This window comes from Leucopleurus acutus (assembly GCF_964270905.1).
Source record: "Leucopleurus acutus genome assembly, chromosome: 20".
Taxonomy (NCBI): Eukaryota; Metazoa; Chordata; class Mammalia; order Artiodactyla; family Delphinidae; genus Leucopleurus; species Leucopleurus acutus.
Genome location: NC_139162.1, coordinates 18,895,109 through 19,035,013, shown reverse-complemented (window position 1 = coordinate 19,035,013; position 139,905 = coordinate 18,895,109). Strand labels below are relative to the sequence as shown.

The following is a 139,905-nucleotide window of genomic DNA, read 5'->3' as shown; positions in this document are numbered from 1 at the left end:
GCAGTCCTAGCTGGAGGTAGCCCTGGGCAGACAGGCTCTGGAGACCCCTGCTATCACCTGCTGGTCCCAGCCCTTTCCTCCTTCTGGAAGTCCTCCGTGAACTTACCCATTGTCTGTTGTTTGTGCATGATGTGTTCTTCTGTTCTCGGATGGGGGGAACTTAATAAAAATACTCTGGTGACCAGATGATGATGTGTGCTCCTGGGGCGGTTGACCCCATTTTTCTCTCAGGCCCCCAAACAGCCCGGAGCCTGGGGCTGAGGACAGCCTCGACTCACCTAGTGCCCGACCCCTCAGCACAGAGTGTCCAGCTCTGGACACTGCCTTGGTCCAGCATCTGTACCACTGCAGCCGCCTCCTGCTGGTGAGGCTAGTGGTATTCCCCTACCCTTCCCTTGTAGCCCCTTCCCCCAGGGAGCCCTACACTTCAATCCCGGCCCTGCACACCTTCTCTGAGTTCCACTCCCCAATGTCCCAGGGCCTGGCTCTTGCTGAATAGAATACCTCCCACACTCTGGCTCCCCCTAGTCTCTCCCGATGCATGCAGGGACTGGTAGTCCCTGGTCTCCACCCTCCCTAAGCTCTGTCTTGAGGTCTGAGCTACTTGGCCATCCCTATTCTCCAGAAACTGGGCACATTTGGGCCCCTGCGCTGCCAAGAGGCATGGGCCCTGGAGCGGCTACTACGGGAGGCCCGAGTGCTCGAAGCAGTATGTGAGCTTAGCAGGCGATGGGAAATCCCTGCCACCTCTGCCCAGGAAGGTAAAAGCTGTGTGGGCCCTGCCTCATGTCTGCCCCAAAGTTCCTCCCTTGCTCTATCCCACCTATGCGCCTGTCTCCCCACCGGCCTGTCCTGTTGCTGACAGTTTCCTGCACCTCCTCACAGTGGTGCAGTTCTCGGCCTCCCGGCCCGGCTTCCTGATCTTCTGGGACCAATGTACAGAGGGACTCAGCCCCTTCATCTGCCCTGTGGAGCGGGTGCTCCTCACCTTCTGCAATCAGTATGGCGCCCGTCTCTCCCTGCGCCAGCCAGGCTTAGCTGAGGCTGGTGAGTGGGCTGCCTACCTGCCCCCTTTGCTCTCCTTTCTCAGATCCCCAGTGATGGGACCTCAGGGAAAGCCAGGTCAGCCCACAGAGACATGCTGAGATGAGCACTGGGAAGAAACATCGAAGGCTCATGCCTCAGCACAAAAGGTCCCAGATTGGACCCTTTTGTGCTGGGTCCCTGCACCTGCACGTGGGGTGGGAGCACTCTTCCCGCTAAGGACCCAGGTCCATCCACACCCTGAGACCTGCGGCACTGCCTCCCACAGTGTGTGTCAAGTTCCTGGAGGATGCCCTGGGGCAGAAGCTGCCCCGGAGGCCCCAGTCAGGCCCTGGAGAGCAGCTCACCGTCTTCCAGTTCTGGAGTTACTTCGAAGCTTTGGACAGCTCCTCCATGGAGGCCTATGTGACCGAGACTGCCGAGGAGGGTGAGGCAGTAGCCCTGGTCACAAAGTGGCCTGATGCTATGGGTGGGTCTGAAGGTGTGAATTCAGGACATGAAGGTACAAAAGAACCCACGCCGGGAGGCTCTTTGCCCTGCCAGCTTGTTCCAACTGACACCCGCCCCCGCCCGGCTTCCTTTTTTCAGTGTTACTGGTGCGGAATCTGAACTCAGATGACCAGGCTGTGGTGCTGAAAGCCCTGAGGTTGGCACCTGAGGGGCGGCTTCGAAGGGATGGGCTCCGGGCCCTCAGCTCCCTGCTTGTCCATGGCAACAACAAGGTCATGGCTGCTGTCAGCACTCAGCTCCGGAGCCTGTCACTGGGCCCTGCCTTCCGGGAAAGGGTAAGAGTCAGGCAGGGCTCCCTGAGGGCAAAGGCTGGGGTCCCAGGCTCCCAGTGTCTGGCTAAGTCTGCCTTCCCACCCTTAACTAGGCTCTACTCTGCTTCCTGGACCAGCTCGAGGATGAGGATGTGCAGACGAGAGTGGCTGGCTGCTTGGCCCTGGGCTGCATCAAGGTGACCCCTTTCTCTCCCCTCCCAGCTCCCCAAGCCCTGGGTCCTGAGCCTTTCTCACCTGCTGCACTGGGCCCACCTCAATGCTCTCTCCCCCGGTAGGCTCCTGAAGGCATTGAGCCCCTGGTGTACCTGTGCCAAACGGACACAGAAGCCGTGAGGGAAGCAGCTCGGCAGAGCCTGCAGCAATGCGGTGAGACTGGGGAATGGGAGATATGGGTCAAGTTGAGTTCTATGACATTTTGGCTGCTGGGAATAGGGGTGAGATGGGGTCAGGGTGGGGCTGGGGCCTCTCCTGATCCCATCTTTATCCGTTACAGGAGAAGAGGGACAGTCTGCCCATCGACGGCTGGAGGAGTCACTGGATGCCCTGCCCCGCATCTTCGGGCCCGGCAGCATGGCCAGCACGGCATTTTAAACTCCCCACCCACCGGCCCCCAGTGCCCCTTCCCCCCACTTTCAGGGCTTACCAGGCACTGGCAGGGAGGGTGAGGGCTGGCTCCAGACACTCCTCCCTCACAGATTCCTATCAATGAAAATCTAATATATTCTCCTTTTGTCCTCGGGGTGGGTAGAGTCAGTGCCGCAGTCAAGTGCCTCCCAGCCTCAGCTCAGCACACTTGCCATAGATCGGTGTCCCGGGCCTGGCCGTCCTGCCTCTGCCCTGCCACGTCCCTTGGTTTTGTATTTTATTTACAGAGTTTTACAGAAAATAAAAAAGCAAAATGCCTTTCCTACGTAGCCTGGACTGGTGCACTACTGACCTTCTGCTCCAGCACACTCTGGCTGTGGCCCTGACACTAGTGTGTCCACACTCCAACTGTGACAATGCCATGTGCTTTTGCCCTGGAAATCCAGATGGAAGAGAGCTCAGAGGCTGGAACTGCGCTTGGAAAAGAGGGCAGAGGAAGAGGGTGGTGGAGTGTTGCTGAGGAGGCCCGGCCTGCAGGTGGGTGTACCCTGGGCCTGGAAGCTGTGGGCCTAGACTGGAGCCAAACTGTGGAGTTGGCCTAGAGAAGGCCCAAAGGGTGCCAGTCCTGGGAATGGCTCCCTGGCAGCCAGCTCACTTGGCCAGGAGGCAAAGAGGAAGCAGGCAGGAAAAGGTGTGGTGGTGGCTGGAGCTTCTGGCCACCAGGGAGCAGCAGAACCCTGTCAGGGAATGCCAGGCTTCTGGGTCTTCGCCTCAGCCCAGGCAGCTTCCTACAGAAGGGGCTGAGCACAAGGAGCTCCTTGAGCGCTGGGTAGTTGAGAGGAGATTCTCGCCGAGGGGAAGAGCTGGGGCCTGGGAGGCAGGAGACCCGGATGGCTGCCCTGTGACTCTAAACAGAAGGTCCCTCCTCTCCCTGAGCCACCTCCTCTCCGTAATAACAAACGTGACTAAACCCTGTGACCTCCCCACAGCTGGCAGGCTTGTGCTGCTTCAGGAAAGAGGGCTCTAGGGAGAGGGCTCACGTGAGTTTATTAACCCCAGAAAGTTAAGTGTCAATGGGAGGAGGCTGAGGGTGGGGGGACTTCAGCATGGCAGGCCTGTTCTAAGGAGGGCCCGAGGGAGGCCCACACTCAAGGCTGGAGAAACAGGTCTGCCACCCTTCCCCTCTCCCTCCAGAGCTTTCAGTGGAGACAGTGCAAGAGCAGGGCCTTCCCCACTCCCTGAGCCCACTCTGGCGTCCCAGTATCTGTGGCTGTAGCACAGCAGCATGACACCCTGGGGGGAGTCTGTGTCCCTGCACTCGGGTAGAGCCAATGAGATGCCAACAGTCCCCCCGGGGGGTGACCCAGATCCCCAGAGAGCCCTGCCCCCCTGTGTTTTAGAGCTGTGTATGAAGAGGTTTGGCCGGGCCCTTAACCACCTGCTGGGGAAGCCAAGCTGAGCAGAAAAAAAAAACGGTAACAGGAAGGAGCACAGGAAACACCTGGGTGTGGATGCAGGTGGCTCATTCCAGTTGGGTGGGGGCAGGCTGACAGCCCTCAGCGCGTCGGCGCAGCGCTGTGCTCCCTCTGTGACTGTGACGGGTGGCATGGGAGGGATAGTGTAGCTCAGTTTTGGGGTGGTCGGCTGGAGTGGTAGGGGAGGGGAAGGCAAACAAACGATAGGGACCAAGCCAGTACCCAAAGCTGGCCACAGCCTGGGCCTGCCGCAGGGGCCCCTGCATCAGGGCTGCAGTCCCAGGACCACCCCTAGGAGCCCCTCAGGCCTGAGGCCCCACGAGAGGTCCCCTAGTAGGGCAGGACTGTCCACTGACATCCAAAGCGTGGCCTGTGTGGTGGGCAAAGAGGAAGTGAACACTGGCTGACCATGTCCTGTGAAAGTGCAGGCGGGGGTGACTGGACTAGCACAAGTTCATGGCTTAACCCACAGGAGAAGACAGGGCCGGGGCAAGAAATGTAGGATGGGAAAATTTCCCAGCCAGGGGTCAACTGGGACTGTCATTGGAAATCTGAGTGGCTCGACATCTCTGCATTCCAATTCTGGGAAGGGATAAGGTACCTAACTCTGTCCTCTACAAGGAGAGTCCTGAATCCCGAGCCTCATATTCAGCTCTAGGTGAGGGTGGATATGAAGGTCAGAGGGTGCAGGAGCTAGAATTAGGGCACTATGAGGTACAGCCGAAGGACTATCAAGGCCAAGACAAAAAGAGCCTCGGGCCTTTGCCCCACTAACCCTACCCAGCTCAGAGCAGTGTGAACCAACCCCAGAACAGCCACTCAACCCCTCTCCATCAGTGACTTGAAGTCAGGCTGGATGGCCTCCTATACCCTGGCTCAGGCCCATGTCTGTGAGATGGTGGGGGGCAGGGAGAGCCCTTGTCCTCCCTCCTGTACACCTTGCCCTCCCCCAATACACATAGCCTCACATAGGTCTTCCCACAGGGCAAAGCTGCTCCGAGCACACCTCCTATCTCCTACCCTGCTGTCACACACGTCTGGGGAGGCACTCACTCCCGCGACTCTGGACAGTTGAGAGCCTGCTGTCTCCAGTGATGGGAGGTTGATGACACCATCGGGAGTCAAATGCATCAGAGCAGGGAAAGCCTGTCCCCAGCTGTCCTGTGGAGCCTGTGCCAGCCTCTTGAGGGGACAGAAGGAAGTGGGCCTCCAAGTTCTGTGACACACTGAGAAGCACCCCATCAATCAGGTCCATCAAGGCCACAGCCATGCCTTGGCCACCACCGTTGGGGGTCTCCCCGGAAGAAACTAATAAGCATGCACTGCAAAAGGACCAGGCTGAGGTAGTCCAGGATAAAATTTATTGTGTTGGTGGTCCCTGGAGGCTCCCCCGACTCCCCTCGTTTCCTTTTGCCCTCCTCCAACCTTACCTTTCCTCCAGTCTCCCACTCTTCTTCCTCATGTAGTCAAAGCTGCAGAGAACCAAAAAAAAAAAAGAAAAAAAAAAAGGCATGTTGGTAAATGCAAAGAAGCAGATGGGTTGGCACGTGGGAAGAGAACTGCTTCTTTGTCTCGCCTACAGAGCGGGGGTGACTTCCTTATGTGCTTCTGCCTGGTGTGTGGGTACAATCTGCTGAACCCTAGGCATATGACATGCTCCCCCCAACCCCAAACAGCCCTGGAGTGCCCTATTTAGGCCATCCATCACCCATGGACAGAAGGCTCTTGGCTTGGCTGCCAGACCTGGCTCTTCTGGGCCTACGTAATACAGAAGGGTGAGCTTGGGAAGGACTCCCGGGCCTATACAAACAGCTCAGGAAGAACGTCTATCATTTGGAAAATAAGACTGTCATTGACCTGCGAGAAGGGGGCTCTTGTTTCAGAAGGCTGCAATGGGGTGTGCAGTGGGGTCACAGTTTAAGTTTAATGTCAATGGTCACGTCTCACTTATCTCTGAAGACACCCAGGGCATATGGGTCTTCAATAAGTACTGACTTGGAGCAGCTGAATAAGCAGATGAATTGCCATGCTAACACCAACGTTTGTAGCTATTTCCTCTGAATCTCCTTACAACTTTCTCCTCCACCTCCTCCTCAGGCATCCTCTTATAAACATCACTCCACAGGATTCCATTCTAGGCCCTTTTCTCCTCTCTTTTGAAACACACTCCCTGAACCACCTCATCCATTTCTCTGGCTTCCATCTATACGCTGAGGCTGTGTGCCAGTGATTCACACGGCTCTCTCACCTCCCAACCCCCATATCCAACTGGTGACTGGACACCTTTTGAACAGCATTCTCAAAATCAAACTTATCTCAAAACCTGTTTCTCCTCCAGAACTTCTGGAGAAAGTACTCAGGTACTCAAGCCACGCAACTGGGCCTCACCCTTGACTCTTTCCCTGTCCCCTCTTCCCAGCCATCAGAATCTTCTCAATTAAATGCCCTAAATATTTCTAAATTCTGTCTGCTTCTCTTTATCCCCATTGGCACCACTCAGTTTCAGGACATGTTGACCTCTCTCCTAAACACTAAAACTGCCCCCTCACAGGCTCCCTGCCTCTGATCTTGCCCTTCCGTCCATTCTCCATGGCGCGGTGATTTCTAAAAACATAAACCCACCACTACAGTTTCTCTTAGGGAAAATTCCAGCCCCCTCAACCTGGCTCACAAAGGCTTTTAAGTGTGTTCCTCTCTCCAGCCTCACTTCTGCCACCTAACTTCTCAGTCTGCACTGGACCTCACCGAACCACCCGCAGGGCTTGCGTGTGCCTCTGTGGTACACTCTTCCCACTCCTCATCTTGCCTTGCTAATGCCTGGTTACCTGATAGGCTTCAACCTAGACATCACAAATTTCTTCAGGAAGCTTCCCTTCCACTGGGCTCCTGTTACAGAAGCATGCATTTCCCCTAGTACAGTACTAGGGGAATCACACCCCATTGCAATTGCTCATTTACTTTGTACCCTCCAATATATACATCCATAAGTATTTGCTGACTAGTCTACTAGGTAACAGGTACCACCCAAGTCTGCAAAAGATGATTGGTTGCCTTGCTTGTAGAGCTCGGTCCAAGTGTTTTGCTTTGTTTTTAAACAGCTTTATTGAGATTTAGTCCACGTACCATGCAATTCACCCATTTAAAATGTGCAATTCAGTAGTGGCTTTTAGTATATTTACAGAGTTGTACAATCATCACAATCAATTTTAGAGATTTCATCAACCCCAAAAGAAACTTGGCACTCCTTAGGTATCATCCCTGGGACCTCTACATCCACCTTCCCTTTCCCGGCCCCCAGACCCCGAGGCAACCACTAATCTACTGTAACCACAGATCCTATAGATTTGCCTATTCTAGACATTTTTTTTTTTTGGCCGCACCATGCAGCATGTGGGTCTTAGTTCCCCGACCAGGGATCGAACCCGCACCCCCTGCAGTGGAAGCGTGGACTCTTAACCACTGGACCGCCAGGGAGGTCCCTGGATGTTTCTTATAAATGAAATCAGGTTAGGTCTTCCCAACTTACCCAATTGTAAGATTCACCTGAGAACTTCCGTGGAGATTCAAATTCAGAGGCCAGGGAATCTGTATTTTAAACACGTGCTCCAGGCAGTTCTCTATTTAATCAGGCTGCATCTGCCTTTACTGTTCCCAGCAAAAGTGGGTCAAGAAATAGCTTTTGATGAATACCGCTAAAACTTAACACGATCTGAAAACATTTTGAACATGAAAGGACAGTGTATGTTTAATGCAGAAAAAGCCTGGATACTCAAAATACTCCCCAGAGTCCCCCATGAAACATAGCTCTTCAGAATGCACTTTTACTGGGACTTCCCTGGTAGCACAATGGTTAAGAATACGCCTGCCAATGCTCGGGGACACGGTTCAAGCCCTTGTCCAGGAAGACCCCACATACCGTGGAGCAACTAAGCCCGTGCGCCATAACTACTGAGCCTGTGCTCTACAGTACGCGAGCCACAACTACTGAAGCCCACGCGCCTAGAGCCCGTGCTCCGCAGCAAGAGAAGCTACCGTGATGAGAAGCTCGCACACCGCAACAGAGTAGCCCCTCTCGCTGCAACTAGAGAAAGCCTGTGCACAGCAACGAAGACCCAATGCAGCCAAAATATAAATTAATTTTTTTAAAATGCACTTTTGGGCTTCCCTGGTGGCGCAGTGGTTGAGAGTCCGCCTGCCGATGCAGGGGACACGGGTTCACGCCCCGGTCCGGGAAGATCCCACATGCCACGGAGCGGCTGGGCCCGTGAGCCATGGCTGCTGAGCCTGTGCTCCGCAACGGGAGAGGCCACAACAGTGAGAGGCCCACGTATCGCAAAAAAAAAAAAAAATGCACTTTTACCACGGGGATCTCAAATAAGGAATGGAATGGAAGCCTGAGCAGGGGACAATATAGGGAGGGAGAACTGAGATCAGACCAGTGGAGGCGGCAAGCAAGTTGCATCCACAGGGGCCAGAGGGGGCAGTTAGAAAGGGGCTTGTGGAGTGGCTGAGGAGTTTGGGATTTACCCCCAGAACACTGTGGAGTCATCCATGGGCTTGAAGCAGGGGAATTTTGTGATCACATCTGTGCTTTGGAAAGGTTGCTTTGGCAGTTGTGTGGAGGGAGGAAGCAGGGAGCAGTGAGGAGTCTGCGGCTGTGGTCAGAGTGACAGTGCCTGAGCCAGGTTGGAGGCAGTGGAGATAGAGAGGTTAGAGTGAAGGGATGTTCTGAAGGTAGAATGGACAGGATTTGGAGATTGATGGGATGTGGGAGATGAGAAAATGAAGCTCAGGTTCCTGGCCTGTGTGGTGGATGGGTTGTGGCATCTTTCACTGAAAAGGGGGAGCCCTAGAGAAGCAAATCGGGGGGAGAGTGACAAGGCTCATAAGGGTGGCCTGGGAGCCATCCAGGAGGAAGTGTCCAGAAAGAAGCTAGATACATAGAGCTGGGCAAGAAAAGAAGGGTGTAGGCTAGAGGCAGAACTTTGAGAGTCCTCCTTGCTTTACTGATATCCAGAGACAAATCTGTCCCTCCCACACATGCAGCCCCTGCCTTTTACTTGCTTCTCCATCCTTGACTTTTACCTACTAATGCTCATGAGGTTTAGTGTCTCCAGACTAATGTAAGACGAAACATAAGGCCCTTGAGGACTAGGGACATGATCTTTCTCCAGTATTACCCTAGCCTTGAGCATAGACCTGGGCATCGAGCAGTTATTCAGGTTACAGATTAATAAGTCATGATTCCAAATACCTCTGCTATCTGCTTTCCAAGTGGCTGGAATTTCCTCCATTAAAGCCCTTCCTGGGACTTCCCAGGCAGTCCAATGGTTAAGACTCCGCACTTCCAATGCAGAGGGCGCAGGTTCAATCCCTTGTCAGAGAATTAAGATCCTAGCTGCGTGGTGTGCACCCCCAAAATAAATAAATAATAAACTAAAAGAAAATTATGTTTTTTAAAAAAAGCTCTTCCTTTGGGTTAAGGCAATAGTGTCCAACTTGCATTAAAGGGCAGACACCTTTTTACCCTTAAACAAATCACATAAAATTAGGAGAAGGGGGAGAAAATGAGGGAGCAGAGAGGCCCAGAGCCTGCCTGATCGACCTACCTTCCTCTTCCCCCTCCCAAGCAGCCCCTGAGCTAAAGCATCATGTCCAGAGGATCCCTATAAAAATGGAAATGCTACCTAACAGTGAGGAGCCCTGAGCAGCCAGTGAAAGAACAGGAAGAGAGAGGGTGGGGCTGGAAGATCTGAGTACTCATTCTGGTTTTGCCAAGTTACTGGACGACTCTGAGCAAGTCACTTCATTTCTAGAGCTTAGGACAAAACTGTGGCTGGCTCTTCAAAAAGAACTGTGAACATCAGTTGAAAGAGCAGGCATGAAGGTTCTGCAAAGTGAAAAGTGTACAGATTAGATGGAATATTTAAGGGTGATCAATGTATACCTGAAAAATGCAGGTAAGAGCACAGAGAACAAAAGTGACCTACTTTTCGAATGTGAGATGTAGGCCCAAGCAAAGTCCTTTTTTTTTTTTTTTTTTTGCAGTACGCGGGCCTCTCACTGTTGTGGCGTCTCCCTTTGTGGAGCACAGGCTCCGGATGCGCAGGCTCAGCGGCCACGGTTCACGGGCCCAGCCGCTCCGCAGCATGTGGGATCTTCCCGGACCGGGGCACAAACCCGTGTCCCCTGCATCGGCAGGCGGACTCTCAACCACTGCGCCACCAGGGAAGCCCCAAAGTCCTTATTTAGACTTTAAAGAGAAGTAGTTTGAGCTGAGAGGTAAAAAAATAAACAGGGTTTTTACAGGGGTCTGAAGGTTTTTACAGGCATGAAGGTGTTTTGCAAAGTGAAAAGTGTACAGATTAGATGGAATATTTAAGGGTGATCAATGCATACCTGAAAAATGCAGGTAAGAGCACAGAGAACAAAAGTGACCTACTTCTCAAATGTGAGATGTAGGCCCAAGCAAAGTCCTTCTTTAGACTTTAGAGAGCAGTAGTTTGAGCTGAGAGGTAAAAAATAAACAGCGTTTTTACAGGGATCTGAAGAAAGCAGACATCAATATGGAAAAAAATTCCTGTGGTCTGGGTAGGAGATGATGTAGAAGGGCAGGTCTTTAAAATTTAGGAGAAAGTGGTTGGCCTTGGCAGCTGACATTGAAAGCTTTCCAAACATCTTATAAGGTTTAGTATCACTACACCCTAGTTCAAAAGTATGGGATGACTTGCTGTCCCCCCAACACCCTTCTACCCTTTTATGTCCTTGATTATGGCTCTTCACCTTACACAGCTTTGCCTCGTTAATGCCTTCTGATCCTTTAACACCCAATTGAAATGAGATACTCCTGGGGAATGATTTGCTCCTTTATCTATGAGTTCATTTCTTCTCATTATAACAATTAACGCATTAAATGTTTTTTGGTTTTGTTTTCTAAATTTTGAGTTTAAGGGCAGGAAACACATCTTGGGTCATCTTTGTATCCCAGTGCCTAGAAAGGAAGCTGAACATAGCTGGTACTCAATAAATCTTTGCTGAATTGGAATATATCTCACACATGTCCTCAACAGACACAGAGAAATGGGAGTGTTCAGGTGTAGCTTTACGTCTTACCCCCAAAGTGGGCAGGAAGTGTCTTGCCCATTGTTACTTAGAAAATCAGCACATCTCTCCTCCATTTGTTGATTCTCTTGCTTAATGAGTTCCAAAAAACACATAAATGATCAAGATTATTGCAAGCTTTACCTGGGGGCAATAGTGGGAGCTAAGGAAGATGTTGGAAATAGCATTGTTCTCCTGAGAATTACAGCACAAAGTACACTTTTCTTGGAAAGAATGGCTTCCAGGCCAAGGAACGCTTAGTCAGTAAGTAATTCTATTAATTAATCTAGAAAGACCATGTCCATCAGAAGGTAGATTTGGGAGTGAGGGTAGGTTACTAAGAAGCGTAAAAATAAAAGAAATAATAATGATAGTTTACATTTATTGTATGATTACTGCTGCCTAGAACTATGCCTAAAGTTTTACTTGCATTTTCTCATTCAGTCCTTAGTAAAGTACAATTATCATCCTATCTTATGGAGAAGAAACCTGCAGTTGAGTCGTTACTAATTCACCCAAGATCACACAGCTAATAAGGAGCCAAGACAAGATTCAAATGGCAGACAATCTGACTCCAGCATCACAGAGGATGATATTAAACATTTAAGTTATATAAATTACATCTCAACCTAATCAACTGCTTACCAAAGCTTTCTAGTAATATGGCTTCCCAGGAGGCTCTCCTATAGGGAGAGAATATGCCTTTTGCCAGCATGTGAGCACCAGTCCGCTTCCCAGTTTAGTCACTTGGCTTATCCATCAAGCTCCTGTGCACCTGATGAGTCCCTAAGGAAGGAAGCCACTCTTGAGGCTGAGGGCCAGATCCTAGAACGTGGTGACTTCACCAGTGCCATGTGGTAAGCTGACAGCCTTCTGCTGATAATGCCCTGAACTCCTGTGGACTACAAACCTGAGATAGTCCACGGGAAGAACACTTCCTTAAATCACTTGGTGCTTTTAAGTCACAGCAGTTCTCGTTGGTGACGCAGTCCGGGATAGTACTGCAGGGAACAAACCTGTCCTTATTTTTATCATCCCAACTGTTCCACAGGCTCTCATCATATTACTTTTCCTTCTCACCTTGTTTCTATCCAGCATGAAACAGCCTATCCCGTTGGTTTGGCTTTCCGTTCCTTGGTCTTTGGAGCCAATTTCATGAAGTAGGACACATCACCATTTCCTGCAAGAAGAAAACATTTCCTTTTGTTCCTTCCTAGTGATCCTCAGCATTTTCTCAGCCATGTAAGAGCAGCATATGGGAATCTTTGTCTTCAGAGAGCAGGCTCCAAGGCCACTTGGACCCCATTCCTGGTTTCTAACTGATGCCTCAGAGGTCATATAGTTGTAATTATAGTTGATATAATATAAATATAGTAGTTGTCTTAGTCCATTCAGGCTGCTGTAACAAAATACCACTGACTGGGTGGCTTATAAACAGCAGATGTTTACTGTTCACAGTTCTGGAGGCTGGAAAATCTGAGGTCAAGGCACCAACATGGTCATATTCTGGTGAAGGCCCTTTTCCTGGTTCATAGCTGTGCCTTCTTGCCATGTCCTCACATGGTGGAAGGGGCTAGGAGCTCTATGAAACTTCTTTTTTAAGGCACTAGCCCCATTTATGAGGGTTCTGCCCTCAGGACTTAAGCACCTCCCAAAGGCCCCACTTACTAATACCATCACATCTAGCATTAGTATTTCAACATACGAATTTTGGGGAGGACACATATTCAGACCTTAGCAGTTGTAAATATAATTGTAAATACAATTGAGGGTTTTTGCCATCTAAATGCATTGCCTTGGACTTCTTTGGTGGTCCAGTGGGTAAGACTCTGTGTTCCCAATGCACAGGGCCCGGATTCCATCCCTGGTTGGGGAACTAGATCCTGTATGCATGCCACAACTAAGAGTCTGCATGCCGCAACTAAAAAGGATCCTGCATGCTGCAACTAAGACTGGGCGCAGCCAAACTAAATAAATCAATAAATAAATACATTGCCTTATATTTAAACACATGAATGCTTTAGAGGTGTGGAGAAAAGGGAACCCTCTTGCACTGTTGATGGGAATGTAAGTTGATACAGCCACTATGGAGAACAGTATGGAGTTTCCTTAAAGAACTAAAAATAGAATTACCATATGACCCAGCAATCCCACTACTGGGCATATACCCTGAGAAAACCATAATTCAAAAAGACACATGCACCCCAATGTTCATTGCAGCACTATTTACAATAGCCAGGTCATGGAAGCAACCTAAATGCCCATCAACAGACTAATGGATAAAGAAGATGTGGTACATAGATACAATGGACTATTACTCAGCCATAAAAAGGAACGAAATTGGGTCATTTGTAGAGATGTGGATGGATCTAGAGACTGTCATAGAGAGTGAATATATATATATATATATATATGCATATATGTGGAACCTAGAAAATGGTACAGATGAACCGGTTTGCCGAGCAGAAATTGAGACACAGAAGTAGAGAAAAAACATATGGACACCAAGGGGGGAAAGAGGGTGTGGGGGGGAGGTTGTGGGGTGATGAATTGGGAGATTGGGATTGACATGTATACACTGATGTGGATAAAATGGATGACTAGTATGAAAAAAAATAAATAAACATAAAGAAGACATTCTTTTTTTAAAAAATAAATTTATTTATTTATTTTTGGCTGCGTTGGGCATTTGTTGCTGCACGCGCGCTTCCTCTAGTTGCAGCGAGCGGGCGCTATTCTTCATTGTGGTGCGTGGGCTTCCCATTGCGCTGGCTTCTTTTTGTTGCGGAGCACGGGCTCTAGGTGTGCCGGCTTCAGTAGTTGTGGCTCGCGGGCTCTAGAGCACAGGCTCAGTAGTTGTGGTGCACGGGCTTAGCTGCTCCGCGGCATGTAGGATCTTCCCGGACCAAGGCTTAAACCCATGTCCCGGCATTGGCAGGCAGATTCTTAACTGCTGCGCCACCAGGGAAGTACTAGAAGACACTCTTGAAGCTTAAAGATAAGATGGTTTGAGGCAAGGTCTTAGAAAGCGAATTAGTCAGATTATTAAAGGTACCAGAAAGAAAAGAAGCTAAGCATTAAAGTGTAAGTCAGCTTTGTTTCCAGTACATAGTTCCTAAGTATACCAGGAGCTGTTTGGAGTGGAGGGCTGAAAAAAATGCAAAATGCAAATATTCCAGAGGTGTCTGGTAATTTTTCTCTAAGTTTGCCTTTTCTTTATGCTTGAGTCCTCAGGTGTACATAAGAGACTACTGGAATAATTTGGTTTCTAGAAAAAGGGATCACAGGTAAATTTTCCAGATACTTCACACATTTCTAGAATAGTAAATAATCTCATAAGGCAAGTACCTATTACTAGAAATCAGAAAACTTGGGTGTTGGTGCTGAGAAACCAAATTATCCCTTTTCTTCATGTCTGTACCCAAGCAGCTGAATGTTGCTTAGAGAAAAACCGCACACTGGGCCAACTGGTTTAACTTTAAACTCATGATCACAAACTTCAAATGGGTACCCCATACCACCAAGGCAGTCCCACTAGGAAAACTGCAAGCTTGCTTTCTCTCTCCCCTGCATTTGCACCCATCTTCACCCTTGTTACCCTAATTCCTACAGTGGAAGCATCCTGTTTCTATCCAGGGTCAATCCTCCCAGTTTCCTTATATTCTCCCATGAACTTCACCCTGGTTTAAGTCAAGCAAGTGAATTCCCTGGCAGGCCAGTGGTTAAGCTCTTTCACTCCTGTGGGCCTGGGTTCGATCCCTGGTCAAGGAACTAAGATCCTGCAAGCCCTGTGGCGCAGGAAAAAAAAAAAAAAAAAAGTCAAGCAAGGCTTTGCTCTCCTGTATCACACTCCCAATGACAAATAAACATGCTCTAGAACCCTTTCATCTTTTAGAACATGCTCTAGAATTCTTTCATCCTCTCTTAACCCCATATCCTTCCACATTTATCCCTGAATTTGCTCCCTTCGCAGATAAGCTTCTCTCATGTTGCCTATGTGTGCTGTCTCTATTTCCTCACTTTCCTGTTCACTCTTCAACCCATTCTAGTCAGGTCCACACCTCTGATTTACCAACATGAATCAAGCCAAAGTCACCAATGATAATCTCGTCTTCCAAGGTGACCAATTCAGTATATCCATGTTTCTGGCCCAAGTTTACCCCTCAGCAGCACTAAACACAGTTGACCATTCCCCTCCTACCTGAATCCTTCTCTGCCCTTGGATTCCAAATTCAACACTGTGGACTTCCTTCTGTCTTCCTGGCTGTTCCTTCTCAGTCTCCTTCTCCATTACCCTATCTCTAAATGCTGGAGTGCCTAGGATTTGGCCTTGGAACTTCTCTTCACTCTTTCCTCCAAGTCAGAGGTCTTATAAACTGACAGCCCCCACGTGCGGCTTAATCAGCTCATGCAGTTTTAAAACATCTGATTTAGTTGCCAACACCTGGAGATTTTACACACAACCCCCCCCCCCAGATTTCCTTTAAAAAGAAAAAAAACAAACAAAATATCTGTCAACATTGGGCTAACATTCTCATAATGGAACAATCAGCTCAATGGAGCAGAAGCTGCCCACTTGACGCTGGGTCCGTTTGTTCTTCGTGATCTAAGGTAAGGGAGTTGAGAATACAGTCCTGAATCAGATTACCATAAGTATCAAAGACTCTCCTCCCTGAGCCACCAGAACATCTTCCAGTCAGTCTTCAGGGAATTTTACCGCTGGTTGGGTAGAGTCCGCAGGTGCATCTCAGGGAGGGGGAGGGGCGACCGCACTGTGAGGGGCTGAAGGACCCCGCCCACAAAGAGCTCAACAGCTCTCGGGCAAAAACAAGAAATGTACGTTTATAAAATACACAATTACGCCGCTCCAAATACAGAAAGTCCTTTTGGCAAAAGACTGCTATGATCGTATAAAAGCATCAAGTCTGGCCTCTTCTGGCCTCTCCGGGCTGAGATGGCCTGGGCACACCAGAAAGCCCTCGCCCTCTTCTCTCACACCCGGTATTAGGAGGCCCTCTTGTAGGGGGGAGAGATCCCCCAAAACCGCGGGGCAAGGACAGCCCTGCTTGCCGTGGCTCGCAGGCGCTGGATTGCTTCTGAGGAGCCGGGAGCGAGAAGGGACCCGCCCGGCCTTACCCGGTGGCGGGCTGCGGAGCTGCGCTCGGAGGGCGGGTCCGGCCCTGCTAGGGAGGAGACTGGGGCGGGGCCCCAACAGGGGTCCCGCCCAAGAACCGCCTCAGCCCCACCGCCTAGCCCCACCGCCTAGACCCGCGCGCGCTTCCTCCAAACACCCTCCCCCCCGACCCCCTCCCTTACGGATTCAGAGCGGGTGACTGCAGCTAAGGAACCAGGTCAACCGGGCCGGGATCCTGGACCGCCCAGAGGCGACTGCCTCCGCCCAGGAAGCCCCACCCAGCGGGAGCCCGGACTTCGGGCTCTCTAAGAACCCACGCGCGACCGGTCGAGGGCGCGTGCGGCGTGACGCGACCCGCAGCGCGTCCCGTGACGCCATCGCGCCCGCTTTTGAAAGTTGGCGCCCGGGGCCGCCTCCCATGCTGCCCTGCGCCAACCCCTCCCCTCACCTTTCCTCCCCCGCCCTCCACTCGTCGCCCGACCGGCCCCCCCACCCGTCCCTTCCCTTATCAGCACCCGCGGCCCCGGCAGCGCCGACGCAGGCGCACTGCACCGCGCCGCCGCCATTTTGTGTCCGAGTCTGTGGAGCGATTAAACCGTGCGCGGAGCTGCTTCTTTGGCGGCAGCGGCGGTGGCGGTAGCCGGTGCGGGTGCGCGGAGCTGGCTGGGGACGCCGGGTGGCCGGAGCGGTGGAGCGGCGGCGGAGCGAGCGCTGCGGGGGGTGTGGCGCGGAGGTAAGGGGGCCCCGGGTGGAGGAGGTTTCGCGGGCCGCCTCTAGGTGTCACGATGGGGCCGCTCCGGTCGGCGCTGGCTGTAGCCCGGCGCCAGCGCCGCCGCCGGGGGGTGTTTGTCTCCCTCTACCGTCCCTGCTGCGGCGCGGCCGCCGCCATTGCCCGTCGCCGCCGCGGCCCGGCCGCCCCCCCCCCACCCCGTCCGCCCGCTCGATCGCTCGCTAGGCCTCCCTCCTACGGCGCGCTAGGCCTCCGGCGGTGGCACCGACAGAGGCCCGCGCGCTGGCGACTCCATTTTCCTTCCTTTGTCTCTGCCCTCGAGGCCAGCTCTTGGCCCGACCGATCACCCGGCCGCGGCCCGCCCTCTGCCCTCCGCCCCTCCCGCCATGGGTGGCCTCAGCCGAGAGGCGATCTCCGCTCCCCGGCTTCCGCGCCCGCCTCGCTCAAGTGTCGACACCCAGCCACCGCGCGCGCAGCCAGGTCTCCATGCAGTATGGGTGTCGGGCCCTTGCCGACGCCTCTCGGGCTGCCCATCCTCCAGCCTGCCCAGTCCCGGAACCTACCCTGCGGCCTTGCGAGCGTCCCCCGCCGCCCGGCTGCTCCGCGGTCGCTCCCAGTCCGCGCGTCGCCGCCGCTGGTCTCCGTCTCCACCGAGTGGCGCAGGCGGCGCTGCTGCGGCTGCGAGTAGAGGGACCCCAGAGCTGCCGAGAGCTCCCTCTGCAAGGCTGGCTGAGCTGCTCGCGCCTCGACGCCGCCTGAGCGGGCGGGGGGACGCGCGCTCGCCGCCCCCGCCGAGCCCCACTGCGCCCCCAAACTAGCGCCCGGGCTCCTCGCCCGACCCGACCGGTGCGGCCCCCCCACGGTTGGCGGAAAGGACACGAGTTCCACAAGTTTTTCTCGAGCCAGGGTCGGATTCCCCTTGCAGTGATAGGAGCCTGACTTTGTGTGCTAAGAGATCTCAAAGGGATCAAAACTTAATTTCATTATGATCTCAAGTGACGTGACAGATTCCTGAATTCGGGATTATGGGCTGGCTAAATTGGTTCAGGCAACTCTTGAGTTTCCGTCTCGCTTTAAAACGTCCTGACGCTAACTTACTACAGTATTTAGTACCTGATGCTTTTAGGGCTAGGCGAAGGCAGTTTTGCCCCGGGATTGTGCAACCCGATCTAAAGCGCCAGTAGGGCAGAATGAATTTATTCTTGACTCCACTGGTAATTTGCCCATATGCTGAAATATGAGGGATGATGTTGTAATTAAATCCTGGGTCACTAGTTGCAGTTGGTTTATAAATATCTACGCGTAATGTAACTACTTTTTAGTAGCTGACTTCCTGCAGCCCTGAGTTCAGCAATAAGTAAACATTCGCATATGTAGCGTTTTCCTGCTTTCTTTGAGTTTACATCAAATAGGAAAGTTAAAATTCCAGGTCCCCTTTAGGTGGCAAAAGAAGTTAAACAGGGAATGTATGTTAAATTTATTCTGTCCTTAAGTTCTCGTGCATCATTAAAAAGCTTCCTGTCGAATTGCCAGTTTTTTCTTTTCCCTCAAATATTCTAGTACCTTAATACAATATCGTGCAGCACTTGATGTATCAACTGGGGTTGCTTTGGAGAGAGGAAAGTCTTGATTAAATAGCGGGGAGGGGGAGTGGGGAGGCTATGTTAAGTTTATGAGGATATTAAAACAGCCTGGTGCTAAGCAAAATTGACCGGTCTACTGTGTGTAATCTCTATCTGTAGGATTCTGCAGCAAATGCCTCCATAGGGGAGTGTTTTCAACATTACTTTTTTGAACCCTACAAAAATGTTCCTTCTCCCTCTCCTCCATAATAAAGTTGCCCTAAGTAACTAAATGCAGTAGTGTTGATGGAGCATCAGGCTTGAGAATAGAACCATGCTTAATTGTCTAAAACATTGGTCCATTTGTGTAATTTTTGGCATTCTTGTAATTTTCAGTTTTACTTTCCTTTTGAAATTATGGATGGCAGGTGGCATGTTTTACTTATTAAAATAAGGTCCACACGGGTTAAAATCCAGCGGGTCTGTAGTTGAATCAGGAGGAAAGCTTGTTTTCTCAGTAGCACTGTGCTCCATAGACCATGTTTTGCTTCTTGATTTCAGTTGTGCCATGTATAGCCATCAACTTCTTGGTCTTACACATCGTTTATGTCTTTTTTTTTAATACTCTATTTATTTATGTATGTATGTGTATGTGTATGGCTGTGTTGAGTCTTCCTTGCTGTGCGTGGGCTTTCTCTAGTTGTCGCGACGGGGGGGGGGGGCTACTCTTCGTTGCCGTGCGCAGGCTTCTCATTGTGGTGGCTTCTCTTGTGTGGGCTCGGTAGTTGTGACACATGGGCTTAGTTGCTTCACGGCATGCGGGATCTTTCTGGACCAGAGCTCGAGCCCGTGTCCCCTGCATTGGCAGGTGGACTCCTAACCACCACGCCACCAGGGAAGTCCCCTTTATGTCGTTTTAATGGTATAGATCTTGTCTGCAGAGTTGCTGTCCTTTAAGATTTCCTGTATGCCAGGATTCATACTTTGTTTGTTTTGGCTGCACCATGCACCATGCGGGATCTTAGTTTCCTGACCAGAGATAGAACCCGGAGATCTAACTGGTGCCCCCTGCATTGGGAGTGCAGAGTCTTTTTTTTTTTTTCTTTTTAAGAGTCTTAACCACCGGACCACCAGGGAAGTCCCCTTTGTTTTTATTGGAAAACTAAGTTTACAGAGAGAATAAATTCAGGACATAAGTTTACCCAAAGAAACTTAAATCACTAGTATGAGGAAGATTACAACAGGAATGATTACCTACCTAGGAAAATACTGCTTATTTAAGAGTAGCTGTAGGGCTTCCCTGGTGACGCAGTGGTTGAGAGTCCGCCTGACAATGCAGAGGACGCGGGTTCGTGCCCCAGTCCGGGAAGATCCCACATTGCCGCGGAGCTCCTGGGCCCGTGAGCCATGGCCGCTGAGCCTGCACGTCCGGAGCCTGTGCTCAGCAATGGGAGAGGCCACAACAGTGAGAGGCCCGTGTACCGCAAAAAAAAAAAAAAACAGCTGTAAAAGTTATCTTTAGGGATCCATTCAACCAGCTTAAAATTTAGGAGCTGTAAAAGTTAGCCTTAATATGCATTCAAATTTTAAGAGCTTTAGGATTTTGCTTTAAAGGACATAGAAAAAATGAGGGCACCCACCAAAGACTTCTCTGAGTGGCTTGGGGAGTTCCTTGGGAGTGGCAGAAGCCACCTGTGGCTGACTAGGGCCCTGAGGCAGAGCCTTGCAGAGTGGTGCCTGCTGGCAGAATGTTCCTCCAGAGGCTGTTTTTTTGCTTCAGGGATGCTACTGGCATCAAATTCACTCTACATTAACTACTTTATAGGCTGTATTTCATTTTTTTAAACCAGAAACCTAGTTGACCATCTGTCTAACTTGCTTACCTATCTTGTTTTCAGACGACTAGAGGCTTTTTTGCCAAAAATTAGGTCCCTCTTCAAACAAGTAGGATTTGTCATAATTTAATGCTTTGAGAAAGAGTATACAGGTTTAGAAAGAACAATAATGGCAAGTAATGTATAACTTTGAAGACCATGGTTCACAATTATATGTGTAGATTTGGCATACCATATATATTTTTTAAAACATCCCCAAACTTTCTCTAGTTGTTGTCTTCATATCTTCCCTGGAAGTACCTTTGTGCATTTTCTCAGTGTTTAGTATTTGAATGCAAAGATATGGCATTGCATATAGACTGCTAACATATACCCCAAGAATAGTGATTTTTCCACACTTGATCTTATTTTAGTCACCCATCAGTTTTCAAGGGCATAAAATTTCATTCCTTTTGACGCACATTAGTGACAATATATGGACTCCAATACAAAAGTGTTTCGTGGACTAAATGCACTAATTCTCTTCTTATGTTGTTATAAATTGCCTTTTCAACAGAGGAGACTTTTCTTTACCTTCATCTGGTAAAGTATTATATCAGTTTAGTTTTGTGGGCTTTAGTTATGAGATGGGTTCCCTCTTAATTACCTCATATGCCAAATTCTTTGGAAATGCTTAAATTTAGCTCTTTCATTTCATTTGGGAGTTTCTCCCCCCCACCCCCTGCCACGGAGTTAAGTACCTCTCTACCATTGCCTGAAGCCTGACAGTCCATTTATTTGTATTTTAGGGAGAGAATTGTCAGGTAACAATATGACCTAAAAGTATTTTGTTATCTGTCTAAAAAAAGATATTTCGTTGCTGTGCTTCTAGGATTTTCAAAGGTCAGTAGTGAAAGCTCCCCCCGTAGTTATCTTATTACATGAAAAATACAGTCTTTACTTGTGGTTTAAACTAACTTAATCAGTAAAACCACTACTTGCTGAAGATAAGGAAATAAACTGTTAAAGGAGTATTACTGCATCTGTAAGAATTAATTTTTTGGTAGTTTAACTGTATTTACATTATTTGGTTGCAAGGTCACAATGGGGTGCTATTTTGATAATCAGAAATCTTCAGTTCTTTATATATTTAGCAAATGTTTAAAAAAATAAGTAAAGGGGGCTTCCCTGGTGGTGCAGTGGTTGAGAGTCCGCCTGCCAATGCAGGGGACACGGGTTCGTGCCCCGGTCCAGGAAGATCCCACATGCCGCAGAGCGGCTGGGCCCGTGAGCCATGGCTGCTGAGCCTGCGCGTCCGGAGCCTGTGCTCAGCAACGGGAGAGGCCTGCGTACTGTAAAAAATTAAAATTAAAAAAAAAAAATAAGTGAAGGTTTTATTATTGACTTGATAGACATTTACAGCATGTCAATTAGTAATGTGACATTTTAGCAAGTATATTGTTTCCCAATTTTATTAGTCTTCCTCTTGCCCTCATTTTGCTTTTCATACTGTATCTGCATTTGTGTGTGTTTGGTGTTCATAAAATGATTTGTGCTTCTATTTTAGAATGATCACAGACCTGGGGCCAAAGAACAAGATGCAGTAGTGGACAGATTGCTGACCAGAGGCTTGAGAGCTGAGTTCTGTCTTCCCTGCTCAAACTGACTTTGCAGCCACGGAGAGGTAAATGCTGTTTCCATTTCTTGGTCTTAAAAATAGGAGTAATAAGACCTTTCTGGGGTTGGAGGATTTGCTGGATCATTCTTGGGTATAGGAGATACAGGACAGTGGGTGATTGAGGGCATACAAGCTTTATATTCAGGCAGTACTCCATTTGAAACTCTGCGTGCACTGTTGTATTACTAGCTGGGTGACACTGGGCAAATTACTTAACCTTTCTACTCCTACAGCCCTTATTTGTGAGAATAATACCAGTTAAAGAGACTATTCTAGGAGTTGATGAGAATGTGTATAAAGCATCAAGTACCATTCTGAGTACGTACACAGAAAGACACAAGGATATGGTGGCTGCTTTTCTGTAGAAACCCAAAATACATTCCAAATATACATTTCATTCAACCCAAATATACATTCCAAAATGTATATTTTGACTCTTGGCAAATGACCTCAGAAGTCCAGGGCTTGTGGCAATTTGTAATTTTGATTAGGAACAGATGGAATCCTATTATTGGGGAAGCTGGTATCCTAGATAAAAATTGTCTCACTTAGTTTGAGTTAACCTAGCTGATAACCCATGTTTGCTTCATAGTGTTACAGTCATTATAAATAATTTTTTTAAAAACATTTGAAAGGGTCACTTAAAATTTACTTTAGCCTACAATTTCTGCTATGAAATATAATGAACAGTATAGGGAACTTGAAACAGGCCTCTCATAAATGTCAGAGTCTACTGGGCTTTGGGATTTCATTAACAATAAAGTAGGGTTCTAGGTGTGAAAATCATCTCTTCTCAGGCTATCAGGAAGAACATCTTTCTTATCCCCTAAAAAATGTGAAAATAGTTTAATTGCACTTGTGTAATGGCGAAAAGGAGTGTAAAAGTGAGGGTTACAAATGCTGAGTTAGATAAGCTTATATGAATGAATCATCTAAATGACTATTAAGATTTTTCTCACAAGCTGTGCCTGGAAAATAGAGAGGAGGAAGGGAACAGGAGTGAAAGCTCTTCTCTTCTTCAACTCTGTTTTCCAAGTGGGCAGCTTGGTACCTCGATAGATATGAAGGACAAGATGTATGTGCTAGTATTCTGTCGCTCCAGAAATAATTTGTGCCCTGCAGGTTCTTTTAATGTTGACACACAGTGCATACTAATGAGCTGCTGAAAAGAGAAACAATACTGATTTGAAAAGTTATTGAGAAAACTAGCCTTAAGAGTTTGGGGAATGGGGTTGTAAGAACATTTTGGTCACTTTTAAGTGTTATGACTAGTTTAATTGTTTAGATCCCTGGTTCTCAAACTGGGATATGAATACCCTTAGGGTACAAAGTGGTATGATTCCGGGGTACTTGAAGCCACAAGATAAACATGACCCATCTTCTTGGAGCTTCAATTGTGCTCACTGAGGGGGCGGTGAGTTAAGTAATTTAACTGGTAAGTAATTACAAATTTTCTTACATTAAAGCAGATGTGTATTTTAGGAGAAGTATGTGAACTCTATGACTGTCTAAGATAACACAGGTCTTCAACAAAATAGGGCACGAGTGCTTGGGAGTGGGAAGCCCTATTTGTATAGGTACTACAGTGCAAACATTTGAGAAGCAGTACTTTCAAGCTATGTAACAGCTCTACCATCCAGCTCCTTACTTTGTCCCCTGGAGTATCTACTGTGGACTATAGAAGTTAAATTGTATTAAATGGAGCTTGTTTGCTTGTATGCATGTTACTACACATGCCCAACATGAACAAGAGCTCTTTGCAGATTAGTAGACAGTTCTAGATGGCTGGACCAAGTCATCAAGACCATTCCAATGATATAAGAATTATAATTTAAAAGAAAAGCAGCAGTAATGAGCAAAATCAGGTCTAAAACTGTAAATTCTATAAAACAGAATTTTGAAAACAAATGTCACATTAACTCAAGCATAATTAACAATTTATACTGGTTTTTGTACCCTCCCCCCCGCCCCCATTCAGGTTAGTCAGAGTCATAATAAAATGGCTAAATCCTAAGCTATGGACCTTATGACTCCTAAAATAATTATTTGAAAGCATCTATTCTTAACTGTTTTGTGTGTTTTACAATTTCTAAGTATTGTTACTAGAGTATTGCTCTTAATGTAAATGGCACTTAAGAATTACATTTTCTGTATTGATAATGCCTGCTCTTTGAACACAGGTTTTATATTTGAACCTAACTGGTTCTAGATATACTGAAGTGTGACTTTCTGTGAAATGATGTAAATTGGATCAACTCAGATGTGCTCTAAATACCTGCAATATTTATTTATTGAGCACTTTTAATGTGCTCATTCCATCCTTTGAACACTTGCCTTTCTACTTTGTGCCAGGGAGTGCATTAGGTACTGGGGATTTCAAGATAAGTAAGAAAAGGTTCCTTTTCCTGAGGGTCTTAAGTAGAGTATGGGGTAAGAGATCTATAAATAAGTGTTGTCAGTGCTCTGATAAAACTATGTTCAGGGTGCAGGGAGGATGGTCAGTTACAGAAGTTAGTGAAAGGTGTTGGGAAAGGCTTTCTGGAGGAGAGACCCTGATCTAGGTGTATCAGGAAATACAAAGGAAGCATAAAATTAGATTTTAATCTTACTAGGGCACCAAGGCTTAGCCAGTGTGCAGCTTAATAGCTGTGGCAAGTTCATTAAGGGTTACTTCCTTGTCCCTTCCTTCCCATTTGTAAAATGATATATCTACTGTATTGGAGGCTTACGACAGTTAAATGTAGTATCGTTAGGGGGAAATATATACAATTGGCCCTTGAACAATGTGGGCTTGAACTGCTTGGTCCACTTATACACAGATTTTTTTTCCCCCATAGTAAATACTACGGTACTAGTAAATACTAAGGTGCTACAACCCAGAGTTGGCTGAATCCACTAATGAGGGTGTGGTGTATATGGAGGGCTGACTATAAATTAAACTTGGATTTTAAACTACATGGAAGTTCAGCTCTCCCTTAAACCCCGTGTTCTTTGAGAGTCAGCTGTGTGTTTGTAACTAACTATAATGTGCTACATAGGGGTAAAGCGATGATCTTTACACTTTAGCAATAGTTGGTCATTGTATATATTTTGCATTAAATCGAATAGTGATGACCACCAGAGAGTACAAAAGTTAAGTGAACTTAAGTGGGACTTATCAGGAAGTTGATCAGAAAATATATTGAGCAGTAGACAAATGGATAAGTAAACAGGATCAAATCCCATGTTGGGAGTGATGTTCGACAACCACTAAAAAAAAGCTGATTGGGAAGACTATTAACCAGCAAAATGCTTATAAGAAGTTTTTGTTTTTGTTTTTTAATATAGTACATGGTGGGGGGAGGGGTAGGCAGGGAATTGGATGAAGGCAACAAAAGATACAAACTTCCATTTATAAGATACATAAGTACTTATGTATAAGATACATAAGCACTTAGGGTGCTTATATGTGCAAGGTGATAAGTATAATTAATAACTGCTGTATGTTATATATGAAAGTTAAGAGTAAATCCTGCGTCTCATCATGGAGAAAAATATTTTTTTCTATTTCTTTAATTTTATATTTGTATGAAATGATGGATGTTCACTAAACTTACTGTGGTAAATATTTCATGACGTATGTAAGTCAAATCATATGCTGTACACCTTGAACTTATTAAAATGCTATACATCAATTATACCTAAGTAAAACTGGAAGAAAAAAATTAAAATATGGTACAAAAAATTGTTATGGAAGAAAAGTAAAGAAAAACTCAAACAGTAATAACCTGGCATATAGCAAGAGCTTGTTTGAATGAATGAATGCCAAGGGAAAAAAGACTAAATGGATAGGCATCAAAACACTAGTCAGAACAAAATAAACTAGTAGTGTGAGGGTGGTTAGGTTTGGGGTGACTTTTCTTGGTTTTCTGTAGTTTTATAACATAGTTATTTTATAATGCAAATAGGTTTTTTTTCTCAGAATTATCAAAATTTAGGAGTAACAATATTCAACAATAGAGGACTAATTAAATTATAATACACCTATTTACAGATAGTCCTCTGTATCTGCAGATTCAACCAAATGTGATAAAGAGGGACCATTATACTGTGCCATTTTATATATAAGGGACTTGAGCATCCACAGATTTTGGGTATCTGGCCAGGGCTGGGAGGTGTCCTGGAGCCAATTCCCTGTGGATACCCAGGGACAACTGTAATAGAATGTCATGCAACCATTTTATTACATCTAGAAATATATTGAAATGGAGAGGGATTTGAGACATGCTACATAAAGAAAGCAGATTATCAAATAGTATGCACAATGTGATTTCGTGTGAGAGTAAATACGTGTATATATGGGGAGGGGACTGGATATAAACCAGCATGTTTATGTAAAATGTATAAGTTCATATTCTTGCTTATCAGAGTTTTCTCCTATTATCTGTATTGTATAATTTTTAAAGGGAAAAAGGAATACAATACAATAGGAAGTAGTACTGAAGCTTTCCAATAAGTATAAAGAAATAATAAAAGTATTTTTGCCTAGTAAAGTTAGGCTGGAGAGCCTTGCAGGAACAGTTGCAAAAGTGCAGGCAGGTGGAGGGCACTGGCAGCCGTGTATCTGCCCAAGTGTTAGAGGGAATTGAGGTTGCAGTGACAGTTCTTAAACCTTTCCTTAAATTTGGTCTTAAACTTTTTTTGTATCATTCGAGTAATGTTTAGTTTCATTCTTTGGTAGAGTCTAACAATTGTAGAATTATACTAGAACCTAACGAACCTTTTACTCTTTTCCCTAGAGGTAAACACTATTAATAGTTTGGTGTGTTTCCTTTCGGTTTTTTCCTCCACTTTTGTAAATGGGCATGTACATACGGTACAGTTTTTAAAACAACATGTAGGGCTTCCCTGGTGGCGTAGTGGTTGAGAGTCCGCCTGCTGATGCAGGGGACACGGGTTCGTTCCCCGGTCCGCGAAGATCCCACATGGCGCGGAGCGGCTAGGCCCGTGAGCCATGGCCACTGAGTCTGTGCGTCCGGAGCCTGTGCTCCACAACGGGAGAGGCCACAACAGTGAGAGGCCCGCGTACCGCAAAAACAACAACAACAACAACATGTAATTGTGCAAGTATTCTGTGACTACCACATTCAATACAAGGACATGAGAGGAAATGTTTCAAACAGTACAAAATGATAATAGTGAAAAGTAATAACTTCCCCCTGCCTCTCATCCCTCAGTTTTCTTCCCCAGAGGTAATAAATATTACCAATTTTTCATATATCCTTCCAGAGAAAATTTTACATATATATAAACATGTGTTTATCTTTTTTTAAAAAAACACAAATGGTAGCATACTATACACATTGTTCTGGACATTTGAGTTGTTTTCGATCTTTTGCTGTTAGAGAAAGATGCTAAAATAATTATCCTTCTTGCATACAGCTCTTTGGGCACATGTACTAGTGTATCTGTACGATAAATTCATAGACGTTGAACTGCTTATATATTCCTAGAAGAGAGAGTGGCATGTACAAAGGCCCAGAGGCAAGAGAAAAGAAACCTAGGACATTCTGGATACTGAAAGCAGTGACTAGAGCAGAGTGGATGAGGCTGGATGCAGATCTGCTGATAGGGCCTTGAAGGACCCTGGAGGCCCAGTGAAAGGGTTTAGACTTCAGCCTAAGAGTTTTAGCATGGGAGGTTTCAGAAGGGAAGTCTCCTTGCTGATAATGAATTTATATTTTAGAAATCTGTGGCCACTGTGTAAAAAATGGGTGGTAATGGAGCGAGAGGGAAAGCAGGGAAACTAGTCAGGAGGCCATCGCACTTGGCCAGGCAAGATATAATGTCGGCCTGACTTAAGGTAGGGGATCTCAACAGAATTGCTGTTTGTCTAGTTTTGTTGTATTTTTTGTTTTGTTAAACTAAGCTGGAATCCTATCCTGTGTCCTCTTTTGTAACCTTTTTTCATGTTATATGTTATGAACATTTTCCTTGTTAGATACCCTGTTACCTCAAATTACTGGGAACATACTTCCTTATTGCTAAATGTTAAGCTTTCTAAACTATTCCTTGTTGTTGGCCTTAGCTGTTTGCCTCTAATACTTCATGTCTCCTTATTCCCCATGGTTTGAATTATTTCTAAAATAAGAGTAAATTGACTTTGAATGAAAGCCAAGTTAATTGTAAATTTGAGTGCATAGACTTTAATCTATTCAGAATCCTATCAAGTATATAGCTATAGCTCTAAACATTTTTCACACAAATTAAATCCTGTGTTTCTTATTTTGAAAGAGGTAGGTGATACACTAGCTTCCCCAACAAGGAAGGAGGAAATAGAGTCCTAAAATGTCCTAGATGGGTGAGGGCTTTTGAAGAAAAGAGCAGACAGATATCTTGATGCTTTGTGTGCAGTGGGGAGGGCGGGGGGGGGAATTATACCCTGACTTAGAGCAGCCTTTCTAGTTTAAAATATACCCTAATGGGGGGGGGGAGAGCCAGTCTGGTAGACTATCTTTTTTTTTTTTTTGGCTGCTTTGGGTCTTAGTTGCAGCACGCGGGATCTTCATTGCGGCGCTTGGGCTTCTCTCCAGTTGCAGAGCGTGGGCTCAGTAGTGTGGCACATGGGCTTAGTTGCCCCGCAGCATGTGGCATCTTAGTTCCCTGACCAGGGATCGAACCCATGTCCCTGCATTGGAAGGCAGATTCTTTTTTCTTTTTTAAATTTATTTATTTATTTTATTTATTTTTGGCTGTGTTGGGTCTTCGTTGCTGCGCGTGGGCTTTCTCTAGTTGAGGTGAGCGGGGGCTACACTTTGTTGCAGAGCACGGGCTCTAGGCGTGCGGGCTTCAGTAGTTGTGGCTTGCAGGCTCAGTCGTTGTGGCTTGCAGGCTCTAGAGTGCAGACTCAGTAGTTGTGGCGCACGGGCTTCGTTGCTCCGCGGCATGTGGGACCTTCCCGGACCAGAGCTCAAACCCATGTCCCCTGCATTGGCAGGCGGAAGTAGGAAGCCCCCAGCCTACTACTTTTTAGATAAACTCTGGTATTACAGAACTCTGGTATAGCATAATCACTGTCACAAATTGTTAAGTGTGTGCAAGATACTATACATTCACAGAAGTATGGTGCAGAACTATAATAATAGAGGACACCCTAATTGTTTTTAGTATTTCTTATGTTTCTGTTTTATTTGTATCTTACAGCTTTCTACTTCTGTTTAAAATCTTTTTGTTGTAGGTGTATGTTGAGACTATAAAATAGTAGTGACTTGGTTTCCTGTTGGGAATAAATTTTATTATGTAATACATTTTTTACTTTCCAGCTCCTTGGTGGACAAGGCCTTTGATCCTTCTTTTGTCTTGTCTTTTGAGTATTTGATTAAGCTTTTGTCTGTATTTCTTTTTTTTTTAGCATCTTTATTGGAGTATAATTGCTTTACAATGGTGTGTTAGTTTCTGCTTTATAACAAAGTCAATCAGTTATATATATACATATGTTCCCATATCTCTTCCCTCTTGTGTCTCCCTCCCTCCCACCCTCCCTATCCCACCCCTCTAGGTGGTCACAAAGCACTGAGCTGATCTCCCTGTGCTATGCGGCTGCTTCCCACTAGCTGTCTATTTTACGTTTTATATTTCTTTTTTTCCTCTATTTGTTTCCATATTTCTCAGGAGTAACCAAGTTGACAGATTACTTGTTTTTATAACCTAATATTAGTTCAAAGTAGCATTTTGTTTCTTTTATTGTTTAAAATGCTCTGTGTTCCTATGCGTGTATAGCCTTTTTCTGTTTTTCAGATTTCTTTGTTCTGTTGAACAACACTTTAACTGTTATTCATATTTTATGCTATACTGTTTACTCACTAAGGATGTCTCTGTATTTTTTTCATATTAACTGTTTTTTGATCTTTGTTCAAAGGCAGTATATTGCCACTTATTATTGCTATTACTATGCCTTTAGTACAGACATTGTTTAAGCTGTTGACTTCTGATTTAACCTTGACCTTATAGGAGATCCCATTTACCAAATAAAATGGTCTTGTTTCTACAAAGTAGCCTTCAGGAGTGAGCACTGGGTTATAGAGACCCTGGAGCAGTGGCCACATGGTCACTGACACACACTGCAAAACCATGAATTCACTCCGTTATGTGTGTCCATTTCTCTTTTTCTTTCCCCCTTTTTCCTTTTGTCGTATGTTGAGCTTGTCCATACCATCTAGAGAGTTCTTTTGATATTGATGCTACCCACAATAGAGGTGAAATTTTAGAACTTCCTTCTTGAGTCATACATTCCATTATTGCTTATATGGGAATCATATTAGTTCTGAGGTAGGCTTTTTTATTATTATTATTCCAAATAAATAAATGAAATGATTCTTTGTTGTAAAGAATGAACCAAAAATTCTAATAGTAGAAGACCATGGGTATTTAAGTGGTTTTGATTTATGTCGACTTGCATTTAGGGTGCATAGCTGTTGTGTTCTATCAATAGGTCAGTCATTTCAAAGCCATAGTCAGCAGACATTCTATATCAGGATTACCTTGGGACCTTTTGAAATAAGGTCTGTCCTACCCCAAACCTATTGAATCAGAATCTCTGGGATCTGTGCATTTGAAAGCTCACCAGGTGATTTTGACACCAACCAGGTTTGGGAACCACTGCTCAGGTAGAACCTGCCCCCAATCCATAGATGTACTGTATATTTTACACTGTATGTGTGTAATTTATTCCTTTTTATAACATAATTATTTATTCAAGGTGATACTTGCTGTACATCCCCAACCTTTCTCATATTCTCAGTGATGAAACATTGTAGGAGCACTCTAAAGACAGTCTTAACTCTGAGCTGCTTTCAGGATTATGGGCCTGGAGCAGGGCAAGGAGGGACCTGGTGGGGTCTGACATAGTCACCCTTGGGAGAACAAGGAGAAATGAGGCATTAGGTTGCTGTATGCCAGCAAAAGTGTCATTCAGGCTGTAGAAAGCAGAGAGGGATAGCTCGTGCCTGGGAGGCAGCCTCCAATCCATACTGTGGCACTAGGATGCTGACTGCCAGAAAGGCTTTGTCTTCTGTTTCACGTATAAATGTCCAATAAGTGAAATAAACAGGGTACCCTTAATGAGGGCCTAGAACATGACCTATGAAACCAGGTCACAATAATAAACGAGGTGGTTTAATGCAGTCCCACTTGAATTTTTTTGCACAAAGTTTGTCTAATTCTGTACATATTTAAGTTTTTTCCACTTACTGTTTCCTCTGCTAGAATGTTTCTCTCTACTGTAGTTCGCCTGTCAAGGTCTATTTTATCCTTTCAGATCCACCTTTAGCAGTTCCTCTTGTTAAAGCCCTCCTTCACCAGCTTAAGCTATCCTTTTTGCCAGGATGGTGGGAAGTATGTGTTAACCTCTGTTATAGCACACGCTGTATAGCTCTTGTTTGTTGTTCTCTTTGTCTCCCTGTCAGCTGAGGAGCTCTCTGAGAACCAAGCCCTATGCAGTTAGGACTTTTTTCCCCAAGTAATTAAAAGGGAAATTTATTTCTGTGTACCCAGCATCAGGTGCCTTTTGATAAAAGAATTATTATTGGTTTAGCACTTCTTATTCTTTGTAGCAAAAGAATTCTTTCACCTCCTGTGGTTGTTTCACCATATTGTTGAATTAATATTGTTGCAATTACAAATATTTTATTAGTATGTATGTATTTCCTTATCTCCTAGGTTCAAAGCTCTCCATAAATAGATTTTTTCAAGTAACTGTTAGAATCATTGTTCTGCTTTGACTGCACCTTTTAATATTAACAAATGGGGAGAAGGGTGGGTTAAAAACTGGGGTGCTCTTAACCTTTTTTACTTAAAAGAGATACAATTTTATTTCCCTTTTAATTACTTCTCCCCCCTCCCCCAAATGCCCCATCTGTTCTTATTAAAGTTAATGGCACACAACAGGGAAGAGAAAGGTGTACATGTGACTGAGTAGGTGAGTGCTACTTCAGATAAAGGCTGCTTCCGCTTCCAGTCACCCTGAAGTAAATGGACGCTAATGTTTTTCTGCTTCTCAGACTGAGTCATCCTTTCCACTCAGCTCCTCCCCATTCTTTATGGTAGTTTGCAACTTTCCTGGTACTCAGTATTAATTAGCATGATACTTTGCTTTGAGTTATCTTAAGCTGTCAGATAAGACGATGTATATATTTTCAGAAATAGTAGAATAAAATGATTATTTTATTTGACTTTTTAAACCTAACTTTTGTTCCAAAAGGGTAAATAATTTTTGTTATTTTTGGCTAGTGTTCTGCATCTAATAAAAGTCAGCTTTTCCTTTCATTCTCAGGAGAAACTGGTTACTTATTTGTAATTCCTTTTTTTTTTCCCTTGTCCTAATGACACTTAGTATCCTCTGCAGTCAGAATACTGGACTAGGTTTTTCAGCCTCCTGGCTAAAAGCATTCTTCTAATTTAAAGATCTAGAAAAGAGAAAGCTACAAGGTGTCTCCTCTCTTCTCTGCCTTCTAATGATGTCTGATGTTTTGTATTGAGCAGTCTGAAGGCAAGTTATTAGGTGACCTCCATGTTAGGCTATTTCAGAATTGCTGTGGCTTATGGAATCTCAGTGGGGAGTTGGGGCTGCTGTTTCTTGCCAAGAGTGTAGACGGTCTTCTGATCTGCTCCAGGAAATAAGTTGGGGTTTTAGCTATCTGTTGTCCCTGTAGAGAACAACAATAGTGTATTAAACAAAAAGTTTTGGTGATTTTATTTATAAAGCAGGCTTCTGGAAATTGTCCTTCTCTACTGTCTTATTCTCAATGCACATGTGTTATTCTTAGTACACATATATTTTATAATAACCAGTGTCCCCAAATGACTAAACTCTGAACTAGTGAGTATGAAAGGTTATTTTGGTTGTTTTCCTTTGAGAAATAACCTGACACATTTGCTATCTAGCCACATAATCAGGTGATAAATTACTAAGTCTTAACATCTTCAAAAATTAATGTATTCACAATTAGCTTTTATTTTTGTGGCAGGATTTTTGAAATCTTAAACCTGTACTTGTTGTTAAGACTTATTTTTTTCTATTTGAGAAATGACACAAACAGCAATAAAGGATATAAATTCATATAGTTAAGGTTCCACGTAGCATACAAACAAGGTTTTGTTTTTCCATGTTCTCTTCCTGCTTTTGTCATGTGCAGGAACCATTTATACATGTTTCATATGACAGTGACACCAGTATTGAATGTCTGCTGCTTACCTAACACTGTTTTTGTGTTCATTGCTATAGAGTATTCAGAAGTAAAAGGCATAGTTCCTGCCCTTAACGAGCTAATAGTCTATTAGGGGAAAAGACAGATACATAGAACAGTATATTACAGACAAAATAACAAAAATGAAGCAAATAAATTAGAGTTCAGTCTGCACTGGTCAAGGTTGAGAAGACTTTGAATAGGGGATAACTTGACCTGGAGGGGACAAGACAGTAGGCTCTTGTGTGGGAGATACCCCAAAGGTGAGGTTGGATGGGTCAAAAGGATGGTAACAGATCATACAGAACTCTGGGATCGAAGCCAAAGAGTTCGGAGTTGATTGAGTAACCCTCAATCCTCATGAGTTTTTCTGCCTCATTTCAGGAAGATTTAGTCTGGAAGCAATATGCTGGACAGACTTATAGACCAGCCTGGGAGGCTGTTTTGTTCCTTTTTGGCTCTTTTTCTCTTTCATTCCTGGATTTGATCAGTCACCAGATTCTGTCTACTGGTTGCTACCTTCACTCTGTAGATAATTGGTAGTTTATCAGAGAAGTCATTTTTGTGGGGAAAATTTATCTAAGGTTTGTGATTAGAATTCTAAGAAACAGAAAGGTCATATGTTAAGCTAACATGTGTTCATTGCCTTCTGGGGTGACCTATAAGGATACAGAGGAGCACAGTAGCCAGGCTCTGCCTGCATTGTTTTATTTAATCTTTATGACAACCAGTGAAATGGATATGATTATTATCTTTGTTTTGTAGAAAAGGAAACTGAGGCACAGAAGGGTAGCATATCTCACTCCAGGCCACACTGCTAGTAAGTAGAAGAACCAGAATTGGAATGCAGGTCTCTGGTTGGAAAGCCTAAGCTCTTAATGACTATTTCATTCTGTTTCTCCTCTTGCCCCCCCCCCCGCCTTTTTTTAGATATGGAACTAGCATTTTCCTCATATAAGGATTACATTAAAACATGATTTTTAATATCTGCATAATACTCTGTTCCATGGATGTATCATCATTTACCAAATTTAACTATTCTCCTGTGGTTGTACCTTTAGGTTGTTTATAATTATTCACTCTGATTAATAATGTCCTTATAATCTTCGTGTTCATCTCTGATTATTTCTTTTTTTTTAATTAATTTTTTTTTTAATATTTATTTTTGGCCGCATTGGGTCTTCGTTGCTACGCACGGGCTTTCTCTAGTTGTAGTGAGCGGGGACTACTCTTCGTTGCGGTGTGTGAACTTCTCACTTCAGTGGCTTCTCGTGTTGCAGAGCACGGGCTCTAAGCACTCAGGCTTCAGTAGTTGTGGCACATGGGCTCAGTAGTTGTGGCACGTGGGCTTTAGAGCGCAGGCTCAGTAGTTGTGGCACATGGACTTACTTGCTCCGCGACATGTGGGATCTTCCCGGCCAGGGCACGAACCGTGTCTCTTGCATTGGCAGGCGGATTCTTAGCCTGAGCCACCAGGGAAGTCCTCTGATTATTTCTGGGCATAAAGTCTGAAGTGGAATTACTGGATCACAGTAATTTGAATATTTTAAAAATTCTTGATTCATATCACCAGTTACCTTGCTGTTTTTTTGAGTTTTTTTCATTGAAGTATAGTTTACCTCCAACATTATATTAGTTTCAGGTGTGCAACATAGCGATTCGATATTTTTTTAGATTGCACACCATACAAAGTTAATATTTTTTATTCTCTATAACATTTATTTTGTAACTGGTAGTTTGTACCTCTAGTCCCCTTCACCTTTTTCGCCCACCCCGCCAACTCACCTCCTCTCTGGCAACCACTAGATTGTTCTCTGTATCTGTGAGTTACCTCACTCATTTCACTGCACCTTGACCAACATTGGGAGTTATCCTTTAAAACAGCCTTAACAGTTTAATAGCGGTAAAATGCTGTGACATTATTTTAATTTGTATTCCTCTCAATATTTAGGAGATTTGGTTGTGTTTTTTTTTTTTCCTCACTCATCTGCCATTTGTATTTCTTTGAATGATGTACTTGTGTCCTTTTCCCAGTTTTCTCTTTTGGTATTTGTCTTATTCTTATAAAATTTACAATTACTGGGGACTTCCCTGGTGGCACAGTGGTTAAGAATCCGCCTGCCGATACAGGGGACATGGGTTCAAGCCCTGGTCCGGGAAGATCCCACATGCCGCGGAGCAGCTAAGCCTGTGCGCCACAACTACTGAGCCTGCTCTCCAGAACCCTCGAACCACAACTGCTGAGCCCAGGCACCACAACTACTGAAGCCCGCGCGCCTAGAGCCCGTGCTCCGCAGCAAGAGAAGCCACCGCAATGAGAAGCCCACGCACCGCAACGAAGAGTAGCCCCCATTCGCCTCAACTAGAGGAAAAGCCTGTGTGCAGCAATGGAGAACCAGTGCAGCTGAAAAGAAAATAAAGAAAATTTTAAAAAAATTTACAATTACTTATATAATAAGGATATTAGTATTAATCCTTTGTCATAAAATGCTGCAAATATATTTTCTGGTTGGCCATGTTATTCAACATGTTTTTGTTTTTACAAAAAAATTTATTTATTTTTACGTTAAGGTGGTCAAAATTTCAACAGTTTCCTCTAGGCTCTTCTATTATTTAGGAATCTAAACACAAAGCCTTCCTTATTCTGAGATCAGAAGGCCACTCACCTATATCTTATTTCAAGTTTGGTGTTTGGATTTGTCTTTTTGTGTGTGTGTGTGGCCCTGTGGCTTGTGGGATCCCAGTTCCCTGACCAGAGATTGAACCTGGGCCCTTGGCAGTGACAGCGTGGAGTCCTAACCACTGGACCGCCTGGGAACTCCAATGTCTTTTTTGTGTTTTTGTTAACGTCTCTCCTTATCTCTGACAACAGAATATATTCCAGGTGGATTAAAGCTATAACTCGTTGTTTTCCAAGTATTTATAGTTTTTCTGGTACCTTTTATCAAATAATTCTCTTTCTCCTACTAATTTTATTTTTGTTATTGTTTTTTAAAAATTTATTTGTTTTTTTTTTTATTTTGGCTGTGTTGGGTCGTCGTTGCTGTGCATGGGCTTTCTCTATTTGCAGTGAGTGGGGCTACTCTCCTCGTTGCAGTGTGCGGGCTTCTCATTGTCGTGGCTTTTCTTGTGGAGCACGGGCTCTAGGCACGCGGGCTTCAGTAATTATGGCATACGGGCTCAGTAGTTGTGCCTTGTGGGCCCTTGAGCACAGGCTCAGTAGTTGTGGCGCGCGGGCTTAGTTGCTTCGTGGCATGTGGTTATCTTCCTGGGCCAGGGCTCAAACCCGTATCCCCTGCATTGGCAGGTGGATTCTTAACCACTGCACCACCAGGGAAGACCTCCCCCACTAATTTTAAACTGATTTTTAAAAGTTGTAGACAACTTTTTATATGCTAGGAGTTTTTTTCTGGATTCTCTGTTTACATTGGCTGGCTGTGATAGTGACAGTACTGTATTACTTATTGTGGCTTTATACTATGTTAATATTTGGAAATAAAAAATGGCCTTCTGGGGACTTCCTTGGTGGCGCAGTGGTTAAAGAATCTGCCTGCCAATGCAGGCAACGCTGGTTTGAGCCCTGGTCCGGGAAGATCCCACATCCCGTGGAGCAACTAAGCCCGTGCGCCACAACTACCGAAGCCTGAGCGCCTAGAGCCCGTGCTCCACAACAAAAGAAGCCACCACAATGAGAAGCCCATGCATTGCAATGAAGAGTAGCCCCAGCTCGTTGAAACTAGAGAAAGCTGGCATACAGCAACGAAGACCCAATGCGGCCAAAAAAAAAATGTGGGCTTCATTTTTCAGAAATTTTATTGCTGTCCTCAATATCTTGTTTATTTTTCAGAGATTTTGAAGATTAAATGAACTAGAAATAATTAACATCTTTACAATGTTTGGCCTTTCTGATCATGGATATAGATAGTAGTGTCCCCTATTTAATGAGGTCTTTTATGCCTCCTGGAAGAGTTTTGTGATCTTCAAATAGGTCTGCAAATTTTGAATTGAGGTTATGTTATGATTGTTACAACTTTGTATTTCTGTGTTTTTCTGTATTTTCTATTAAATATATATGTGTATACAATTTCAGGTTTATAGCTCATCTTGTTCCACAAAGAATTTGAAGAAATGTATAGAAAATACAAATGGTAAATGATATAAAGTCAAAACCCCAGAAAATACAAATTAGAATAAATTAGAATAAAAGGTTACTACATAGTTTGAGAGGAAAAAGATTTATTAGGGTGTGGCCAGCTAAAGTAATGGTAACATGATCCTGTTACATAGGTCTCACAGTGAAAGAAAAAAATTGCTTAGTTGAAGCAAAGCTTTTCTAAGCATGTAACTCCAAATGAAATTTCTCCCATGTATTCTTTAGTGTAAGCCAAGGGCATAATGCCAAAACAAAACTTGGTGAAAGCAAGTTCTGTAGGGGATAAGACCATGTGCCCCAAGTATACCCAGCTTTCTGATGGTCTGGCATAATTCTGCGATAAAGCCTAGAATAGGATGCTGAATTCCACAGAGAGGTCAAGTCAGATAAGGACAGAAAAGTCTCCTTTGGATTTACCAATTAAGGGCCATCGCTGGCTTCAGAGCAGTTCAGTAGAGTATTGGGGAACAGAAACCAGACTGGTGAAATGAGGCATGGAAGAGAAGTAAAGGTACAGAGACAGCTAGTGTGGGGTTGAGTGTGGGGGAATACGGAGATGGCAGATGCTAAATTGTCAAGAGGCGTTAAGAGGAGTTTTAAGATTAAAAGATTTGAGCAATATAGAGCTGACAGGCAAGAGGGGGAGGGCTGATCCAGCAGGTTCCCCTAGGATTCAGGCCAGGCTGGTGGTGTAGGAGCATAGGCAGACCTCAGGGGCCTTGACCTCGGGGGGCCTTTGCGTTAGAGTCTGGGCCTGTGTATCCTCCCACTCAACCAGTCAGCATGTGTTTTTTTCACAGTGAGAACAGCAGTGAGCAAGGGCAGGGTGGTGCTCAAATACCAGTTTCCTCTCTTCCAGCTCCCTCACCCCCATGTGCCAGTTTCACTCTGCCTCAGTCTGAGGGAACCTCCTCCTGCCCCATCTTCTACCCATAAGTTGATAGAATGATTTTTTAAAAAGTGTTCCTAAGCTTCAGTTTTTCACCAAGATGGTAGAGAATACAGGAAGGATCTGGTCTTCAGAGTTCCATTTTTTGTGTGCTACTGCAGCCCAGAAGACTAACCCATTTGCCAAGCTCATTTGGTTGGATTAGGGATTAGAATCTAGGTTTCTTTCTTTTCTTTTTTTTCAAGCCGCACCTTGCAGCTTGCGGGATTTTAGTTGCCCCACCAGGGATCGAATCCGGGCCACAGCAGTGAAAGCGCTGAGTCCTAACCACTGGACTGCGAGGAAATTCCCCAGGTTTCTTTATTCCTTATCCAATGCCATTGAGTTGAAGGTGATAGCCAAACACATGAGAGAGATCCTTTAGGCAGTGAAACTGTGGGTTTGCGCATGTGGATTTGGGTGGAGACAGCTGAAGTAAAACGGCTAGTGAACCGAATGGCTACGGAGAAGGGAACAGAGCCAGAGCCTTGATGTGCTCAGAGCGGCTGGTGGAGGAACTCTCAGAGACAAGGGAAGCCAAGGGAGAATTCTGAAAGGCTGGTGAAGGAAGAGTATGAGTTTCATACTGTTATATGCCAAAGAAACTGAGTTTGAGGATGAGGGGGAAGCCTTTGGGTTGGCTGGTGTGGTTCCTGGTGAATGGTGCTTGTAGACCAAGCACAGGGACCACAGAGGGCTAGACAGGGCAAGGACAGGTTCTTAAGATAAGAGCAAAGCCATATACACGATCTCATCTATATTTAAAAATACATATCCATAAGAGGAAAAAAACTCAGAAAACAGCACCAAAGTATACTAGGTGATTATCTCTAGGTATAGGAATTGCGAACAACTTTTTAAAAAAATTTTATATGTGCTTCATTTTTCAGACTTCTATAAATAGACTAATATGCTTTAATAATCTGAAAAAGTTATGTCCAGAAGTTAATGTAAACCCGTTTTTAATGGCGTTGGTCCACAAAAAGATTTGACAAAACCTAGAAAGCATGCCTAACTCAAGCAAGGAGAGAGGCAGAGAACATGAGAGACTCCAGAGGAACTGAATGGAAAGCAGGAGGCACAGCTGAGTCCATAGAGGGAGGAAAGGGATGGATCAGAACCGCTAATGGGGTGACACAGCTAGGAGAGTACCGTCCCCAGGGAGTGAGGAGAGCGACCTGGTCCAGGCTATTAAGTTTGTTACTGATTCATAGACTCCTTTTCCTTGGTGGAAGTTAAGTAGAAGGATCCACTGCTGGAAGGGATGCACTGCTGGCAGGGATTTCCAAGCAGTGTATGGGCGAGGCTGGTGGCTTGCTACTTTGTGTCTGATTTTTCTTTGTGAAAATAGAACCTACTGCTTTAAGACCCTGAATAGATGCTGATGTTCATGGACCTTGTGCCATGTGTTTTTTCACAGTGAGAGAACACTCTTGTCAGCTCAACCCCCTGGCAGCACAGTTGGTTTCAATTTGTACTCCTTTGTACCAATTCTTTTTCACCTGGTTTATAATTCCGTAACCTCTTTTAGGTTGTACTTGGTTATTAAAAGCAATTTCTAATATTTTAAGTTCTCAAATTCATGGCAGAGACAACATGGATTTTTCTGTGTTCTTCAAATTGTTGTGTGCTACAAAATGTCACAGAGCTCAGAGATTAAATGTTTTTCCTCCACTTTTTTTTTAAAATTTATTTTGGTTGCGCCAGGTCTTAGTTTTGGCAGGCAGGCTACTTAGTTGAGGCTCTCAGATTCCTTAGTTGTGGCTCACGGGCTCCTGAGTTGTGGCGTGCAAACTCTTAGTTGCAGCATGCATGTGGGATCTAGTTCCCTGACCAGGGATCAAACCCACATCCCCTGCATTGGAAGGCAGATTCTTAACTACTGCGCCACCAGGGAAGTCCCTCTACCGGTTTTATTATTGAGGATATCTAAATAGCCTGGGATTATGTAGTGATTCTGTGGCAGGGCTAGCAGTAGCATTTACAGCTTGTGAATTTTTTGTCCTTTGATACTTTTCCAAGACTGTTTCCAAGGTGGATGGGGCTTTTTCTCTGTTCCTAACTCCAACATTGAAGTTATTATCTTTGCTGGGGTACTAATTTTAGACCTTCATGGCCTGGAAAATGCTTTTTTAAAAGATGTGAGGGGGCTTCCCTGGTGGCGCAGTGGTTGAGAGTCCGCCTGCCAATGCAGGGGATATGGGTTCGTGCCCGGTCTGGGAAGATCCCACATGCCGCGGAGCAGCTGGGCCTGGGAGCCATGGCCGCTGAGCCCGGGAGTCCAGAGCCTGTGCTCTGCAACGGGAGAGGCCACAACAGTGAGGGGCCCGCATACCGCAAAAAAAAAAATGTGAGAAGAGTAATGGTATAAAGTAGTACATCTCAAACTTTAATATATGACACCACTTAGGGATCTATTAAGTTGCAAATTCTGATTCTGTGGGTCAAGAGTGGAGCCTGAAGTTCTGTGTTTCTAACAAGTTCCAAGGTTAAGCCAACGCTGCTGGTCCTCAGATCATACTTTGAATAACAGAGGTATAAACTGTGCTGTCCAGTACGGTAGCCCTTAACCACATGTGGCTGTTGAGAACTTACAGTGTGACTAGTTCAGATTGAGGTGTACTATAAAATATATACCAGATTTCAGAGGCTTATGAAGAAAGAATATATAATATCTCAATTTTTTATATTGATTTCATCTTGAAATGATAATATTTTGGACATACTGGGTTAAATAAAATAGATTACTAAAATTAATTTTACCTGTTTCTTGTTAAATATGGCTACTAGAAATTTTTTTTTTTTTAATTTGTTTTTATTTTTGGTGGTGTTGGGTCTTTGTTGCTGCTTACAGGCTTTCTCTAGTTGTGTCAAGCGGGGGCTACTCTCCATTGTGGTGCGTGGGCTTCTCATTGCAGTGGTTTCTCTTGTTGCGGAGCGCGGGCTGCAGGCGCGCGGGCTTCAGTAGTTGTGGCACGCGGGCTCAGTAGTTGTGGCTCACAGGTTCTAGAGTGCAGGCTCAGTAGTTGTGGTGCACGGGCTTAGTTGCTCCACAGCATGTGGGATCTTCCTGGACCAGGGATCAAACGCGTGTCCCCTGCATTGGCAGGCGGATTCTTAACCACTGTGCTACCAGGGAAGTCCCTGGAAATTTTTTTTTTTTTTTTTTTTGGGGGTACACGGACGTCTCACTGTTGTGGCCTCTCCCGTTGCGGAGCACAGGCTCCGGACGCGCAGGCTCAGCAGCCATGGCTCACGGGGCCTAGCTGCTCTGTGGCATGTGGGATCTTCCCAGACCGGGGCGCGAACCTGTGTCCCCTGCGTCGGCAGGCGGACTCTTAACCACTGCGCCACCAGGGAAGCCCCCCCTGGAAATTTTTTAATGGTACATATGTGGCTCACTTTTGTGGCTTCCATTATATTTCTATTGGATAGTGCCAGTATAGAACATTCCTGTCCCGAGACAAATCCATCTGAACAGTATTGGTTATATAAAAGTAATTATAGTTAGGATCTTGGCTCAAGTAGTCTTTAGTGATCAGAAATATAAATAAGATCTTATAAAAATGCTAGCACATTGATGCTCAGACATTTTTTATTTACAGGCAAATTATAAAGCACTTCACAAATGTCCCTTGACCCTCATGTTCTGCGGTAACATTTTGTTATATTTGTCCTTACTGTTAATGGAACAGATTGTAAGAGATCTTTGCATTGAGCATTGTATCAATAGTATATATACTCTTGGTTGTTGAGAATAAGGGACTAATGAAAGCAGGTAATGGCAGAACAAATCAGGACAACCCAACAACCCACAAGGTTTTCCATTAGCCTTGGTTTTCGTTCCATGCAGATGGTGAGGTTTGCTGAATCTGTCCAAATATGTAGGTTGCTTCAAGCCTGACTTTTGCCCTCAAAGAGCTTTAACAAGCCAACTGGGGAAATGGATCATTTTGAGAAAAATTTTAAGTGCATAATAGTGTGGTGGTTTTATCAGCAGACACATACAGGGAAAAGTAATGGCTAAAGACCAACAAGTCATGAATCTGAATAGGTTATCTGGGGTCAGATACTGAAGGGCCTTGAAAGCCAGAGGGCATTATATGTATCATGCATCTTTCCCTTGTGCAAAAATACGGATACACTTTGTAGAAGAAATCAAGCACTATTCTTTATGAACCAAGTAAATCTTAATTTCCCCTGCTCAGAAAGCGTATGTGGGACTTCCCTGGTGGCACAGTGGTTAAGAATCCCCCTGCCAGTGCAGGCGACGTGGGTTCGAGCCCTGGTCCGGGAAGATCCCACATGCCGCGGAGCAACTAAGCCCATGTGCCACAACTACTGAAGCCCGCGTGCCTAGAGCCTGTGCTCTGCGACAAGAGAAGCCACCGCAATGAGAAGCCCGTGCACCACAATGAAGAGTAGCCTCCACTCGCTGCAACTAGAGAAAGCCCATACGCAGCAACAAAGACCCAATGCGGCCAAAAATAAAATAAATAAAATTTTTAAAAGGAAAGAAAGAAAGAAAGCATATGTGATTTCCCATTGACAGCCAAATGAGTATGGTCTTAATATTTTGTCATTCAAGACCGTCCAATCTATGGCCACAACCAGTACATCTTTCTTCTATCTCTTTCTACCCTTTCCTCTGTCCTGTACCTTTTTTTTTTTTTTTTTTTTTGAGGTACGCAGGCCTCTCACTGTTGTGGCCTCTCCGGTTGCGGAGCACAGGCTCCGGATGTGCAGGCTCAGCGGCCATGGCTCATGGGCCCAGCCGCTCCGCGGCATGTGGGATCTTCCCGGACCGGGCCACGAACCCGTGTCCCCTGCATCGGCAGGCGGACTCTCAACCACTGCACCACCAGGGAAGCCTTATCCTGTGCTTTTTAAGTCTTTTTTTCTTTAACTGTTTTATTCTTTCTCATAACCAATTTTTTCTACGTAGGGACCCCCTCCCCTGCAAAATTTGTGTGTGTGCACACACACCATGCTGTCTTTAAATATCCTGCCCATCTTGATCTCACACCTGGTTATGTAGGGTTCTCCAAACCTACCACTTTTACCTTGAGCCATTGTACCTATTCTGTCTTTTTTGTTAGACAATAACTCCTAGAATGCAGGACCAGGCCTGCATAGTCTTAGTCTTTGTACTGCTTTACAGGTGGTCCTGACTTAGAGCGCCTTCTCTGACTGCTAGTATGGATAGTGTTAAGGTACCTGAATTGAAGAAACGTGTGTCTAATAGAAGTAGCAAAAGCTTTGTTTGAGACGAGGGCAAGAATACAAAACACTTTAAATTTTAATTTTGAATTAACCTTTTATGTATTTGTCAGTTTTGTTAAGTCAGATTATTGATATGAATTACATAATTGATCAAACTCATTTTATTCTTAGGTATCTGGGTACTCTCAGCACTCACAAGACATAAGAGCCAGAAACTGTGAATCAGAAAAAAACTGATTTTTTTTTTCTGTTTTCTATTATATATTCAGTTAGCATTTATTGTGTTCTTACCAATCTGGGCGTAGTGCTCAAGAGTTAAAAACTACTTGTTTTCATGGTCTCTGTCCTCAAGGAACTCATGGTCTTACAGACAAGAGAGATACATGAATGTCCAGTTGATGGTATGAGACAGGAGGTAGCGGTGTGTGTACCTACAAGCAGGACTATTGGAGTCTGGATCCAAGTTCTGATTTTGGCTCCAAAAAAAACTCTGGTGGCTTGTTTTCTAAGGGAGAATTTAGCTAAAAACAGTGAGGTCCTCTACCAGATATAAGAAATGTGTAAGATTTAAACCAGTTTTGTGAATAACTCTTTAATAACAAATATCCAGTCAGAGTTGAATCTCATTGTCTTGTGGCTTTTTTCTTTTTTAATAAATTTATTTTTGGCTGCGTTGGGTCTTCGTTGCTACGAGCGGGGGCTACTCTTTGTTGCGGTGTGTGGGCTTCTTGTTGCGGAGCACAGGCTCTAGAGCGTAGGCTCAGTAGTTGCGGCGCACAGGCTTAGTTGCTTCGTGGCATGTGGGGTCTTCCCGGACCAGGTCTCGAACCCATGTCCCCTGCATTGGCAGGTGGACTCTTAACCACTGTGCCACCAGGGAAGTCCCTTTAAAAAAAAAAAAAGATTTCATTTTATTTATTTTGGGCTGTGTTGGGTCTTAGTTGCTGCATGCGAGCTTTCTCTAGTTGTGGCGAGCGGGGGCTACTCTTCGTTGTGGTGCGCAGGCTTCTCCTTGCGGTGGCTACTCTTGTGGCTCTAGGTGCATGGGCTTCAGTAGCTGTGGCACGTGGGCTCTAGAGCACAGGCTCAGTAGTTGTGGTGCACAGGCTTAGTTGCTCTGCGGCATGTGGGATCTTCCCAGACCAGGGATCAAACCTGTGTCCCCTGCACTGGCAGGTGGATTCTTATCCACTGTGCCACCAGGGAAGTCCTCGTGGCAATTTTTTAAACCATTTGTTGGTTTGAATCAGAATCCAAACAGGATCCATACACTGTGATTGCTGTATCTCTTAGGCCTCTTTTGTCTATATCAGAGTTTCTCAACCTCTGCACTATTGATTTTTGGGGACCATTAATTCTTTGCTGTGGAGGACTGACCTGTGCATAGCAGGATGTTTAGTAACATCTCTGGCCTCTGCCAGAGCATCTACTAGATACTGGTAGCACACCTGCCGCAGTAGTGACAACCAGAAATGTGTCCAGGCCTTGCCAGATGTCTCTTGGAGGCATAGTTACCCCAGGTTGAGAACCACTGATCTGTAGGTTCTCCCTCTACCCTTCCCATTTTTTTTTTTCTCCTGGTGATTTATTTGCAGAAGAAACTGGGTAGTTATTCCTGCAGTTTCCTTCAGTCTGAATTTCATGAATTTCATCCCTGTAGTATAATTTAATATCATCTGTCACCAGTTTCCTGTTAATTGGTAGTTGGATCTAGAGGCTTGATTCGTTTCAGATTTTTTTGTTTTGTTTGACAAGACTGCTTCATAGGTGGTATTCCATTCTTCCATCAGGAGGTAAATAATATCTGTTGTGTCTTTTTGTAATATTAACAACCACTGGTGCCTAATTCATTCATCAGGGGTCTTTTTTGTTTAAAATGTATATGTTTTCAGTTAGGCAAATTTTATTTTATATAATAATCTGTGTTCTCCCTTAATAAAGGAAGGGGAAATGGAAGGTGAGGCGGTTGAAGCCATTGTGGAAGAGTCTGAAACTTTCATTAAAGGAAAGGAGAGAAAGACTTACCAGAGACGCCGGGAAGGGGGCCAAGAAGAGGACGCTTGCCACCTACCCCAGAACCAGACTGATGGGGGTGAGGAGGTCCAGGATGTCAATAGCAGTGTACAGATGGTAATGATGGAACAGCTGGATCCTACCCTTCTTCAGATGAAGACTGAAGTAATGGAGGGTGCAGTTGCTCCAGAAGCAGAGGCTGCTGTAGACGATACCCAGATTATAACCTTGCAGGTTGTAAATATGGAGGAACAGCCTATAAACATAGGAGAACTTCAGCTTGTGCAAGTACCCGTTCCCGTGACTGTACCTGTTGCTACCACTTCAGTAGAAGAACTTCAGGGGGCTTATGAGAATGAAGTGTCTAAAGAGGGCCTTGCAGAAAGTGAACCCATGATATGTCACACCTTACCTTTGCCTGAAGGGTTTCAAGTGGTAAAAGTGGGGGCCAATGGAGAGGTGGAGACGCTAGAGCAAGGGGAACTTCCGCCTCAGGAAGATCCTAGTTGGCAAAAAGACCCAGACTATCAACCACCAGCCAAAAAAACAAAGAAAACCAAAAAGAGCAAACTGCGTTACACGGAGGAGGGCAAAGATGTGGATGTGTCTGTGTACGATTTTGAGGAAGAGCAGCAGGAGGGTCTGCTGTCAGAGGTTAACGCAGAGAAAGTGGTTGGTAACATGAAGCCTCCAAAACCAACAAAAATTAAAAAGAAAGGTAAAATGAGTTTATCCATTATACTCTCATAAAACCTTTTCGGGATAAAGCACATAACACAGTGCCTGTGCAGGTTATTTTACATTAAATGCATTTATTTTAAAGATTGTGATGTGGGCGCCAGTCTAAAAGTTTTTCCAGATTGAGTACTTCTTAAGTCCTGAAGAGAAAGAAGTAAATCTATTAGTGGCATGAGATAATTATAACTCAATGTGACTTAGTTGGCTTTAGTTATAAAAGGCTAATGAAATATATTTGTGGAAGTTTAAGATTAGGATTAATCTTAACACTTTGAAACCCTGCAACAAGTAAGTGTTTTATTTTGCACATAGGTGTAAAGAAGACATTCCAGTGTGAGCTTTGCAGTTACACATGTCCACGGCGTTCAAATTTGGATCGGCACATGAAAAGTCACACTGATGAGAGACCACACAAGTGCCATCTCTGTGGCAGGGCATTCAGGACAGTCACCCTTCTGAGGAATCACCTTAACACACACACAGGTGGGTGCTGGTTAAGAATGTTGGGGGTGGGGCTTCCCTGGTGGCACAGTGGTTGAGAGTCCGCCTGCCGATGCAGGGGACATGGGTTCGTGCCCTGGTCCGGGAAGATCCCACATGCCGCGGAGCGGCTGGGCCCGTGAGCCATGGCCGCTGAGCCTGCGCGTCCGGAGCCTGTGCTCCGCAACGGGAGAGGCCACAACAGTGAGAGGCCCGCGTACCGCAAAAAAAAAAAAAAAAAAAGAATGTTGGGGGGCTACAGCATAGCAAAGGTTTAAACTTGGGTTTTAAATATCATTTAAGCTGATTCCAGTGGGAATAAGAGTGGGAAGAATTTTTGTTCTTTCTTATGGTACCCTCTTTGTGATCTTGATTTATTGTAAGCAGATGGACTTAGTTATAGGCAAATGTAAAGAAAGTTTAGTGGAAAATAATCTAAATTTTATAAGGATGGTGATTCAGAAAAAGATTTTCTGTGGTAGTTAACCTATAATATTTCCCAAAGGTATCACCACTGTGTTGCTAAGGTTTTAACAGCAATGACAAAAACTAACCCCCCCTAAATTCCCAGGCAGTAATTGCCAGGCATCATGAGGAAGAACATTAGAAATAGAAATGAAATCCTACCTTTGTAAAAACTATGGTTTCTGGTTGTTTTACGTCAAAGAAGATAATTCATAATCCCAGAATGGAAAATTTAAGGCACCATTCCAGCAATTCAAACATTTATTTATTCATGGTCCACACATACTTAATACTCTAATATTAGCTTCATGTTGGCTGCAGTCATGTTCTGGGGTCACTAAAGAGGAGAGACTATGGGCTAAAGCTCTCTTTAGACTCTCTTCTGGGCTCTTTATACTTTTGGCGTTGGCATTTGGCTGCAAGTGCTAATAGAAACTTCTTTCACCTAGTTCTTCATGCAGAATAGCTTTCCTCTATCCAGATTCTCCACCTCGTTTTATATAATGATTCTTATTTTTTATTTGATGTGCTGGTTGTCTGATGAATGTGATCAAGTAGGGATTGGCCAATGAGCAGTATACTGTGCATTAGTATATTTGCTAATGTGACTTGGTCACTTTTCACCAACTACCTAGTTTCTACCCAGACACTTGATAATAATATTTTTTATTTGGTAGTTTGAAACCCTAGGGAAAGGGCATATGACTACATGAAAGCAGCTGGCCACATTATAGGACTTGCCAGAACGGGAGTGCCTTGATGTGGGCGCTGCATGTCATGGTCTAGTCCTCAGCTTTGAAAATAAGAAATTCAGTCTGTCTGGTTATTCAGGAATGATTTGGCAGGACTAATTCATACTAACCAAATCCTCAAGAGTCAGATTCATATCAGAAAATCAGTTTATGTGGAGGAATATACCTTTTTATTTTCTAGATGCAGTTGTATTGCATTCTAGGGGGCGCCTTTGCCTATGTCAGGATGCTGTAGCAATTGAAGGGTGACTTGGTGAGCCATGGACCTTGAGCAGAGGGACATAGGCAGTCATGTGGGTCAACCCGATGAAAACTCCTGTCCCACAGCAGTGTCCACTTCTTTCCTAATTGCCATGCTTATGTCTACCAGAGGCAGGTCTCTTTCTCTCCCCTAGATAATACTAGGTAAACATTGGAAATTCTTTGTTTTCAACTTACCTCGTCCTAATAGAAATGGATGTTGCTTTCCTTCTCTTGTTAGTGGTTGTTTTACTTACCTGTTTGTACCACCAGACTATACATTTTTCATAGATAAGAACTCTATCCTTCACTCTTAATCCTCAGTGGTAGTAAAGAAGCAAATTGAGCAAATGAACATTCTTTGGAACTTTCTAGTTACTATCATATCCAATCACATTTCCCTCTCCAGTGTTTTCTCAATCTCTGGGAGAATCATTTCTGCAGATGGCTGGACCCATTCATTACATTGTGACTCTTCTTAATTCCATTCTCAAAGGTAGCCTTTGATTTTGGTGTTTGAGATTACCTTGCTGTTCACCCCTTACCCACAGCCCACAATTACAGATACTCCCTAGTTTCTAAATAATAACCTATGAAGGTAGCACTGTGTTCTACTGTCAGCTTTATCTCTTTATTATCATTATTACCTGGGCAGGATATTTTCAGTGCAGTGTTCAGAATATAAAGTGGCTAGAGAAGATCTACTAAAGTAATGTTATGTTATGGGGCTACTATGGGAAGACATATTAAAAACAGTAAGATTATCTCAGTGAAAGAAAAAACAAAACAAATATAGAGGGTATATTATTAGTTCATAAAAATATTTAAATATTCCATGATTTGACTTTCAGATCACAGAATATTAGATATTGATGTTTGAAAATGATCTGTTTAAATCACATAACATAAAAGGCAATACTACTTTATAAAGCCTTTGATAGAATACCTAGAATACCTTATCAAACCAAATTTATACAGAAAACATGTTATTATATTTGTATTTTTTTTAAAGAAAAAGTTAGTCAATATGGACAGCCCAGTGGCCCTATATGTATAATCATAATAACAGTAAGATTTGATGTGCAAAAGGATCTTGAATCAAATAACTATTAATTCTGTGGCCCGTACTTGATAAAAATTGAGGTTTAAAGATGTTGTATATTTTTTAGAAGGGTTGAAACAGAATGGTGTTTCTGTTAACCTTTAATCCATAGTGACCAGAATATTCACAAAATAGGGGTAAAAAATATTTTGTATTCAAAGGCAGCATACTCAGATGGATAATTAAGAGAAACTAAATGTTTGGCATGTGTTTCTAATATTTTGGGGTTAGTGTTGTAAAGTCAGCTGGGCTCACCCATAGTTTTTGGAGCTACTCTCAGGGAGGGTTGATGAGATGACCAGGGTCCAACCTCATGTAGCAGTTGTGTCACACATTGAACTCTGTAATTAACTGTGCCCTTAATCTTGTCTTTCTTTTATACCCTCCTTTCTCTAGGTACTCGTCCTCACAAGTGCCCAGACTGCGACATGGCCTTTGTGACTAGTGGAGAATTGGTGCGGCATCGTCGTTACAAACACACCCATGAGAAGCCATTTAAGTGTTCCATGTGCGATTACGCCAGTGTAGAAGTGAGTATTCAGCTCCTTGTTGGATCCTCTCTGAAGATCATCATGATTCCAATATGAACTGTCCTCATACTGACTTAATACAAGATAGAAAATCTTGCTAGATTACTACACTCCCACTCCCCCTCCCTACCACCAAAAAAAAAAAAACCTGTAATGAGTGTGAAAGGTTTTCCCATTAAAAAAGAGCAGTAACGGGACTTCCCTGGTGGCGCGGTGGATAAGGCCCAGGTTCAATCCCTGGTCAGGGAACTAGATCCCACATGCATGCCACAACTAAGACCCGCAACCAAAAAAAACACAAACAAAAAGGAGCAATAGGAACTTCCCTGGTGGCACAATGGTTAAGAACCTGCCTGCCAATGCAGGGGACACAGGTTCGAGCCCTGGTTCAGGAAGACCCACCACAACCCCACATGCCTTGGAGCAACTGCGCCCATGTGCCACAACTACTGAGCCTGCGCTCTAGAGCCCACACGCCACAACTGTTGAAGCCTGCGCACTCTAGGCCCACGTGCTGCAGCTACTGAGTCCGTGTGCTGCAACTACTGAAGCCCGCGCATGTAGAGCCCGTGCTCCACAATGAGAAGCCACTGCAATGAGAAGCCCGCGCACTACAATGAAGAGTAGCCCTCGCTCGCCACAATTAGAGAAAGCCCACACGCAGCAACAAAGATCCAACGCAGCCAAAATATAATTAATTAATTAATTTTTAAAAAATCATCTAATAAAACAGAGCACTGATCCACATATTATTACAGGCAAGTTCTACCAAACTTCAAAGAAGTGAGTAACTACACCAAGAGCACTTCAAAATGGAAGATTTTAGGGACTTCCCTAGTGCTCCAGTGGCTAAGATTCTGCGCTCCCAATGCAGGGGGCCTGGGCTCCATCCCTGGTGAGGGAACTAGATCCCACATGCTTCAACTAAAAGATCCCACATGCTGCAACTAAAAGATCCTGTGTGCCATAATGAAGGTCCTGTGTGCCACAACTAAGATCCTACGTGCTGCAACTAAGGCCCATCAGCTAGCTAGCTAGCTAGCTTGCTTGCTTGCTTTATTTATCACCTTTATTATTTGAGGCTACACTGTTACCAAAACTGGATAAGGATACTTCCAAAAGAAAACTGTTTCTGTTTCTCACAGCAAAACCAAAATTCTAAGTGAATTAACAAACCAAATTTGGTAATAGATTTAAAAAATAAGTGATTACTAAATAGAATGTATCTAAAATGCAAGAATAATTCAGCATTAGGATATTATTGGTTTGTACTACACTGAGACATTAAAGAAAAACCATATCATTTCTATAGGTTATTGAAAAATCATAAAATTTAATACTTATTACTGTTTAGAGTTCTAGCAAGTCAAGAGTAGAAAAAAATATCTTTAGGGACTTCCCTGGTGGCGCAGTGGTTAAGAATCTGCCTGCCAATGCAGGGAACACTGGTTCAGCCCTGGTCCAGGGAGATCCCACATGCCGCAGAGCAACTAAGCCTGCACACTGCAACAAAGAGCAGCCCCCACTCGCTGCAACTAGAGAAAGCCCGTGCAGCAACGAAGACCCAATGCAGCCAAAAAAAAAAAAAAATTTATTATAAGGAGTATATACTGGAAACCTATAATAAACCCAGCCTAATTAACTCTGAAACACTGGAAGTATTCCCATTAAACTTTGGAACAAGATTTCCATTCCTACTGTTACCATTTCAACATTGTATTGGAAATCCTAGCTAATAGTATAAAATAGTAAATGAATTATAAATGGAAAGACAAAACTGTCATGTCTTGCAGACATATTTGCTTACATAGAAAATTCAAGAGTATTGGCTGAAAAACCTAAAGCAGTAAGAGTTCATTTGGGTGGTCAGATCCAAGATAAATACACAAGAATCAGTGACTTATTTATACAATATCAATAGTAGGAAACAGCTTCAAACTCTTAACAGCAATAAAATGACCTAGGGATAAACTGAACAGCAAAAAACATCTGATACCTACCTGTAAGAGGAAAACGTCTCACATTTTTCCAAAGGACATAAATAAATACACATTTCAGCTTGATTCTAAATTTCAGCTGGAAGAGTAAATATGAATGACTAAGAAAATTTTGAAAAACGAATGAGGGGCTTGGGCTTCCCTGGTGGCTCAGTGGTTAAGAATCCACCTGCCAATGCATGGGACACGGGTTTGAGCCCTGGTCTGGGGAGATCCCACATGCCGTGGAGCAACTAAGTCTGTGCACCACAACTACTGAGCCTGCGCTCTAGATCCCATGAGCCACAACTACTGAGCCCACGTGCCACAACTACTGAAGCCTGTGCACCTAGAGCCCGTGCTCCACAAGAGAAGCCACCGCAATGAGAAGCCTGCACACCACAACGAAGAGTAGCCCCCACTCGCCACAACTAGAGAAAGCCCGCACACAGCAATGAAGACCCAACGCAGCCATAAATAAATGAATAAATAAATTTAAAAAACAAAAAAAAGAATGAGGGGCTTGTGCTATTGGCTGTTTGAAAACTATATGGTAAATGAAGACTGTGATATTAAACAAATAGTTTGTTGAAAAAGAATAGACCCTTGTGTATATAGGAATTTAATATATGATAAATAGGCAAGTTTTGGAAAGAGAATTATTCAGTAATGCTGTTGGGACCATTCTTTAGCCTTACAGTGTGTGGAATTTGACTATATAGCACTTAGAAATACAGGGAGATTTTAATGTAAAAATTGGAACACTTTTTAAAATTTTCAAAGGAAACATTAGTGTTCAAAACACTTAGAGTCAAGTTTGAAAGTCACTGTTCTGTTGGAAAGGTACTTAATGAAAGATGAAAAGCATAAGTCCATAGTGAGGAAGGTGAGAGGCCCCTGGTGCCTGGTCTGTTAGGGAAGTGCTGATGATAGGAAGAGAGACTTAAGGGAATTAAAATGCATTTATTAACTTGGATTCAAAATTTGTTAGAAAATTGATACATAAATAAGCATGGATTATTTTAAAACTATTATGGAAAATTTCAAACATATGTAGAAGTAGATAGACTAGTATAATACACCCCCATGTACCTATCACCCAGCCTAACAGTTAATAATAGCCCATCTTGACTCATCTATGCCCCTATCCATTTTACCCTTTTCCCTTGGATTATGATAGGGATTTGAGAGGCAACAGTTAGAAATAATGAGGAGGAAGAAATACTGTCTTTTAGACTTCTTCTGTATTATGAACTGCAGTGTCCAAAAAATAAGCTTTTGTGCCTGACCCACAGTATTCTCATGTCACAGTCTATGTTAACGAAAGTTTAAGAGGTTCGGTTGCTTTTGTGTTTCAGGTCAGCAAATTAAAACGTCACATTCGCTCTCACACTGGAGAGCGTCCTTTCCAGTGCAGCTTATGCAGTTATGCCAGCAGGGACACATACAAGCTGAAAAGGCACATGAGAACCCATTCAGGTAGGACTTCTCCCTTCCTCGTATTAATGAACCGCTTTTTAGTGGATCCCGTGGGACCTGTGAACCACCACATGCCCCTATTAGTTACCCGAATGGAAGCTGGCATGAGAGTAGTATATGATTGATAAATGCTTCTCTGGCATATCCTTGGAGTTCATTGCTCTGAATATACATTGGAGAATGGAAAGTTTTTACTGTTAGAAGAAGTCTGGGTAGGTTACATAAGTAACCCAACTTGTCAGTTTTCCAGAGTACTCTCTTTTCCTAAAAAGAAAATCTTGCAGGTCCTCCTGTCATCCCATCTGCTTTCCCCCAAAGGTAAGTACTGCTGTAGGAACTACTCTTACTAAAATGTGAAGGACTCTGTGGCAGAGCTGGGCAAAGCAGAGGTGGTGGCCATAGTTTGGGACTTCTTTTCCATCTCTGAAGATAAGCATGAGCCAGGCAGTGGGCCTGAGCCTCATCCTTCCTAAATTAAGAACTGTAGATTCTCTGTGGATTAGCACATCTGCCACCTGGATTACCCTCCAATTAAATGATAGTATTCAGTTATTTCATCTAAGTTGTTCATTTTGTATTTCCTTTTAAGGGGAAAAACCTTATGAATGTTATATTTGTCATGCACGGTTTACCCAAAGTGGTACCATGAAGATGCACATTTTACAGAAGCACACAGAAAATGTGGCCAAATTTCACTGTCCCCACTGTGACACTGTCATAGCCCGAAAAAGTGATTTGGGTAAGTAAATTAACTAGTGGCAAATGAAAAATATATTTTGACAAATTTGTGAAAATAATGGAGATCACAAATTACTTCCTTCATGTAAGTTTTGTGAATGTGAATGGCCTGCTGTTTAATAAAAGTCATTGCTTAGGTGCTAGTGATACTTTCTTCTGTCTTCTTTCTCTTACTGAAGCTAGACTACAAGATTCTTCCCTGACTATAGCTCATCTATAAATTAATGGCAGCTGTAATGAGAGAAAACAGTATAATTAAAGCCCCCAAATAGAGAAGTGACATAGTATGATTCGAACTAAGGTCAGTTGACTTCAGGTTTTTTTCACAATATTTGTACTTTAGGTAATGGGACTGTTTTTATTGGTTTGTTGATAGCTATATATCTGTGCATAATTAAACTAGAGTTTATATAGAGGCAGAGTTCGGTGGTAGAAATTTTAGTATGACCCATATTCTTTTTTTTTTTTAAAAATAAATTTATTTATTTATCTATTCATTTATTTGTGGCTGTGTTGCGTCTTCGTTGCTGCGCGCAGGCTTTTTCTAGTTGCAGCGAGTGGGGGCTACTCTTTGTTGCAGTGCGTGGGCCCCTAATTGCAGTGGCCTCTTTTGTTGCGGAGCACAGGCTCTAGGCATGCAGGCTTCAGTAGTTGTGGCATGCACGCTCGGTAGTTGTGGCTTGTGGGCTCTAGAGCTCAGGCTCAGTAGTTGTGGCTTACGGGCTTAGTTGCTCTGCGGCATGTGGGATCTTCCTGGACCAGGGCTCGAACCATGTCCCCTGCATTGGCATGCATGCAGATTCTTAACCACTGCACCACCAGGGAAGTCCCATACTGTGACCCATATTCTTAAAGATAAGGTCACCTGGATTTATCCCTTTGTTTTTATTATTTAAAAGAGATAAAAATATTGCCCCAGTCTGTTCTTTATCCAAAATTCATTGCTCCCTGAATAATAATAATAATATAAACTTAGATAAATTGTACTTTCCAGGTTGTCTTTTACTTTTATTTTACTTCTTTACTCATTTGATCTTCACAACTACCATATGAAGTCATCAAGGTATATTCTAGCTTTATAGATGATGAACAGATGTCTTGACCAAAGCTACACAACACAGCTTATGAGTGGCAAAGCTGGGCTTGAGTCCTCTCGAACCCTCTAGAGCTGTTTCTCACACAGGGGAGTACATAAGTACCCAGGTCATATCAGGATCATACTGAGCCACAGCATAAACTTGGCCTGTCTTTCTGCAGCATTGGTTATACTCAGAAGGTTTTGAGTAAAGTTATACAATTGAGCTGGTGTCTTAAAACATTTTTACGTTAATATGACTATATTGAACAAACTGTAGACTGACTAACGTTTTTAAGATGAAACTGTGAACTTGAAGTAGAGGACTTTGGGCTCCACATAAGATCCAGTGGGTCATGTGTTCATCCTACTCTGCTCTTGAAAGGACTTTGTTAGAAAAAATTAAGAGGTACTGTCCTCAGGTAAATGAAAGAGTTTTACTGTTCGCACTGTATAGAAACTAAAACCTAAACCAGTAATATCTCATGGCAGTGTGTGAGCTGTTAGGCCCCTGTTTGAATTATTTAGTTTTTTTTTTAAGTTACTCACTTTCATGATGCGAATAAAAACCTTGAGTGTTTTATACTTGCATGAAACCCCTTAGACCCTGCATAACAAGTTCTTTATGAGGCACTTAATTGCCTAGGAGCTGTCAAATAATAGTTATCTCCCAAAACTTCCCAAACAAGTTTGTGTTCCCCAAAGCAGGTCTGATTTCACACTAATATGCAATAATTAAGATTCATCATTTTTGGGACACAGGAAAGCATGGAGAATCTTGACAGACCTACCAGAGTCAAGATTCACCTTCAAATACTTACTGCTTGAAGTCTTTTTTTTTTTAACTGAGGTATAAGAATAATTCCTACTTTACAGAATCATTATTGTAAGTATTTAATAAGAATGTATGAGAGAAAGTCTTTAACTATTAAGTCTGTATCTGAGGACCAGAAGGGGAAAGTTGAGGCCTAAAAATTATTTAGAATAATATATGTGTGTATAAAAGGCCTTCATATAGTGAACATGTGTAGAGAGTTAAAAGTGAGCCATCCCTTTCCCCTACCTTATTTCCATTCCCCAGAATTGGCCCTCTTTAAGTTTGATGTGATATCACCTTGATTGAGCAGATTGGTAGCACCATAAATTCATGATCCCAAATGCAGCTGGGCTCCTGAATAATCCAGCTGTTTGTCCTCATCAATTGTGCTCGCATTCTCCTCAGCGAGTTTGTCCATTCATTCATTCATTCCACAAATGTTTGGGTGCCTGCGATGTGGGAGGTTCCATGACAGAGTAGAATAAATCATTGTTAACTTTCTTTAAACCTCTGATCTTCCTTCCCTTTTCTCTTTGCCTCCGTGGTCTCAGTATGTAACCTCTTTTCCTACTTCACAAAAAAATAAAGGCAACAGGTTGAAACTTCACATTTCTTGTTATCAGATGTGTAAATCTACTTGCATTCATCCTCTTTCCCCATCTGCTACTAGAGAGTTTGTGTCACTCTTCTTGTCTGTGGCCTGTCCCTTTGCCCTGATCCCACTCTCCTGTGTTCTTGGCAGCCTTTCCGTGGTCAGGTATCGCATCTTTACCTTCATTTTCATGTTCTCACTCCTTAATCTTTCGCCTCAACTCCAAATGTGCTTTCATCTCTCTTGTCTTTTTTTAAAAAAAGTCTTTCCCTTCTAGGTTTAACTCTTGTTTCCTTTCTAGCCAATGCTCATGAAGAGTTATATCCCTCACAGCCCTCTCTTCCTCAGCTTCTAGTTTCCTTCCCATCTGGCTTATACCCATCACTCTATAAAGTGACTGACTGAGATCACCAATGACCCCACATTGCAGAATGCAGGAAACGTTCAACTCCCCCATCTGCCTTGATCTCTTAGCATCATTATTCATAGCGGGCTGCACCCTCCTCCTTAAAACACTGTCTTCCTTTGGCTTTCATGGCACTACATCCTGTTGGTTTTCTTCTGATTTCTCTGACTGTTCCTTCTCAGCCTTCTCTTGTTTTAATCCTTTTTCCTCTCATTGGCCTTAACTGTTAGGTTTCTTAAGGCATGACCCATACTGTTTCTTTCTTTGCCTTAGTGATTTCATCAGTTCTCTTGGTCTCACTCAAATCCTGCTCCAAATCTGTCCTCTGATTTAGGCTTATGTACCCATCTATTCCTTGCCATCCCTATCCCTACTTGATATCATTGGCATTTCAACTTAAACATGTCCAAAACTGAAGGTCTAAAAGCCCTTTACTCCCTTGTCCCAGAGATAAACACAGCTTGGGCTTCAGCCTTGTTCCACTATTCCTTGTCTCAGTAAATGGCCCCACCATCTGCTCAGTTTTCCAAGCCAGAAACCTGGAGGTCATTCCTGATACCCACCTTTCTCTTCCTCACTCTCTGGCCAGTCACTCAATCCTGTTGATTCAACTTCTTAGGTCTCTCATCACTCTTAGTTCTTCTCCTTCCCTCCGTACCCACTGCCATCTCCTTTATCCAAACCACCACCTTCTTTCACCTATCCAGTTTCAACGTCTCAACTAGTCTCCCCACGTCTGTTATTCTTTTTATTCATTTTCTGTATAACAGCCAGAGTAATTATTTTAAGAAGCAGAAAGAAATGTATTCTTAACTCTTTGAAATGCTTGTTTGTGTTTTCACAAGTTGGACCGCGCTTTCTATTTTGCTTTCAGGTGTCCACTTGCGAAAGCAGCATTCCTACATTGAGCAGGGCAAGAAATGCCGATACTGCGATGCTGTGTTTCATGAGCGCTATGCCCTCATCCAGCACCAGAAGTCACATAAGAACGAGAAGCGCTTTAAGTGTGATCAGTGTGATTACGCTTGCAGACAGGTAGAGCCTTTCATAGTTAGAAAACGGTTGATGTCCCATTATTGTTAGGTTTTATCAGAGGGTTTTTATATACCTTGTATGGTGACTATTTTTAAGGATATTTTCAAACGTGGTTTATGAGATTGTCACCGAAGGTCCTGCTTCTCGATTGTATCATGTCTGGTTCCAACTGACAGTTTTATTCAGTCACACCTTCCCCTACCCTCCACCTGCTCCAGGCAGACTGCTAGCTTTTCTCAAAACCATGGGAAGTAAGTCCCGGACTTGAGAGAAGGGAAGAATCTGGTTCTGGGGCCTGATGCTTGGGAGTGATCTACAGAAGCAGCCCAGCAGGAGTGAGCGTATCTGTCCTAGGATTTGGGGAAGCAGTTTTGTACCCCAGTATGGTTAACTTTATCCTCTCAATAAGCAGCTTTGAGCCTAGACCCTTGGGAGAGAAAGGTCTTGTCAGCTACACACACATAGATGGTGGCTGAGGTAGCAGCCCTAGGACAGGCTCTGAGACCTTCCCCCACCCCACTTTCTTTCAGGAGAGGCACATGATCATGCATAAGCGCACCCACACCGGGGAGAAGCCTTATGCCTGCAGCCACTGCGACAAGACCTTCCGCCAGAAACAGCTCCTTGACATGCACTTCAAACGGTATCATGACCCCAACTTTGTCCCCGCGGCCTTCGTCTGTTCTAAGTGTGGGAAAACATTTACACGCCGGGTAAGAGTCAGAACTTTACTTCCTGTCTTACAGTTCTTGATACCACGTTCTTGAGCTTCCACTGCAAAGCAGGGCAGTTTTTTCCACTGAGCTTATAAATATAGAGATGAACTGTCATTTGGAAAAGGGTCAGTCATCCCCACCTTGAGGTTTTCTGTCCATGTGTGAACTCTTCCACTGATGGGGAACTCAGTATATTTTTTTTTATTTATTTATTTGGCCGCACCATGTCTTAGTTGTGGCCTGCAGGATCTTTGTTGCAGCATGTGGGCTCTTTAGGTGCATCATGTGAACTCTTAGTTGTGGCATGTAGGATCTAGTTCCTTAACCAGGGATCGAACCCAGGCCCCCTGTTTTGGGAGCGTGGAATCTTAGCCACTGGACCACAAGGGAAGTCCTGGGAACTCAGTACTTTTTATTTTTAACAGTTCTGTCCTGGATCTTCACTTAGGGCCATGTTTGTCAGGTCTGCACAGGACAGGGAGGTTGGTCTGATTCTCCCCTGCTCAGAGGATCCAACCTCATCTTCTGAGCAACTCTCCTCTCTTGCCCACCCTTGTCTCTCTCCCTGCACCCTCCAAATGGAGACCATTTCCTCTGATGGGGAGAGTATGTTCAGGACACATTTAGCAGATACTAGAACATTGAGACTTAATAGGATTCCCCCCCAACACCCGCTGCCCCCCAGTTGTTTTTTTTATTAAACTAAAAGAGAACTTCCAATTTTAATCTTACCTTTTTTAGTAATGTGAAAGAGGGTTTTGTTCCTTTTGTTAGAATACCATGGCAAGACATGCTGATAATTGTGCTGGTCCAGAAGGTGTAGAAGGGGAAAATGGAGGAGAAACGAAGAAGAGTAAACGTGGAAGGAAAAGAAAGATGCGCTCTAAAAAGGAAGACTCCTCTGACAGTGGTAAGTAACTTGTTTCTTGAGTTAGTTATACATGGCAGGTTTTGGTGCAGAATTTCCAGTGTATTTACACATGCTGGGATACAGAGATAAGCCAGTCTCTCATACTTCCTTTAAACCTCTAATCTTCCTGATGTGTGTATATATTTACAACAGCAGTTAGTTTATCCCTGGAGCAAATTTTCTTTTTTTTTCTTTTTTTTTTTCTCATGGCATTCCATTGCTTGATAAGATATTATATATTATGTTCAGTTAAAGCCGAAGCAAAATTAATATCTTTACTCAATTTACTCAGATTAGTGATATTCTAAGGCCAGCAGAGTTTCTTTTCTATGTTCATAGCTTTTACATTTAGGAAGCTGGTCTAGATTTGAGCAGTGAATCTAATGGACATGAAGAAGGTTGCTTAAGCATCCTGACCAACTTCTGGTTTGACTGCCTGTGTCAGCCTAGCCTTGAGATGTGTTGATCAAATCCATGAAGGTCAGCCTTTCTCTTCCTACCTTAATCTCTCCATTTATAATTTAAAACTTTGCTTATTTTCCTACCATTGATGTTCTTTGGGGTGTTAGTCATGAAATCCAGACAGAAAGTATATGCGTTGTGGTGCTAGACTCATGAAAGGGGTGGCAAACAAAGGTGTTGGTAATGTAGGAATCACGTTTGATTATACAAACTTATTCCATAGTGTTAGGTTTTATAATGTGGATACTTGGGCTACTGGCAGCCAGTTAAGAAGTCACATCTGTGACTTAAAGATTTAAGGTTTTTGTGGAAAAGGATGTAGAGGGGTTTTGTTTTGGAGAATGCACTTATAGATGATGCCTAATGTGTTTCTAAGGAGTTCTCATTTTGTCTTCTGCATTGCTTGTCAGTAGAAATAGTGGGGAAGGAAATGAAATTTCTGAAAATGTATTAAAGAACTTATGTTACTTTATTGGTTTTATTATCAAACTTGTTCATGAAAGTACTAGGGTGTTTTTGTTGTTTGTTTGTTTGTTTGCGGTACACGGGCCTCTCACTGCTGTGGCCTCTCCTGTTGCGGAGCACAGGCTCAGCGGCCATGGCTCATGGGCCCAGCCGCTCCGTGGCATGTGGGATCTTCCTGAACCGGGGCACAAACCTGTGTCTCTTGCATCGGCAGGCGGACTCTCAACCACTGCGCACCAGGGAAGCCCCAGTACTAGGTTTTTAATACTTAAATCTATAACAAAGTCCCTTTTGTTTTTTTATCTTAATAAAGACTTCACTTTTCTATTCAGAACTTTAACTGTTTCTGGGAGAATATTCATCTAAGCATAAGAGTAGTTTATTTTTTGCTGCCTTTTTTAGTAGAAAATCTATTTTAAGCAATATCTTCATTCACTCGGTTTTAAGTGAATGCCTCTTTTAAAATGTCACTTTGCTTAATTTTTATAAAAGCGCATCACTCTCTACTGAGAATTTTGTGGGATCCCTTTGTTTGCCTAAGAAATTGAGTGGACTGTTGGGAGGTGCCAAGGAATGTCAGAGGGCCTCAAGTACCAGCAGAGATCCACAGATAACCTTGAGCTTCAGGATACCTGTAGTTGCTCTTCGTTGCAGAGCCTCCTACTCACAGACATTGTCCCATACCCTTTTTTCTTACGGTTCTTCCCTGTTCATTTCTGTGGTTCATCTCCCAACAAGACCAGTTCTATTCTCTAATTGTACTTTACCAGAAGCATCTTTCACCTGCAGAGTTTATTGACAGTTCCTAATAGGTTTCTACAGTTCCTCCTTTTGTCTTCTGCACTGCTGGTTTGTACAGCACAGTGTTTGGTTTTGGACCTCATACCTAGTGTCTCTCTTTTTTTTTTTGCGGTACGTGGGCCTCTCACTGTTGTGGCCTCTCCAGTTGCGGAGCACAGGCTCCAGACGCGCAGGCTCAGCGGCCATGGCTCACGGGCCTAGCCGCTTCGCGGCATGTGGGATCCTCCCAGACTGGGGCATGAACCCGCGTCCCCTGCATCGGCAGGCGGACTCTCAACCACTGCGCCACCAGGGAAGCTCCCTAGTGTCTCTTTATCCCAGAATTTCTGGGCTGGTGAAGGCCACACAGTCATATTTGTTCCCTCCCAGAAGTTCTGCCTGTTGGCCATCGGCAGAAATTGACCAGCAGAGTCTACTGCTATTTTCAAAGGCTTTTTGCCAAAGTCTCTCCCAGCCAATAAGCCTTTGACCCTATTAACCTTCTTTGTGTGCTTTTTCCCCCAATTCTGACTGAATTTGTTTAGTTTTCTAGGCATTGGGCCAACTTAGGCAATTAGGGGGCTTGAATAACTTCAGCAGGAAAGCGTGTCGTCCTTGACACTCTGCCACGTACCAGTACGTTCCCCACATTTTCACTTAGGATTTCAGTCACTTGGCAAATAAGGCATTTTGTCCTGAAGATCAGGCATTTACCCACAGACTTCTAAATTTAAACATTTGGTGCTAGAGAAAGAGAATGTGCTTGTAACCTGCATTTCTTGGAGGAAGGCAGATGGGGTACATTTTGTGCCTTGGCAATGGGGGAGGGGTAGCAAGAACTCTTTGGTTGCCTATAGGTGTGGGCAGCAGAACAGCCCCAAACTGTGGTTAGTTGTGCCTTACAAATCACTTAGCCTCTCTCTATTTCTATAAAATGAGGGTAATATCTCTTATTTAATGAAGCCTAAATGGAATAATGGAGAATTTTTAAACTGTGATGTACAGTGTAAAAATCAACTGTGATTATGTAGTAGAATGTAAGTTACAGAGCACGATTACAGACATTATCTCAGTCCTTGTGATCCTTGGGAGTGCTTTAGAGATTACACAAGGAAACTGAGGTTCAGTGTGGTCATGGTCCCAGGTCACACACTTAGGAGATCTGAGACTGAAAACCATATTATCAGGCTCCTCGTCAGTGTTCTTTCTATAGTAGTTCCCTCTCCTTTTATGTGATAATGGCAGTCGGGAGAAGGTAAGGGAGTTAAGAATGACCTGTTAGGTTTGGAACAGCTGGGAATTAAATTAAATCCCAAAACTTGGCCTTATGCTTTTCCTAGTAAATAGGACCTCACGGTGCTTCAAGAACTTCATACACACAGACATGCATGCACACCTTCTACCACTCTTCAGGGGTCCATATCAGGCTTAGTGTCCTGCTTTATCCTTGTGTAGTAGGTAGAGGGAACATTTGTTTCATTTTCAACTTAGAACACCATTTGTGGGTTTTTTTAATATAACTGGCATATTGTGGAGTTGCCTCTAAGAATTCAAAACTCAATATTCTGATATCTAAAGCTTAGAGAAAAAAGTAATATCCAGTCCACATAAAATATGAATAATAGTATTTGGGTTGATTTGCTTATTCTGCATCAATACCAGTGTACTCTGTTAACACTGATAACAAAGATTCCAGTGAAAGCATTTTTAAATGGGGTTTTAACGATGAAAATAAATACATAACTAGACTTCACAGAATATGTGATTATTTGTGTGTTATTTTTTCTTCCACCACTCTTCTCCTTGCCCCACTACCTCTTCTTCCTGATTTCATGAGAAGAAAATGCTGAGCCAGACCTGGATGACAATGAGGATGAGGAGGAGCCTGCCGTGGAGATTGAACCCGAGCCAGAGCCTCAGCCTGTGACCCCAGCCCCACCACCTGCCAAGAAGCGGAGAGGACGCCCCCCTGGCAGAACCAACCAGCCCAAACAGACCCAGCGTAAGTTGACTGTCTCAGCACAGCAGGCTGGCGTCCTCTCCTAACACGTGGGGAGGCCAGACAGGTCATTATTCTTTGGGTAGATGGGAACTGAGCCATGAGAACAAATTAAAGTCACACTGGGAACAAACTCTCAGGAAGCGATTTTTTGGTTTTTACGGAGGAACATCTCTAGAGGCCTGTTAGGTTTCAGTAAGAGAAAATCCAGAGTAGAAGGGTACTTATGTTCTACAAGGTGGGCACTGTTAATGTGGGAGAGTTTTACAAAACAACCAGAGTCATAGTCAGCTGGCAAAATTGATGTGGTAATGAACGTAAAACAGCCAAATTTTAAAAGATAGAGGGAAAAAGCAATTTCTGAGCTGACACTGTCCCTCCTAAGAAATCCAGGCTGGTGGATTCTATTGCTGGCCTCCTGATTTATGAGAGGACACAGAGGAGGTGTTCACCCTCCACGTCACACCACGTAGCAGTCCTGTACAGGACGTGGCCCTTGTGACAGCAGGCTCTGCAGGGTCTCAGATCTCTGTCCTATTCATGAATCTCCTAAAAGCTGGCAATTTTTTTTCTTTCTTTAACAAATACAGGGTTTCATCTATTTTTTTAACATGCTCCCTGAGCCCCGTGTCCAGATGTCTTATTGCAATGGGGTGGTTGACTCTAAAGATCCCGGGAACTATTTTGCCTACACACATTTGAGTGAGTGAACTGGCGGGAGGGCCCTGGGTGTTGGGAGGACTTCAGACTCAAAAATGTCAGGTTCTTTGCTATAGGTGGGTCATCTCTAAAACGGACCTACATCCCACACTCTGCGAAGTATTCCTAGTCCCGCACCATCTGCATTTTTTGCCTGTCTCACACACAGTATTATGAAGCCCAAATTTATGACATAAAGGAAAACTAAGTTTTTTAATACGCAATTTGGGAGTCATATGAAGAGGAGTGTCAACATTTTGTTCTTTGATAGTATCTAGAGTAGTGGGGCTTTGTGTATGGCCGCATTTTAGGTTATTAGGTCTTTTTGATTGACTTTCTCTGTATCGAATCTAAGGCTTTCCTGTGTTGCTGACATTCATTTAGTGTCAAGTCTGAAAAGACCCTTGCAATCCTTGGGGGCTTTAATGGAGCATTTGTTTTGTTCATGCTCTTCTTTGCCAGCAACAGCCATTATTCAGGTCGAAGACCAGAATACAGGTGCAATTGAGAACATTATAGTTGAAGTCAAAAAAGAGCCAGACGCAGAGCCCGCAGAGGGGGAGGAAGAGGAGCCCCAGCCAGCCGCCACAGACGCCCCCAACGGAGACCTCACGCCCGAGATGATCCTCAGCATGATGGACCGGTGATGGCGGGGCCTCGCTCGTTGCCAGGACTGCTCTGGGCTGTGTTTAAACGGCCCGCATCTTAATTTTTCTCCTTTCTTCTTTTGGCTTTGGGAAAAGCATCATTTTACCAAACATACTGAGAACTAAAACTTCAAGGATGATGTTAGAAAAATGTGATTTAACTAGAACTTGCTGTTTGATGTTAGCAAATAATGGAATGTTCTGAGTCCCTGAGGGTTTACTGTGAAGTGCTGAGGACAGTGTTGACGCCTAACTGGTTTTCTTAGATGGAAACAGAGACATTGAACCCTCTCTCTTGCTATGGTAAACCACTCCAGAAACCACCACTGGGTTTCCCAGAGTTCTATGGTCTTCTTCCCAGGAGAGTTTTTAATTGTAAATGCAGACTTGGGAAGGACTTAGACTTTTAAACTGGTTTTTGCTTTTGCTTTGCCCTGACTCTCTTTGCTTGGAGTCAGTTGCACACCAGTAGTATGGCATGCTACGATTGGTTTCTGTCCTGAAGACTTTGCCTCTTTCTTGGCAAAGTTTCTGGTATGGTCAAGCTTGTAAATAACTTTTTTTACATTTTAATCTTTTCCATTAATTAAGAAGTTGAAAAGTGCAGTGTAAGAAAACCCAGCATTTTAATTACTTGCAAATTAAGTTTCCACAGACTGTAGTATGTAAATGTTGACAAGGAATTGGATCACAATCATGTAGCAGAATGGCACCCAGACTGCTGCCCGCTAGTGACGGACACCCACATGGAAGATCATAATTTTCCAGCCCATGGAGCCAGCATTTGAACCTTGTACAATTAACTTTGTTATGATTTCCCATCTACATTTTCTTTGCTTTGTTTGTAGCTGAATTTTGTGTTTTATACATCCTCTGTTAAAGCAGAAGGGTGATTATGAGTGGGTCACAGCAGCTCTTAAAAGCTGGGCCAGAAAATTTCACTAGGTCAGTAATTTAAACTTTGAATCTTCAAAAAATAATAATGTGAAGCAAAACCAACTAAAAAGTGATTCTTGCACATGAACTGTCACATGTTTAAAATGTGTTTTTTAGAGAGCCTCAGTCTTGCTGATTTCAAACACTTTTTTCTTCTGTGTATTGCTTTTAAGAGAGCCATCAGTTAGGTATCAGACTCTAGGTTGATGCATTTTGTACTTAGCTGTACTGTGTGATATTTTTCATTATTTTAGGACGCCAACATGAGACCTGTAATAAAATATGTAATGGGGTTGAAAGCTGGGGAGGAGGATCTACTGCTGTACAGCTAATAAATCATAACGGATTAACAAGTGCTCCAAACACTCCAACTTGTGTGATTCCTGCTTAACGAGGGGCCCAGAGGGGTCTATGTGCATAGCCTCAGGCGGTGCAGGCCTCCTCGCCCTTCAGACGCAAGCTATGTTTCCAGGATGACCACTTCCTCTCTAGCAAATGAGAGATGATCTTGGCAGGTGATGGAATATTGAGTGCATCCTGCTGCAAGTTTCAGTGCCCCAAAAGTGGTATGTGAGTAGAGAGGTGAGTGTATACAGCTGCCAGCCCCATGATCCAACTGAAGAGCCGGTTGCCTGTGGTAGAGCAGGTGGGTCACAGAGCTTAGAGGAGAAGGGGCTGATGGGAATCTCTGGCCTCGAGATCTCAGCTCAAGGAGAGCTGGGATCAAAATACATTGAGCTCTGCCAAGTGCAGGGGAACAGAGAGAAGCTGGGCCCAGTCTGCCCTAGAGAAGTTCATTTGAAAGGGAGACAGATGTGCCACCACCAGGCTGTGGGGAGAGAGTCCTAGATAGCACAGCTGCTTGTTAGCACCTAGGAAGCAGGATGGAAAAGGAGTGTGTTAGGAAGTTTATGCATTAGTGTAATACCATTTTGCTGCTGTTGGCCATTTCTGGGTAGATTCCTTTGGCAAGCCCCTTTTAGATGAAAGCTTTGGCCACTAATTATAGGTTTTTTGTTGTAATTTTTTTTAATTGAAGTATTTACAGTATGTTAATTACTGCTGTACAGTGATGTTGATTACGTTATATATACATTCTTTTTTATTTAATACTACTTTGCATTATGGTTTATCATAGGATTTTTTTTTCATTTTTATTTATTTGGTTGCACCGGGACTATAGTTGTTGCAGGTGGGCTCCTTAGTTGTGGCATGCGAATTCTTTGTTGCAGCATGCATGTGGGATCTCGTTCCCAGACCAGGGATCAAACCTGAGCCCCCTGCATTGGGAGCACAGAGTCTTATCCACTGCACCGCCAGGGAAGACCCCTGTCATATGATATTAAATATAGTTCTCTGTGTTATACAGTAGGACCTTGTCGTTTATCCATTTTATATATAAAAGCTTACATCAGCTAACCTCAACCTCCCACTCCATCCCTCCCCCATCCACCCTCCCACTTGGCAACCACCACCACCAGTCTGTTCTCTATGTCCGTGATTCTGTTTCTGTTTCATAGATGAGTGCATCCATGTCATAGTTTAGATTCCACATATAAGTGATATCATACGGTATTTGTCTTTCTGACTTACTTAGTATGATAATCTCTAGTTGCATCCATGTTGCTGCAAGTGGCATTATTTCATTCTTTTTTATGGCTGAGTAGTATTCCACTGTATATACGTACCGCATCTTCTTTATCCATTCATCTGTTGATGGACATTTAGGTGGTTTCCGTGTCTTGGCTGTTGCAAATAGTGCTGCTTTGAACATAGGGGTGCATGTATCTTTTTGAATAATGTTTTAGTTTTCTGAGGAACCTCCATACTGGCTGCACCAGCTTACATTCCCATCAACAGTGTAGGAAGGTTCCCTTTTCTCCGTACCCTCTCCAGCATGTTATTTGTAGACTTTATAATGATGGCCATTCTGACTGGTGTGAGGTGGTACCTCATTGTAGTTTTGGTTTGCATTTCTCTAATAATTAGTGATGTTGAGCATCTTTTCATGTGCATATGGTCATCTGTGTTTCTTGTTTGGAGAAATGGCTATTTAGGTCTTCTGCCCATTTTTAGCTTCGGTTGTTTGTTTTTCTTTGTTAAGTTGTATGAACTGTTCGTATATTTTGGAAATTAAGCCCTTGTCATTCACATCATTTGCAGGTATTTTCTCCCATTCCATAGGTTGTCTTTTCAGTTTTTTTATGGTTTCCTTTGCTGTGCAAAAGCTTGTAAGTTTGATTAAGTCCCATTTGTTTATTTTTGTTTTTATTTCTATTGGCTTGGGAGACTGACCTAAGAACATTGGTACAATTTGTGTCAGAGAATGTTTTGCCTATGTTCCCTTCTAGGAGTTTTATGGTGTCATGTCTAAGTCTTTAAGCCATTTGAGTTTATTTTTGTGTATGGCGAGAGAGTGTGTTCTGACTTCATTGATTTACATGCAGCTCTCCAACTTTCCCAATACCACTTGCTGAAGAGACTGTCTTTTTCCCATTATATATATATATATTTTTTAATTTATTTATTTTTGGCTGCGTTGGGTCTTCATTGCTGTGCACGGCTTTCTCTAGTTACGGTGAGCGGGGGCTACTCTTTGGTGCAGTGAGTGGGCTTCTCATTGTGGTGGCTTCTCTTGTTGTGGAGCATGGGCTCTAGCCATGTGGGCTTCAGTAGTTGTGGTGCATGGGCTCTAGCCATGTGGGCTTCAGTAGTTGTGGTGCACGGGCTCAGTAGCTGTGGCTCGTGGGCTCTAGAGCGCAGGGTCAGTAGCTGTGGCGCACGGGCTTAGTTGCTCCGTGGCATGTGGGATCTTCCCAGATCAGGGCTCGAACCCATGTCCCCTGCATTGGCAGGCGGATTCTTAACGACTGCGCCACCAGAGAAACCCCCATTATATATTCTCTTGCTTCCGTTGTCAAAGATAAATTGACTGAAGCTTTGGGTTTATTTCTGGGCTCTCTACTCTGTTCCATTGATCCATATGTCTGTTTTTATGCCAGTTTTGATTACTGTAGCTTTGTAGTATTGTCTGAAGTCTTGGAGGGTTATGCCTCCTGCTTTGTTCTTTTTCTTCAGGATCGCTTTGGCAATTCTGGGTCTTTTATGGTTCCACATGAATTTTAGGATTATTTGTTCTAGTTCTGTGAAAAATATCATGGGTAACTGGATAGGGGTCTCATTAAAACTGTAGATTGCTTTGGGTAGTATGGCCATTTTAACATTATTAATTCTTCCAATCCAAGAGCATGGGGTATCTTTCCATTTCTTTGAATCATCTTCAGTTTCCTTTATTAATGTTTTATAGTTCTCAGCCTGTAAGTCTTTCACCTCCTTGGTGAGATTTATTCCTAAGTATTTTATTTTTTGGATTGCGATTTTAAAAGGTTTTGTTTTTACATTCCCTTTGTGATATTTCCTTGTTGGTGTAAAGAAGTGTAACCAGTATGTTAATCTTGTATCTTGCTGAATTCATTTATCGGTTCTGGTAGTTTTTGTGTGGAGTCTTTAGGGTTTTCTATATATAGTATCATATCATCTGCATATAATGACAGTTTTACCTCTTCCCTTCCAATTTGGATACTTTTTTAAAAAATTTATTTTTGGCTGCGTTGGGTCTTCGTTGCTGCACACAGGCTTTCTCTAGTTGAGGTAAGCGGGGGCTACTCTTTGTTGCGATGCGCAGGCTTCTCACTGCGGGGGCTTCTTGTTAGGCACATGTGCTTCAGTAGTTGTGGTACACGGGCTCAGTAGTTGTGGTGCACGGGCTTAGCTGCTCTGTGGCATGTGGGATCTTCCCGGACCAGGGCTCGAACCCGTGTCCCCTGCATGGGCAGGCAGCTTTTAACCACTGCACCACCAGGGAAGTCCCCCAATTTAGATACCTTTTATTTCTTTTTCTTGTTTGCTGTGGCTAGGACTTCCAATTCTGTGTTGAATAGAAGAGGTGAGAGAGGGCATCCTTGTCTTCTTCCAGATTTTAGTGGGAAGGCTTTCAGCTTTTCACCGTTGAGTATTATATTGGCTGTGGGTTTGTCATAAATAGCTTTTATGATCTCGAGATAATTATAGGGTTTTTTAACCAGAATTCCAGTTTTCAGTGAAAAGTAAGTAACAGTGGAGAAGCTGTGTGAAGGCTTCAGCTGGTTTGTGGTATCCATACAGTCGGGTCTCCCAGAAAAATCGGTATCGTCAGGAGCCTTGGGACTGTGAACCGGCAATCAGCAACTTGGACTGAATGTTAGTGGCCCGAGGCTGTCAGGGCATTTGGTCTCCATCCCAGGCATGGGCTAACCCCCACTGCCACCAGGAACCAGAGCACCCCCTACCAGAGTTGTTTCAGTGGCCACATAGCTTTTTAAAAATTTTAAGCATAGGGCCTTCCCTGGTGGTCCAGTGGTTGGGACTCTGCGCTTCCACTGCAGGGGGCCAGGGTTCGATCCCTGGTCGGGGAACTAGGATCCTGCAAGCCACACAGCCGCCCCACCCCCACCCCCCAAAACAATTTTTTTTTAATTAATTTTATTTATTTATTTTTTTGGTTGAGTTGGGTCTTCATTGCTGCACGCGGGCTTTCTCTAGTTGTGGCGAGCGGGGGCTACTCTTCATTGTGGTGTGTGGGCTTCTCATTGCTGTGGCTTCTCTTGTTGCGGAACATGGGCTCTAGGCGTGGGGGCTTCAGTAGTCGTGGCACACAGGCTCAGTAGTTGTGGCACACGGGCTTAGTGGCTCCACGGCATGTGGGATCTTCCCGGACCAGGGCTCAAACCCATGTCCCCTGCATTGGCAGGCGGATTCTTAACCACTGCGCCACCAGGGAAGTCCCAACAATTTTTTTTTAAGTATAACAGAAAATCTCTTCATAGAACAGCAAGCAGTTTATCTGTATCTTCAGCATAGCTTTTCTGTTCTAATTGTATATATTCAAATTGTTTACAAGTAGGTTGGTTTGGGTTGGGGAGGGGGCAAGAAAAGTGACATTGTGATGCAGCTAAGGCCGGAAGGAGATTCCTCCATTGGCATAGCCCCATGATACATCCTGTGTGACTCCATTAAATGTGAAACCTTCACACTCTTACTCCACACGGGAGACGGGAGCCTCCTGGCAGTTCTGGGAGCTGCAGCCTGGCCTGTCACCCTGTGCAGGCGGGGCTTATTCCTCATTATGAGCTTTTAGTATTTCCTGAGCACCCACGGAGTGTCATGCTGTCTAGAACACAGAGACAGTCTTGAACAAGTTGAAGGCCTCTCTCCCTCTCATGAGTCACTCACTTGTGGGAGCTGAGTCCCACTTGGTCTCTGATAGCAGTTATGCTTGTTCTGTCACCGCCACCCTGACAGCCAGCAGTTACGGAGATGTGTGGCTAGCCTGGCACCCCATCCTAATCTCCAGGCTGATCTTGGTTTCCTCCTCCGCAGCCCCCTGCTTGTCCTCACAGCACTCACTAGACAGGGGCTTATGCCTCCAGTGCAGCTGTTGGTCTCAAGATGCCCTCCACCTGGGAGCAGCTCGAACCCTTTGGCACTTATTCCCTCTTGTATTTCTCATTCTTGTCATTCGAAACAGAAAAATCCCAGTGAGGGGGGTTTTCTATCCTTCTGTTCTGGAGTCTTAAGGTTGCCCTGGTAAGACTTGGCAAATGTGAGTGTTCCCTGAGTTCCAGCCACTGTTGTGAGCACCTCTGTAAACATTTAATCCTTACACTTCAAGGTAAGTTAATAGCTCCAGCTTACAAAACAGGAACTGGTTGCGCAGAAAGATTGTGACTTACTCAGTGTCAAACAACCAGTAAGAGGTGGAGTCAGGACTTGAATTCAGGCAGTGTGCTTTCAGAACCTTCATTCTTGGCCACTTGGCCATACTGTGTGTGAGAGCTGCTGAGCTCGCACCCTAGAAGCAGTTGGTGGGTTCTGTGTGGTCTCTTGTGAGAGTCGTAACCTGGACTCTCTCTCAAGTTGGGAGGCAGCAGAGCAGGACATCCTCTCACCTCTGTTGGCAGGAACTCAGCACCCTCTCCGGCTGAGTCCTGCCCTGTCAGCCCTGGGCTATCACACCTGGGCCTGCTGCTTTAGGGAAGGGGGCTACCTCCAAGTTGTTACTATTCAATTTCTACTTTGTCCTAATCTATGGTGGACCTCAGCAAAGGTAGATGAGATTTTGTGGGGGATGGTGGTAGTCAGATGACTGGAAAATGCTCCCACTGTCTCCAGGCCTCAAGGTGAGGAGGGGTAGCTGGAGATGGGAAGGAAACCAAGAGACTCTGCCCAGTGTCTCTCACCTCCTCTCAGGTTGTTTCACCTCTGCCTGGCTGAGCTGTGGGCAGGGTAGAGGGCTGTTCCTTATCTCATAGAGTTTAATTAGACTAATGGAAGAAAAAAATGGAATCCCCTCCTGTGAACCCTCAGGAATCTAGGTCCCTGGTTTTTTTTTTAATATTTATTTTATTTATTTATTTGGTTGCACCGGGTCTTGGTTACAGCAGGCGGGCTCCTTGGTTGTGGCATGTACGTGGGATCTAGTTCCCTGACCCGGGGTTGCACCCGGGCCCGCTGCATTGGGAGCGCAGAGTCTTAACCACTGCACCACCAGGGAAGTCCCTAGGTCCCTGGTCTTTTATAGGGTATCATGCATCCCATGACCTGATGGCCTCCTAGGCCTCTCTCCTAGTGGTTCCCCCCTCCTCAAACTCTCTCCAGCTCAGGGAGAATGCAGACATGAGAGGACCCCCCACACACATACATTGCCGTGCTCATGAGTCACTCCACCCCTCCCTGCAGCCCTTGGGGCTGGCTGCCCCCTGATGGTACACCCCCATCTTCTGGCCCTGACCCAGCTTGAACTTGATGAAAGCTAAGGAACCTCTGCCGCAGAGAAGGCTGTGGGGCCCATCTGGTGTTTTTTCCACCCTGTCAACAGTTTGTGACTCTCCGACGGGTTGAGGGACTCCAGGTTAGGAGCAAAAGATAGGGCCCTCCAGGTTTAGGAGGGATCCGATGCTCCTTTCTGAACAGACGCCCCTTGCGTCCTAAGTGCTGTCCGTCTTCCTCGCTGGGCTTTGGAGGGGACGGACCGAGGCGGGCCGCAGAGATCCCCGAGCGGGCAGCGCCCCCTGGTGCTCGCGGCGGGGACTGTGGCGCGGGGTGGAAGTAGTGGGGTAGGAACCGAAAGAGGCACGCGACACGCGAGACCCTCCCGGCCACACCTCTCCCTTCCCTCCCCAGGTCTGCCCTAACGGAGTAGCTCCTGAGCGACGGCGCGGGCGGGCAGCTGAGATCTGCCCCCCTCCTACACCGTCGTACCCGCGCGACTTCTCCCAGCCCGCGGAGGCCTGGCAGGGAGGAGCCGGGCCGGGGGCGGCCTGGCAGGAAGCGGCGCTTGCCTTCCGCTGCAGGAGGAGCAGGTGGCTGCAGTGCGCGCCGAGGCCCCAGGCTTCCTGTGCTCGCCCGCCGCTACCATTTCTCGTCGGAGCTCCTTGGGCCACCCGGCCGCCGGGCCGGCCGCATGGCCCAGACCCCCGACGGCATATCCTGCGAGCTGCGAGGTAAGCCCTGGCCCTTGTCGCCTTCTTGGCTGGGAGGAAGCAGAGCGGCCCCAGAAAGCAGAGGCCCACCCAGTGCCTCGTGGCACCGGGCAAGAGGTTCCCTCTGCTCCTCGGGAGGGTTTGGCGGCCGAAATCCACTCCACTCCTTCCTCGCTGGCCCACAGATGAGCCCAGGCCCCCTAGCCCGATACAGACCGTGGGCATGAATTGACCTCCATGGGAGGACCAGTTGCCCAGCAGGCTGCCCTTCCACAGGCGAGATCACCAGGTTCCTGTGGCCCAAGGAGGCAGAGCTGCTGCTGAAAACCTGGCTGCCAGAGCGGGAGGGTGCTGAGCAAGGTCATGTCCTGGTATGGCGGGGGCAGAGGCTGGGAGGGCCACTGGGGCCCCGGCAGAAAGAGGCTCTTGCCCTGCCCAGGGTGTCAGACACTCTCTCCCCTCAGGCACTGCTGCGATGGAGAGCCTACCTGCTCCACACTTGCCTTCCCCTGAGGGTGAGTCCCAGGGCCCAGCTGCCACCCCTTTGCCCTCCAGCAGCTTCCTTGATGAGGGCTGCATCTGTGGTGGTGTCCTTGCGGGCTCTGCCCTTCCAAAAGCTCTGGGCTCCCGGGAGCAGGCAGGACTGGAGTGTAGGCAGGTCCAGCTCTGAGATCCAGGCTGCACAAAGGACTGGGCTCCCAAGAGGGTGGGGCTCAGGCCTTAGTCCAGGCTGACCCAGGCGCTCCGCAGGTGGACTGCACGTTCAGCTACCTGGAGGTCCAGGCCATGGTGCTGCAAGAGACACCCCCTAAGGTGAGACCCCTAGTGCCCCACCAGGGCCTGCAGTCTGGTCTTCCCCTCCCCCCAACCTGCCCCACACTTGGAGCCCAGCCCCTGCCCCACCCACCCCAGGTCACCTTTGAGCTGGAGTCCCTGCCTGATCTGGTACTGGAATTTCCTGGTGTGGCTGCCCTGGAACAGCTGGCCCAGCACATCGCTGCTGCCATCAGGAAGGTCTTCCCTTGCTCCACCCTTGGGTGAGGCCCAGCAACTGAGGGGGCTGGCGGGGAAGGAGGGCAGCAAGGGGTGCTCTGGATGGCGCAGTGGGTGACCTCACTCCCAGGGCCTAGAAGTCCCTTGCCCCCTTCTCCATGTCCCTCCTCAGGAAGCTATTCCGGAGGCCCACGCCCCCCTCCATGCTGGCTCGGCTGGAGAGAAGCAGCCCCTCAGAGGCCACCTCGCCCAGCAGCCCCTGTGGTAAGGGCCAAGGTGGGGCCACACAGGGCTTTCAGCCGACCCCCTCCTGCATCCTGACCCCTGGATTCGGAGGTCTCACAAACTGAACAGAGCCACTCAAGGCACAGCCACTACCCAGTTTCGGGCTGATCTTCCTCCATCTCTGACCTTTTGTCTCTCTCTTTCCCCCACCCCTGCTCCATCACACCCCTGGCACCAACTCAGGTGGCTTTTCGGAGACATACGAGGCTCTGTGTGACTACAATGGCTTCCCTTTCCGAGAGGAGATTCAGTGGGTGAGAGTAGGGCCCTCTCTGGAGGCTCTGGAGACATCTGATCCCCCATGTGCTTTGAGTCCCTCCCTATGCCTTGTATCCCAATAAGTTGGAGGTACTTTCTTCCCACCCAGGATGTGGACACCATCTACCATCGTCAGGGCTGCCGCCATTTCAGCCTAGGCGACTTCAGCCATCTGGGAAGTCGGTGAGTGGCCTGCAAGATCTGTGAAGAGAGGAAGATGCCATGACCCACATTCCTGGGCCTTAGCCTCTCCATGGAGGGGGGATGCTGGGCCTAGGATCTGGCTGGAGGGCCCTGAGCTCTGCCCCTGCCCTTTCTTCCACCCAGGGACCTGGCCTTGAGTGTGGCCGCCCTGTCTTACAACCTGTGGTTCCGGTGCCTCTCCTGCGTGGACATGAAGCTGGTGAGAGCATAGGCGCGGTGGCGGTGGGGGTGGGGTGGGGGCGTGGCCTGGGGGGCCAGGGTGTAGCCCACTGAGCGCCCCCCCATCCTCTGGTTCTCAGAGCCTTGAGGTCTTGGAACAGATTCTGCACATGATGAGTCAGTCATCCCACCTGGAGGAGCTGGTGCTGGAGACCTGTGGCCTGAGGGGGTAGGGAGGACAGGGTAGGGATTGGGGAGGGGAGTCTGGGGGCTTGGGCTGGAGAGACTAGTGGCCTGGGGAGGAGTTGGGAATCCAGGGTCAGAGCCTCACATCTGGGGTCTGGTCCCCAGAGACTTTGTCCGGCGACTGGCCCAGGCCCTGGCAGGGCACACGAGCTCCGGGTTGCGGGAGCTCAGCCTGGCGGGGAACGTGCTGGATGACCGAGGTACGGCTGAGCCTGGGGAACCCCCCGGGGGCTGGCGCTGGAGGAGGTGAGACCCATATTGCTGCCCCCATACCCCAGGCGTGGCTGCACTCAGCAGACACCTAGAGCATCATCCTGGAGCCCTGAGAAGACTCACCCTGGCACAGACTGGGTTGACGCCGCGAGGTAGGTGGGCTGAGGATGGCTGGGGGAGGTGGAGCTGGGAGGTGGGGCAGCCTGATTGTGAGCCCCCTCCTCCACCACCAGGAATGAGGGCTCTGGGCCGGGCGCTGGCTTTCAATGCAGCCTTTGACTCTGCCCTAACCCACCTGGACCTTTCTGGGAATCCCGGGGCACTGGGGGCCTCAGAGGACAATGGGGTGAGTGGCCATCCTTAGGGCGGTGATTGGGGGCGCCGCAGGCAGTGGGGTGTCAGGAAGCTTTTGGTGGGGTGATCCCTGACTCCCTCCCTCCCATCTCCATCCTCCCACCAGGGCCTCTATAGTTTCCTGAGCCGTCCTAATGTTCTGACGTTCCTGAATCTCGCAGGCACTGACACCGCCCTGGACACTGTGAGGGGGTGGTCAGTGGGGGGGATGATTTGTCGGGCTGGCAAGGCCTGAGGCCCAAGGGTCGACTGGAGGGCAGGGCGGGAAGGGGCTCAGTCCCCCGGCCAGTGTAGCCCACACGCTCCTCCCGCAGCTCTTCGCCTCGCTGTCCCGCGGCTGCTGCGCCAGCCTCACCCACCTCGACGCTTCGAGGAACGTGTTCTCCCGCACGTAAGGCGGACGGGGCGGGGCGGGGCGGGGGTGGGGCTCTGCCGGGATCCGCCTTCCCGCGCCAGGAAGCCAAATGCTCCCGCTCCCCCGCCCCAGGAAGTCCAGGGCTGCGCCGGACGCGCTGCAGCTCTTCCTCAGCCGCGCCGGGACGCTTCGGTACCTGTGCCTGGCGGGCTGCAAGCTGCCGCCCGACGCTCTCAGGTCAGTGTCCCTGCCCACGGCCAGGCCCCCGTCTGTGGCGGCCACCACCAGGCCTGGCCTCCAGCAGCACCTCACCCCGCTCGTATCGCACCCATGACCCCCCTGGCATCCTGGGCCTTCCTTCTTGCTGTTCGCGCTCTAGGGCCCCTGTTCCCAGCTCCCGCCACCCTCTGTGACATTCCCTCCCAGGGCGCTTTTGGAAGGCCTCGCGCTCAACACACACATGGACGACCTGCACCTGGACCTCAGCGCTTGTGAGGTGAGCGCCCGGCCCAGAGACGAGAGCGGGCAGTGGGCCCACACATCGGCTGTGGGGCTGGGGCTGCGAGGCGGAAGCGCTGGGCAGTTGAGGGCCTAATCCTCCCCACCTGTGGTCTGTTGGCCTGAGCTCATTCCACCTTCCACCTTCAGCTGCGCTCCGCCGGCGCTCAGGTGATTCAAGACTTAGTGTGCGACGCTGGCGCAGTGAGCTCCCTGGATCTGGCTGATAATGGTGAGGCCGCCCAGAAACCCATCCTCCCATCATCCTCCAAATTCCCACCCCTCCCACTCCCGCAGCCTCGCCTTGTGCCTGACCTGAGCCACCCCCAGGCTTTGGCTCAGACATGGTGACTCTGGTGCTGGCCATCGGGAGGAGTCGGTCCCTGCGACACGTGGCGCTTGGAAGGAACTTCAACGTCCGGTGCAAGTGAGCCCCCATCTCACTCCTGGGCCTCCCAACAGCACCCCACCACCCGGGTCTCCCGCCAACCGCTGCCCCTGCCCACAGGGAGACCCTGGACGATGTCCTGCACCGGATTGTTCAGCTCATGCAGGATGACGACTGTGTGAGTTCACAGAACCATGCAGGATCCTCAGACGATGGACCCCTGTGACCCCTCTTACTCCTGCTCCCTGACCTGCCTTGCTTGCTGACCCCTGACTCCAACCACAAATGGCTTTCTCTTAACCCCAGCCCCTGCAGTCTCTGTCCGTGGCTGAGTCGCGACTGAAACTGGGCGCCAGCGTCCTGCTCCGGGCCCTGGGCGCCAATCCTAACCTGACAGCCCTGGATATCAGCGGCAACGCCATGGGGGACACCGGCGCCAAGATGCTGGCCAAGGCGCTTCGGGTCAACACGAGGCTCCGGTGGGCGGGGTCAGAGGGATGGGACCAAATGGGGGAGGAGGGCGTGTATGGAGGGGCTTACTGGGCTAAGGGGCAGAGCTGAACGAAGCGGAGCAAGTGGAGCGCAGGGGTGCTGCAGACGAATGGAAAGGCAAGCGGGGTTGGATGGGGCCTTGCAGAGCTCCCCCCCGACTGAACCCTGGCCTGGCCCAGGTCTGTGGTCTGGGACCGGAACCACACGTCTGCTCTGGGCCTGCTGGATGTGGCACAGGCCCTGGAGCAGAACCGCAGCCTGAAGGCCATGCCTCTGCCACTGAACGATGTGGCCCAGGCGCAGCGCAGCCGCCCTGAACTGACAGCACGTGCCGTGCATCAGGTGGGGGTTCCCTCTCTTCCCCGCCCTCCTCTGTGCCTTGGCCCCACCCCCCACCAGTTCTCAATATCTCTTGTGCCCAGATCCAAGCCTGTCTCCTGCGGAACAACCGCGCAGACCACGCTTCTACTGACTGCACCTCCCACCCGAAGCCACTAGGTCTGGGGTCAGACCCCTCCGAACAGGTCAGAATCCCCTCCCTCGACGTTGAGCACACACAGAAGGTAGGGGATGGGGAGAGCTGTGGTAGCTGAGAGCCTCCATAATTCTGAGGCTCTGACTTTACTGGGGCCATGGTGCCTGAATCCTGCTGTCCCAGACAAGTCCCGTTCCTTGATCTGCAGAGGAGCCAAAGGCTCTTGAAATAGTTTCCCCAAATAGCACTCCTAGTTGCTTTTTTTTTTTTCTAGTTGCTTTTTTAAAGCATTTTTTTTCTTTCTTTTAATTTTGAACTAATTTTAAACTTACAGAAAAATTACAAGACTAGCACACAGAACTTTTTTTGTCCTGAGCTATTTAAGAGTATGTTGCCAGCAATATGCCCTGTCACCTATGCAAATACTTTACAGTGTGTATCTCCTACAAACCTTTTATTTTTATTTTCTTATTTTCTGGCTGCTCTGCACAGCTTGCGGGATCTTAGTTCCCGGACCAGGGATTGACCCTGGGGCTGCTGCAGTGGAAGTGTGGAGTCCTAACCACTGGACTGCAGGGAATTCCCTTAAAGCATTTAAATAGGCTCCCCTGTCAAAGACAGGAGGTATTTTAAAATCTTCAATCATTTCTCTCCACCCCCAACTGTAGCCCCACCTGTGACTTCCTATTCACAGGGCTTCCCTCCCCTCTCCACTGACCTTTGTTGTGGCCAAACCCAGTGACCCTTTTTCTGGCTTCATCTCCCTCCAGTACCTTGTCTTGGTGAGATGTTCCCCATCCATCCATTCCCAATTCCCACTTCTCTCCCAAGCTCCAGAGCCCAGGCATTGTGACCCAGACATCCTGCAGGGGCTTCACATTTTGTGTCTTCAAGTGATCTCATCGTCTCCCACATCTCTCTCTTCTCTCTACCCTGGAGCCCAATCTCGCTGGTGCCCACACCCACCAAGTGCTGTGGACAGAGCTTCAGTCCACGTCTCTCTTGGCCACACCGAAGCCCCCACAGACCTCCTTGGTTCTGCCTCTTGACCGACTCTCTCAAACACACCACTCTTTACTCCCACCCCAGCCATCCTTCTCTGCCCCTGATCCTTCCTCCATGACTCCTCACCCCCATTTCTCTTCATCCCTCAATCTGTCCTCTAGCTGGATGATGAACAGACTGAGCTTCTAAAACACTGACATGACTAACAGCTCTTTTCTTTCCCATTCTGGACACTTAGGAAGTATATATAAAGCACCTACAATGAACTAAAGGAGACATTGCTCTCCCTCCTTGAACAGATAGGGTCCCTAAGTGGCTGTCCTGATGATATCAGTTTCAGGACCTCACTCACCCTGTTGGAGACCTTGGGAAGGAAGCAGTCAGGGGATGGGGAGGGGACCAGGCTGAGACTGATTCCTCTTGCCCTCCAGGAAGTGAATGAACTATGTCAGTCGGTGCAGGAGCATGTGGAGTTGCTGGGCTGTGGGGCTGGGCCCCAGGGTGAAGCTGCTGTGCACCAGGCCGAGGATGCCATCCAAAACGCCAACTTCTCTCTCAGTGTGAGCACCCCCTCCCACTACAAGGACCCTTCCCCTCTTAGGTGTCAATTTGCAACTCCTTTTCCTCCATGGCCTCCAGATTCTCCCCATTCTACATGAGGCTGGGAGCTCCCCAAGCCACCAATGGCAGCTGCGGCAGAAGCTGGAGGGCCTCCTGGGACAGGTGGGCGAGGTCTGCCGCCGGGACATTCAGGTGAGATATTGCCCTTGCCCAGCCCCACCTCCATATTCAGGCTTGACCCCCATCCATAGGCTTGCCTGTGATATCCCCTGAGTCAATGTTCTGTGAGGGTTGGAGCCTCAAGCCAATAGGTCTGGGCCCCAGCCACACCCTCACCATGCTCTGACCTTTGCCCAGGACTTCACTCAGACCACACTGGACACCACAAGGAGCCTCTGCCCACAGATGCTGCAGGGACCCAGGTGGAGGGAGCAGCTAGAGGGGGTCCTGGGAGGCTCAAGGGGTCTCCCAGAGCTGCTCCCAGAGCACCTGCTGCAAGATGCCTTCACGAGACTCAGGTAGGCTGGATAGGGCTGGGCTGGGCTGGGCTGGGTAAAGACAGCACACTAACCCTTGCCCTCTGTTGCCATCAGGGACATGCGCCTGTCAGTCACAGGGACCTTGGCAGAGAGCATTGTGGCTCAGGCTGTGGCGGGTCTCAGTGCAGCCCGGGATCGGCTGGTGAGCAGGAACTGCGTGCTTACACACACGCACACGCACACGCACACGCACAGCCACTGCCTTGCAGGGGTTCTGTAATGTCTTCTGGGGTCAGATAGCCCAGGGGTATTTCAGGGTTCCCTTTGCACTGACACGACTATGGCTGAGGCCCTGCCTCCCATCTTTGGGGTGCCTGGTATTGCAGGTGGAGAGTCTGGCTCAACAGGCAACAGAGGCAACGCCCCCTGTCATACCGGCACTAGATGGAGGCGAGCCCAGCCCCCTTGGGCCTGGGGAATTGGAAGGTCTTTTCTTCCCTGAGGAGAAGGAAAAGGAGAATGAAGAGGAGCAGAAGGTAGGTGGTCCTAGAACTCTGGGGCTAGAACCCTAGATCTTCCCATCTTGTTCTGGAGTGTAGAAGGAGGGGAGGCAGCTCCCCGCCACCTCAGGCTGAGTTTGTGTCTTCCCCACCAGGATGACAGTCCTCCACAGAAGTGGCCTGAATCCAACCGCTGTCTTCACCTGGTCCCCTCCACTCACAGTAAGTCAGGGCCCAGGGAAAGAGAGCTACTCAGGTTGGGCTGAAGTTCCATTAGACCTGGACACCTGGACACATACATTCACCCCTGTCCCGGGAACTCCCTGACCCTTGAGTGGGCTGGGCCAGGACCCCCGTGCAGCGTGCAAAGTTGGGGTCCGCTGTGGTCAGTTAGCACAGGGTGGGACCTGAGCAGACCAGGGCCGGGACACAGCCTCCTCTCACCTCGTTACCTCCCCGCCCCCCCCACCCCTTCCCTACCCCCAGGATGCGCATGCTTGGCGGCGCCGCGCTCAGCACCACGGACAGCGGCGGCGGGGGAGGGGCGGGTGGGGGGGCGGGCAGCGTAGCTGGGCCACTCCCCGCGCCCTGGGCGGGTCCCCCGCCGCCCTAGCGCCGCCGCCGCTGCCACCTCCCTGGGCTTGGCGCTTGGTGCTCTTCTGGTGCTCTCCCCTCAGGTGCTGCTGAGGAACCAGAGCCGGAGCCCGAGCTGGCGGCTCCGGGGGAAGATGCAGAGCCGCAGGCGGGGCCATCTGCTCGTGGCTCTCCGAGCCCCGCCGCCCCTGGGCCCCCGGCCGGCCCATTGCCTCGCATGGACCTGCCACCCGCCGGGCAGCCCCTGCGCCATCCGACCCGGGCCCGGCCGCGGCCACGGCGCCAGCACCACCACCGCCCGCCGCCGGGGGGCCCCCAGGTGAGCGCCCTACCCCCACTCCAGAGCGCGTGAAATTGGGGGTCGTGAGTGGCCCGTTCGCGCCTTATGGGTGATGGCCGGCAGGGAGGTGGGTGCCCAAGACCACCTGGTCATACTGCCGAGTTCTGGCTTCTTCCTGGCCAACCCCCCACCCCATGCTCATGCAGGGTCACGAGTGTGTGGATTTCGTTCGGGGAGCGCTTGGGTGTAGGACTCTGCCTCAGGTTGGCCGCTGCATGGGTAGATGTGTGAGAGGGGGCGTCTGTCTTATCCTTCCTCCCCCGGGGTTAATGAAAGATGCTGGGCCCCTGGCTGTGGGGACAATCCTGCGTTTACTGCACGTCCGGTGCGGGTGTGTGTGTGGGCTGGGTACTGGCGCGGGCAGTGGGCACGGGGCCAGAGGCGGGGAGGAGCCGGCTTGAGGCCCCCCAGAGGGTCTGACGCAGCAGCAGGCGCCGCTGAGCCGGCAGCAGGCTGGGTGGGGTGGGGTGGAGGGTACTGCAGGGAACTGTTTGGAGCAGAGGGGGTGGCAAGTGGGAACGTGTGACCCAGCGGGTGCGTGGGCTCTAGCCTACTGGTGACCAGGTGGTTCAGGGTGTTTAGGATACTCTGTGGGACAAGCATGGGTATGAACTGGTTATGTCCAGGGCCAACTACAGGCGAGGGGGGTACGTGAAACCAGCATCTCTGCCCACCAGATGCACAGTGGGAGAGCTTGTGTCAGCAGCCCTATAGGGTCACTGCAGCTCCCAAGTCCTGGAGTTGCCCAGAGCCTGCCGTTGGACAAGGAAGGTGGAGAGAAGTCACAGTTGCAGCCTGGAGCCTTAACCCTGTGGTGTTCCTCAGGTGCCCCCGGCCCTGCCACAGGAAGGGAATGGGCTCAGTGCCCGTGTGGACGAGGGCGTGGAGGAATTCTTCTCCAAAAGGCTGATCCATCAGGATCGCCTGTGAGTAAGGGGCAATTGCAAGGGGTGGGAGAGGGTGGAATGCTCCATGGGCCTTCCCACTTACTGCTGGCTGTCCCCACAGCTGGGCCCCCGAGGAGGACCCGGCAGCCGAGGGGGGTACCACCCCTGTCCCCCGTACACTTCGAAAGAAGCTGGGCACTCTCTTTGCCTTCAAGAAGCCTCGTTCAACACGTGCGTCACGGCCTGATCTAGAGACCAGCCCTGGGGCAGCTCCCCGCTCTCGAAAAACCACACTTGGGGACTTGCTTCGGCCACCAGCCCGTCCTGGCCGTGGTGAGGAGGCTGGTGGGGCTGAGGGGGGCAGCAGCAGCCCCGACCCTACCCGCAGGAGTCGGCCTCGGTACACTCGGGAAAGCAAGGCCTACTCCATGATACTGCTACCTGCTGAGGAGGAGGAGACAACGTTGGGTGCCAGACCTGACAAGGTGAGGCCTGGTGACAGGGAGTGAAGGCTCTGCAGGAACAGTGAGGGCAGTGGGCTCTCTCCCCACTCAGGTATCTCTGTCCCCAGCAGCAGCCCCTGGAGCGGGGAGACACAGAGCTGGCCCCAACCTTTGAACAGCGAGTACAAGTGATGCTGCAGAGAATCGGCGTGAGCAGAGGCAGCGGGAGTGCCGAAGGCAAGAGGAAGCAAGTGAGCTGGGAAGGGACACACGTGGGAAGTGAGGAGGCAGGTGACACGTAGCTTGTTTTGTGTGGGTGATTTATGTGACCAGGAGGAGACTTATGACAGGTCTGTCGATTCTTTCCCCTCCCCATAAAAGTCATCAGAGTCAACCTTTCTTCTCTCTTGGCTTCTACCCTGACCCAGGCCACTGATACCTCCTCCTTGAAGTGGATGGTCTAACAGATGATCTAACAGACATCTGGCTTTGCCATCTGCATTTGAAATAGCAAATCCTCCAGGGGCTTCCTCCCTCAAGACATTGCCCTAACTCCTGATCCTGCCTCAAGGCCCAGTGGGGTCTCAGCCCTGGTCACTGCTTTCACCTCACTGCTCTCAACCCCGGTTCATCTCAGAGCCTCTACACAGGTTCCTCTGTCTGGAACTCCTCCCTGCCCCACTTCCAGCCTCTCATCCCCACCCATGGGCTACACCAGGTCCCTCTTCATCCATCCCTGTATTTCCCTGTGGGCCTTCCTTCACTCTCTTCCATCGCCCCCCCTGCTAATGCCACTCTCTGATCACAGTTCCTAATAAGAACCACCACCCTATGGACTATCCCTTTAATAACTTCAGGGAAATAAGAAACACAAATGAAGTGAAACTCAGCTTGAATTTAGAAACATTAAGGTACAGAAAGTGAATCACAGAAGAAATTACTTTGTGTCTGTGCTTGCATATGCTTCTGTGTGTTAACTGTCCACCATCACAGACTGAGCTCCAAGAGGACCAGGACTGGGTTTGCCATGTTCTTGCCCAGCCCACGGTGGGCATTTAGTGGCGGTTATAACAAGAATGAATAAAAGGACAAGGCTAGCACGAGGGTGGGACAGGATCAAGCTTAACTTCCCTATTTCCTACAGAGCAAAGATGGAGAGATCAAGAAGGCTGGCTCGGATGGTAAGTGGGACCCTGGTCTAGGGCAGTACATTTTTGGGGAGGAGATAGACCCCAAGGGGTTTGCTCTCCCTGGCAATGGCCATGGGAATAGCCATGTTTTTCTTCCCCTCACTAAGCCTAAGCCCCTAGCCCTGCCTTTGCAGGTGACATTATGGACAGTTCCACAGAGGCTCCTCCCATCTCGATCAAGTCCCGCACCCACTCTGTGTCTGCTGGTGAGTGAGGGCCACTGTATATGTTGGGGGTCATGCGGGGTCATGCAGGGACAGGCTGGAGGGGATCAAACCATTGGTCAGGTTCACTTCCGACGCCTGGCCCAGGTCTTGGCTGACACCTTTCTCCCTGCAGACCCTTCATGCAGACCTGGGCCAGGGGGCCAGGGGCCCGAGTCTGCCACCTGGAAGACACTAGGGCAGCAGCTGAATGCAGAGCTCAGGGGCCGTGGCTGGGGTCAACAGGATGGTCCAGGCCCCCCCTCCCCTTGTCCCAGCCCAAGCCTCCGAAGAGCCAGCCCCTCCCCAGACAGCCTGGGCCTCCCAGAGGATTCTTGCTTAGGCTCCAGGAATGAAGGTAAGCAGGTACCCTAACCCCCACCCAATACTGGGCTAGGGCCTGGAGGAGTCCCTGCTGGGAATTCAGCTCCTCTGGAGACCCTTGAAGGTGGGAGGCAAGGGCTGGAGCGGGGGCAGCTGTTGGGACCATACCCTGATACCCTGGCCTCCCCCAGATGGCCAGCTGAGGCCGAGGCCTCTCTTGGCGGGTCGACGAGCAGTGTCTGTGCATGAGGACCAGCTCCAGGCCCCTGTTGGTGAGGGGAGACACCTCCATGTGTGCTTGAGTGCAGGAGGAGATGGGGGAGGGGGGCTCCCTTCGAGGCTCTGGTCCTCGGAGGGAGCCACCAGTGGCGTGAGGGGTTGAGAAATCAGGGAGCCAGAGGCCAGGAGCAAGGGTCTGAGAAGCCCTTCCTACTAGCCCTGGCTCTACCTGCACGAAAGCAACCTCTGCCAGGGGTGGGAGGATGCTGGGGAAGGGGGAGGCTCTGAAGGCAAGTGTGCGTGGGGGTCGAGGACAGGCAGCAAGCCCTTAGCAACCCTCCCCAAGTCTTTCTGTATCCCTCAGAACGGCCCCGGCGGCTGCAGCGCTCCCCTGTCCTCAAGCGCAGGCCAAAGCTTGAGGCACCTCCATCTCCAAGCATAGGTAAAGGGGGCTGGAGCCAGTTGGGTGGGCGGCAGGCCTGCTCACTCCAGTCCTGACGCTTCCTCTCTCCCTGTGCAGGATCTGGCCTCGGAGCCGAGCCTCTACCCCCACAGTCTACAGAGCCCTCAGACCCTGAGCGGAGCCCACCATCCCCAGCCACAGACCAAAGAGGCGGCGGCCCCAACCCCTGACCTTCTCCTTTCCTGCCGCATGAGATTATTTTATTAAAAAACTTAAAGGAAGCTGGTGTGAAGCCCTGTTTATCCACCCCCAGGCACGGACCCGTGCACGCATCCTCCCACGTGCTCACGACCCCTCACACCTGGGTTAGTTCAGCCTCTGGCTGTGGCTCCATCAGAAAGTGCAAGGCCCAGGCCACAAGCTGGGGAGGGAGCCTGGGAAGAGAACCATGGTTGTAGGCCAATGGAGACTGGGACGGGTAACCAAGAGAGTGGGGGCACCCCCCAGGCACTCACCTGGCAGCTTGGACCTGGGCACACAGGGAGGGGCAGGGTGGCTCGTACTCATATTGGAAGGCAGAACCGTCACGATGCCTTGTTGCGGGGTCCTGAAGGGGGCGGGTATTGTGTCTGGAGAGGGGCCAAAAAGGCCCCTAACCTCATCCAAGGCTACCCCCAGCCCAGCCCCATTCTACCCTCCAGTTGTAAGGGGTGCTATGCTCACCCAGACAGAGCTGGACTCCAGGGCTTCCTTGGTGGTTCTTGTCCTTGGCGAGTGCTGCCGAGTCTTAGGGGGTAACTCTAGCTCCTTGAACTCCAGACTAGGTCTCTGGGCCATGGTTACAGGAGCTTGGTGTAGACTGGGGGCATGGCCAAGGGGTGACAGACTTGGGGTGCAGCTCAGGGGTGGGGAGTTGGGTATATGGCTGGGGTGTGGGGAACTGGGGGGCAGGGGGCCATGGGCTGAGCAGATGGCTGACAGGGGCTGGGAGCTGCCCTTCTGCGCTGGGTCTGCAGCAGCCAAGGGCAAGGCAGGTAGAAGGCTGATACTGGCACCACTTTCCTCTGACAGCATGTGGCTGGGTAGGGCAGGGGCTCCTGAGGAGGAAGGGGACTCACCATGGGCACAGACCTCTCAGCTCAGACTAGCTGAATGACCTGTGAACATAGGCCTGCAGGAACTGTGTTCACCTCCCCACCCAGCTGTGCACGCTTTCACAGCATCCTGTGTAGCCCAGGCATCTAACTGATAGACAGCACCAAGAGCATGGGGCCTGAGCACCAGCTTACCTGAGGAACTGGGTGAGGAAGGAGGAGAGGAGATGAGAGTCAGCGATAGGTCCTGTAGAGCCGGGTGTGGTGGGGGTAGCTCAGGGCCTGGCGGTCAGGGGAGGCTTATCAGTACGGAGGGCACTGGGCATGCAGGCACTCCCCTCTTGACCTCTCCAGTCCTCCTTACCCTGTGCCCTCTGACCTGGGCCCAGAGAGCTCAGTATTTGCTGGTCATTCTCAGAGATGTGCAGCCATAGGCTGGGGACAGAGTACACAGCTTCTCCCTGTAGGATGAGAACATTCAGTTTGGCCCTTGCCCAACTCCCCACTCCGACATTTCCCAAGAGAAGCCCCAGACTGACCGTGGCTCTGCAGCGTGAGGCCGCCCAGCGGGTGAGGGGGGGTGCTGTGCAAGGGCCTGCCAGCATCAGACAGCTCTCAGCCAGGCTCACTAGCGCCCCCCGATGCTCCTGGTCCTCCTCTACCTCATCCAGAAGTTGGGACAGTGAAAGGCCTAGGGACAGAGGACCCGGGGATGGGCTGAAGCTCAAAGAAGAGGAACTGGGGGGGGGGGGGGGTTGGGGGGGAAGAGCTTATTAAGGAAGCAGAGGGCTGATGGCTGGAGAGATCACTCTTCAGGGAGTATGGGCAACTGACCAACCCCTGTAAGTACCTGCACTGGGGGAGGTGGACTCTGAAAGGTGCTCCCTAGAGAAACAGAGGGAACAAGCCTGAGAAAAAATCCTGAAGCCTATCTGATAACACAGATTTTCTATTCCCTGACCGAACCACACCTGACCCAAGAGCCCAACCCCAAACTCACTCCAAGCAGTCATAGAGCTTTTTCCGCACATCCGGGTCCTGGTTGCTGGGAAGGAGAAGTAGGAGGCAGTCAATATAACTAGGAGCCCAAGGCCTATGCCAACGCCAGCCAGGCCTGGGTGGGGAGTACAGCTGGAGGGTAGAGGCATCACTTACCAACCAGTCACCCGTTCCCGGGGCTGCTCCGTGGGCAGCAGGCTGAAGCGGTCCACCTGGAGGTAGAACTCCGCGTGCTGGAGGGGTGAGTTCAGGGACCGGGTTTCAGGAGTTGTCAGGAAGTCGGGCCCAGTAACCCACCGAAGCCAGCCTCACCACTCACCGCGCCTGCCTCGGCGACTTGGACGCGGACCCCGCAGTTTTGCAGTAGCAGCAGCCGGCCTTCTGCCCCTCGAAAGCCGAACTCCTTCTCCTCCCTGCAGCGAGCGCGATCCTCACTAACGCGCTTGCCTGAACACTGCCCCGCCCGCCTGGGGCCCGCCCTCCTGAAACCCGCCCACTTCGGGCTCAAGGCTCGTGCTCTCCCACCGGATTCCAATCTTCCCAGGCTCCGCGGAGCCTCTCTCACCAGTCCGAGGCGTTCAGAGCCTCCCGCGTCACCAAGCATCGAATACTGTGGGTCCCGTCGGACACAAGTAGCGTGGCCCCTTCAGACGTGTCGGGAGCGCGGGACGGGCCCGGGGCCTCGGCCTCCTGCAGTACCTGACGGCGAAGACCTGCGTCAAACCCACCGCACGGGGCCCAGCACTGGTCTCCGGGCCCTGAGAACGGGGGGGGGAACTCACCTTGAGCAGCTGCCCCGCCCGCGGGCTTGAGAGTGCCTCTGACCCTAGAACCAGCTCTCGAATCCAAGGCCGCAGGACCAAACTCCCCAAGCTTGCCATTCCCGCCGCTGTTGCCAGCCGAGCAAGCCCGCACCGCGTTTCCCGCGGGCGCTGCGGCCCCGCCTCTCCTCGGAAGAGGAAACGTACGGCGGCTGGGCGGGACCTGAGGTCGAGATCCCGCCCATGAGCGTGCCCGCGCGTGCGCACGAGCGCGTCCTGGTCGGGAACTTGTTTGCAGACCCGTGTTGGTTCAACTGTATGCTGTCCTGCTTACTCTTACCCGAGCATCTCTCCAAGCAGCGGCCGGGCGTTTGCGCCGTTCTTCAAGACTCCTGTGGCACTGGGCAGGAAGGGGCCAAGGGCTGGCTCCGATGGAGTGGGAGGGATCTGGGGCCTGAGGCTGCAGCCAAGGGTGGTCCGAGTGGGTGGCTCAAAGCCACTTCAACGCCTGTGACCCCAAGGAGTTCAGCAATTATTTGTTGTGACTCAGTTTCCTCATCTACAAAATGCGCAGTCTTGTTAGGCCAGTGGAAATAAAAGTACATAACATTCACGCTTCCCTGGTGGCGCAGTGGTTAAGAATCCGCCTGCCAATGCAGGGGACACGGTTTCGAAACCTGGTCCGGGATCCTACATGCCGCTGAGCAACTGAGCCCGTGCGCCACAACTACTGAGACTGCGCTCTAGAGCCCGTGAGCCACAACTACTGAGCCCGCGTGCCACAACCACTGGAGCCCGTGCTCCACAACAAGAGAAGCCACCGCAATGGGGAGCCTGCCCACTGCGACGAAAGAGTAGCCCCCGCTTGCGGCAAGTAGAAAAAAACCCGCGCCCAGCAACAAAGACCCAACACAGCCAAAAAAATAATTAATTTTAAAAAAGATTAACATGATAAATTACAAAAAAGTACACAGCATTCAACAAATACTTCCCTCTCTCCCGCCTCGGATTGGCCAAGACCCTCCCCCAGATTCCCGGGACGCGGGGACCGTAGCGTAATGACGTAGAAGGACGCAAAGATTCTCCCACCCTTACCTCCGTTTCCTAGGAAACGTGGACTCCGCGTTCAACTCCCCGTCGCTGCCCTCTTGACGTCACGGTCCGGACAGGAGGGCGGGGCGAGTGCTACCGCCAGGGGCGGGGCGGCGCGGGCCGGCCGGGCTGTGCACCTGCGCCTCGGCGGTCCGCCTGGGGCATCATCCCCGGCCCGCCTGGCCCCGCCATGGCCAGGCCGCAGAGGACTCCGGCACGCAGTCCCGACAGCATCGTCGAGGTGAAGAGCAAAGTAAGGGCCCCTCCAGCCCCGGCTCCGGCCTCGGCCCTAGGCGCTTCCAATTCCCTCATTCTCCCCTTCCTGACTCCTTGGTCCCCACCACCTTTTTCTCTCCTCCATCCTCCACGTCCCATTCTCCGGCTTTTCTTCTCGCTTTCCCCCATCCATCCTCCTTCCTTCTACTGCCGGCCTCAAGAGTCCCTCTGTGGCCTGGGTACCTGAGGGCGGGGAGAAGACCTTGGACAGCGTCCCTTGTACTGGGTGCAAGGCTGCAGCTGTTGTGAAGCACCCCCCTGTCTTTCTCACCCCTGCCACCTTCGGACCCGTGGTGAGAAAGGGCACGGACTCCATCCTAACCCCTCCCCGCCCCCCCACCCCGGCCTCCAGTTTGATGCCGAGTTCCGACGCTTCGCGCTGCCCCGCGCTTCGGTGAGCGGCTTCCAAGAGTTCTCTCGGTTGCTGCGTGTGGTACACCAGATCCCGGGCCTGGACGTGCTGCTTGGCTATACGGATGCTCACGGCAACCTACTGCCCCTCACCAACGACGACAGCCTGCACCGGGCCCTGGCCAGTGGGCCCCCGCCGCTGCGCCTGCTAGTGCAGAAGCGGGGTGAGGAGGATGGGGTACAGTGGGCAGCCTCTGTGGGGTAGGGTGACAGGGCAAGTCTAGAAGGGTTAGTCCATGCCCAGTGTGCCCAGGCTTCACCCTCTGCAGTCCCTGCCCTTGGCCTGACCTCCAAGTGGCAGGAATTAGCTACAGTGCCCCCTTCCTCAGGCCTTGGCCTGATGGAAAAGGGCCCAAATGGGAAAGCAGGGTCTCTGATCTCAGCGTCCCACTCTCCTGCAGCAGAAGCTGATTCCAGTGGCCTGGCCTTTGCCTCCAACTCTCTGCAGCGGCGCAAGAAAGGGCTCCTACTTCGGCCAGTGGCATCCCTGCGCACGCGGCCACCCCTGCTAATCAGCCTGCCACAAGATTTCCGCCAGGTTTCTTCAGTCATAGATGTGGACCTACTGCCTGAGACCCACCGACGGGTGCGGCTGCATAAGCATGGTTCCGACCGCCCCCTGGGTTTCTACATCCGAGATGGCATGAGTGTGCGCGTAGCTCCCCAGGGCCTGGAACGGGTTCCAGGCATCTTCATCTCCCGCCTGGTACGAGGGGGCCTGGCTGAGAGTACAGGGCTGCTGGCAGTCAGTGATGAGATCCTCGAGGTCAATGGCATTGAGGTAGCTGGGAAGACCTTGGACCAAGTGACAGACATGATGGTCGCGAACAGCCACAACCTCATTGTCACTGTCAAGCCAGCCAATCAGCGCAATAATGTGGTGCGTGGGGCATCTGGGCGTCTGACAGGGCCTCCTTCTGCTGGGCCTGGGCCTGCTGAGCCTGATAGCGACGATGACAGCAGCGATCTGATCATTGAGAACCGCGAGCCTCCCTGTTCCAATGGGCTGTCTCAGGGGCCTCCATGCTGGGACCTGCGCCCAAGTCGCCTACTTCCTGATGCCCGCAGCTCTCTGCCCGCCCTGGATGATCAGGAGCAGGCCAGCTCTGGCTGGGGGAGTAGCATTCAAGGAGATGGTAGTGGCTTCAGCCTCTGACAGGCAAAGATGCAGCCCCTTGCCCTTCCCGGCTGCTGGGACATGGCAGGGACTTCCCCAGTGGGGTTTTTTAGCTTGCTCATGGGGCCCTCTCAGTCTGGGGAACATTAAAGGTTTTCTACAAATGCAGTTATGGTCCTTCTGTTTCCCAGCCCTAGCCTCCTCCTTGATCCCACAATCTTGCCTTCTGGCCTGGACATGAGGCAGGAGTGGAGGAGTGATAAGGGCAGCAGAGAAACCTTCCTGTAGTCAATCAGCAGGAAGGACACCAGCCTTGGCATTTCTAGGGTGAGAAAAGCTCTTATGGAAACAAACTCCACTGTGTACAAAAGGTTTAATTTTGACAAAGGGGTTAAGAGGCTGGGATGGCCCTTCCACAGCCACCAGTGACTGGGAAGAGTGCTCTGGGGATACTGCCCACCCGCTGCTCCTGTCTTCGAACTCCACTCTATGATGGGGCCCAGTCCTGCCCTTTATAATCATGTAGCGATCCTCAGTGAGACCCCTGACTCTGTCCCCATAAAAGGGCTCAGGCATCCATCTTCACAAAGACCTTGGGGCGGGAAAAGATCTTGATGGCCTCCTCTACCTGCATCAGCTTCCGGTCCAGCTCAGCACGATGGCTCTGGGCTCTCAGTGAATCCGCCCCAGCAGGCAAGAGCACCAGCTCACGCAGCAGCTGGCTCTGGCCTACAGGGGCCCCAGAACAGTAAGTGCTGGGCAGGGGAGCATGGTCCCCAGTGGGTTCCCCATCCAGCTTCCTTTGGCCACATACTCACTCTGGAGCAGATCGCTCAGTGTCTCCAGCCGCTGGTTCTCAGGCATGCAAGTGTGGCCAGGCGGCATGGCCGGGTCCGGCTGGCTGTGCTGACGGGCCTCAGCCTCCTGCCGCCACAGATCCCTCCGCTCCAACAAGCTGCGATGCAACAGACTCAGGATTGATAATCCCAGGGCAGATGTTGGCTCCCACCCACCATAAGTGTCCCTTACCCTGGGTGTTGGGCAGTAGGACCTACTAATGGGGAACGTGACCCTTCTGTGTGGCGTTGTAGTGCTCCTGGGCCTGCCGTTGCTGCTCCAGCACCTGTGCCAGGACTTGCAGCGAGCGAGAATGACGCCGGGGGGCCCTCTTGGCAGTGCGAGCATTGTGGGTAATGAAGTCCACACTTGGGCCTGGGCCCTGCAGGACATGGCAAGCATGATGAGGTAGCACTGTGTTGTGCCCCTGAACCTCCCCAGGATCCCTGCCCTACCTCCCAGCCCTCACACATCCTCTCACCTTAGCATTGGGACCTGGTGGGGTTAGCTGGGGACTGGGGACACGGGGTGGTGGGAACCCAGGGCCGCAACGGGAATGTGCCCTCAGGAAATGGGCAGGCTCTGTCCCAGAGGCAGGGCTGGGCTCCTGTAGGCCAAGGCATAGCAGAGGGATCAGTCAGGCTGAGGTCAGGGTCTCAAGCCATAAGACCAAGACTCTGCCCTTCCTGCCTTTCAGGATCTTTCTCTATCACCAGTCCTCTGGAATTGGCCTCCTTCGTCATGAAGGAGGACTTCTCCTCATCAGCATTTAAACATGTGTGTTTCTCACATCTTTAAGAAAACAAATACCCCTCCTTCTATCTCAGTCCTGGCTTCAGCTACCATTTCTTTTTTCTTTCCTTCCTAGCCAAGATTTCTGGCTCTGTCCCCACCAAGGTCACCAACAGCTGGTCTCCAAGCCCTCAAATCCAGGGTCACTTCCCTGGTCTCATCGTCCTCTGCCAGATCCTCAATAACTCCTGGGTCTCACTCCTGACATCCGCATCTGATTCTCCACCTGCTTGCTGGACATATTCCCACTCCCTGCGAGTCCCATAAATGCTCCTGATTCAACACATCCACATATGACCTTATTGTCTTTTCTCTCAATCCTACCTCTCCGTCTCAGACCCGTGGACAGAGAAGTGGTGCCACTATCTACCCAGATAGAATCCTACCACCATACATACCCCTGCCCCTGCCCTTCCCATTGTCCTTAGAAATAAAGGTAAGAAGTGGATTACGTGGCCCTTTATGATGTGGGTACAGGTGACTTCTTGGCCTAACCTCACGCTCTTCTTCCCTCACAGTGAATTGAACACCGCATCCCCACTGCCCACACTCCCTCTGGTCTTAGGACTTCTATCCGTGAGGTTCCATCTCTATAGAATGTTCTCCTCCATCCTCCCCTGGCCTAATTCCTACTTGCCCCTCAGAATCACCCAGCCATCATCACTTCTGAGAAAGCCCCCCAGCCCCACTCTGCAGCAGAACCAGCTATCTCTTAGTCCCCTGTTACCTTAGTTCCCTGCGGTTTTCCACCCTCCTCATAACTCAGATCAGAGTATAACTGTCAAAAAGATGGGCAATACTTCTGGCTGCCTGAGGCAGGTACCTGCAGCTGGGCCTTGACATGGGACTTCACTTTGTCATACTTGGGTGAGCGCCAGAGAGCCTTCAGGGGCCTGGACTGGTCCTGCTCCCGGCTGTGCTCCTGCTCACGGAAGCGCCTCTGGATCTCCCTGATCCGCCTCAGGTTCTCCTTCTCATGGTCTTTAGGGTCCTTCCCTGGGGAAAAGATGTTGCCAGGCTCTGCCCTACATACAGCCCATGCAATCCAACTCACAACAGTGAACACACAGGCCCACACCCTGCCTCCCACAGAAGGATCTCCCTGACATCTCCATCTAAGTCCACCTCGTCACCTTGTTCCCTTCCTCACACAGTAATTATCTTCTTCTATTCCTGATGATTTTCTACATTTTTTATTGCGAAGTATACCATTAATCATCTTGCATATCATATTCACCAGTTCACTTGTTTATTGTCTCTCATCTTGATTCGATGATGCTCTTCTCCAACCTTGTTTTCCTAGCACCTATAGGGCCTGGCACACAGGAGACACTCAAGAAACAACCTTTCATTGATGCATGAATTAATGAAGCTGAGCTATGGGTTTTCTGGGGGATACCTCATCTAGTCCTCTCCTGCGAGGAAGAAGAGAGGACTTTTATAGTCGGGGAAACTAACAGTCAGAGAGGTAAAGCCTAAGCCTTCCTCAGGGAAGGAGAAGCAGCTGCTTTTGATCTCAGCTTTGACTTCAGACTCGCCCCGTCCCTTCTGTCCAGAACTTACTCTTGGGAGAGGCCCCTGGGCCTAGGGAAATACCCCCGAGCTGCAGCAGCACGCCACCCACGCCGCGCCGGCCACGCTCCAGGATTTCTCGGGCTCCGGGACCGATGCGGGGGCCGCGGGGAGGGGTGGCGTCTAGTTCGGGGTCCGGAGTCAGCAGGCCCAACTTCAGCGTGCTTCCCTCAAGGCGCCCTTGGGCTGAGAGGCCAGACGGGGCGGAGCGCAGAGTTCAATGGTGGAGCTGGGCCCGACCCTTGCTCTGGCTTCGCCGGGGTGAGGCACCCCACAACTCACCCGAGGCCGGCCGCCGGTAGTAGTCAGGACAGAGCGTAGGGTCTGGGGGGATGGGCCCCGAGATGCGGGAAGGACCCTCGCACATGCCGCCGTCGTCCTTCTGCAACAATGCACCGAGGCCTGCCGGGCTACGCATCTCCGGCCCCGAACCCCCTTCCTAAGCCCAGTACCTCCTCCCTGGACCCGGGCCCTGACCCCAGCTGTGCCGCCTTGCCTGCGTTCCTGGCCCTCGCCCCGCCTCCCGACCCTGGCCTGCGCTCGCCACCTCCGCTCTCAGCCCACTTCCCTGCCCCGCTGGCAGCCCCTCCTCACCCGGGCAGGGTACTCACCCAAGCAGTTTCACCGCTCACTGCCGCCACCCGACCTCTTTGCTGTTGCCAGGTAACAATGGTTTCCGTCCCTGAGGTCAGGGGCCAATGCCCCCTGGCGCAAAGCCTTCTGGGGCTTGTAGTTCCAGCTGAGGGTGGGGCCAGACCGGCTGCCAGTTGCCCTTCGCAACCCGGCCCTTCTCCGAGGTCAGCTCACGGTCTACCAGTCTAGGGTCCGCCCTCCACCTCCCACCCCCCACGTCCCCCAAGCAACCGTCGAGGATGCACTGATCCTCCGCAGCCATGGCCTCAGCAGGGGCTGAGAAGCGGCCAGGGGCCCAAGAGGGAACAGCATTGGGACAGTCACAGCTTACGGAGGTGCCTGGTGGCCATGCGCAGAATTCTGAGGTGACCATTAGGCTGTCTAGCCTTCAAACACTTGGCCACAGAGCTTTAGGAGACCAGCTTCTGTGCAATGACCCCCTAACTGCCAGGACAGGCTCCACAGCCTGGGAGGGGCATGGGCTGGTGCCCTTCATCTGTATTTGGTATCTAATGGCTGATCCCTGTATCCTTTGCCTGGCCATGGTGACCAGTTACCTATGTGTCACCTCTAGTGTCCAGTTATGGGAGACCAGTGCCTAGTGCCAGCCCATGAAGCCTGCCAAACCCAGGGTGAAGACAAGTGTCCAACAGGGCCAGTCTCAGAGCCAAAGATCCAGGAGGAAAGACTCAAGCTGGAGGAAGAGAGGCACAAGCCAGAGGTGCAGGCACTAGAGGAGAAAGGCCCCAGGCCTATGGCCTCCATTGTGAGGACCAGTCATGGTCTGAAGAGGAAGCTGGTCAAGTGAGGGGGCTTTCAGAGGGAAGAAGCTGAAGGGCTGGGGAGGTGGAATGGGGGTGGATTCCGTAGGATTCCTAAATCGGGCATTCCTGCAGTGTACATACTTATCCCCTGCCACCACCATCACTCCTCCCCTCTTCTGTCCCTCAAGAGCTCTGATGTAGGGAACATCCAGAGAGGGAGTCTCAAAGCCTTGTAAGGGGCTGAACTCACGAGCTCTTGGCCCCTGTCCAGCCCCGGGCCTCACTGACCAGGAAAGGGACAAGAATCTGGGCCTGGGGTGGTAGGCAGACAGGGCTATTCCCTAGGACAGGGCACAGGAGCCAAGGCTGGAGGCTGGCTCCTCAGGCCTTCTTGTCCCCTAGCCTCCCAGGACCTAGCCACCAAGCCCATCCTAGGGCTGAAGCTGAGCTGCCACAGGGGATGCCGCTGCAGAGGGAGGAGCGGGAGAGTAGCCAGAGTGAGCCCTCGCCGTCTGCCAAACAGCACAAAAAAGCCAAGAAGCGCAAGAGTGTGGGAACCCCAGTGCTCCCCGTGGTGGCCAGCACAGTGTCTGCGCCCTCAGAGACCTTAGGACTGGAGCGTGAGTGGCATTCCCCGGGCCTTCCCTTTATCCCCCGCCTGCTGGACCCCTGACATGGCACAGCTTGGCGCTCCAGCACCTGCCCTGCCCCGGGTCCTTGCAGGAAAGGCCCAGCGCCTGCGGCCTCTGTACCAGTACATCAACTATTGCAACCCTGAGCTGAACCAGGCACGGGAGGGGGACAGGGAGGCCGAGGCTGAGGTGAAGCCTGAGTCGGAGCTGGCCCTCATCCCCCAAGGAGACAGGTGTGGAACAACTGTAGGCCTTGCTGCCCACGGCAGGTGAGCTGGGCTCAGGCCTCACTTTGCCCTGCCCCAATATGTTCACGACCCCCAGCTACACTCTGGTTCCCCTGGGAGAGGAAGCTGGCGAGGAGCCTGGGGGTTTGCCCAGCCTGGGCGTCAGCGGTTGCCTCAAGGCTGAGATGCTCAAGTCAACTCAGGTGGACACCAACAAGATGCTAAGTGTCTGCGCTGCCCCACTTGCACCCCCACCCTCTCCTCAGTACAAGTGACTGTCCTGCCCTACTGGGGGCTCCCCTTCTCCCAAGCCTGAACCAGAGCAGCAGTCTATGGCCCTAGGCACTCAGGTGGAAGAGGGGATTCTGCCCCTACCCCTACTTGGGACCTTGGGTTTGCTAAAAATAAACGTTTTTCCTTTTCTCAGACTGTGATCCCCCAAATAAGATGCCTGAAGAGGGAGAGGCTGGGAAGAAGGGTGGAGGATTCCCCAGTAGAGTGAACTGGACTGCCCAAGAACTTGACAGAAATATAGATTCCTGGGCACTACCCCAGACCTAAATGAATCAGAATCTGCAGGGGCGGGGCCTGGTTCTGTGCATTTAAAACCTCCTCAGATGAACCTGAAGGTCAGACAAGATAACAGTGGGGATGGAAAGGCGGTTGGTAACGAAGAACTTGGGGAAGAGAAAGGAAAAGAACTGTCACGTCATGGGAAGCGGGTGCTTGGCCTTGCTCCCTGTCTCCCAGGGAAGGGGCCTGCGTTGATCTGACCTTGAGGGGACCAACACTTGGAATCCTCCTTCTGAGGTGGCAGAGTTCATTTGCCTGTCCCAGGAGGGGCAGCTCTCACAGCTGGACCAGACTTTGCCCCCAGAGTGGCCCCTGGTGACAGAGGAATTGGTGCCTTTTTCTGGCAGGCAAGGGGTGGTGGTAGAGGTGAATGTTCTCTTTGGACCCCTGTGGCTGAGCCACTGGATGACTGCGGCGCCTGATCCTCAGGGGTCTCTGGGAAGAGGGGGCCAGTGCTGGCCATTTTGGAAAGCCCCTATCCTGCTGCCTCCTGGTCCTCTTGCATGTCCCTCAGACATCGTAAACACAGGGAATTCCAGATTAAATGGATTTCTCCTCCCTCCAACCTGCTTTTCTTCCTGTTTCTCATCTACACAATTGTTCAAGCCAAAATCCTGATATCACCCCAGACCCCATCCTATTCTTTGCTCATTGACTCCTGCCAGCTAATCAGGCATGAAGGCAGGTGAATCTACCCTCTCAGACAGAGAATCTCTCGGACACCAGTCAGCACCCTTGCCTGGGGCACTGTCATCTCCAGGTGAGAGCTCACTAGTCTCCCTGCCGGTGGGCCCTTGCCCCACCAACCCACCCAATGATTCTGCTACACACTCCTGAACCCCTGATGGTGTTGCTACCCCTCTAGCACCCTGCTCCTTTTACCCCAACTACCTTAAAACTTTTTAGTGGCTTCCTGTAATTCCCTGACCAACTACACCTTTTCTTACCTTCCCTCTCTGCCTGTGGGGATTCCCCTGCCTCAAATGCCTTTATTTCTTCACCCTCAACCTGGCTAGTATACATGTACCCTTGAAGACTCACGACGCCTTGCTTCCTCCTGAGCCAGGCAGCACCCAGTGCTGTATTGCCCTGCATTGTAGCATCTACACGCTACTATCACTGTGGGTTATATAACTGTTTCGGGGACTAGACTGTGAACTCCCCAAGGGCATGTGTCATTGCACCGCATCCACCTAACAGAGGGGCCCCATGAAAGGCACCAAGATAAGGAGACCAAGGTAGGGAGCCAAGGAAGCTGCAGAGAGGGACAGGTTAGGATCTGAAAGGCTGAGGCCATCCAAAGTCCAGGACCATATGAGGGGGCCCCTCTAATAATGGCCTGGCCATCCAGGAAGGGAGGGGGTGGGCAGGCCCAGATGGAGGAAGTAGGAAGAAAATGGGCATAATCCCAGGCTGTTCCCTCTTTTAAGGGTCACTTGGACGCTCACTGGCCCCATGACAAGGCCTCAGGGCAAGCCGTGGGGTCAGGACATTTATTTTTTTGCCCACACTTCTCCCTGGGCAGTGACTTGACTGAGCTAGGAGATACTTCTACAGGGACCATGCAGACTGAAACGCTGTCCATAGGGATGAGCACGAATTCTCCAGGAATTTTAGAGGTAGAGGGCTCTTCAAGATAACTGAGTTTGATCTCCTGACTTTATGGCTGAGGAAGCAGAGGCCTGCAAAGGAGTGGCCTTGCATGAGACCACACCCTGGGGCCCAGGGAGGGCCTGCCCCTTCCTGAGCCCTGAAGATCTCTGAACCTGGGGGCTCTCTGGCTAAGGCCTGACCCAAGAAGGCTGAGCATCTCCTTTCTCTGTGTGGTCTCCAAGGCTGGAGGTGTCAGTCAGGCCAGCACTGATAAGGAAGATCTGTTCCTATTTCTTCACAGGTGACGTAGGAAATACTCAGTAACCACAGAAGAGTCTGTTTCCTGAGGGCTTACTCACTTGTCAGGCTTGTCTAAGCAGGGTGGGTGATAGTAGCCACAGAAAGGAACAAGACACCACTACCACTCCTAGAAGCTCACTCTAAGTGTGTAATGCTAAGGCAGCATAATTCAAGGAGACGTGATAACGGAAGGGCTGAGGACCAAAGCTGTGGCGCCACAGGTAGTGGGGGTGACTGCCACTTTGCCTGCAGGAGTGAAGAGGCAGCTCTCCAGCTGCTTCCTGAAGGAGAGAGTTGGGTGGCCTTCCAATCAGAGGATATGCCAGGGATGAAGCCTCACTAGTGTGGAAGATGTCAGCCCCATGTAGGAGGGCCATTTAGCATGGCTGAAGCAGAGGCCTGGCTATCAGACCAGGCTGGGTGTAGGCAACGAGGGATATTGGCCTGACGTTTTGGAGAGGTTGCTTGGGCATCAGTGTGAAGGGCCGAATAAGGAAGGGAAAGACTGGGGATAGGGAGGTGAGGAGGCTGCTGCCATTGTCTGGGTGAGTGCGAGGCCTAGATTTGGTTGGGGGTTGGAAAATAAGCAAAAGGTATTCTGGAAGTTCTCTTCTGCTTGCTGTAACACAGAGGAAAAGCTAACTGCCTTTTCATTGGCTTGGAAAAACTTTATTTTGACTCAAGGAAGATCCTGAGATTTGGGAAACAGGTCCTGGAAGGTGATGCTGACTTCCTCCAGGAGGGGGAGCTGCAGGACAAGCCTGGAACCAGTTGACTGTCACCTCTGGGAACCAGCACCCTGCTGGCTTCCTTGGGAACAGGCATCTGGGCCACTTCATGGTACCTCTCCTCCCCCACACCAATCCAAGAGATACAAGATGGTAAAGATGTCTGAGGGATGGCCATGGACCTAGGTTCTGCAGAGTACCAACAGAGCACCTGGGTCCTCAAGAGTAGCTCTGCCCTAAGCCCATGTACAGTTGGCCCCAGGACTTGGTCGGAATCCATCTTTGTAAACCAGAGGTTTTGCTGCAGTCCTATAAAACCTAAGTGCCACTGTGGGTCAATAACATGGCCCTTTCTTAAGTAAGAGCATCTGAGTCGGATGCAATGGATGCATGTGCTTTCTTGGTCAATACCCAAATTTAGGGGGGATCTCAACATCCTGTTAACACACAGAAGGATGACCTGGAGCTGAGCCGGGAGGAAGGGAGCAGCTTCTCCTCCTTCACCTCTACCAGCATCCTGCCTGGTGGGGTTCTTTCTACAGTCCACCTACTAGTTCAGGCCAGGCTGAGATTCCTGCTGTAGAGAGGAATGTAACCTGGATGAGGACCCGAGCGGGGAGGGGCAATGCCTGGGCACTCAAGAGTCTGAGATGCCACAGGCACTAAGGAAGGAATCGTTCAGGGTCAGGCTCTGTAGTAAGAGGACCCTGACCAGGCTCCTAGCTCTGTCACTTATAACTTAACAGGAGGCAAGTAACTTTGCCCCTCTCTGCTCTGAATAACGGGAATATTGATAGTAGTACCTCGTAGAGTGGTTTGGATATTAAATAGAATAATACACGTGAACCATCCATCCCAGGGGCCCCAATATGCAATAAGTACACCCCAACACTAGCCACTGTTATTTCATCTCACAAAGACAAGGTCTGAAACCAGGACAATACAGGAAAATAGGCCTGGTGACTCCTATAAAGGGTGCCAGGAGGAAGAGGGAGCCCTCTCTGAGCCTTTCTCTTTCTGGTGAGGAGTCCACAGCAGGCCAGAAAGAGGGAAGCTTAGAGAAGGGGAAAGTCTGGTCCAGACTTAATTCTGGCAGAGGAACAAAGGAGTAGATGTGTCCTTTCCCACCGTCCTGCCCCACCTGCCTCTGACTGACAGGGTTAAAAGCCTCTTCCTGTGGGGAGAACAGGTTCGTAAAAGCAGAGCTGGAGACTGGCTGGCTAGGCCAGGCAGTGCTCGGCTACTCCCCGGCTACAATGCTTCCGAGGGGCAGCGCCTTCCTCCAGTTCACCCCGTCTAGCCTCCCTGGGGCCACTCCTCACCCCTCCTCTCCCAGGGCTCCTCTGGAGCCAACCCCTTGGTTTCAAGAACAGAACCCTTCCTGACCTCCAGCCCAGGGAGACCTCGAACTCTCCCACTATCTCCCCTTAAACATCAGGCCTGATTGGCCCCCTGAAGTCTTAAGTCCTGTTTGCTGAGGAAAGCCTTCTTGGAGGGCTCCGGAGGGATTCAGCTGCAAGGAATAAGCCAGGAGATGAGGGCAGACAGTGGTAGGAGCCTGTGTGTCCCGCTAGATAGTGAAGGATCCAGAGCAGGTCAGGGCTGCCATGGAGCCACAAGGAAAGAGAAAAATAGAAACAAATCTACAACAATCAACAAGCCTTTCATTATTAAAGAAACCCAATCTACCAAACAAACCACCCACAACCACATGTCACAGTGTCAGACTTTCGGATTTATTAACATTTATCAGATGTCCCAGAGCTCTCCCTTGTCTCCTCTCTGCCAACTCAGGGGCCCTCTGCCCTAGGTCAACAGCCCCTGAGAGCTCATCTACTACAGAACCCCTCCTCCCCGCCAGGGAAGGGGCAGCCTGCAGGCCGGAAGGGCTTGGTCACATGGGAGCGAGGGCAGGTGCAGATCCCTGAGGGATGACTTCCTGCCCTCACCATTCCTGAGATGCCCCAGCCCAGGACGGGCATGGAAACAAGGCCTCTTGTCATTTCTCCTCAGGCCTGAGGAATCAAGCCAAGCTGGCTCCTTGCTGTGCTTTCTCATCCAGTTAAGACCACAAATAGGCTGATGAAGCCCCCAAGTCAAGTCTTTGCTGGAACTGCTCACACACTGGGGGCAGCTCCGCCCTGTGCAGTGTGCCGGCCCTCTCAGCCATGGCAATAGGAACGGCACCACCTCACCAGTCTGAGGAGTAAATGAGCACTGGAGGGGGCGTTCTCCTGGGGCCACCTTCGGATTCACCCGAATTCAACTCTGCCCAAGTTGACCTATCAAATGAAAGACACTGTGCTATAACCAAGCCCTCCCATCACAGCTCCTCCCTCACCCTTTGCCCCGTGGCAGGGAGCCCACGTGCAGGCTCACAGGTTATTCCGCTGGAGCGCCTCGCACAGGTTCTGGTTGGCGTCGGGCTCCTCCGTCAGCACCTCCACAGCCTCCCACTCCCCGGATCGGCTCGACCGTTTGATGGCATCCACCACGCTCTGCATGTAGAGCCCATCCTCGAATGAGGCGGCCATGGAGACGGGGGTATGGTCCCACGTGCGGCGGTCCCCCTGCCCCTGGAAGGACTGGCGCAGGGCCTGCACCATGTAGACCATGCCCTTCAGGTAAAGCAGCGGGACATCCTGGGGCCCCTGCTCGGGGAGCCCCGTGCCCACAGCCAGCGAGTCCCTCAGCAGCAGCTCCTCTTGTGTGGCAGAGTTCTTCTGCCCGTAGAGGTCAGCTCCCCGGGCAACAAGGCGTCCCGCAGAGCCCACCACCATGACCTCGTGCACAAAGGCGCCTGGCATGTTGAAGTTGAGTGTTACTGTGCTGCACACACCCCCACCCATAAGCATCTGGAAGAAACAGAAGTCATCGCTGGTGACATGCCGGATGCCACGGATGGCGGCATTCTGCCTCACAAAGGTCTTGAGCAGCCCATGTACCTTCTCGGCTTTCTGGCCAGTCAGGTGGGTCAGCAGGTCCACAATGTAGGTGCCCATGGTGTGCAGGCCCCCACCGCCCATGAGCTCATCACAGATCCAGCCGTAGTTGGGGCTGAGCAGGCTGCCCGAGTAGACACGGGCATCACAGATCATCACTGCACCCACATAGTGCTCGGCAATCAGCTGCTTCATGCGCACGAAGGCAGGCAGGAAGCGCAGCACGTTCCCCACCAGGCTCATCAGCTGCGGGTAGTAGCGCGAGGCTGTCACCATCCGGAAGGCATCCACCGAGGTTGCTGCCTTCTCACAAACCACATTCTTCCCAATGCCTGAGAATAAAACACAGCAGGAAATCTCAAAGTCCCAAGGGGTTTACACTGGGAAAAGAAAACCCATTTCTGGAAGGCAGGTGACTCAGGAAAGCTGCCTGAGACCAGGTGGTGACCTGGGACAAGAGGAAAGGTGATCAGCTTGGATGAAAACAGTACCCAGTGACTGGGACTAGAGAAAGAGTTATGGGCTCGAGAAAGAGAAGCAAGTTCTTAAAGGAAAAATGAAAGGAGTAGAGGCAGAAGGTGCAAACCAGGAGTGGGAGGTAGAGAGGCGGTACAAGGTTAATTTTATGTGTCAACTTGGTTAGGTTATGGTGCCCATCGAATACTAGTCTAGACACTGCTGGGAAGATATCTTTAGATCTGATTAACATTTAAACCAGTAAACTTTGAGTAGAGCTGATTACCCTCCATAATGTGGGTAGGCCTCAACTCATCAGATGAAGGCCTTGAGAAAAAAGACTGAAGTTCCCTGAAGAGGAAGGAATTCTGCCTCCAGACTGCCTTCAGACTCAAGTCTGCAACATCACCTCTTGCTGGAACTCAGATTTGCTCTGCAGATTTCAGATCTGTCAGCTCCTACAATAGCATGAATCAGTTTTTAGAAAATAAATCTCTACCTCCCTCTCTCAATATACATCCTCCTGGTTCTGTTTATCTCGAGAACACTGCCTAATACAAGTGGGCTGGAGAGGTGGACATGCTTCTTGGACATGCTTATGTACCTTTATGCATTTATTAGATCATCAGCTTGGGGTAAGAAAATCAAATCTATATTCTAGGGGATGAGCTTGGCACTCTCAGTTGTAACTGCAGAAAGGGCTCTAAGATTCCTCACAGATTGTCCTCTGAAAACACTGGTTCAACAAGTTAGTGTAGTCATAAGGCCCGAAAATGCCTGTCTCCAGTAGGAGGGGAAAGGGAGAGAAAACATCCTTTCTGTCTCATGCCTGTTCTGAGTACATCGCAGCTGGAATGCACCCAGAGAGCAAAACAAAGCTAGACAAAGCCCTGAAGAGAGAGACCAAGAGGACTGAGCAGCTCCCACACGAGGAAAAGGAAGGGATCAACACTCCTCCACATCATGAGATGAAAGCTCATGAGGGTACGAACAGCCAAAAGACACCAACTCCTGGAGTATTCCTGTGAGCTTGGGATGGTTCAAGCAGAAGAAAGTCTTATGCTAGTATCTTCAACAGAAAACTTACAAAGCCCAAGAAGTCGTATGGACTGGACACACACAGGTTTGGGGGTACAGCAAGCTAGGGAAGGGTGAAGACATCCAGTTATTCCATTACTCATTCCACAGACACTGCCCTTGGGGTGCAACTCAAATTCCACGACCTCAATTCACCCAAGAAGTCATGGGCTTCTTGAGGGAACAAGCTCAAGGGTCTGGTACAGATGGCAGAATAAGGGAAGACTTCATGGGGGAGTGCCACCAGGGTGATCTTTAAGGAAGCAAATGTTCCAGGGAGCATAAGGGGGAAAGGACACCCAGGCAGGAAACTGCATGTGCAAAGGCACTGAGGAAAGGGCTGGGATTCCTAAAGTCCTGAGTGCACACCAGGAAACAGGTTGGAGGGTTTACACAGGGTCGATAAGAAATGTAGGAAATTGGATAGATAATTGGTAGCTCACTCACAAAGACATTCAAGGTGGTGGGGTAGGTTTAGGGTTGGAATCCCAAGCTGAGCTCTTGATACTCCCTTCCCTGAGTTTTCTCCATCTCAGTCAATGGCGATTCATTTCTCCCCGTTTCTCAAGCCAAAATCACGGATGTCACTCACATCCATCCCACTTTCAATCATCAGTAAATCCTGTTGGCTTAGCTTTCAGACTACATCCAGGATCTCACCAGTTCCCACTACCACCAGTGCCACCTTCCTCATCCAAGTCACCACACTTTTTTGCCTGGATTATTGCAATGGTAACTTAACTGGTCTCCCTCAGTCTTTTTTCTTTTTTTTTTAATACATTTTATTTATTTATTTTTGGCTGCATTGGGTCTTTGTTGCTGCGCATGGGCTTTCTCCAGTTGCGGCGAGCAGGGGCTACTCTTCGTTGCGGTGCGTGGGCTTCTCATTGTGGTGGCTTCTCTTGTTGCGGAGCACGGGCTTTAGGCACACAGGCATCAGTATTTGTGGCTCACGGGCTCTAGAGCGCAGGCTCAGTAGTTGTGGCACACGGGCTTAGTTGCTCCGCGGCATGTGGGATCCTCCGGGACCAGGGCTCAAACCCATGTCCCCTGCACTGGTAGGCGGATTCTTTACCACTGCACCACCAGGGAAGTCCGGCTTCTTCTTTTTGACATTTTTATTTAATTTTTTATTTTAATAAATAAAAAATATTTATTTATTAATTTAGGCTGCGCTGGGTCCCAGTTGCGCACACAGGATCCTCGTTGTGGCCTGCGGGATCTTTTTTTTTAGTTGCAGCATGCGGAATTCTTAGTCGCAGCATGTGAACTCTTAGTTGCGGCATGCAGGATCTAGTTCCCTAAGCAAGGATTGAACCTGGGCCCCCCACGATGCGAGCGCAGAGTCCCACCCACTGGACTACCAGGAAAGTCCCTGGGTGTAGCTTCTTCTGATGGATTCTGTTCACACAGGCTCAGGAGGGGAACTTGTCTGGCCACCTTGCAACAGAAACAATGGGGCCCCAGGACAGCTGGCTGCTCAGAAAGGGCCATTTATTGGTGCCAAACTCGAGCTTTGAAGCCACTCTGGGATTCAAATTCTGGTTCTCTCGCTTGGTTGCTGCATGACCTGGGACATTTCTAAACCTCTCTGGGCTTTGGTTTACTACACTGTAAAAGGAGAGTCACATCTACCATGCAGGGTAGAACAGTAAGTCAAATGAGGCAGTATATGTAAAGTGCTCAGCCCAGCACAGCTCTGTCACCGGTACATTTTATAACCATCACCATGAGAGAGACCCGGCAGACGTCATAAATACAGGAAAAAAAAGGGTCCACTGTGACTCAGATTTTAAGACTCACACAGAAGCTACACTTCCAGGCCAATAATATCAATGTTCAATATTTTGAAATTTTAATTTTTAAAAAGAAGTTTAAAGATCAACATGAACATAGATGAGTTTTCTTATTCTATGTGCTTTTTATCAGGCCTCTCATAGAGTTAGGCCCAGACCAGTCCTTCGGAAGCTCACATCCTGACAAAGCCCACAGGAGATAATCTGGTGCCTTTGGCCAATCCTTCCAAGCTCCCCTCACTTTCTACCCTCTCCCCTGCCACCCTGACCCTCAAGAACCCCACAGAGCATTTGCCATCTGCACATATGGGATTCTCGGGCATGAACTCCCAGTGTTATGAAGCTCAGTGCTGCGGCAAGGAGGAACACATGTATAGTCTATGACCCAATTCAATCTCTTCACTTTACAAAACTCTTGAAATCTCCTGCTCTTCTCTAAACAGTAATGAAAGCTTTACAACAGGTACTGGCAGGACAACAGGAGAACGGCTAGCCAAGCGTTACATGCCCAAGGCGGGGAGCAGTGTGGAAAGGGCAGGGGGACAAGGCAAGGGGAGAGGTCCTTGCACAGGGGTCCAGAGCTGGAGCAGGGCCCTACAAGGAGAGTAGCACCTAACTGCTATCACTATCTGCTCTTGGAGGGTCTCCAATGCTTCCCCACACTTGTGGGATTTTAGGATTAGGGACAGGAGAACCACAGTACTGGGTGAGAATTTGGCCACTTGGCTGCAGCTCTGGCCAACCCAGAGGTTTCCTGCTACAACTATGCACAGCAGAGGTTGGGGTGGACACTGCAAGGTGGGGAGGAGAGGAGGTGGGCTGGGAGGAAAAGGACTCCTGCGGCTGTTGAGAGTTTGGTGGTGATAAAACTAGAGTAAGTAATATTTACTTCATGCCACGAGAGGTCAGGGAAGGGGAAGAGGCCTTCCTTCTTGAGCCTGAACAGTAAGAGAGCTTTTGAACTTGGGACCCAGTAGTATTACTAGTGTGGGAGCTAAAGGCCATCTTGAGTTAAACCAGGCTCCTGCAGGCCAGCTGCACAGGTCCTGTACCTTTAGGAAGAGTGGCGTTGCCTTGAAAGACATGTTTATTTAAGTTTATCTAGCTTTCCTGTTAGGAAATCAACGAGATATTAGAGAAGCTGAAAACCACTTTTGTCTCCAGGGAATGGGGAAAGCATGGATGCCCAGTGCCATTAGCTCAGATCTTCTGGAGGCTGAACAAGTTCCAGACTGCAAGCCTCTCTCCAGCTCATGCTCCCCAGACCACCTAGGAGTAAAGTGCCCTGAGAAGCTGCACCAAACCACCTCTTTGTTCCTTAGTAACGCACCACAGGTTCACAGCTCTGGGACAACACCGCTGTTTCCCTCTTTAGAGGTGTGGGACTAGACAAATGATTTCAAACAGCAGGGAAGAGAAGCAGCCCCAGAAAAATCAACACTTTTATGTTTTACAAAATCCATGATTCTGCCTTTTTTCTTTTTAACAAAGAATGTTCTGCTACTTAGAAAAGAAAGTTTGATAGCCACCAGACAGAATCACTGCTGCCCACAGCCCAGTCTCTCCTGGGCCCAAGCCCCTGTCAGCTCCCTGAGTCACACCAGCAGACTGGGCTTGCACAGGTAGAATTTGTGAACACTTCCATTCAACCAGTGTGCCAGGCCCTGTGCTAAGCTCAGAGGATACAACATCAGGCATGATCTCTACCTTCAGACAACTTACAGTTTAATAGGAGAGAAAGCCATTAATCAAATTATCCTATGAATACAAGTAGAATTGCACTTGTGATAAATGCAATGAAGATGATATTAATGTTAATATGAAAGATATAGCAGGGACCTGATCTGGACTGGGGGTCAGGGAAGGCATCCCAAGGGACTGGTGTTCTTGGGATTATATTTTCTGGGTCAGGCTGCTTGAGGAATGATCCCTTGTTATCTTAAGAGCCCATGGGGAAAGGATTGGCAAACCCAGCATTTTTCTAATGAAGCACACAAGTGCCAAGAACTGGGCACAGAAACTTACCTTTTAGTGACAGATTTAAGAAAACATTCAACTATGGCAAAAATGGTGGGGCACTTTGTACATTAAAATTTTTCTGAACCACTTCTAAATTGAGAAATAAAACATTAGAGTCCCTCCCTCTCCTTTAAGGAATTCATGGGAAAGCCACACGGATGAAATCTGAGGTGGAAGAAAATGAAAAGTCAAACAAAAGTAGAAAATAAGATCCTGATAAAACCATAATTCAAAAAGACACATGTACCCCAATGTTCATTGCAGCACTGTTTACAATAGCTAGGACCTGGAAACAACCTAAGTGTCCATCGACAGATGAATGGATAGAGAAGATGTGGTACATTGTATACAATGGAATATTACTCAGCCATAATAAAGAACAGAATACGGTCATTTGTAGAGACGTGGATGGACCTAGACTGTCATACAGTGTGAAGTAAGTCAGAGAGAAAACCAAATATTGTATATTAATGCATACATGTGGAATCTAGAAAAATGGTACAGATGAACCTATTTGCAGCGCAGGAACAGAGATGCATAAAGAACAGATGTGTGGACACAGTGGGGGAAGGAGAGGATGGGATGAATTGGGAGATTAGGTTTGACATAAGTACACTACCATGTGTAAACCAGATAGCTAGTGGGAACCTGTGGTATAGCACAGGGAGCTCAGCTCGGTGCTCTGTGATGAGCTAGATGGGTGGGATGGGGGGGTGGGGGTGGGGGTGGGAGGGAGGTCCAAGAAGGAGCTCCTTCCAGAGCTTTACATTACAGGAGGAAAGAATGGGTCATGCTTTTGAGGCATTAATTTAAATACAGTCCTCCAGGGACTTCCCTGGTGGCAAAGTGGTTAAGAATCTGCCTGCCAATGCAGGAGACACGGGTTCGAGCCCTGGTCCAGGAAGATCCCACATGTCACAGAGCAACTAAGCGTGTGCGCCACAACTACTGAGCCTGTGCTCTAGAGTCCACGAGCCACAACTACTGAGCCTGCATGCCACAACTACTGAAGCCCGTGCACCTAGAGCCCATGCTCCACAACAAGAGAAGCCACCACAATGAGAAGCCCGCGCACTGCAACTAGAGAAAGCTCAGGCGAAGCAACGAAGACCCAATGCGGCCATAAATAAATAAATTTATATTTATAAAGATATATACATATATAGTCCTCCAACCTACAGAAAAGTGTTTCACATTTGAGATGACTCAGAACGCTTAGTTCCATTTCTAAGCTACATTCAACTCAGTGAACACTTACCTAATGAACATCCAGAGGAGATGCCTACCATTTATTTTTGATGTGAATTTAATTTAAACAAATCTGCTGTTCCATGTGGGACAACAGGAAAGCCTGGCTTTCCCTTGTAACGTGATGCCAGTGTCTTTCTTGGTCAGTACTCGGAGGCAGTCATATATCATGCTGGAAAGGCTGAACGATACCCTCATTTCACAGGGGCCCACACAGGTTGAGAGGGACAGAAATAGGGTCAGAAGTGGGGTCTGATGTCAAGGTCAGTTTGGTGCTCTACCTACAGCAGTTCGTGTACTCACACCAAGTCATTTGGGAAAACTGGAGGAGTTCTCATGCCCTCTTCCATATAAGTTAAAATTAAGACAGAATTCTCACTTAAAAAAAAAAAAAAGAAAGCAAGCACACAGGGAGTCAACTTCATGGTCACAACAGGCTCAGTGACTCCTTTGGGGCCTAAGTGGGCAGTGCCTGAGGGCAGGTCCAACTGACAAGGGCTCTCCCAGCCCAACCAAATTGGCCCTGTGGTCATGTACCTGCAAGAACAGACCAAAGACCCTCATTCATACCCTCCTCCTTCCTGACAACAGAGATGTGGAGAGAAGGCTGATGGCCTTACTTCACTGAGGGCTGGGATACAAGACCCCAGAAGCTTCTGGTCATCCCTGTCCTTCCTGTTTATATTAAATGGCCCAAAGTCCAATGTTTTCCTGTACCAGGAAAACAGCAGGCTTGGGCCCAAAGAACTCTGGGGTTTCCTCTTTCTTCTTACACAGCTCAGAAATGGCCTCTGTGGGGACCCTAAAGTTCAAGAAGGCGACCAGAGTCTCTAGCACTCTGCCTCTGCACACACCCGGCCTCACCAACCTGCATTCATGCCACAAGGAATGGTGAGAAGTCAAGTGACCATGGTAGCTTGATTCCCTTGAACCAGCCCTCTGTTAAAGTGTTGGCTTAAGTCTACTTCTAAACCCAATCTGGGAGCATTATCTGCCCTAAAAATCTAGGGCCAGTGAATAGCTCCAATGTCACACATCCTCAGAGAGAGGTCTCTGGAAAAAGACAAACCATCTATAATTTTTGGCCAAAACTTACATGCCCTAAATCAACAACCAGACAGACTGCTATTCCTGCTCACTTCAATGAACACTTATCCTCTCCAACCCACTGGGCTAGAGGTGACAGACACCCTCTTATCCTCAGACTACGGGAGAGACAAGCAGCAGAGCCTTGGACCCTCCACCATGGTAATGGCCAGAAGGAGTGGCGGTCAGCCTCACGGCATATCAGTTCCTGGACCCACAGATCTCTGACTGCATCAGAGAGACACCTGGCTCCCATCACCTTATATAAAACAATTACTCTGTCAATTAATTATATGCTACCTGAATTGTTACTTAAGTCTTTTCTCATTTACCTTGCAATGTGTGTAACTTCTAGTCTCTTCAACTGGACTGTGAAATCTGAAAGCAGAGACAGCTCCAATCCAACACTGCTCTGAATGTCAAGAACGACATCAGGACAGTGCCTAGCACACAGGAGCCATTTTTAAAAAAACTGCTGGATGAATGTTTACTGGTTTGTTTTCCTATTAAATTAGATTCTGATTCCTATATAAGACAAAGAGAATAATTTTTCTACAGTTGACAGGAAAGAGAAGCCCAACAGGAACTGCAGGAGAACAGCGCACCAAGCCATGCCCAGCCAGGGGCAGGAGGTGGCCGAGCAAACTATTTCCGGAGGGAGCAGAGATGTGAGCAGGCTGATCTGTGGATCCTGTCAGGGAAACCCAGCGCTGTCAGAGAGCCTTCCCGCCCTCTGGCATACAAAATGGCAAAGCTTGGCGGGAAGGGTGTGTGCTCAATCTAGTCAAGGACTGACAAAATATGAGACATGGCAGCCTTGATACACATCCTCTTCTCCTTTCTGTGGTGCTGCGTGCCACAGAAATGGAAGAACAAATGCATCAATCACAGCCAATTCCCCAGTGCCCAGGTCTTTGAACTCTGACTTCACAGAGGCAAACTTTACAATGCCTGAAATGTAATAATCTCTAACCCCTGTGACAGGCCAACTCGAAAGACATTTGCTTAATTTTTGCTTAGGGATTTACTTATTGGAGGTGGGGAACGCTGCATGGCTCCCAGCCACTGGAGCATTTCCTCCCCCAGCCATAAGGCCTCCCAACGTGCCCTCCCTCGGCACTGCTTCAGGGATGAGTGCTGTCCCAGACCCAGGCCCAAAAAGGACCACCCAGGCCCAGAGAGCAGTGTCACTCAAGGACCACTGAGAGGGAGGCGCAATCTGCCCTTGCTATGGCCTGACTGTCCGTACCTAGAGCCTTCACAGATATCTGTCGGGTAAGCGGAGGGGGGATGTTGATGCACACCAGATCCACGTCTTGATGCAGCAAGACGTCATCGGTCCGGCTGGTGTAGAAGGTGATGTTCATCTCCTCAGCAAGCTGCTTCGCCTCCTCCTCAGTCTTCCCCCACAGGGCCTCCACCGTGAACCCTTCTGCCCGCAGCAGTGGGACCAGAACCCGGGCAGAGCTGCCAGTCCCAAACACGCCCACTCCGGGAAGCATCTTCATGCTGGCTTCTCTGTTCACCAACTCATCTCCTCACAAGAGTCTCCAGCATGAGTACGACCATCCCACAGTCCTGGTCACACATGGCTCCTGGAACAGAAAGCAGGACACTGACTGTTAGTGGAGGGCACACTCAGCTGAGGCTACTTTCTGGGCTGATTCAGAAGCAGCAAGTTCTCTGCCACAGAAGACAAATGAAATATTGCTCCAAACTGAAACGCTGCAGAAGCTTCTCCGATGGAGACTTAAGGATATTAGCAATATCTATCTACTAGGAGGAGGAAGGATGAAAAATGAGTAAAGCTAGGTTCAAATTTCTGTTCTGTTACTTAATTTTCGGTGTGACTCTGGTCAAATCATTTAACCTCCAGGGCCTTAATTTGTACAAGTTCATGATTCTATGATATTATATTACAGAAGAAAAAGAAGAGTGTTATATTACAGTAAAAGACGAAAGAGAACTACTTAGGTGCTATACACGTTATAATTTAAAAGTTAAGGGTAGCAAGCATAGGAAAATGTTCACTAGAAACCAGAAATACCAAAAAAAATGTCAACTACCAAACTGGCAGCAGCAGCAGCAGCAGCAATAACAAGGATATTTAGAATGAAATTTATTTATTTTTGGCTGCATTGGATCTTCACTGCGGTGCGCGGGCTTCTCATTGTGGGGCTCAGCAGTTGTGGCACACAGGTTTAGTTGCTCCACGGCATGTGGGATCTTCCTGGACCAGGGATCAAACCCGTGTCCGCTGCATTGGCAGGCGGATTCTTAACCACTGCGCCACCAGGGAAGCCCAGAATGAAATTTTTAATATAAAAATATCCATGCTAACGTTGACTAAGGTAGTGAAAAATTGGGAAATGAGACAGATGTTCAATAACAGTAGTGGGTTAGATTGATAACACTACAGAGCCACTGAAAATCATGAGTAGAAGGCCCTCAATGACCTGAAAGACATCACCATGTAGTCACTGAAAAGACAGAAAACAGTATGTGAAGGATGATAACAATTTCGTTTAAAACAAAACCAGAAAAAGCACAAAAGGTGTATATACGTATGAGACTATAAAGGATATCTCTATCAATAACCATACTCCATACAGAGGACATAACAGAAGGACCTGAATTTAATAATTATTACTCACATTGATGGGATTGTGGATGATTTTTGTTTTCTGAACTTTGCTAAATTTTCTACAATGAATGTTTCTTACTTATTATGGAGTTCTTCCTTCTGATCACAAGGGTTTATAAAATGAAATAAAGAACGAGACCAAACAAAAGTCTGCTTGGAAACCACAGTGAGATTTAGGTGTGTGCAGGGTTCAGGTTTCTCCACACAGCACTCCCTCAGCTAAACCAGTGGTCCTCACACTAGCTGTGTAGAGAGTCACTGGTGACCCCAGACCCACTGAATCAGACTGTAGGGATGAGGCTATGTCACCATCACTTTCTTTTTTTTTTTGGTTCTTATTTTACTGTGGTAAAATACACATAAAATTTACTACCTTAACCATTTTTAAGTGTACAGCTCAGTGGTATTACGTACATTCATACCGTTGTGTAACCATCACCATCATCTACTTCCAAAACTCTTTTCACATTGCAAAACTGAAACTCTGTCCCCGTTAAACAATAACTTCTCATTTCAACCCCTCCCCCCAGCCCCTGGCAACCACCATGTCTCTATGAATCTGACTACTGTAGGTACCTTATATAAGTGGAATCCTATAGCATTTGTCCTTTTGTGACTGGCTTATTTCACTTAGCATGTCCTCAAGGTTCATCCATGGTGTAGCTTATGTCAGAATTTCCTCCCTTTTTGAGGTTGAATAATATTCTATTGTATGTATATACCACATTTTGCTTACGCATTCATCTGTACATGAACACCTGGATAGCTTCCACATCTTAGCTACTATGAATAATGCTGTTGTGAACATGGGTGTACAAATACTTCTTCCAGACTCTGCTTCCAATTCGTTTGGATATATACCCAGAGGTGGAATTGCTGGATCATATGGTAAATCTGTTTCTAATTTTATGAGGAACTGCCATACTGTTTTCCACAGGTCCTGTACCATTTTATTTAGTTACTTTATTTTTAATTAATTAATTTATTTATTTAGGCCAAGCCACGCAGCTTGTGGGATCTTAGTTCTGCGACCAGGGATTGAACCCGGGCCCACGGCAGTGAAAGTGCCAAGTCCTAACCACTAGACCACCAGGGAACTCCCAAGGTCCTGTACCATTTTAAATAATAATTTTATAAACACCTTACAGTCCCTTAGTGTACCTTTTAAAAAAAGTCTATCTTTTAAAAAAATCTGACTACTTTCTGCAAATCACAATTTTTAAAAAGTTGTATCCAAATGTTGGATATCCAAATGCTGTTCTACTTTTATCCACGTAACATTGCTTTACTTGCATCTCCTCACAGATCAGTCAACCTATTTGTCAGTTTAATGGAGACATGGCATTCCTTTCGTAAATCCATAATAATTAACTACCTCCTTCCCCAACTGTGAGCACTAGCGACATAGACATCTCTTCCTTCCCCATCCATGCCATCCCCCCACCTTTCTGGTCATTTCTGAGCACTACTTTCAGGCTCCCCTGCTCTTATCCTCAGCTCCTTCAATGTTGAGCTTCTCGAGGTTCTGTCAGAGGTGTCCTCTTCTCTTCTTGCTCCACATATTCTTTTTCCTACTCATGTCCCAGGCTTTAATTAGTATACCAGTGACTTCCAAATCTGTAGCACAAGCCCAGCTTTCTCTCCAGAGCCTCACACCCATATATTCTAAGCTCCACAAAACCCACACGACCAAACCTGAACAGAAGCAGTAAAGTAAGATGGTGAGAACACACAAAGTGAAGGCATCCAGGACATCTGGGTTCAAATTCTGGCCTCACCACTTCCTAGCTGAATGCAATGTTTTTCATGGAAAAAGCAGGTCTAATGCTGTTTAGCTCCTGGGGTTTTTTGAAGATTAAATGAGGTCCGGTTGTAAGTGCCCAGTGAAGTATCTGGTATACAGTCAGCATTTAATAATTATCATAAACCTTTCCTCAAACATTTTCTTCCTGTATTCTCTGTCTCTTGGTATGTCACCATCATCAACTCAGTTCCTCAACTCAGAAAGCTGGCCAGCATCACTATCTCTTTATTCCCTTACCTGTACAGGTAACTCATCATCAAGTCTTGTTGATCCTCCCTCTTTATTATGTCTTAAATCTACCCCTTCTTTGATATCCCCTCTGCCATTGCCCTAGTCTAGCCCCCAGCACCACTCACCTGGATGACTGCAACAACCTTCTACTTGATCTCTCTTGCTTCCATTCTTTCCTTCCTTCATCCATTCCTCATACTGCGCAGAGATCTTTCTAAAATGCAAACGGAATCACATCACTCCCTTCCTTTTTAAACACGTCAGTGACTTCCCATTGGACTCAGTATGAAGTCCAGATGCTTTAGTATGACTTACAAGGCCCTGCAAGATCCAGAAGTCTCAAGACAGGTCTAGCTTTGGGTAGGGTCACTTTCAAGGGTTATCTCCAAAAGAGATGAGTTTCAAAACACTTACCTAGATAACCTAGTAAGAAGAACGCTCTGTAAAATTACTAGCTATAAACCAGTTAAAAGTTGGGGAGACAGTTACTCAAGATGAAAACAATGGCTTCAGAGTAACAGATGATGAGTGTATTTTTTCTTTCTGGGAGAATTAAACAGTGGGGAACAGTTGTTTATTGAGCCCCTTTTAGATCATATTAACATATAAATTTGTACACGAATGTTCACAGGAGAATTTATCATAATAGCCAAAAAGTAGAAACAACCCAAATGTCCATCAACGGCTGAATCGGTAAACAAAATCTGGTATAACCATACAAAGTAGTACTATTCAGCCACAACAAGTAATGAAGTACTGATACAAGCTACAACACAGATGAACCTTGAAAACATTATGCTAAGTGAAAGAAGCTAGTCACAGAAGGCCACATATGATTCCATTTATATAAAATGTTCAGAACAGGCAAATCCTTGGAGACAGAAGGTAAATTAGGGGATGGGGGAAAGGAAGGAATTGGGAGGTACAGTAAAGTAAGATGTTCTCACCATCTTACTTTATTGCTTCTGTTCAGGTTTGGTCATGTGGGTTTTGTGGAGCTTAGAATAGATGGGTGTGAAGCTCTGGAGAGAAAGCTGGGCTTGTGCTGCAGACTTGGAAGTCCCCGGTAATACTAATTAACTTTATTCTTCTATATTTGGTTATTTAGTTGTTCCAGCCCCATTTGTTGAACAGACTAGTCTTTCCCCCAGAATGACCTTGGCACCTTTACCGAAAATCAGTTGATCATAAATGTATGGGTTTATTTATGGACTCTCAATTTTATTCCATTGGTCTATACATCTGTCCTGAACTTATAGTAAGTTCTGAAATCAGTAAGTGTGAGTCTTCTAACTTTGTTCTTTTTAAATATTATTTTGGCTATTATGGGACCCTTGTATTTTCCTATAAATTTTAGGATCAGTTTGTCAATCTGGGATTTTGGTAGAGATTGCTTTGAATCTGTAGATCAGTTTGGGGACTGTTGTCACCTTAACAATATTAAGTTTTCTGATTCATGAACATGGGATGTCTAATTTCTTTCAACAGTGTTTTGTAGTTTTTAGAGTATAAGTTAGTACTTTTATGTTAAATTTATTTCTAAGTATTTTATTTTATTTGATGCTATAGTAAATGGAATTGTTTTCTTAATTTCATTTTCAGATCCAGCTTCTCTTTTGCTTCTACCGTAGATACAACTGTACTGTGCGAAGTATACATCTCTGTTACGGGTTGGTTTGCCTGTAGAGCCCACAGTACAGCATCCTACAGTACTGCTTGATCCTACCTGAAGGACACCTGTGCCTTTGTGAACCACGGACATAAGCATGACTTGAGCTGCCTCTAACTCCAGACCCCTGTCAGCTTCCTGCCTCCTCCTGTCTCTATTCTCTGGGCTGTGGAGCTTGGCTTGTTCCCTGCACTCTACCATTTCTACCATTGGGTTCTAGCTTACGTGGGATCTTAGTTCCCCAAACGGGGATCGAACCCGTGCTCCCTGCATTGGAAGCACAGAGTCTTAACCACTGGACTGCCAGGGAAGTCCCATCTTTCTTTCTGATGGTGAATAATGTCAGTGGCCTCTCAGCCACCTCTCTTTCCTCTTTGCTGATAATTCTCTTGCCCTTACAGTATTCCTTTCTAGTTAGAGAACAGGTCAGTCACATACTATCTTCTATAATTTTCATGTCCTGAACTCCCTTTAGCTATTTTGGTCACTTCCTGCATTTACAGGTTTTTGGGGGGTTACTTACAAGTCATGGATAGTCTGGGAGCTTGAGAGTGTAAAATTTGTAGCACTACACAGTAAGATTCTGCTTAAACTTTGTGGGTCATTCATTACAACAGCTCTAAGGGTCAGGTGAGTGAGACATAGCCACCACAAGCAAGGATGTCCGTGTCCTCTCTAAATTCCTGCCCAGGGCACACTTCTTCCTCTCTCACACCTCATTCCTTCATGCTCTAATTATATTTGGGTGTATATTTGCACTGGTGGCTTAAAACAGCAGAATGGATTAGAAGAGATTTTAATAACCTCTGTTTCACTGACAGTGGCTCAAAGGGCAGCTTCATTAACATCCATAAATAAAGGGGCAAGAGCTGGCCTCTGAGGAAGCCAGATGGCATGAAGCTAGGCAAGCTTGACTAGGTACTTCCTGCTCCAGTAGACAGAACTGGTTTTCCTCATTTATTTCAGTGATTACCCTTTCTCACCCCAACATGTCCTATTGCTTGCCCCCAACATCCTTGTACACACCTTTCATGTGCCTCCAAAGATCTCCACAAACCCAGTCCTGCCTAGCTCACATGCATTCCAATCATCATATGCTGGTCAGGAATGGAGGGGGAAAAGTGCCTTGACAGGACTGACTATATATAGTTTGACAAGGCTATAGGTTATGAGGAAGGTAGCACAGAGGTTAGAAGCATGGAATCTGCAGCCAACCTTGCCTGGGCTCAGATCCTGGCTCCACCACTGACCAACTAGGTAACGTCAGGTAAGTTTCTTAATCATTCTGTGCCTCTGTTTCCTCATGTGTAAAATGGGGTTAACTGTATGCACTTCATAGAGGAGTTAAGGATTAAATGAGTTAATATGCATGAGCATTTAAAACAGGGCCTGGCCCATAGTAAGTCACTACATGGATCTTTTTTTTTTTATTTTTAAAGCTATGTATGACTGCCTTAGATATCTCCTCTTCGAAAGCTGTGTAGGACTATGAAGATAATATTCTAAGCTAATATGCAGTGAGTGCAATAGGCCAGGCAGTGTTTAGTGTAATGTACAGTATATCCCTTCAAGTCCACGCAACCCTGTCTTATAGATGAGGAAAGCAGAAGCTTAGAGTGGCTAGGTAACTCTTCCAGCGTTCCACCGCTGGTTTTGTGTAACACACCTGCCACAACTAGCTGTGAAACCTGGAGCAGGTTACTGAGCTCCTCTGAGCCTCTGTAAAAACAGAGGCTTGTACGTGTGGAACAACTCTTCTCTCATCCTTAGCGATGAGTGTGAGCCAGGAAAGTTCATTCTGCTCCCTGGCTTGGCAACTGCTTGCCTCAGCTCCACCATTCAAACCAATATGCTCTGTTCATACATCATACCTTTACTGAGGGCCCCAACAGGGAGACTGTAGGGGATAAAAAGATGAAAAGACACAGTCTTAACTTTGGGAGCAACAAGTCAGAAAGGGAGTAGGAGCCAGAGCTGGTGGCACAAGTGCTAATCTAAGGAGTTTGGACTTTGATTGGTGGGTGTGCTCGGTACTTTTGCTCTGTCCCACCTTCGCCACCTGATCCCCTCTCTACTCTGCTCTGTCCCCCACGAATCAGAAGGTCAGTCTCTAAGAACTATATCACGTGGGCTTTAGGCCCTCTGGCTTCCATCTGGGTCCAGCCAATCTCAGGAGGAGATCAGAGCACAGGAAGAAAGGTTACACTATTCATTCTCTGCCTCTCTCCCTACCAGCATGTGGCTCTGGCAGGAGCTGTGATCCTTGACCCAGGTCAGTGTCTACGGTGGACCCCTCTCCCATAGCCACAGATTTTGCTGGGTTCCTGTACCCCTCCCTTCCCCCACTGTGCCTGAGGTGGTAATAGTATCAGCTGTAGCCAGTCCCTGCCAGTCCCTCGGTGGGCCACCATCCCTTGTAGGTTTCCCTTACTGCACTCACCATCGTAAATAATCTCTCCATTAAAGGCTTTTCAATGGCCCTCTGAATGTGCGGGCTGTGTCCTGCCTGGACCCTAGCTAACACAGTAAACAAAGTACTGAATTTTCTTTTTTTTTAATTTGATGTAGGTAGAATAGAGTCCAGGAGACACTAGACACAGAGAACCAGTTAAGATATAAAATAAGAGATAAGGAGGGTCTGATGGAGGGAATGAAGTGGAGCAGACAGCTATCAATAGGACCTGGGATTATGAGCGGAGAGGGAAAAGCCAAAAATGGCGCCAAACTATAGACCAACATCCCGCATGAACATAGGCACAAAATCCTCAACAAAGTATCAGCAAACTGAATCCAGAAATGTGTTAAAAGGACAATGCATGATGACCAAGAAAGTGTAAGGCTGTTTCAATATTCTAAAATCAATTACTATAATTCAACATATCAAGTCATGAGATTATTCAATTGCATTAATTAGAAATGCAAATTAAAACTTATTTATTACAACTACACACCTATTGGAATGTGTGAAATTCAGAAAATCTGATATCAAAAACTGGCGAGGATATAAAGCAGCTGTTCATTGTTAGTGAAAATGAAAAATGGTACAGCCACTTTGGAAAACAGTGTGTCGTCTTTTAAGTTAAATATACACAGCATACAACCTAGCAATCCCACTTCCAGCTATTAACCAATAGAAATGAAAACTTATGTTCACACAAAAACCCATATGTGAAGGCTTACTTTATAATGTCTAATGTTGGCTTTATTTGTAACTGCCAAAACTTGGAACCAACACAAATGTCCTTCAACTGGTGAGTGGATCAACAAACGGTAGTATATTAGTGTAATGGAATACCACTCGGCAATAAAAAAAGAACTACTAATACACGCCACAACATGGGTGAACTACTAATACACGCCACGAAATGGATGAACTAATACACGCCACGACATGGATGAACTAATACACGCCACGACATGGATGAACTAATACACGCCACGACATGGATGAACTACGAATACACGCCACGACATGGATGAACTACTAATACACGCCACGACATGGGTGAATTTCAAATGTATTATATGCTAGATGAAAGATGCTAGACTCCAAAGGCTCCATACTGCGTGATTCCATTTACATCATATAATAAAAAAGGCAAATTATAGGGACAGAATAATAGATCAGTGGTTCCCAAGAATTGGGGTCAGGGGCCTGAGGAGACTACAAAATGCCACAAGGGAATTTTGGGGGTGGGGAATGGTGAAGGAACTGTTCTATATCTTGACTATGGTGGTGGTTATATGACTATATGCATTTGTCAAAACTCATAGAACTGCACACTAAAAATGGTCAATTTTACTGGTATGTAAATTATATTTTTTAAAAAATGTGACCCCCTAAAAATTGATATTTAAGTTCTAAGCCTGGGAAGTTGTAGTATCATTAAGAGAAACAGGGAAGCCATGAGGCCTGACAGTTGAGACACGTGCCAAACCTGGGATTTGTGGATTCTGTTCTTCCCAGACTGGCTAAATATCATCTAACCTTCTGTATGTCTAGTCCATGGAGCCACAGCGTCTGCAAAACCACAGGACGAGACCCACTCCCCATCACAGAGGTGGGCCAAATCCAATATGACACCTGTTTTTTGTTTTTTTAAAGAATTATTATTTATTTATTCATGGCTGCATCGGGTCTTAGTTGCAGTGTGCGGGCTCTCTAGTTGTGGCGTGCAGGCTCCAGGGTGTGTGGGCTCTGTAGTTGTGGCACTCGGGTTCCAGAGAGCGTGGGCTCTGTAGTTTGCAGCACATGGGCTCTAGTTGAGGCACGCAAGCTCAGTAGTTGTGCTGCGTGGGCTTAGTTGCCCCGCAGCATGTGGGATCTTACTTCCCTGACCAGGGATTGAACCTGCATCCCCTGCGTTGTAAGGCAGATTCTTTACTGCTGGACCATCAGGGAAGTCCGTTTTTGTAAAAAGTTTTACTGGAACACAGTTTCACCCATTCCTTTATCTACGTGCTACGACAGCAAAGTAGCTGCAACGTAGACCATATGGCCCACAAAGCCTAAAATATTTACCATCTGGCCCTTTACAGAAAAGGGGTGCTGATCCCTGCCCTATCCCAGGGGTTATAAGGCCAGGAGCTCCAAGTGACAGCGTATAGTCATGAAGGTAGCCAGGATTATGATAAAAAGAACACCCTACCTCACTGTGTGGGTGAAGAGTCACAGATTCTGGGAACTCTGGCGTTAGTGCATAACTTCAGAGAGGTCACTCATTCATTAGGCAGCTTAAGTAGGGGTCAGACCCTGGGCAGAAGGTGCCTATGAATCCTTTTCTACCAACAATTTGTTTATAATGTTGGGGGTTTCAGCGTGCTGAGCTAAAACCTATATTTTCCAGCCTCCCTTGCAAAGAGGTGTGTCTAGGAAGACAAATAATACAAGGTACAGTTTGGTAGAGTTTCTGGAAACGTTCTTTTAAGATAGGGCGGGACTTCCCTGGTGGTCCAGTGGTTAAAACTCCACACTCCAATGCAGGGGGTCCAGGTTTGATCCCTGGTCAGGGAACTAGATCCCGCACGCTGCAACTAAGAACCCACACGCCGCAACTAAAAAAAGAGCCTGGGGGACTTCCCTGGTGGCGCAGTGGTTAAGAACCCGCCTGCCAATGCAGGGGACACGGGTTTGAGCCCTGGTCCAGGAAGATCCCACATGCCGCAGAGCAACTAAGTCCATGTGTCACAACTACTGAGCCTGCGCTCTAGAGCCCGTGAGCCACAACTACTGAGCTCGTGTACCACAACTACTGAAGCCCACATGCCTAGAGCCCGTGCTCCGCAACAAGAGAAGCCACCACAGTGAGAAGCCCATGCACCGCAACGAAGAGTAGCCCCCGCTCGCCACAACTAGAGGAAGCCCGCGCGCAGCCACAAAGACCCAACGCAGTCAAAAATAAAATTAAATAAATAAATTTATAAAAATAACTAAATAAAAATAAAAAAAGAGCCTGCATGCCGCAAAAAAGATCCCGCGTGCCGCAACTAAGACCCGGCACAGCCAAAATAAATAAATTAAAAAGACGGCAATCTCAGTTGTCGGGCATATTCCCCCCCGACCTCCCCCTTCATTCTGCCTGAAATGCAGATTCTATGGCTCGAGTTGCCACATACATCTGACCACCAGGAGGCAATCTGAGGATGGAACACAATTTCCTGCAGATACTGGCACTGAGATGGTGAATCAGATGTCATCCATGCCCTTAAGGAACTCCATTTCATCAACAAGACAGGCAGGTAAACACATTTGTTATATGGTATGATAGAGCAACAGGAACCTGTGTGTGGCACAGAGAAGAGCACCATTAACTACATGGGCCCCAGGTGGTGTGCAAGCAGAAAAGGCTTCCTGGAGATGATGTAACAGGTCCGAGCTGGTCAGAAAGGCTGGTCATAGAGCTTCTCCAACACATCCTATGGCAAGGCCCTCCTTTTACTGGTGGTCCGCTTCTGTTCTTCTGGGGCCACTTTAGCCAGAAAGTTCCACTTCAGATTGACATGAAGTCTACCCTCATTTAACTTCCATCCCATTGGTCTTACTTCTACACTGTGGAACAACCTGTGATGTTCCTAATGAAACTCTCATGTTTCCTCTATGTTTCTTAGGTTGTTTGCAGATGGCCACAATAATTCCCTTCCTTGGTTTCATGCCTTGGGTAGTCAATCACTTTGCACAGTGACTCTGTACTTAGCCATGTCACTTGCTCTGGCCAATGGGACATTAGCAACATGACACAAGAGGTTTGAAAAGTACTTGTGCATTAAGGCTTGCTCTGTTGCAACTCCTGGGATCTCTGGAGGCATCACCATGTGAACGAGCCCAGGCCATCCTAATGGATCATAAGAAACATGTGACCAAGTCATTCCCTCTGCTCCAGCTGACAGTGAGTCAACTGCCAGTTGACTGAGATCATTTCAGGCTATCCAGTTCTAGCTGAGCTTACCTGGACCAGAACCACCACCCAGGTCACCCTAAGAACCATGAGAAATAATCAATGTTTGTCTTAAGGTACTGAATTTTGAGGTTGTTTGTTATACCACAAAAGCTAACTGATACACTCCTTTTACAGACCGAACTCCCTTAATTCCCTCAGACCTTCCTCACATTCTTTATCCTGCTGGCTAAGGCTGCTCTGGTTTGTCCATTGTCTAGATTGTCAATATGCCCCTGAAATGCAGCCCCAGAACTGAACACCATATCCTGAGCATATTCTGGCCTTCTTCCCTGTACATTACACTCCTGTTGCTTCCATTCATTTTAGAATTTAGACAGCCATGTCATCCTGACACATGGTAGGATTTTGCACATGTCCTAATATTCTGTACTTGTATAGTTAGGTTTTCAAAAATTTTAATTGTGGTAAAATACACATAACATCAAATTTACCATCTTAACCATTTAAAAATGTACAGTTCAGTGGCATTCAGTACATTCACATTATTGTGCACACTCACCACCACCCATCCATAGAACTCTTTTCACCCTGCAGAACTAAAACTCTATATCCATTAAACGATAACTCCCCATTCCCCCTCCCCCCAGCCCCTGGTAACTACCGTTCTACTTTCTGTCTATATGGGTCTGACTACCCTAGGTACCTCATATAAGTGTAACCATATTACACTTGTGCTTTTGTGACTGGCTTATTTCACTTAGCACAATGTCCTCAAGGCTCACCCATGTTGTAGCATGTGTCAGAATTTCCTTCCTTTTAAGGCTGGATAATACTCCACTGCATGCACATACCACATTTTGTTTATTCATTCATCTGTCAGTAGACACTTGGGTAGCTTCTACATTTTAGCTACTGTGAACAATGCTGCTATGAACATGGGTGTACAAATGACAGGTTTTTATTTTCAACTAAATTTATTTATTTATTTATTTATTTATGGCCGCACTGGGTCTTCGTTGCTGTGCATGACCTTTCTTTTTAGTTGCAGCGAGCAGGGGCTACTCTTCATTGCAGTGCACAGGCCTCTCATTGCGGTGGCTTCTCTTGTTGCGGAGCATGGGCTCTAGGCGCGTGGGCTTCAGTAGTTGTGGCATGCAGGCTCAGTAGTTGTGGCTCGCGGGCTCTAGAGCACAGGCTCAGTAGTTGTGGTAGATGGGCTTCGTTGCTCTGCGGCACGTGGGATCTTCCTGGACCAGGGCTTGAACCCTGCATTGGCAGGCAGATTCTTAACTACTGCGCCACCAGGGAAGCCCTCAGGGTTTTTTTTCAAGTGTCATTACTTGTTCTGGAATTTTGTCTTCCTGATGCTATTAGAATCATAAGCTATTCAGAAGCTTACAGATGGATGGAGCCGGGGTAGTTCCATCCAAGCTATTAAAAAATCTATAATACTTTGCCTTGTAACATATATTTTTAAGTTACAAATTATGCTTTCTATTTTTCACTGCGAGGCTTCAAAAGCCATTAGGGATTTCTACAGACCAACTTACTGCCTTGTAATAGTATATTTACCCTACAAGCCACACAAATGCAGTCAATTGATTTTCAGCCAAAGTATTAAATCAATTCAATGGGGAAAGAAAACTCTTTTTAAAAAATGGTGTTGTTGGGCTTCCCTGGTGGCGCAGTGGTTGAGAGTCCGCCTGCCAATGCAGGGGACACGGGTTCGTGCCCCGGTCCGGGAGGATCCCACATGCCGCGGAGCGGCTGAGCCCGTGAGCCATGGCCGCTGAGCCTGCGCGTCCGGAGCCTGTGCTCCGCAACGGGAGAGGCCACAACAGTGAGAGGCCCGCGTACCGCAAAAAAAAAAAAAAAATGGTGTTGTGGGCTTCCCTGGTGGCGCAGTGGTTAATAATCCGTCTGCCAATGCAGGGGACATGGGTTCGAGCCCTGGTCAGGAAAGATCCCACATGCCGCGAAGCAACTAAGCCTGTGAGCCACAACTACTGAGCCTGCGCTCTGGAGCCTGCGAGCCACAACTACTGAAGCCTATGCGCCTAGAGTCCCTGCTCCGCAACAAGAGACACCACTGCAATGAGAAGCCTGCGCACCACCAACAAAGAGTAGCCCCCGCTCACCGCAACTAAATAAAGCCCACGTGCAGCAATGAAGACTCAACACAGCCAAAAATAAATAAATTAATTTTTTAAAAATGGTGTTGGAACAATTAGATTTCCATATGGCAAACAAAAAACCTGACCCTTCATTTCTCACTGTGTACACAAAAATTAATTCAAAATGAATCAAAGACCTAAATGTAAAAGCCAGAACCATAAAGCTTCTAGAAAAACGTATCAGAGAACATTTTCAAGGCCATGGAATAGGTAAAGATTTCTTGGACAGGACACAAAAAGGATTAACCCATTGATAAACTGGATTTCAAAAATTTAAACAATTTCTGCTCATTAAAAGACTCCACTAAAAAAATAAAGAAGTAAGCCACAGATTAGCAAAAAATATTTGCCAAACACATACGTAACAAAGGACTTGTATGCAGAAGAAATCCTACAAATCAATGATGAAAAAATGAACAACTTGATTTTTTTTAAATGTCAAAGGACTTTGATTGCTTCACACAAAAGATACAGGAAAAGTCAATAAGCACATGAAAAGGTACTCCATATCATTAGTTATCAGGCATATGCAAACTAAAACCACTGCTGAGATACTCAAAATACTTGCTAGAATGGCAAAGAAAAAAAAACTGACAATCCCAAAGTTTGGAGAGGATATGGAGCAAATACAACTCTCATACATTGTTGGTGGCAGTGTAAAATAGTACAGTCTCTTTGGAAAACTGACGCTTTCTTCTAAAGTTAAACATATATCAACTCGAAGACACAGCAACTCCACTCGTAGATATTTACCCAAGAAAATGAAAACATACGTCCACAAAAAACGTTCTCAGCAGTCCTAAGTCATCTTAGCCCCAAATTGGTAATAAACCCAAATGTTTATGAATGAGATTAGATAAACAAATTATGGCATAGGCATACAATGGAATACAGAAAAGCAGTAAAAATGAATGAACTACTAATATATGCAACAACATGTGTGAATCTTAAAAATATTATGTTGAGTGAAAGATGTTAGGTACACACACCAAAAAAAACCCCATACTGTAGGATTCCATTTATTTGAGGTACAGGAACAGGCAAACCTTACTTATTAATGACAGTAGTCAGAAGTGGTAGCGTGGTGGTTGGCAGGTTGGGGTGTGGAGGAGAGAGGTGTGGAACCGACCAGAAAGGGGCACCAGGAAACGAATGATGGTGGAAATACTCTATATCTTGTGTTGCATTGTGGTTACATGGGGATGTATTTGTCACAACTCATCAAACTGAACACTTAGCATCTGTTCATTTAATTGTATGTAAATTATACCTCAATTTTTAACCACCATAAGTGGTGTCTAAGGGTATAGAACAACCTACTTGCACCCTGCGGATTTCATCTATAATCAAATTAAATGGACATGTGTGAATTAAAAGTCTCTTTCCTTTAAAACAAAACAAAAACCGTGTAAGAATACTTTTGGTACCAATACAGTTGGCCCTCCGTATCTAAGCATCCTCAGATTCAACCAACCATGGATCTAAGATATTAAAAAAAAAAAAAGAAAATACCAGAATGTTCCAAAACATAAAACTAGAATTTGCTGCACACCAGTGACTATTTACATAGTTTTACATTGTATTAACAACTATTTACATAGCATTTACATTGTATTAGGTATTTTAAGTAATCTAGAGATGATATAAAGCATATGAGAGGATGTATGTTATATGCCATTTTATATAAGGGGCTTGAGCATGCGCATATTTTGGTATCCATAGGGATCCTGGAACCACACTCCCACCCCCACCCGTGCGCGCGCGCGCGCACACACACACACACACACACACACACACACACAGGTACCGAGGGATGACTGTATGGAGAAAATGGCTGAAGCCAAGCTAAGGCCAATGATCTACTAAGTCTCGGCACTTGCTGAGGATCTGAAGAGGGCACTTTTCCCTAGCCAACATCACGCTGGATGAGCTGCTGAGCTGTGGGTGTTAGGCAAGTCCTCACCACTCACGAACAACTCATACTAAGGAAGTGAGGGTTCAGAAAGGAGTTCTTCTCCGGTATCGCCATAGGCAGGTGAAGTTAATGATGGCCATAAGTGAGAAATAATGTGTAACAGTTTGTGGTTGTAGCTGTACAGGTTGGGCAATAAGGTTAGCACACCACAAGGGTGGCTAGCTCAGCTCCCACCCCCCCACACACCCCATAACCAGCCCACAGCTGGAACTCCCCAGCAGCAGCAGGCTTTGAGAGCTATGCACCCTTAGGGCATCCCTCCTCAGACTTTGCCGCAGGCCTCTGGCCCCTCAGACACATTCCAAGGGGCCAGTACCAAGGGGCTTGTTTGGGAATTAGATTTTTCTGAGGATGCATTTTTTCAGTAATTGTATCTTAATATAAAATACGCTAAAATAAAGCATTGTGGCCAGTGATGAGGCCAGGACCCCAGTTATTGAGTTGGGCCCTCAATCAATCTTCCTATCTTTCTTCCTTCCTTTCCTTTCCTTCCCTTTCCTTCCCTTCCCTTCCCTTCCCTTCCTTCCTTCCTCCCTCCCTCCCTTCCTATTTATGTATTTATTTATTTATTTATCGTGCCATGTCGCTTGCAGGATCTTAGTTCTCCAACCAGGGATTGAACCCGTGCCCTCTGTGTTGAAAGCACAGAGTCCTAACCACTAGACAGCCAGGGAATTCCCCAAACTATTTTTTTTTAATTTATTTATTTTTATTTTTGGCTGCGTTGGGTCTTTGTTGCTATGCACGGGCTTTCTCTAGTTGTAGTGAGCAGGGGTTACTCTTGGTTGCAGCGCATGGGCTTCTCATTGTGGTGGCTTCTCTTGTGGCGGAGCACGGGCTCTAGGCGCGCGGGCTTCAGTAGTTGCGGCACGCGGGCTCAGTAGTTGTGGTTCGTGGGCTCTAGAGCGCAGGCTCAGTAGTCGTGGCACACGGGCTTAGCTGCTCCGCGGCATGTGGGATCTTCCCAGACCAGGGCTCGAACCCATGTCTCCTGCATTGGTAGGCGGATTCTGAACCACTAAGACACTAGGGAAGTCCCCCAATTTATTTTTAAAACAGATTGTGACATTAGCTGTGTTTCGTCCTACCTCTCTGGCCATTTCTCTGCTAGTTTCTCCTGATAACGACTGTGGTAACCATTGCTCCTGGCTCATGACTGATGATCCTATTCAGTCTCATGGCTTTAAATACTATCTATTCTCTGACAACTCCGAAAGTTATCAGCCAGGTCCTCTTCCTTGAGCTCCAGGCTAGTATAAACAACCGCCCATCTGATGTACATTTCGACTTCGTGTCCAGAACTAAACTCCTGATGTTTCTCCCCACCAAACTCTCTCTTCCCACAATGGCTTCATCTCAGGAACTGATAACACAAATTTTCCAACTGTTCAAATCAAAACCTTGGAGTAGTCTTTGATCCTTCTTCTCTCACACTTCTCACCTGATCCATAAAAACAAGTTTTGCTGGCTCTCTACCTTCAAAACGCATCCTGTATCCAAGCACTTCCTACTACTCTATTGCCACCACCTTAGTTCAAGTCACTATCACCTCTCTCCAGTGCTACTATGACAGCCCACCTGGTCTCCCAGATTCTACCCTGCCCCTTCCCATGCTCCCCAATCTATTGTCAACAAAGCACTGTGAGTGACGCAATTAAAATGTAAGTCAGATCAAGCCACTCCCCTGCCCGAAGGCGCCACAAGCTTCCCATCTCTCTTATAATAAAAGCCAAGGTTCTTCCCCTGACCTACAAAAGGCCCTATGTGATCTGTCTGCACCCTATCCTCTTTCTGACCTTATACCCAATTTCTCTTCCCCTTGCTCACTCTGCTCCAGCCACAGTGGTTCACTGCTGTATGTATCTCAAACATACCAGGTATGTCTCTGTCTCAGGGCCTTTGCGCTGGCTGTTCCCTCTACTGTACAGATGATATCAATTTGGCTTACTCATTCCCTCACTTCCTTCAGGTCTCTACTCAAATGCTGTCTTATCAGAAACAGGTTTATCTTCCCATTGTTGGTCTCATCCTACCACCCCTGCTAGAAAGCATGCTCCTTGAGGAAAGGGAATTTTTTGTCAGTTTTGTTCACTGCTGTACCCCCAAGTTCCTAGAACAAGGCCTGATATGTAGTGGGTGCTCAGTAAATATTTGCTGAAAAAAATGAAAGATATCAGACCTTGCTTCTGCGTAGTTAATCAATAAACAAAAACGTATATACTGAACTCATCAAAACTGTATATAATTCTGTATGATCTTGGGATATGTTCACAAATGTAATAAAGAGAGTACTTACATTGTTAATTAAATAGTCTGGGGCAGAATCTGGTTTAATGGTTTAGGAAAGAAAGCATCATATAACAGAATAGCTCTGTCTGCCAATTGGGATTAGGAAAATGAGCTGATGCTCTCAGTCTTAAGCTACAACTTGACCTGTCAAGAGGGGCCCTCACCCAGAACTGTCTCTCCAACTACCACCACTCCTCTACATGACACGACTCAAGCTTATCAGTTAGCTCAGCCCCCTTGTAGTCAAGTTTCCTCTCTCTAACAGAGAAGCACACTGTAAATCAAGCCTTGGGACTTCCCCGGTGGCGCGCAGTGGTTAAGAATCCACCTGTCGGGCTTCCCTGGTGGCGCAGTGGTTGAGAGTCCGCCTGCCGATGCAGGGGACACGGGTTCGTGCCCCGGTCCGGGAAGATCCCACATGCCGCGGAGCGGCTAGGCCCATGAGCCATGGCCGCTGAGCCTGCGCATCTGGAGCCTGTGCTCTGCAATGGGAGAGGCCACAACAGTGAGAGGCCCACGTACCGCAAAAAAAAAAAAAAAATCCGCCTGCCAATGCAGGGGACACGGGTTTGAGCCCTGGTCCGGGAAGATCCCACATGCCGTGGAGCAACTAAGTCCGTGAGCCACAACTACCGAAGCCTGCACGCCTAGAGCCCATGCTCCGAAACAAGAGAAGCCACCGCAATGAGAAGCCCGCGCACCGCAACGAAGAGTAGCCCCCATTTGCCGCAACTAGAGAAAGCCCGTGTGCAGCAAGGAAGACCCAATGCAGCCATAAATAAATACATAAATAAATAAGTAAGTAAATAAATAATCAATCGAGGCTTGCAGGACCACAGTGATCCAGCACTTAGGGGCTATATTCAGTCAAATGCCAACAGACAATCCTGAAGGGAAAGTAAGTGATAGTGGACTCAAACAAGTGATGGTGATTCAAACCTAACCGGTTCCTAAGGAACCACTCTGGCTGCAGTGAAGCCTTCCTGCCCCCACAGCCAGTCCATCCCTACAACCCATCAATTGGACATCTTAATGCCCCTTGAATTCATCCACTGCTCTGGTTCCCTGAACAGACATCGAGTGAGTCTCGATGGAAATGGACCTGACCATTTTCTTCCCCAGCCTCTAAGTGACCCTAAGATAAAGCCCAAATTCCTTCACGGGCTCTCCCCAGTGTGGGTTGGGCCTTTTCCCATCTCTCCACCTTACCACTTTCTCCTTTACACTGCACTCAGCATGCTAGCAACTACCAAATCTAACTCTTTCAGTCCTGCTCTGAGATTCTGGTCCAAACTGTTTGCTCTGCCTGAAAGAATCTTTTCTTTTTCTTATTTCCTCAGGATAACTCCTTCTCAGATCTGTTAGGGCTCCAGTTAAACACCACTTCTTCAGAAAAGCTGTGCCTGAGCTTTGGCTTTCACAGTGCCCGTCACACTGCACTGGGATCTGTCATGATGTCAAGACGTTGCCCATCTCACACTTTGCTGTCACCAGGACAGAGCAGTGTCTGAAGCTGAGTAGGTGCTGCTGCGTAATGATTGAGGACTGAGCATATGAATGAATAAGTACGAGAACAGATGAATCAAGAACTCAGGTCAAAGCCTTTGTGGTAGCTGCACTGACTAGAAGGCAACAGTTTTTCCTGCTCAAGTTCTTCTTTTCCTTCCTATTTTATTTTTTTTTTAAGATTTAATTCTATTTATTTTTGGCTGTGTTGGGTCTTTGTTGCTACGTGCCGGCTTTCTCTAGTTGTGGCGAGCTGGGGCTACTCTTCGTTGCGGTGCTCAGGCTTCTCCTTGCAGTGGCTTCTCTTGTTGAGGAGCACGGGCTCTAGAAGCACTGGCCTCAGTAGTTGCAGCACACGGGCTCAGTAGTTGTGGCACGCAGGCTTAGTTGCTCCACGGAATGTGGGATCTTCCCAGACCAGGAATCGAACCCGTGTCCCCTGCATTGGCAGGCAAATTCTTATCCACTGTGCCACCAGGGAAGTCCCTCCTTCCTACTGTAAATAAAATATGTTCTAAAATCTTTAAGAATATAAGCTTCTTTGTTGTTGTTTTTTTTGGCCACACCACAGGGCTTGCAGGATCTTAGTTCCCTGCCCAGGGATTGAACCCAAGCCCCGGCAGTGAAAGCGCCGAGTCCTAACCGCTGGACCACCAGCGAATTTCCTGAATATAAGCTTCTCTGAATGATGCTCCAGAACTGATACGTGGAACATTACCACAGGAGGGGGGTGCCATGATGTAACATCCAGTTGCAAAGGGATCTATAACATAAGAGCATAATTCTTGAGCATGGTAAAGGAGCTAAAATTAAAACGTAAAGGTCAATTTTAAGCTCAATCCTCCTTTTGCAAAACCCAGGAAACTGGTAGGGAAATAAGTAGCCTTCCATGTGGCCTTCACCATCAGTCACGTACCAAGAACTAATTAGAAAGGTATGTCCAACTGTCCCCCAGCCCTCCTTTGGGCCTCCCAACACCTGGAATTGAGATACTGTGGTAGACAGGCTGCCACTGGGTGGATAGCAGTGCTGGACCCAAGAGGGAAGACAACCACACCTCATCACCCGAGCCTGAGCAGGAACCAGGGGAAGTATGCAGCTTGAGTTCTGAACTGCATGTTCACAGCAGAGGGACTACCTGCAGTTCAGTTAGAGCTCCCCATGAACCAGCTTGTACTTATAGTCTGAAAGGGTAACACTGCTTTCTGAAGGACTGCTTTCAGATAAATGTGAAAGTGTTTCTTTACCTACATGTATGTTTCCATTGAAAAATAAAAGCCAAACAAAACAAACAGGCATTGAGTTTTACGCATGAGTTATGACAAATACTTTGGTCCCTGGGTTTCAATGATCCAAAGGCTCTGTGGCAAGGTTTAGTTTTTCTATGATTTGTTTATTTTAAGTGTCTTACACTGACTCAATGACACAGAGATCGCTGCCTTCTCACTGACAGCAAAAACACAAACAGGACCAAGGAAAGAAATGCTATTCCCCCATTTCTACAAGCTGACACGGAGGTAAACTGTTAGGCAGCCACCAGAGAGCAGGAGAGCATACCCAGCCCTAGCCAAAGATGCCAGTTCCTCATCTCTGCACTACCCTCCACACAGTGTCCTAGGAGGGACACTAATGAAAGGCCTAATGACCTGCCTAATGAGGTGTAACTACACAATGTACAAAAGGGTCAGCTAAATTGGGTCATAAAGGAGAAGTAAATTTAACACCCACAGAGGTATCTGGATAATTATTAGATCTGAAAGTTAGTTTCAGCTGATGATTACAGTAAGAAAAAGTACTTATCTACCAGCTGTATTAATTCCTTATTGCTTTTGAAAGTCTGGCAATAGCAAGATTATTTTTTCAAAGATTGCCTTAACAATGAGTTCTAGACTGACATCAACCTGAAAATTCCATCCTCAGCCCTACTCTCTCACAGAGCAATTTTATCTAATCCTTCAACTTCACTCTGACCTCCACGCAAACGTCCTTAACTGGCTCTATACTTCTAAGTGTCTACTGGAAATCCCACCCGAGAGACCTACCAGCTTCTCCCAACCCCAAATCACCTTTCCTCTCCTTCTCCTGTGCTCCCTCACTCCACTTAATGGTACAATATCCAGTCACCAGAGTTCTTTCCTCATTTGTTCCCTAATATTTGTAAGGGCAACAATGAGTCAGGCATTATGCCAGAAGGTGGGGCACAGAGCAGTGATCCAGACAGGTCAGGTTCCTGGAGCTTAGTTTCCATTTCTTGCTACACCCACTGCTGAATACCAAGGAATAATTTGACAGAGGAACACAATGAGTGGCAGGCATGTGACAAAGACTCTGCCTTTGCTGAGGTAAAGCACACTTGGCTGTGATGCATGTGAAGTAGCCAACCCTAGAGTGAGGTATATTACATACTTTGGTTTTACCTGTAATCCCAAGAAGAGGATGAGTTTTTAATTATAATAATAAAACATTTTTCAATGTGCAAACCTAATTTACTAAGGTTTCCTTTGTGTTTTCCACACTCTATATGGATACAAGCATCCTGTCGCTGTGAAAATGGCTATTTCTATGGCAGCAAGAGACCCTTTAGAGAATTACCTATCTGCCTTCCTTCAGATTTTGGGTGTAGGATGTTCTTAGGTTACCCCAGAACACAACAACCCTGACCGGTGTTCTCTAACTCTGTTATATGGCCTCTGGTCACCAGGAAGGTTGAGTAGTTCTCCAGTGACTAGACATGCCTGGTGCCCTTCACAAACATCTCGACTTGTATGCGGAAAACTGCTTACCAACTAGGCCATGATCATGCTCAGCTGTGTTAAACCTGAGATGTAAAATAATCTAATCTCAGGACAGTCTTTGCCATAACACCTCCTTTTTCCTGTTTTCCTTTTGGTTAATGTGTAATGGAGGAGGCCGGTTATAAAATACAGGGTGTATATGGGATATGCCCACCTGAAAATAGCCATTCATTTTAGTATTTTAGAATTTTCTGAGTATTGTTTAAATGATGCTCAATGTCCTACCTCACTATTGAGACTCTAAGCTCTTTCAGGACCAAGACTGTATTAAGGAGATAACAGGTCCCTGAAACTTAACACTTCAAGGTATTTGGTAACACTCCTATAATAATTTGGAAATTACTTGAAGGCATTTAAATGTTCTTTGGACAACAATCTTAGCATATCAGGAATATTAAGCAGTGAAGGAAGGAGAAACAAAGACAAAAATTTTAAAAGAATAACTACTATGATCAGGAGCAAGCCTTCGGTCGGGGGAACCAAAACAGCCGTTTAAGCACAATGATTTAGCTTCGAAAATAAGATCAGATAAGAAATACTATGTTCAATCATTTCCCCCATTGCTTCAAAAAGCAAGCTATGTCCCCTTAGCACCTGGCACAGGAATATGAGTGCAAAAGGCTGAAAAGTAACAGGAAGTACAGCTGATCTCTCTGCCATCCCCCATTTCCCTGACAATGAGAGGATGCCTGGATGACAAATACACATCTCACAGGCTCCCAGAGCCACCCCCAGAGAGGCCCCTCTGAGATGATAACCATTTCCTAGCAGGAACCACCACCAAGCTGCAGAAACCATTAACCACGTGGAACATCCTAAAATGTGCTTTGAGATGCTATAATACAAAACCATCCATCAACAAGCACCAAAAGAGACCCTAAGAGTCAAAACTATTCATCAACGAGCACCAAAAGAAGTAGCAGTCTTAGAAAGCTGCATAAGATCTGTACAGTCACCTTTCAAACACGTACATGTAAATTCATTATCCTAGGTAACTGCACTACTGTTTGGTTCATGACACCTGAGTTAATTAGGAAACATCAGTGCTGCCCCGTCCCTGCCACCGTTCTCCCTCCACCACTTTTAATGCAGTCAGAGAGCAAGAAGGGGTGAGGGCTCGCAGAGAGAAAACAAGTTCAGTATCATTCTTTACACAAGCAAGAAACTTTCAGGAGGGGTTTGTTGGTTTGTTTGCTTTAATATTTACTCATTACAGAAAATTACTATGTGTTCTTTTTATGTTCCTTTTTGCTAAGTTTTTACATCTGTTTGATGTACTTGTAATCCAACTGTATTCACAACTTTGTATCCTGATTTTTTTTCACTTACTATTTTGACATGCATTTTTCATGTTGTCACAGACAGTTTTTAAGGGTTACGTGGTATTTTACTGACTACATGAACCAGCTTTTCCTTTCTCTAGTGTTAGGCACCTATGTCATTTTCCAATTTTCTGTTATAACCATTATACAGGTTAAGAAATTATGGCCCAGAAATTACATGATTTGCCTAACATTATCATTCTAAGCAAAATATAATCGTGAAAGTAAATAATAAAGATTTTGAGGTTGTAAAGTGATATGGTAAATCTCAAAGCCAAGTAGAAGCGTTTCCGGTTGTATTTTGGGATTATCTATTCTCATGAGAAATTGAGAGCTGACAGTTTGAGAGGAGCAGAGTTATCCCAGGCCAGAAAGGAAGACTGTGCTCAGTACTTAGTTCCCATTCCTCAAAGCCTTCGTTCCTAATCTTTCATAGTAGAAGACAGATAGGAACCATTACAGAAGCAGCTTCTGGGAATGGCTCAGAGAGGTGGTGGGGAGACTGAGGTATCCTCACAGCAATTCCTGGCAATCCTGGGTCCCAAAGAGTGTGGCATTTTGTCACTGGCAACCTTGAAAACCGACAGTACTTAGGACAAAGGCACTACTTGCAATTCCCCTTCTAAGAGCAGGAACTAAAGAACACGTGTTAATACCGGGTAGGGTTTGAGTGTATTTAAGTAATGCAGGAACATTCACCTCTTCCTTCTTAATGTTTAATCCTATTTTCTAAGTGTTCATTCCCATCATCACGAAAAAGAAATATTTACTCCATTTCTCATTTCCTTTGTCTGGGTTTAAAGACATGGTACTTTAATGAGCTCATTCCTGACCTAATGGCTATTTCATAAGTGAATGTTAGCATGCTAGGAAGTCTTACTGTGTTCATGTTTTTCTCAGCATCTTTTATCATTCTGATTTTCATGAGCCCAAACTTATTTCAACTATCTTTCATTCCCCTCTCTTAAAAACACCTGACATCTAAATTTTCAAGTAATTTGGACTTTTAGGCTGTCCTGAAGTTTACTAATACAAAGCTGCTTTTATTTGTATGTTAAGAAAAATAATGTCCTATTACTATACTGTAAACGAATTCTCAAATATAGCAAAACAACCAATTTTTTTCTAGACACTGTCCAATTCTAATAGTGGATTTATCCTAGAATTGGACTTCCTATTATAAAAACACACAAGGGACTTGTTAGGCATCAGAAGGGCTCTTCTGCTTCTGAGTGAGTGGTCGCTGATTCCTGTGTTTTCCGAACACCAACTCTGTATTACAACTTCCTACATGAGATCACGCTGTGTGCCCATTTTATTTCTCCTCTTATTGTATAACTAGAAAAGCAGTTCAGTGAAAGTAAATCCTGCTAGCATTACTGGTTTATCTGGTAAGTTGGCCTGTTAAATACTGTTGATTACTTTACTACAGGCCAGGTTTGATAACTGCGCTCAGCTGTCCCAGAAAATGGAATGGATGTTAAGTAATTATTTGTCAAAGGTCTCATTGCCATAGCAATGAAGAAACACTTTGAGAGTGTGCGCATCTTTCTCCTCTGAAAACAAGTGTCTTTCTGATTAGAGGGGCAAAAATAATGCACACAAATCCATGGGGCACACTCACCACATTTAAGCATTATCTTCTCCAAATGCTCATTCAAGGAAGTATTTGCACTGACATTCAAAGTACCCTCCCACCCCCTATCCAGTGCCACAGATGGTAATTGCTCCCTTCCGTCTACTTTGATTTTGGCCTACTTGTCTGTCTTCTATCTGGGCCAATGCTAAAGTAATGAGGGTTTCTACACAGAATACAATAATTTTCATAAAGCTTTTCTGACAGGATTTGGTTAACAGTGCCAACGTTCCCCCACAGATTACGTATCCTTCTGATAATACCCCATTATTTCTTGAGGTATTTATACAAATATTTCCAGAGATGGAAGAAAAGTCAATAAAATGCAAAGCCGCAATTGCCATAGTTATGGACACAGGAAGAACAAAGCTTTCTTCCTTAAACTGATTTTACCTATTAACATCATCATACTTTCAATGCATCTTCTCTTATCACTCTGAGGGGTAAAAAAAACAACAACCCTGCAGCAAAGTCAAATACACAGTGATAATTAGTTTTATCAAGCTAGCAACAAACTGACATCGATGATTAGAATTAGGGACCATCTTTTAAAAATCACACACTTCTTTTCCCCATATTACAAACATTTATGTCTTTTGGGGGAGTACTTATTTTTTCATTGCTAATCCTACTACTAATGAGTTCTAGTATTACTATAGAAATCACATATTTGCATTTTCCCAACAAATAAAAATAACAGATCAGATCCAGACCAATCATTCCATAGGAAAGGTATAGAACAACCAGGTGGTAAGAGAAAGTCTCTCACAATAGAATCTTTAGCTGTAAAATGGTGGGGGTGGGGTGGGTGTCTACCAATAGTACTGTCTGCTGAAAATTTTCAGCTCTTGGTACAGATAAATTCTCTAAACTCCTAGTCCAAAAGCACTAACTTTTTCACATTTTCTGTAAAATGGATGGCCTTAAAACTCTTGTTCCCTGGTGTAGCTTTTCAGAAGGAAATGAGTTTCCTTATCAAGAATGTATCTAGGGGCTTCCCTGGTGGCGCAGTGGTTGAGAATCCGCCTGCCAATGCAGGGGACAAGGGTTTGATCCCTGGTCCCGGAAGATCCCACATGCCGCGGAGCAACTGAGCCCGTGCGCCACAACTACTGAGCCTGCGCTCTAGAGCCCATGAGCCACAACTACTGAGCCCACGTGCCACAACTATTGAAGCCTGTGCACCTAGAGCCCGTGCTCCGCAACAAGAGAAGCCACCGCAATGAGAAGCCCGCCTACCACAACGAAGAGGAGCCCCTGCTCTCTGCAACTAGAGAAAGCCCGCGCCCAGCAACGAAGACCCAACGGCAGCCAAAAATAAATAAATAAGAATGTATCTAGATTTCCTGACTACCATCTTCTCCATATCTCTCCACATCACAATAATGCATTAAGTGTCTTTTCTAATTTAAACAGTTGTTCCGTTCACCTGAAGATCACAGACTCGGGGCTCTTCCTTCTGAGACCTCTGTGCCCCATAGCTTACAAAGGTCCTCTGCCCTGTGCGACCAGTTTCTGGATACTAAAAGCCACCTACTTCCTTCCTCGTGTGTCTTGCCCTCAGCATGACACTGTGGGAACAATGAACAAAAATAAGGTTAATAACCTTCCTTGGTATCTATCCAAGGCAGCTTTAAACTTTTCTACTCCTGTCTTGTTCTTTACATGCTGCTGTAAACTCTTCACACCACCATTCACAAGTCCTGATCTCCCGGCCCCCTCTTCCTCCCTCACCATTCATCTGATAATGCCTTGAGAATACTTCACCTCACCTTTTGTCTTCGCAAGTCCATCTGCTTCCTTCTTGAGCTTCAAAGGTAGACCAGGCCCAGGGAGATCTGGCCAGTGGACACTGCGGGACTGGCAGAGCCACCGCACCTTCTGGAGTGTCCCTTCTCCCACCTGCCACCTGACGCTCTTTTCTTAAAGATTTATCCCCCAAAAGTACCATCTCATTCTGAAAGACGATGGACCAGCTACCCCACGAGCCCTTTGTTTGAGGTTCCCATACCTCACATTCTTATCCACAAAGCGTCGGTCCTCACACAGGTAGGGGGTTCTGCTCGGCACAGGGCGGGGGAGCCTAGGTTTTCGCGTCCGGTAAAGGGATGGGTTATGGCCGAGGTCCTTCCAGGAGCCAAAATTCTAAAATCCTACGACCAAACTTGCAGGTCCTATTTCTGAGGCGGGAGGACGAACTCTGGAGCGACCCCCGAACTCCGAGCCCATGCTGGCTGTTAGAACGGCCCCCTCCAGCCCCAGCTCTGCGTATCCCCGCCTCCGACCTCGGGCGCCGAGCCGCGGAGGAGGCCCGGCAGGCGCCCGCTCGCCGCCGCGCCATGCCCTTCTTCATCCTCACCCGCCGTCGCCGGCCGCCTCTCACCTGGCAAACTGGCATGCCCCGCCCTGGGCCGCACCGGAGACCAAGGGTCTGGACGGGTCTCGGCGGCCACCAGCCCTCCTTGAGGAAGGCTGGCGGGGACGCACGGACCCCAGAATCTAGCGCGCAGCCACCGGGAACGCGCCGCCTGGTTTCTAAGGAACCGGGGTCTGGAAAGGGAGGGGCGGGACGGCGGGAGGTCTGCGCATGCTCCCTGACGGGGGTGGACCACCGCAGGGAGGGGCCGTGGCCGAGAGTTGCGCATGCTCGCTGGTTGGGGGCGGAGGTTAAGCAGTCTGGCTGGAAGCCCTGGTCATTCGTTTCCGGCGGTGGAGGCGGCAGACGGAGAGGTTTCCCAGCCTAGGCTTCTTTCCGGTCTGTCGCCCGGCAGCAAGAGCGAGGAGGGTCTGAGTAGTGTGGTGGGCATTGGTTGTCCCAGAAAGAAGGAAGGTCTGCTGCTGGATAACGATGTATCTTTGCGGAACGACAGTTCTCTCGAATTCGCCGGACTTCGCGGCTTTCTGACTAATGACTCGCTTTTTCGTGCCTGTCTGGGGTCCTCTTCTGGATGTTCTTTGGTTGTTCCTTACAAGTCAGTGCTTTTCAAGACTGTGACCTCAGTCCTCCTGATCTCTTTACTGGAACCTAGTTCCCCCCAAATAAACACCACTTTGTAACGAGAGTACCCTTTGTTTCACCAACTGTCCGCTAGAGCAGCGAAATAAACCGGTAAGCCTTAGTGTAAAACAGGCTATGTTGGAAGTGTGTCTGGAGGGAAATGAATTTACTGTGGCTTTACTTATGGAACCAGACATTTGTGCTTAATCTAATACTCCACTCTTCCCTCTGCACTAGCTTTTCCCTGAGAGTCCTGTAAAATGCCCCTGAGGGAAGCATTCTGTAGTAATGTAAGTTTGGAAAATGCTGGGTTAAGCTACACATCTTAACACAGGATTTTCAGAGCTTTCAATTAGTGGGTGATGTTC

General features: G+C 47.6%; 8 protein-coding genes across 16 annotated transcripts in view; 5 read left to right on the top strand and 3 right to left on the bottom strand.

The window, feature by feature from the left end:
- RIPOR1 (RHO family interacting cell polarization regulator 1) overlaps positions 1 to 2,736 on the top strand; it is a 16,118-nt gene extending 13,382 nt beyond the window's left edge. The window contains exons 15-22 of the mRNA XM_082863381.1: positions 232 to 364; positions 626 to 761; positions 886 to 1,047; positions 1,313 to 1,471; positions 1,633 to 1,829; positions 1,919 to 2,002; positions 2,102 to 2,192; positions 2,320 to 2,736. Of these exons, the coding sequence (XP_082719507.1) occupies positions 232 to 364; positions 626 to 761; positions 886 to 1,047; positions 1,313 to 1,471; positions 1,633 to 1,829; positions 1,919 to 2,002; positions 2,102 to 2,192; positions 2,320 to 2,417 (1,060 nt within the window). The 3' untranslated portion in view covers positions 2,418 to 2,736. The remainder of the gene's footprint in view (positions 1 to 231; positions 365 to 625; positions 762 to 885; positions 1,048 to 1,312; positions 1,472 to 1,632; positions 1,830 to 1,918; positions 2,003 to 2,101; positions 2,193 to 2,319) is intronic.
- Positions 2,737 to 16,620: 13,884 nt separating this feature from the next.
- On the top strand, positions 16,621 to 65,833 carry CTCF (CCCTC-binding factor). Of its 4 annotated transcripts, none has more exons than XM_082863398.1 (13): positions 16,621 to 16,854; positions 21,795 to 21,911; positions 23,228 to 23,340; positions 45,373 to 46,162; positions 46,495 to 46,665; positions 49,618 to 49,751; positions 53,086 to 53,206; positions 53,796 to 53,945; positions 57,709 to 57,869; positions 58,400 to 58,582; positions 59,360 to 59,495; positions 63,043 to 63,204; positions 64,369 to 65,833. In XM_082863398.1, exons 4-13 carry the CDS (start codon positions 45,382 to 45,384, stop codon positions 64,545 to 64,547), a joined length of 2,178 nt encoding a protein of 725 aa, XP_082719524.1. In that variant the 5' UTR covers positions 16,621 to 16,854; positions 21,795 to 21,911; positions 23,228 to 23,340; positions 45,373 to 45,381; the 3' UTR covers positions 64,548 to 65,833. The 4 variants fall into 4 exon arrangements, with proteins under 4 accessions (XP_082719524.1, XP_082719522.1, XP_082719523.1 ...); XM_082863396.1 differs by having other exon boundaries at positions 64,363 to 65,833; XM_082863397.1 differs by lacking the exon at positions 23,228 to 23,340 and having other exon boundaries at positions 64,363 to 65,833.
- A 7,151-nt stretch (positions 65,834 to 72,984) lies between these two features.
- On the top strand, positions 72,985 to 85,301 carry CARMIL2 (capping protein regulator and myosin 1 linker 2; the record flags this gene model as incomplete). Of its 2 annotated transcripts, XM_082863382.1 has the most annotated exons (39): positions 72,985 to 73,024; positions 73,280 to 73,374; positions 73,468 to 73,518; positions 73,754 to 73,816; positions 73,916 to 74,040; positions 74,169 to 74,260; positions 74,465 to 74,535; positions 74,649 to 74,722; positions 74,867 to 74,942; positions 75,043 to 75,131; positions 75,254 to 75,348; positions 75,427 to 75,513; positions 75,595 to 75,707; positions 75,822 to 75,899; positions 76,030 to 76,106; positions 76,203 to 76,307; positions 76,497 to 76,566; positions 76,719 to 76,800; positions 76,899 to 76,995; positions 77,077 to 77,134; positions 77,263 to 77,435; positions 77,628 to 77,790; positions 77,871 to 77,972; positions 79,360 to 79,488; positions 79,568 to 79,681; positions 79,847 to 80,007; positions 80,083 to 80,170; positions 80,355 to 80,504; positions 80,624 to 80,690; positions 81,146 to 81,381; positions 82,228 to 82,328; positions 82,411 to 82,774; positions 82,861 to 82,983; positions 83,877 to 83,913; positions 84,057 to 84,128; positions 84,262 to 84,483; positions 84,641 to 84,721; positions 85,033 to 85,110; positions 85,189 to 85,301. In XM_082863382.1, the coding sequence occupies 39 exons, from the start codon at positions 72,985 to 72,987 to the stop codon at positions 85,299 to 85,301; spliced, it is 4,212 nt and encodes a 1,403-aa protein (XP_082719508.1). The 2 variants fall into 2 exon arrangements, with proteins under 2 accessions (XP_082719508.1, XP_082719509.1); XM_082863383.1 differs by lacking the exon at positions 84,641 to 84,721.
- Positions 85,302 to 85,324: 23 nt separating this feature from the next.
- ACD (ACD shelterin complex subunit and telomerase recruitment factor) lies at positions 85,325 to 88,045 on the bottom strand (the record flags this gene model as incomplete). Of its 2 annotated transcripts, none has more annotated exons than XM_082863409.1 (12): positions 85,325 to 85,505; positions 85,587 to 85,696; positions 85,795 to 86,168; positions 86,361 to 86,447; positions 86,530 to 86,626; positions 86,705 to 86,856; positions 87,016 to 87,050; positions 87,166 to 87,210; positions 87,321 to 87,397; positions 87,484 to 87,577; positions 87,730 to 87,863; positions 87,947 to 88,045. In XM_082863409.1, 12 exons carry the CDS (start codon positions 88,043 to 88,045, stop codon positions 85,427 to 85,429), a joined length of 1,383 nt encoding a protein of 460 aa, XP_082719535.1. In that variant the 3' UTR covers positions 85,325 to 85,426. The 2 variants fall into 2 exon arrangements, with proteins under 2 accessions (XP_082719535.1, XP_082719534.1); XM_082863408.1 differs by having other exon boundaries at positions 85,587 to 85,678.
- A 1,057-nt stretch (positions 88,046 to 89,102) lies between these two features.
- PARD6A (par-6 family cell polarity regulator alpha) lies at positions 89,103 to 90,860 on the top strand (the record flags this gene model as incomplete). 3 transcript variants are annotated; one of them, XM_082863417.1, is made up of 3 exons in its annotated part: positions 89,103 to 89,270; positions 89,646 to 89,868; positions 90,106 to 90,860. In XM_082863417.1, 3 exons carry the CDS (start codon positions 89,208 to 89,210, stop codon positions 90,858 to 90,860), a joined length of 1,041 nt encoding a protein of 346 aa, XP_082719543.1. The 3 variants fall into 3 exon arrangements, with proteins under 3 accessions (XP_082719543.1, XP_082719542.1, XP_082719541.1); XM_082863416.1 differs by having other exon boundaries at positions 89,208 to 89,270; positions 89,646 to 89,778; XM_082863415.1 differs by having other exon boundaries at positions 89,208 to 89,270; positions 90,109 to 90,860.
- A 433-nt stretch (positions 90,861 to 91,293) lies between these two features.
- Positions 91,294 to 94,486, bottom strand: ENKD1 (enkurin domain containing 1). The gene is made up of 7 exons (XM_082863426.1): positions 94,305 to 94,486; positions 94,014 to 94,208; positions 93,274 to 93,446; positions 92,140 to 92,265; positions 91,877 to 92,040; positions 91,640 to 91,776; positions 91,294 to 91,550 (listed from the first exon to the last, which is right to left on the bottom strand). Exons 1-7 carry the CDS (start codon positions 94,438 to 94,440, stop codon positions 91,390 to 91,392), a joined length of 1,092 nt encoding a protein of 363 aa, XP_082719552.1. The 5' UTR covers positions 94,441 to 94,486; the 3' UTR covers positions 91,294 to 91,389.
- Positions 94,487 to 94,915: 429 nt separating this feature from the next.
- LOC309977349 (uncharacterized protein C16orf86) lies at positions 94,916 to 96,553 on the top strand (the record flags this gene model as incomplete). The annotated part of the gene is given in 6 exon segments (XM_082863418.1): positions 94,916 to 95,020; positions 95,230 to 95,459; positions 95,822 to 96,039; positions 96,143 to 96,276; positions 96,278 to 96,298; positions 96,302 to 96,553. Coding segments are annotated over 6 exon segments (960 nt in total).
- A 4,701-nt stretch (positions 96,554 to 101,254) lies between these two features.
- GFOD2 (Gfo/Idh/MocA-like oxidoreductase domain containing 2) lies at positions 101,255 to 139,055 on the bottom strand. 2 transcript variants are annotated; one of them, XM_082862595.1, is made up of 4 exons: positions 138,923 to 139,055; positions 114,901 to 114,989; positions 111,346 to 111,691; positions 101,255 to 102,746 (listed from the first exon to the last, which is right to left on the bottom strand). In XM_082862595.1, exons 3-4 carry the CDS (start codon positions 111,602 to 111,604, stop codon positions 101,848 to 101,850), a joined length of 1,158 nt encoding a protein of 385 aa, XP_082718721.1. In that variant the 5' UTR covers positions 111,605 to 111,691; positions 114,901 to 114,989; positions 138,923 to 139,055; the 3' UTR covers positions 101,255 to 101,847. The 2 variants fall into 2 exon arrangements, with proteins under 2 accessions (XP_082718721.1, XP_082718722.1); XM_082862596.1 differs by lacking the exon at positions 114,901 to 114,989.
- Positions 139,056 to 139,905: the final 850 nt, after the last annotated feature.

Excerpts from the sequence above, each read along its gene's own strand:
- GFOD2 (XM_082862595.1), bottom strand. The coding sequence starts at position 111,604 with ATGAAGATGCTTCCCGGAGTGGGCGTGTTTGGGACTGGCAGCTCTGCC. Across the intron at positions 102,747-111,345 it reads GATATCTGTGAAGGCTCTAG|GCATTGGGAAGAATGTGGTT; the intron begins GTACGGACAGTC and ends TTTTATTCTCAG.
- CTCF (XM_082863397.1), top strand. The coding sequence starts at position 45,382 with ATGGAAGGTGAGGCGGTTGAAGCCATTGTGGAAGAGTCTGAAACTTTC. Across the intron at positions 53,946-57,708 it reads AGCCCGAAAAAGTGATTTGG|GTGTCCACTTGCGAAAGCAG; the intron begins GTAAGTAAATTA and ends TTTTGCTTTCAG. Across the intron at positions 59,496-63,042 it reads GGAAGACTCCTCTGACAGTG|AAAATGCTGAGCCAGACCTG; the intron begins GTAAGTAACTTG and ends TTTCATGAGAAG.
- ENKD1 (XM_082863426.1), bottom strand. The coding sequence starts at position 94,440 with ATGCGTAGCCCGGCAGGCCTCGGTGCATTGTTGCAGAAGGACGACGGC. Across the intron at positions 92,266-93,273 it reads ATGTCAAGGCCCAGCTGCAG|GAGCCCAGCCCTGCCTCTGG; the intron begins GTACCTGCCTCA and ends CTTGGCCTACAG. Across the intron at positions 92,041-92,139 it reads CACCAGGTCCCAATGCTAAG|GGCCCAGGCCCAAGTGTGGA; the intron begins GTGAGAGGATGT and ends CATGTCCTGCAG.